The following is a 135,920-nucleotide window of genomic DNA, read 5'->3' as shown; positions in this document are numbered from 1 at the left end:
GCACAAGTCAAAGCTTACTCTGTTGGGTGCAGATGAAACCAGGGTCCAATGGTCAGCATCAGTACAGACCATATATATATATATATATATATATATATATATATATATAGAGAGAGAGAGAGAGAGAGAGAGAGAGAGAGAGATGGAGTCTCCCTCTGTCACCCAGGCTAGAGTGCAGTGGCACAATCTCGGCTCACTGCAACCTCTGCCCCCCCCCAGGTGTAAACAATTCTCCTGCCTTAGCCTCCCAAGTAGCTGAGATAACAGGCATGTGCCACTACGCCCAGCTAATTTTTGTACTTTTAGTAGAGACGGTGTTTCACCATGTTGGTCAGGCTGGTCTCGAACTCCTGACCTCATGATCCACCCGCCTTGGCCTCTCAAAGTGCTGGGAGAATATCGTTTTTATGAAGTAGGAATCAAAAATGAATTTGATGACTTGGAGTCAGGGAAATGTTGTGAGATACTTGGTTGTGCGGAGAGGACTGTCACCATCTTTAAAGGAAGAAACCTAAGACTCGGCTTCCTTCTTTTCCTGATGGTCTTTGGCAAGTCTTCCCTGGGCTGGGCCCCAGCCAGCAGTACTTATCCCCCTGACAGGGTCTAGCACACAACCCCATAGAGCAAATGTTGAATTGTTGAGCTGACTTGAGTACACTCACAGAAATACTGTAAAGATTAACACGTAGATTTTTCTTCAATTACAAAATCCGCTTACATCCTTTGTCAAAGACTACATGGAAATATATTATTTCTGACCAAAGATATCACCCTTCATCCTGTTTCCTTTAGGTAGAGACACATCTGGTGTCACACGGATTAATCTCAGCTAGTGACTGTGACTTATCATCTCATCAATGCAGTCCTGTTGGGTGCACCATCAATCTGGGCGGTCATAGGGCTCTGGGTACCCATTGGAAAGCCACCTGACTAGAGGAATTTCAAGGCGTTAGATAATGCTGAATGTCCCAGTTACGTTCTCTAGAAGCAAAACTATCCATTGTGCCTATCTGCAGCTGACCAGAAGGGTCTTGGCCAAGCTCAGGGAATCATGGAAGCTAATAAAGAGCCCCAGCAGACCAATATTCTGAGTTTAGTGCTGTTCTGAAGTAGGTGCTTAGAACATAATTTGCTGAATATGAACGAATGAATCTGCAGCATTCATCTATATCCTGTTTTCTATTTATGCATAGCGACCATGATGCTAAATAAATATTTCCAGTGACATAAAGCAAGGAAATACAATCTATACCAATTATTCCCAGCCATGCTGTTCCAAAATCTCATCTGGCAAATAGGGATCAGTGTTGACAATGATTAATTAGCCTATCTCTTTTCTGCCTATGACAGCATTATAATTGCAAATGATGCCCAGAAGCTGGAAAGTAAACTTCAAACATTGTAGATGGAACCGTGCCCAGGGTGGCCTGTTCACCCAGTGACAGCAGGCATGTGTGAGCAGGTGCACACACCCCCCCCCCCCCCACATACACAAATGAGAAATATCAGAAAAAATGGCACATTTAGGTGAATGGTTCAGGTGGAAGATGGTAGGGTGAGCCGGTGTCAACCAAGTGTAGGCATTCCAGATGGATGATTAACCCCTGTGAGAAGCAAAAAGAAACTTTCCTTCTCCATCATTCTGCTACCCAAGAGATAAGGTCAGAATGTTGAGTCGCAGTTCCTCCTGGGAGAGAAGCCAGAAGTCAGCAGGGTTCAATGTGCAGTGAGGAGCTGCGTAAGTGAATTATCACCCTCTTGCTAGGTGGATGTCATCCTTCCACCCGCCCAGGGCTGGCTGCAGCCCCACCTGCTGCACTGAGTCTTTCTCTGGGACCAGCCCGGTTAGACTTTGTGGCTTGTGACTCTGATTCCCTGTCATTCAGTTTCTAGGCAGGACAACGATGATGAAAGGCCTTCATACAAACCTGCTGTTGTTGTCCTGAACTTACATTTTTCTATTATAACATTATTGATTTTTCATGTGTTTACTTGTTACCTTACCAATGACAGAGAGAAGCTGGGAGAGCGAGAACCATGTGTAATTCACAGATTTGTACCCCTTGTCCTCTCTTCCTCACTGACACCCTTGCTAGGCCAGGGAGATGGTAGCCAAGCAGTAAACACTGAGATTATCATGTAATATGGTCCATGTGAATAGGTTTCTTTCATATGCACACTTCATTTTTACTCTTGGGTGTTGCTGCTTATGTTTACGTTTTAATTTAGAATGCACGGTGAACCTGGAGCTGTAGGAGAGAGGAAGGGTCTGGGAACTGGGGCCATGGGACAGTTTCTGCAGCTCTGGGTGGCAGTCCTTCATCTGTGTGATGAGAAGACAGGACTGGACGATCTATCTCTTAATCCCATTCAGCTCTGACTACTTCGATTCTATGGAAACTCTGGGACTGAAAAAACAAACACATACATTATTCTGGGCTCAAACCCCATGGCTCTTAGAAGCTGTGACTGAGGATCTAGAACCATCAAACAGGAAGGATTTTCTGGGAGGCCGCCGAACTCTCCAAAGACCTGTGCCCACACTGCCCAAGAAATAGAACCCTTCATTCATTTCATACAGATTTCCAAATCAGGGGAGGGCACGCCCTCCTGGGGATACTGGGGCACAGGAACCGCAACTCTCCGGAAGTTCTTCCCCACATCTAGCTTTAGGCTTCATCTTTGCCTGACCTCGGATAAGCTTTCTTAGATATAACTTGGCATTTCCTTTGAAAGGCTTTTGGTCAGCTTTTGTCAGCCACTTCTTACACTTTTAAAAAAAGTTTTCTTTATGTTCTCTCAAGACTAAGGCTGGGAATGCATTACCTCAGAAGGCTGAAACCAGTGCTGGTGCTGGACAGCTGGGTGGATAAACACACCTCCCCATTCCCACACCAGCACTGCTTCTCTTCACGTATTATGGAGCCCCTGAGCACACTCCTCCGAGAGCTTCCAGACCAGGAGAAGGGCAGATCAGACCTCACAGCTAATAATGAGCGCACTTAATGTGCCCAGTGTGGGGTCTACACAGTTAGACTATAGTGGTACGATGTGCATCTCAGGGGTCCTAGAAGGGTGAGATTGAAATGGCTCTGGGATGGTTGGCAGGAATTGGGTAAATGAAGAGGGAGGCACACTGAAAGTGCAGTGGCAGGAAGCTGGGAACGTATTGGATGTGTCTGGTTGCCTGTGACGACGCCAGGTCACTGGAGTCTCTGGGGAGACGGGAGACGGGGATAGTCAGAGGGGGATACAGTTTGCTATGCCCAGGCCAGGGACAGAGCTTTCAGGCTGATGAAGCCTTTGACTTAATTTGACACTAAATGTAGTACATATGGTGTTGAAACTCGGTTGTGTAGAAGGCCATGAGAGTTGGGCTGAATTCTCCTTGTCCAGAGCTATGAAGGGAGATGTAGCAACAGGTATCTGTAGTTTCAAACATAGATAGGATCATAGAGACCAAATCATGACTAATAGTCTCATCTTTTAGATAGAGAAACTGGGGCCTCAACAGCCTAAGATGTTTTGTTTCATTTTGTTTTGTTTTGTTTTCTTGACAAGGACAGAGGTAGGGCAAGAACTTGGATCTTCAGTTTATAATCTAGGTTATTCATTCTACCCTAATTGAACTAAGTCTACATTGGCTACACAAAATTGCTTGGAGATTGCTCTTTGGGTCAGGCACGGTGCCTCGTGCCTGTAATCCCAGCACTTTGGGAGGCCGAGGCGGGTGGATCACCTGAGGTCAGGAGTTCAAGACCAGCCTGGCCAATATGGTGAAAACCCATCTCTGCTAGAAATACAAAAATTAGCCAGGCATAGTGGTCAGCACCTGTAATCCTAGCAACTCGGGAAGTTGAGGCAGAAGAATCACTTGAACCCAGGAGGTGGAGGTTGCAGTGAGCCGAGATTATGCCATTGTACTCCAGCCAAATGACACACTGAGACTCCACCTAAAAAAAAAAAAAAAAAAGACGAATCTTTGATTATCACTGTATTCTCTGTGTCTGGTGCCTCATGCCTGTAATTCCAGCACTTTGGGAGGCCGGGGCGGGTGGATCACCTGAGCTCAGGAGTTCAAGACCAGCCTGGCCAAGATGGTGAAAACCCATCTCTGCTAAAAATACAAAAATTAGCCGGGCATGGTGGCTGGCACCTGTAATCCCAGCTACTCGGGAGTCTGAGGCAGGAGAATCGCTTGAACCCAGGAGGTGGAGGTTGCAGTGAGCTGAGATTATGCCATTGTACTCTAGCCTAGATGACAGAGTAAGACTCCACCTAAAAAAAAAAAAATGAATCTTTGATATCACTGTATTCTCTTGTGTGTTAGTCTGTTTTCATGCTGCTGTGAAGAAATACCTGAGACTGGGTAATCTATAAAGGAAAGAGGTTTAATTGATTTACAGTTCCACATGGCTGGTGGAGGCCTCAGGAAACTTACAATCATGGCATAAGGTTAAAGAGAAGCAAGGACCTTCTTTACATGGCAGCAGGAGAGAGACGAGTGAGGAGCGAAGGGGAAAGAGCGCCTTATAAAACCATCAGATCTCGTGAGAACTCACTCACTGTCACAAGAACAGCCTGGGGGAAACCACCCCCATGATCCAATCACCTCCAACCAGGCCCTTCCCTAAACATGTAGGGATTGTGGGGATTACAATTCAAGATGAGATCTGGGTGGGGACACAGCCAAACTATATAATCTTATAATCTATTTCTTATTGAAAGTAAAAAATTTCATTGTGTTTTTTTTGTGGGTTTGTATTTAGAATAAATATGATTATGTAACTCATTACATAGAATCATAGAAGTTCAGGGCCTAGAAGGGCCATAAGATTTTTGAATCCACCTCTTCTCCGTCAATCTGGAAATCCCTGGGCACTCATTAATAGGCTGCCTAACTGGTGGAATTGTATGAAATTAGATCATGTTCTAGGCAGCATGCAATGAAGAGCTTCCAGAAGGGAAGCCTCTCCAGCCTGTCTATCTACAGATGGCCATATGGAGCCTGCACATGTGTGTCAGTGCTCTGTGGTCATATGTCAGGTCTCTGCTATTTCTGTCCCCAATCTGGGGCACAGACCGTCCATCACAGGGAAAGCTGGGAATGGTCAGTACTGAGGTGGAAGTTTTTCTGACACCATCTTTACCTAGATTCTGAAGTTAAAACCAAATAACTACCAGAATGGCCTGATAATGTTTTCATCTGTGTGTTTTTCTCTTTCTGATAGCATGGAGAGGGCTCATGCCATCACCAGAGCCCAGACTGCTTAGGTTACTTGGTCTCCGAATAAGACAGTGGGTGGAAGTGGGTCATTTAACACCAGGAGTTTCTTGGGTTTCTCTTTTTAGTGGTGCACTTAACTTCTAATAGAGTTATTTTGAAAAAATAATGGCCACCTTTAGGTGTTCTAAGGCCCATCCTGTAGAGGAACTTTTAAAAAACAGCTTTATTGAGATAAAATTCACATAGCATAAAGTACATCAATTTAAAGTATGCAATTTGATGGGTTTTAGTATATTCACTTATCTTTGAATATACTAATGGATTTGCAACAATTTTAGAATATTTTAATCACCCCCAAAAGAACTCTGGTACCAATCAGCCATCACCCCTTAAGTTCCCTACCTGTCCAGCCATAGGCAACCACTAAGCTACTTTCTCTCTCTACAGAATTGCCTGTTTTGGACATTTCATATACAGGGGGCCAAACAATATGTGTTTTTTTGTGACTCCTTTTTTTCACTTCCTATATTTTCGAGGTTCATACATGTTGTAGCGTTTTATTCTTTTTTATTACTGACTAATATTCCATTGTTTAGATATGCCACATTTTATTTATTCATCAATTAATATACATTTGCGCTGTTCTACTTAACAGCTATCAGGAATAATGCTGCTATGAATATCTGCATTCAAGTTTTTATGTAGACATACGCTTTCATTTCTCTTAGATGTATACTTATGACTGAAATTGCTGAGGAATATGGTAATTTTATGTTTAATCATATGAGGAACTCACAGATTGTTTTCCAAAGTGGCTACACCATTTTACATTCACACCAGCAATATATGAAAGTCCCAATCTCTCCACATCCTTGTCAACACTTGTTATTATCTGTTTTTTTTTTTTTTATTATTATACCCATCCTAGTGGATATGAAGTGTACCTCATTGTGGTTTTTATTTGCATTTCTATGATGGCTATTGATGTTGAGCATCGTTTTGTGTTCTTCCTGGCAATTTGTATATCCTTTTTGGAGAAATGTCTACTCAAATTCTTTGGATTTTGAATTTTTAAATTGGAGTATTTGGACCTTTTATTATTAGGTTGTAAGAGTTATTTTTGCCTTCTGGATTCAGGTTTCTTATCAGGCATAGCATTTGCAAATATTTTCTCTTATTCTGTGGGTTTTCTTTCCACTTTTCTTTGAAATACAAAAGTTTTTAATTTTGATGAAGTTCAATTAACGTTTTTCCTTTGTTGCTTTTCCTTTTGGTGTCATATGTAAGAAACTGTTGCCCAAAACATGGTCAAGGAATTTTACTCCTGTGTTTTCTTCTAGGAGATTTATAGTTTTAGGTCTTATGTCTAAGGCTATGATCCATTTAGAGTTAATTTTTCATGTATAAAGGAATCCTTTTGAGCCTTGCTGTTAGAAATTTCCAGGTTCTGTGAGCCTGTAAGTGGCCCTGAGTTACCTCTTCTGCCTCCCTGCTAATAGGGTGTGACCTGTTCCCAATGCGGGTGACATCAGCCCTATTGCTCAATGAGCAGAATCAGTCCTTATCAGGGACTGTTCCTCCCTGGGGCTTTTCAAAGAAGTGACCAGAGTCCCAGTCACTGAGAGGACAGGCCCTGAACCCTTGCCTTTTTAGATTAAAAAAATAGAGATATTCTTGGTCTCCGAAGCTGAAATCCCAAGCTTCTTTTAGAGTCTGTAATGTCCTGATAACCCTTCTTCCCTTTTCATTCGGAAAGAAAGTGTTCAGTGGTTAGAGACATAAGGCTTACTCTGTATCCAAAACAGCTTAACATGTTTTACAAGGAAACATACAAAATTAGCAACAACTACATTTTTTAAAAAGTGACATCAAATACCTTGGAATGGTTGCTTTTGGTGTGAATGAGAAGAGGTGGGAGTGGGGATGCGGAGTAAGGATGGGGAACGAGAAACAAGCCGACAAAATGAGATAGTAACTTTCACAGACCAACAGTTGCAGTGTGCAGATGTTGAAGAGGGTGAATACTTAATCTCTGCTCCTCAGTGGCAACAGGAAATTGGCCTATCATTATAACTATATATATATTTAAACCCTAGTATTTCTCAAGCACCAAAAAATGGACCCATCATTGTGATAGTTAACTTTCATAAATGATCTCATTTGACATTCCAGAAAATCTGCAAAATAGATATTTTAACCAGCCATCTTACAAATGAGGGAGCCAGGGTTAAGTTGTATATAACTAACTAAATTCTATTGTCTTCATTATATAAGTACAAGTACCTAGAATGGGCAGTTATGAATATGTAAGATCAAATGACCAACATAAGATTGAGTCTCAGTGACTTTGGTGTAAGCACATGAGTTGCCCTCTATCTGCGGAAATAAGCTACTATCTTATTAGCAAGATCTGCAGTCACACAACGCTTTATGATTTGTAAAGGGCTTTGGTTTCCATTATTTCTTTTAATCCTGGTAACTCTGTGAGTTTTACATTACACATCACAGGTGAGGCACCTGAAGCTCCTTGGGGTTAAAAGACTTTCCAGGATCACCTGGCATATAAATAGCTGAGCTAGAACTCAAACTCAGGTGTTGTGACTTTATATCCCATGCAGCTCATACTCCACCATCCTGAATCTCAATGAGAGGATTAGGAAACCCGAGATTCTTTATGGCATTTGTTAGAAAAATAAGGCAGGGGGATTCTGAGCCTCAGTGGGCTCCCAGGGAGGAGATGCAACATGAAAATATCACAGCAATTCGCTGCCAGAGAAGGAGATGGGAATTAGAGGCATTTCCTAGGGGCTACCTTTGATAACATCCAGATTTCTGATGAAATGTGCTTAGGGAAAAGCATAAACATGCTGAAATACCTGAGCTTGCTGCTGTTTGGATGTGTTCTTAATGTAAATGCTGTTTATTACAATTTTTTCCCTTCTATATGTCTTCATGCATTTTCCCCAAGTAGGTAAACAAGAAGCCGGGCTCAGCCATCTCAGTTGTTTTTTAATACTTATCGTGCACGTGTCCAAACTGTGGCTTTACATGGCTGATCCTACCGGATTAACGATCTGGAATGTGAGATACTGCATCACGCCCAGAAAATACCTCTGAAAATGAGTTGGTATGAAATGATGTGTCTGTCGCTCATTTTGGACCAGGCCCTGGCACTGGAGTCCCTTGGGGAACACTGGCCAATGGCCTTCTCCACCACTGGCTGACCCCCAGGCAAAGCTGGAGGCCAGCTCAGTCATTTAATTTGAACAAATCCAATAGAAAGTGGTAAATTAAGGCAATTAATTAAAATCATTCTGTTCTTCTTGACTCTTGCACCTTTTCTGCCTGGACAATTTAGTTGAAAGTGGTGATGGATGCCTGAATTATCCAGATAATTACTTCTTTCTCCCTTCATTAATAACAGCCGTGGCTCCTTGTGAGCAGGCAGGTGAGCTATTTGCTCCCTTACTGGTCAGAGAAGTAAGAGCCTTCCTGAAAGGAGGGAGGCTGAGAGGTGGGAGAGTCAGGTGGCACAGGCAGCTTCTGAATCTGCCTCACTGAGGACGAGCCCCATCCTCAGGACAGGTGAGCTCTGGTCTTGAGCCTGATTCCCCTCCCAACACCGCTTCCTTCTCACCCCCATCTCTCACTCCCTTTCTCCTCTCTTTCTCTCTCCATGGCACTCACTCTCTCGCCCCAACACCAAATCTCAGTAGCAATCTCCACCCTCATTGGGAAGGTGGTCTGTCCTGTTCTTCCTCCTCTTTCTCACCCTTGCCATCTGGTGTCCCAATCTCTCTGAATTGGTTGGTTTTCTGAGTTATTTTGTGAACGGGGATGCTGGCACATGTGGAATTTGCTACTTGGCTGCCTTAACAAAGTACCACAGACTGGGTGGTATGAACAATAGACACTGATTTCCTCACAGCTCTGGATTCTGGAAGTTCAACATCAAGGTACAAGCAGAGTTGGTTTCTTTTTTCCCCCTCATTGCTGGATTCGGGATTTTGTTTGTTGTTGTTGTTTTGTTTTGCTTTCTGTTTTGTTTCGAGGTGGTGTCTCACTCTGTCACCCAGGCTGGAGTGCAGTGGCGCAATCTCAGCTCACTGCAACCTTCGCCTCCTGGCTTCAAGCAGTTCTCCTGCCTCAGCCTCCTGAGTAGCTGGGATTACAGGCAACCGCCATCACACCCAGCTAATTTTTGTATTTTTAGTAGAGATGGGGTTTCACCATGTTGGCCAGGCTGGTCTCCAACTCCTGAACTCAGGTGATCCACCCACCTTGGTCTCCCAAAGTGCTGGGATTACAGGCGTGAGCCACCATGCCTGGCCTGGATTTGATTTTTAATATTTAAGGTTTTTTGGTGTACATATATTCATAAGTTAAATGGGACTATATTTTTTCCTATCCTTTTGATTTTACTTTATCTATGTGTTTATAACTCTGATAAGCAGCATATAGATAAATACTTTTTTAAAATTTTACTTTTTAAATTGATGAATAATAGTTATGCATATTCATGGGGTACATGTACATGGGATACATATAATGTAATCAAATTAGGGTAATTAGCATATTCATCATCTCAAACATTGATCATTTCTTTGTGTTGGGAACAGTCAATATTCTCCTAGCTATTTGAAACTATGTAACGTAACATATTATTGTTACCTATAGTCATCCTCAGGTGCAGTAGAACACTAGAACTAGAATCTATCCTGCTGTAATTTTGTATCCTTAACAAATCTCTCCATATCCTTCCCGTCCCCGATCATTCCCAGGCTCTAGTATCCTCTGTTCTACTTTTAACTTCCATGAGATTAGAGCTGGTTTCTTCTGAGGCCTCTCTGCTTAGCTTATAGATGGCCATCTTCTCCCTGCATCTACACGTGGTCTTCCCTCTGTGCATGTCTGTGCCCTGAGCTCTCCTTATAAGGACAACAGTCATATTAGATTAGGGCTCATCCTAACAACCTCCTCTAATCTCGTTACCTCTCTGAAGATCCTATCTGCAAATATGGTCACATTTGGGGTTAGGGTTTCAACACATGCTTTACTTTGCTCGGGCTGCCTTAACAAAAGAGCTTCAACGACAGAAATGTATTTTCTCACAGTTCTGCAGGCTAGAAGGTTGAGATCAGAAGGAGGGCTGTCTCCCTTGCTTTCAGACAGCTGCCTTTTCACTGCATCTTCACATGGAAGGAGGATGAGTGGGGAGAGAGCTCTCTGGCACCTTTTATAAGTGCACTAATTCAATCATGAGGGTCCCACCCTCATAACCTCACCTAAACCTAATCACCTCCCACGGGCCCCATCTCTATATACCATCACACAGGTGGTTAGGGCTTCAACATATGGATTTTTGGGGGGCAGAACTGAGCCCCTAATAGCTTGAATGGGAACCGCAAACAAAAATACGTGAGCTCCTTACAGTTGGAATGGTACAGGTCTACACTTCTGGCATTTCCTGAGAAAGGTTTCCAAAATCTTTGATAAGACTCTGTCAGCTGACTAGCTGACCAGGCACAGTGGCCCCACTGGTCTTGAGAGTGCGTCGAATGTGGCCTGCCCAGTGTCTGAGTGCTTCCTGAGATGGGCTTTGGTCGTGGTGTGTGTGGCAGTGGAGAAATGTTGTTGGAGGTTGCCTCTAGGGCACAACACTGGCAGATTTGCTACTGTACTCTGGTGACCACACAGCCATGAAATCCTGTGGCATTCATTCCAGGAGTAGGACAAATCCAGAAAACCACTGCCCTAGAACACTCATAAAGCCTTTGAGCAGCAGCAGAATAACCCAGGAAGAAGAACGATAAAACTTGTTGACTTTTGCCCTTTGGAGGCTATTTTTCTCCTAGCAGAGTAAACGCATCCCTAGGGGATTAACGGCAGGCTCCAGAGAGCTATGGACTCCCACGCACCTTCAAGCCAGCAATCCTGTTAGCTCCAGAGATAACACGGCTGCTAACCTTGGCCTTCTCAGGAAGGGCAGGTCAGGGCTTTGATGCTGTGAGTGATTTGGTTGGGAAACAAGAGATAATAAGGGTATCCCTTGTACAAAAGAAACACACTAAAATAACTATAAATTAGAAAAAGATTTATTTACATGAGATATTAGACTTCTTCAGGAAAGTACTGGAAGAAATATTTTTGGCTATTCATTTATGATATTTTTAAAGTGACATCGTAAGAAAGGCACAATAATAGTATATCTGGTAAAAATGATATTAAACTAAGACAAAAAATTATATTGCTTGTCTAAGTAGTGTGATGAACACAACAGCAGTTTGGCTCCATTATGGTCAGAAAATTTACTCTCTGATTTCAATCTTTTAAATGTGTTGAGGCTTGTTTATGGCACAGAAGATGGTCTATATTGGTGAACATTCCATGAGCACTTTAAAGAAAGTATGTATTCTGCTGAGTTTGGTATAGTTTTCTACAAGTGGCAATTAAATCTTGTTGGCTGAGGGTGTTGTTGACTTCCTTTACATCCTTGCTGATTTTGTCTGCTGGTTCCATTAATTGCTGAGAATGGGGTATTGACGTCAGCACTTATAAATGAAGCTGGGGCTCAAAAGCCAAAACCAAACACACTGTGGCCTCCAGCTCTCAATCAATCAATAAATCAGTGACAAAGCATTTATTGGTTAATTTCAGCATCCTTGGCCATATCCTGGATGGTGAAGGAAAGAGGAGATATGGGCTTAGTTAAGAAAACTTGGTATTTACATCACGTATGAAATAGATATGTATAGTTTCATGCTGATGTGCAGAAACATTTGTAAGTTCCCTTTCTAAAGATTTTTGTTTTTTGCTCTTGTTGCCCAGGCTGGAGTGCAATGGTGCAATCTCGGCTCACCGCAACCTCTGCCTCCCAGGTTCAAGTTATTCTCCTGCCTCAGCCTTCCGAGTAGCTGGGATTACAGGTATGTGCCACCACACCTGGCTACTTTTTGTATTTTTAGTAGGGATTGGGTTTCTCCATGTTAGTCAGACTGGTCTCGAACTCCTTAGCTCTGGCAATCCACCTGCCTTGGCCTCCCAAAGTGTTGGGATTACAGGCGTGAGCCACTGTGCCTGGCCCCTAAATAATTTTATATGTGTTCAGTCAATTCATCCTGTTAACCAGACTTGGTTCTAGGTAACCATATAGAGCAATAAGAAGAAAGGCAGGCCTTCCACATGCTGGGTGATTTATGGAGCAGCTTACCCTTGTTACAGAACAAGTGGATCCTACACAGACTCAGAAGATACCCACCATTTATGCAAGGCTAGGCACTGATGCTTCCTTTGTTCATGCATCTCTTCTTTTTAAGGATGTGGACTACCAGCGTGGCTAGGAATGCAAGCTCTGAAGCCAGGGGCCTGTTCAGTTCGGCCACTCACTAGCTGTGTCATTTGGGACATGTTATTTAATTCCTTGGGCTTCTGTTTCCCTATCTGTAAAAAAGAGATCACAATAAATGGTACCTACCTGTTAGGGTTTTATATTTATTAAATAAGTTAATACAGATAAGATATTTGGCACAGTGCTGGTACTTAGTTAATAGTCCATAAATATTAGTTATTATCATTGGTCTATCAATATATCCTTTCACGTTCAGTTCCCTTTCTTCTATGGGTCTGGGACCTTCCGGTGTGCAGACATAACATCCACTTCAGACTCTTCCCCAAGGATACCAAGATGAGTACAAAGTGTTTTCCTTTAGTTTACTTTTAGCAACACCTATATTAAAGAGCTTCTGCACAGCAAAAGAAACTACCATCAGAGTGAACAGGCAACCTACAGAATGGGAGAAAATTTTTGCAATCTACTCATCTGACAAAGGGCTAATATCCAGAACCTACAAAGAACTCAAACAAATTTACAAGAAAAAAACAAACAACCCCATCAAAAAGTGGGCAAAGGATATGAACAGACATTTCTCAAAAGAAGACATTCATACAGCCAACAGACACATGAAAAAATGCTCATCATCACTGGCCATCAGAGAAATGCAAATCAAAACCACAATGAGATACCATCTCACACCAGTTAGAATGGCGATCATTAAAAAGTCAGGAAACAACAGGTGCTGGAGAGGATGTGGAGAAATAGGAACACTTTTACACTGTTGGTGGGATTGTAAACTACTTCAACCATTATGGAAAACAGTATGGCGATTCCTCAAGGATCTAGAACTAGATGTACCATATGACCCAGCCATCCCATTACTGGGTATATACCCAAAGGATTATAAATTATGCTGCTATAAAGACACATGCACATGTATGTTTATTGCAGCACTATTCACAATAGCAAAGACGTGGAATCAACCCAAATGTCCATCAGTGACAGATTGGATTAAGAAAATGTGGCACATATATACCATGGAATACTATGCAGCCATCAAAAAGGATGAGTTTGCGTCCTTTGTAGGGACATGGATGCAGCTGGAAACCATCATTCTTAGCAAACTATCACAAGAACAGAAAACCAAACACCGCATGTTCTCACTCATAGGTGGGAACTGAACAATGAGATCACTTGGACTCAGGAAGGGGAACATCACACACAGGGGCCTATCATGGGGAGGGGGGAGGGGGGAGGGATTGCATTGGGAGTTATACCTGATGTAAATGATGAGTTGATGGGTGCAGCATACCAACATGGCACAAGTATACATATGTAACAAACCTGCACATTATGCACATGCACACTACAACTTAAAGTATAATAATAATAAATTAAAAAAAAAAAAAGCAACACCTATATAGATAGTCAAACTATAAGACCAAATATCACCTTAAGAGAGGTAAAGTGGCTTCTGGAGTCATGGGTGGTGGCCAAGTAAGATGAACTGTTTTTGCAGAAGACCCCAAACTTCTGAGAGATTTTGCACATCATTCCTTTGGAGGCTAGCAGAATGGTCAATGGACATTTTTGTGCTACTTGTGTTTTATTAAATATGTCCATCTCTTTTTACTAGGTGGATTTCACGTTTTTAGTGGAAATGCTAACTTCTTATTTTATAAAAAATTTGCTCTTGCTTCCTATTTGGTATCTTTATATCCTCAGTGTAGTTTCTGCAGAAACTATGAAACTTTCAAATTATTTTTTCAGGTAGGCTATCCCTTCATCTCTCTTTAACATCTATGAAAAACAAGTAATAATCTTCTCACATAATTTATAAAAAATCATCCAAAGCATAGCTATGGGATAGCATTTGCAATTCAATTAAAAAAATCCATGGTTGGGCTGAAAGTTGAGTTACCTTAGAACGTCCCCAGTGGTGTGGGGGATGTGCAGGGCTGCCCTGATCACCAGTATCCAGGACCCCAGCCCCCAATTAGGGATGGAAAGTAAACCCTTACAGTGAAGTCTGTTAGAGAGTATTCTAATGTTAAGGAATTTAGAGCTGGAATTCATCGTTTTGTGATTTGTTATGGTAGGGAAATACTTTCAACATTTTAGTTTCATTAAAGATGAATACTACACGACAAAATGCCCCTCCCATCCACTAACCCTATCAGTTGTTGCAAACCTTCTCAAGGCTGTGGCTCTCCCAGATCTCCCTCACAAGGGAGAAAGGACTTTCAGCTCTTGGGGAAGTTTCTTAGTGTCCAATAATCTTCTTTACTTCACTCACCAAGTGTAGGGGTTTAAGGAAGCCAAGATTCTTTAATTTTTATTCCCCTTCCTCTCACCCTCTGAATTCTACATTAATTATTTTCTTTTTTTTTTTTTTTTTTTTTTTTTTTTTTTTTTTTTTTTTTTATTTTTTTATTTTTTTTTATTTTTTAAATTTATTTATTATTATTATACTTTAAGTTGTAGGGTACATGTGCATAACGTGCAGGTTTGTTACATATGTATACTTGTGCCATGTTGCTGTGCTGCACCCATCAACTCGTCATTTACATCAGGTATAACTCCCAATGCAATCCCTCCCCCCTCCCCCCTCCCCATGATAGGCCCCGGTGTGTGATGTTCCCCTTCCTGAGTCCGAGTGATCTCATTGTTCAGTTCCCACCTATGAGTGAGAACATGCGGTGTTTGGTTTTCTGTTCTTGTGATAGTTTGCTAAGAATGATGGATTCCAGCTGCATCCAAGTCCCTACAAAGGACTCAAACTCATCCTTTTTTATGGCTGCATAGTATTCCATGGTGTATATGTGCCACATTTTCTTAATCCAATCTGTCACTGATGGACATTTGGGTTGATTCCAAGTCTTTGCTATTGTGAATAGTGCTGCAATAAACATACGTGTGCATGTGTCTTTATAGCAGCATAATTTGTAATCCTTTGGGTATATACCCAGTAATGGGATGGCTGGGTCATATGGTACATCTAGTTCTAGATCCTTGAGGAATCGCCATACTGTTTTCCATAATGGTTGAACTAGTTTACAATCCCACCAACAGTGTAAAAGTGTTCCTATTTCTCCACATCCTCTCCAGCACCTGTTGTTTCCTGACTTTTTAATGATTGCCATTCTAACTGGTGTGAGATGGTATCTCATGGTGGTTTTGATTTGCATTTCTCTGATGGCCAGTGATGATGAGCATTTTTTCATGTGTCTGTTGGCTGTATGAATGTCTTCTTTTGAGAAATGTCTGTTCATGTCCTTTGCCCACTTTTTGATGGGGTTGTTTGTTTTTTTCTTGTAAATTTGTTTGAGTTCTTTGTAGGTTCTGGATATTAGCCCTTTGTCAGATGAGTAGATTGCAAAAATTTTCTCCCATTCTGTAGGTTGCCTGTTCACTCTGATGGTAGTGTCTTTTGCTGTGCAGAAGCTCTTTAGTTTAATGAGATCCCATTTGTCAATTTTGGCTTTTGCTGCTGTTGCTTTTGGTGTTTTAGACATGAAATCTTTGCCCATGCCTATGTCCTGAATGGTACTACCTAGGTTTTCCTCTAGGATTTTTATGGTATTAGGTCTAACATTTAAGTCTCTAATCCATCTTGAATTAATTTTCGTATAAGGAGTAAGGAAAGGATCCAGTTTCAGCTTTCTACTTATGGCTAGCCAATTTTCCCAGCACCATTTATTAAATAGGGAATCCTTTCCCCATTTCTTGTTTCTCTCAGGTTTGTCAAAGATCGAATGGCTGTAGATGTGTGGTATTATTTCTGAGGACTCTGTTCTGTTCCATTGGTCTATATCTCTGTTTTGGTACCAGTACCATGCTGTTTTGGTTACTGTAGCCTTGTAGTATAGTTTGAAGTCAGGTAGCGTGATGCCTCCAGCTTTGTTCTTTTGGCTTAGGATTGTCTTGGAGATGCGGGCTCTTTTTTGGTTCCATATGAACTTTAAAGCAGTTTTTTCCAATTCTGTGAAGAAACTCATTGGTAGCTTGATGGGGATGGCATTGAATCTATAAATTACCTTGGGCAGTATGGCCATTTTCACAATATTGATTCTTCCTATCCATGAGCATGGTATGTTCTTCCATTTGTTTGTGTCCTCTTTGATTTCACTGAGCAGTGGTTTGTAGTTCTCCTTGAAGAGGTCCTTTACATCCCTTGTCAGTTGGATTCCTAGGTATTTGATTCTCTTTGAAGCAATTGTGAATGGAAGTTCATTCCTGATTTGGCTCTCTGTTTGTCTGTTACTGGTGTCTAAGAATGCTTGTGATTTTTGCACATTAATTTTGTATCCTGAGACTTTGCTGAAGTTGCTTATCAGCTTAAGGAGATTTTGGGCTGAGACAATGGGGTTTTCTAAATATACAATCATGTCATCTGCAAAGAGGGACAATTTGACTTCTTCTTTTCCTAACTGAATACCCTTGATTTCTTTCTCTTGCCTGATTGCCCTAGCCAGAACTTCCAACACTATGTTGAATAGGAGTGGTGAGAGAGGGCATCCCTGTCTTGTGCCAGTTTTCAAAGGGAATTTTTCCAGTTTTTGCCCGTTCAGTATGATATTGGCTGTGGGTTTGTCATAAATAGCTCTTATTATTTTGAGGTACGTTCCATCAATACCGAATTTATTGAGCGTTTTTAGCATGAAGGGCTGTTGAATTTTGTCAAAAGCCTTTTCTGCATCAATTGAGATAATCATGTGGTTCTTGTCTTTGGTTCTGTTTATATGCTGGATTATGTTTATTGATTTGCGAATGTTGAACCAGCCTTGCATCCCAGGGATGAAGCCCACTTGATCATGGTGGATAAGCTTTTTGATGTGTTGCTGAATCCGGTTTGCCAGTATTTTATTGAGGATTTTTGCATCGATGTTCATCAGGGATATTGGTCTAAAATTCTCTTTTTTTGTTGTGTCTCTGCCAGGCTTTGGTATCAGGATGATGTTGGCCTCATAAAATGAGTTAGGGAGGATTCCCTCTTTTTCTATTGATTGGAATAGTTTCAGAAGGAATGGTACCAGCTCCTCCTTGTACCTCTGGTAGAATTCAGCTGTGAATCCATCTGGTCCTGGACTTTTTTTGGTTGGTAGGCTATTAATTGTTGCCTCAATTTCAGAGCCTGCTATTGGTCTATTCAGGGATTCAACTTCTTCCTGGTTTAGTCTTGGAAGAGTGTAAGTGTCCAGGAAATTATCCATTTCTTCTAGATTTTCCAGTTTATTTGCGTAGAGGTGTTTATAGTATTCTCTGATGGTAGTTTGTATTTCTGTGGGGTCGGTGGTGATATCCCCTTGATCATTTTTAATTGCGTCGATTTGATTCTTCTCTCTTTTCTTCTTTATTAGTCTGGCTAGTGGTCTGTCAATTTTGTTGATCTTTTCAAAAAACCAACTCCTGGATTCATTGATTTTTTGGAGGGTTTTTTGTGTTTCTATCTCCTTCAGTTCTGCTCTGATCTTAGTTATTTCTTGCCTTCTGCTAGCTTTCGAATGTGTTTGCTCTTGCTTCTCTAGTTCTTTTAATTGCGATGTTAGAGTGTCAATTTTACATCTTTCCTGCTTTCTCTTGTGGGCATTTAGTGCTATAAATTTCCCTCTACACACTGCTTTAAATGTGTCCCAGAGATTCTGGTATGTTGTATCTTTGTTCTCATTGGTTTCAAAGAACATCTTTATTTCTGCCTTCATTTCGTTATGTACCCAGTAGTCATTCAGGAGCAGGTTGTTCAATTTCCATGTAGTTGAGCGGTTTTGATTGAGTTTCTTAGTCCTGACTTCTAGTTTGATTGCACTGTGGTCTGAGAGACAGTTTGTTATAATTTCTGTTCTTGTACATTTGCTGAGGAGTGCTTTACTTCCAATTACGTGGTCAATTTTGGAGTAAGTATGATGTGGTGCTGAGAAGAATGTATATTCTGTTGATATGGGGTGGAGAGTTCTATAGATGTCTATTAAGTCTGCTTGCTGCAGAGATGAGTTCAATTCCTGGATATCCTTGTTAACTTTCTGTCTCGTTGATCTGTCTAATGTTGACAGTGGAGTGTTGAAGTCTCCCATTATTATTGTATGGGAGTCTAAGTCTCTTTGTAAGTCTCTAAGGACTTGCTTTATGAATCTGGGTGCTCCTGTATTGGGTGCATATATATTTAGGATAGTTAGCTCTTCCTGTTGAATTGATCCCTTTACCATTATGTAATGGCCTTCTTTGTCTCTTTTGATCTTTGATGGTTTAAAGTCTGTTTTATCAGAGACTAGTATTGCAACCCCTGCTTTTTTTTGTTGTCCATTTGCTTGGTAAATCTTCCTCCATCCCTTTATTTTGAGCCTATGTATGTCTCTGCGTGTGAGATGGGTCTCCTGAATACAGCAGACTGATGGGTCTTGACTCTTTATCCAGTTTGCCAGTCTGTGTCTTTTAATTGGAGCATTTAGTCCATTTACATTTAAGGTTAATATTGTTATGTGTGAACTTGATCCTGCCATTATGATATTAACTGGTTATTTTGCTCATTAGTTGATGCAGTTTCTTCCTAGCCTCAATGGTCTTTACATTTTGGCATGTTTTTGCAATGGCTGGTACCGGTTGTTCCTTTCCATGTTTAGTGCTTCCTTCAGGATCTCTTGTAAGGCAGGCCTAGTGGTGACAAAATCTCTAAGCATTTGCTTATCTGTAAAGGATTTTATTTCTCCTTCACTTATGAAACTTAGTTTGGCTGGATATGAAATTCTGGGTTTAAAATTCTTTTCTTTAAGAATGTTGAATATTGGCCCCCACTCTCTTCTGGCTTGTAGAGTTTCTGCCGAGAGATCTGCTGTTAGTCTGATGGGCTTCCCTTTGTGGGTAACCCGACCTTTCTCTCTGGCTGCCCTTAAGATTTTTTCCTTCATTTCAACTTTGGTGAATCTGGCAATTATGTGTCTTGGAGTTGCTCTTCTCGAGGAGTATCTTTGTGGCGTTCTCTGTATTTCCTGGATTTGAATGTTGGCCTGCCCTACTAGGTTGGGGAAGTTCTCCTGGATGATATCCTGAAGAGTGTTTTCCAACTTGGTTCCATTTTCCCCCTCACTTTCAGGCACCCCAATCAGACGTAGATTTGGTCTTTTTACATAATCCCATACTTCTTGCAGGCTTTGTTCGTTTCTTTTTCTTCTTTTTTTCTTTTGGTTTCTCTTCTCGCTTCATTTCATTCATTTGATCCTCAATCGCTGATACTCTTTCTTCCAGTTGATCGAGTCGGTTACTGAAGCTTGTGCATTTGTCACGTATTTCTCGTGTCATGGTTTTCATCTCTTTCATTTCGTTTAGGACCTTCTCTGCATTAATTACTCTAGCCATCAATTCTTCCACTTTTTTTTCAAGATTTTTAGTTTCTTTGCGCTGGGTACGTAACTCCTCCTTTAGCTCTGAGAAATTTGATGGACTGAAGCCTTCTTCTCTCATCTCGTCAAAGTCATTCTCCGTCCAGCTTTGATCCGTTGCTGGCGATGAGCTGCGCTCCTTTGCCGGGGGAGATGCGCTCTTATTTTTTGAATTTCCAGCTTTTCTGCCCTGCTTTTTCCCCATCTTTGTGGTTTTATCTGCCTCTGGTCTTTGATGATGGTGATGTACTGATGGGGTTTTGGTGTAGGTGTCCTTCCTGTTTGATAGTTTTCCTTCTAACAGTCAGGACCCTCAGCTGTAGGTCTGTTGGAGATTGCTTGAGGTCCACTCCAGACCCTGTTTGCCTGGGTATCAGCAGCAGAGGCTGCAGAAGATAGAATATTTCTGAACAGCGAGTGTACCTGTCTGATTCTTGCTTTGGAAGCTTCCTCTCAGGGGTGTACTCCTCCCTGTGAGGTGTGGGGTGTCAGACTGCCCCTAGTGGGGGATGTCTCCCAGTTAGGCTACTCAGGGGTCAGGGACCCGCTTGAGCAGGGAGTCTTTCCCTTCTCAGATCTCAACCTCCGTGTTGGGAGATCCACTGCTCTCTTCAAAGCTGTCAGACAGAGTCGTTTGCGTCTGTGCAGAGGTGTCTGTGTGTCTTAGTTTACTGTGCCCTGTCCCCAGAGGTGGAGTCTACAGAGACAGGCAGGTTTCCTTGAGCTGCTGTGAGCTCCACCCAGTTCGAGCTTCCCAGCAGCTTTGTTTACCTACTTAAGCCTCAGCAATGGCGGGCGCCCCTCCCCCAGCCTCGCTGCTGCCTTGCCGGTAGATCACAGACTGCTGCGCTAGCAACGAGGGAGGCTCCGTGGGTGTGGGACCCTCCCGGCCAGGTGTGGGCTATGATCTCCTGGTGTGCCTGTTTCCTAAAGCGCAGTATTGGGGTGGGAGTTACCCGATTTTCCAGGTGTTGTGTGTCTCAGTTCCCCTGGCTAGGAAAAGGGACTCCCTTCCCCCTTGCGCTTCCCAGGTGAGGCAATGCCTCGCCCTGCTTCAGCTCTCGCTGGTCGGGCTGCAGCAGCTGACCAGCTCCGATCGTCCGGCACTCCCCAGTGAGATGAACCCAGTACCTCAGTTGAAAGTGCAGAAATCACCGGTCTTCTGTGTCGCTGGCGCTGGGAGTTGGAGACTGGAGCTGCTCCTATTCGGCCATCTTGCTCCGCCCCTCTACATTAATTATTTTCTGACCGTCACAACTCTTTTAAAACCACATTATCATATTATTCAAAAGATGTCCATTACAGGGTCTGGTTTCAACTTATACATACGTTCTCAATATATATTTACGGACCATCAAGGCTTTTGTATGCCAGGTTAAGGATTCTAGATTCCCCATAAAAAGGAAGATTCAGTGAGGGATCCTGTATACGGAGAGATGAATCCTGCAGAAACAAATACACTTAAATGGAGGACAGAGAAAACAGGAACACAGAAAAGAGAGGCCCAAGAAATAAGAAAATATACAGAAGAGAGTGGTGGTGCTGATTTTGCTTGCCCCAACCCTCCCTAGGTGGAGATGGCCCTTGAAGGCTCAAGTCTAGGCTTTGCCCACCTGGGCTCTGAGCCTATGAGACCAAGGCTCACAGGATCTGTCCATGAAACACCTCTTCCTCACTAATCAGTCAAGCCAGTAGTGGGTCTTCCTGTCCTAAACCTGGTTCCACTGTGCACAGACAGCCCCTGAGTCCCATGTCCTAAAACATGTGAAGGTTGATTAGACCAGTTGGGTCATTCTTGTCATAGTGAACCAAATAAGACTCCAGGGGCCAAGGGGAAAAAGCACTTGGGGCACAAAGCACGTGCTCCAAGAATTAAATTTTCTGCAAGCCCGGCTGCTGAAACAGCCTGGTGTAACCCTAAGACCAGTTTTGCCTAGTAGCTGCCAAAACAACCTGCCTCTAAGATTAATTTTACCTACTACTGTCACTCACCAGTCAGAGCCTGCCAGCTCCCAAAAGCTTCTCTAGTGCCAAAGAGTTTTCTTTCAAAACAGTATGTGACATTTCTCTTTCTGATAAAACTCCCAATCTTCTCTTTGTTCTTCAGGCTTAGGGAAGACCAGGCAGTCTGTGTGTTTACCTTGAATTGCAACTCTTGCTTCCCAGATAAAAGGTTTTAAATTTGGAGATTTGTCTCTGTATATTATTTGACTTCAGCAGATACAGTCTCTGTGAAAGCAGTGGTGCAGCACAATGGTTGAGAACCGTGGCATCTAAAACTAGCTGGCCTGGGCTTGAGCCCTATTTAGGCATTTATTAGTCATGTGATTTTGAGCAAGTCACTTGACTTTCTTACACATTAGTTTCCTCACTCTAAAGATGGAAATAATCACAGCCCTACCTTATAAAGTTGCTCTTGTGATAAGAATTAAATGAATTAACATGGCTTTAAATGAATTAACATGGCTTAACAGCATCTGGCAAAAGTAGGTAAGGACTTATACAAACTTTAGCTGTATACATTGTTGTTATTGTTTCATTGTTATGTGTGCACAAATCATGGTTTGCAGGACATCTCCACTTACTGGAGCTTGCATGGCTGATGCACCACCTAGCCCTTGCTAGCTCCTCTTCTGTTGCCCTCTGCTTCCAGCAGGATGGACTTTCTCTGGAAGTAAAATGTGAGCACCTGTCTATTAGTTTGAACCATGTGTGACATTGCCATTTTTTATAGGTCACAAATTATTGAACATTGAAGATTTTCTATGGCTTAATCTAAAATAATGCTCTTGGCATAAACCTGCACAGCAACCTGCATTCACACTCTGAATTATGATCTCGACCTCCGTTTTGAGAACCAGCTCTAGTGTCAGCTCTTTGAGTCCTAGACTTGCCCATTTTGGGCTTGCTACCTCCTCTGTTAACCCTAGGGCTGAGGAGTGATAATAATGATGATAATAATAGAGGATCCTCTATAGCTAAAGGGTATATATGATAGTTGTAAGGGGAACAGAAATCACTCCAACTTAGAATAGTGTGACTGGCATATGTACCCTCAGATTAGAGTAGTTACAACATAAGACATAGATGGTCACATAGTAGCCTTTCACCCCATCTGCCTCATAAGGATCCCTAACTTCAAAAGACTAATGTTAATTAGTAAGTGATAGTGGTCAATTTCCAGTTTAACATTAAAATATTTACATATCATGGGGCTACTTCCTAGTCACACAGCAGATACTGTCACAAAAAGCTGTTTTTTCCACACCAACAGAAATGTGGGCGAAGCATATAAACAGACATTTCCTGGCAAAGGACATAATTCTTAAACCTATAAAAAGGTGCCTATTCTATCTTATAATAAGAAAAAACGATCAGGTGCAGTGGCTCATGCTTATAATCCCAACGCTTTGGGAGGCCGAGGCAGGAGGATTGCTTGAGCCCAGGGTTTCAAGACCAATCTGGGCGATAAAAAGTTTTTTTAAAAAATAAAAAACTAACTGGGCATAGTGGCACGCACCTGTGAGTCCCAGTTACTGGGGAGACTGAGGGGCTTGAGCTGGGGATGTTGAGGATGCGATGAGCCATAATCATGCCACTGTACTCCAGCCTGGGTGATAGAACAAGACCCTGCCTCAAAAACAAACAAACAAACAAAAAACTCCAGCCATAATTACACTGAGTTACACATGATCAACTTCCTAGGAGTTGGAGAGTGATACATCCCTCTAGTGAGATGTGACGGAGGAGGGGACTGATATTCCTATTGACTCACTTCTCTAGACCCAACTCCTATTGTTTCTCCAGACTCAGTTTCAGGCTTGAAGATAAAGCTTTTTTAAGAGGTCAGTTACAGAATGCAAGATCATCTTGTGTTTATGTGCCATATGGTCTCATTTCATGACTGTCATTCATCTCCTATCTCATCTCATCTCATCTCATCTCATCTCATCTCATCTCATCTCATCTCATCTCATCTCATCTCATCTCACTGGTCCTGTCCTGAGTCCTGTTAAGTCCTCTTTGCTGTACTAGCCACCCAGGAAAGACATACATGATACTATCCTTGACCTCCAAAAAAGTCAGAAAGGCAAACAGTAAGTAGAAGAAAATGTTAGGATTCTGATGCACCTTCTTTGCTCCAGATTCAGGGTTCAGGAGCTTATTTTCCCCCAGTTTTTGGATAAACAGCCAAATAGTTGAATCTCATATTCTAGAGGGAGTGGAGAGACATCACCTTGCCATAACACACCAGCTTTCCTGGGAGTAAAGTCAAGTTGGAATGCTATCTGTCAGTGGCAATTCCACTGAATATATCAAACCTTGCATCTCTCTTCTCTCCTTTTTTTTTGTAGTGAGATTGATGGAGTAAATATCTCCTTGGTACTTTGCAGAGAGATGTGTTTGCATGAGGAGGCAGGAATCTATTCTATTAGGATTGAGAACTTTTTGCAGTCACAAGTGATGAGTAATAGCAAAAAAAAAAGTTATGAATTACAGTTTATGATTTCCATTACTCTTCCCACCTCCCCTTGGGCTAGGAACTTCTTTCCTGGGCAGAGACAGATACCTTTTTCCTGTCTGGCTCTGCTTGTGGTGTGTTAAGAAGGCAGCAAGGTGGCCCCTAAGGGTTTCTTTCCATCCTGTGATTTGTATATTCCTGAATCTGCTCACATGTTTCAGACAACAGACCAATTGCTCTGCCTTTGTTGTTCTCCCTCCTGCTTTTGAAGGATCTTATTTCATGTGTTGTGCCCTCTCTCTCGTATCTCCAGGTTCTGCTTGTTGGCAACATGGTCATTCCAAGCATTGGAATTAGGCTTGGGTGTGCCTTCTGCTTCAGGTCTCAGTGATTGGGATGGCAATAGGCAAATTGTTTAATTTCTTAGAATCCATTTTCTCATCTTTAAAAGATCAATAAGAACCTTCTTATTACTGCACAGATTTTGAAACCAGACATTTGGTTCCATTCTGGCTTTGCTGTTTCCTAGCTATAAGCCCTTGAGATCAACTTTACTTCTCTGCTCGTCAGTTTTCTCACCTGCAAAGTGGGGGTGATCATACCACTAACTTCATAAGGGTTGCGAGGATTAAGTGAATAAATAAATGTAAAGTGCTTGTAACAATGTCTGGCATAAATTAATTACTCAGTAAATGTTAAATATCATTATTATCTCTCAGGGTCATTCTGAGGATTAACCAGGAAAAAATATATAAAGTGATTAGAACACTGCATATAAAGCATGCTACGTTGTTTCCACATGAATCTTGTCAAATCCCTACAACCTTAAAGGTATTTTTTTATCCTGAATCCCTAGCCACTCCTCTCTTTATTCCTCCTGAATTTTCCCACAATGTACTTCTCCAAAATGTAGATCCCACACATCGTCTCCATTTTCTCACTTCCATTCACTTCTCAGCTCAATGCAATCCAGTATAGGATAGGCCCTCTCCATCACTCAGAAACATGGAAACTGTCCTTTTAATGTTGCCAGAGCTCATTGAACAAATCCAGGGGCAGCATCTGAATCTTTATCCTGCTTGACCTACCCACAGCTTTTGACCCTGATGGGCATTGTGTAATTCTTGAAGCCCTTATCTCCCCCGGGTTTCATGTCATCACTTTCTGCTAGTCCTCCTGCCATCTTGCATGCAGGATCTTTGCAGCCTGCTTTACAGCTGTTGCTCTCCCTCTTCTTTAAACACCGGTCTTCTCCTGGCCTCTGTCCTTGCTACTCTTCATTTCACCTATTCTATGGCTTCAACTTCTACTTCTATGCTGAGAGCACCACATTTATAGCTTCAGCTCAGTTTCCTTCTCTGAGCCCCTCACCTAACAAATATAATGGACAAACCCATCCAATTGGATGCCCTGGAGGCATCTTAAACACAAAGTGTTTAAAACTGAATACATCATCTCACCTACCCTTGACTCTTAATACCTCTCTTCCCTGTGTTCCTTCCTTGTATTAGTAAATGGTACTGCTGTCCTTCATATGTCCAAGCTGGAAACCTAAGAGTCATCATAGTCTTTTCCCTTTTGTTTTTTTACTATTGCACCCATTAATCATTAAGCCTAAGAAGTAAGCTTTTAAAATGTCTCCTCCAACCCTTCTCTGCTGCCTCTGATCTGAACATGGCTCTCCTGTGTTATTATAATAGTCTCCTTGCACTCCAGCTACAGCTACACAAGTCATTGTGTGGTCCCCTGAATATTTCATGCTCACTCAAGGCTCTGAGTCCAGGACGATGCCTATGTCTGTCTGGAATGGCTCCTTCCCATTAGTTTGAAAAACAGTATTAAAATCTCCTCTAGCCTTCCCTGATGGCCCCAGCACGTTTAGTAACTCCTCCAAATGCTACCCATGGGCCTTGAATGTATTTCCAGTGTGGTAATATCTAATTTTACTATAACTATTCATTTGGCTGTCCATCTGTCCATTACTATGAGCATCTTGAAAGTGAAGGCAATGCCTTTTCATTTTTGTCATCTTAGTGCCAGGCACACCAAAAACTTTCCGTCTGGATGTCCCACAAACATCTCCAATATGACATGCTTGCTGAATGACTGAATGAATGAATTTGTTGAACAAATCTTTTCTATCTTCTGTGTCTTGAGTGTGGGACACAACTGTCTTCCTCACTTTTGGTAACAAATATTTCATCACCTCTTGGTTGATAGAGATGTTAACTAACACTAAAACATGTCAGTTCTCATCAGCCATTTATAACTTGTCTTTTTCTCAAGCCCCAGCTCCTATAAGAAGTGATAAATGAAACTTTATCCAAGGTAGTTCCATTGTTCCATAGAAAGAGCGTCCTTTGAATTAAAGCACAGCATTGATAGGAGTGCTTCCTGGGTGCACAGTTGGATTTGAACAGGACGTTGGTATTTCAGAGTATAGTTTTCTTTTTACTTGGCATATATTTTGAAGGATTAATCAAAACAAATTGGAGAATTATTTGCAGGTCACTTTTTTAAAGTTCTGTATACAAACACAAATACACACACACATATTCATTTGCAAATCTAAAAACATTTACTGAGCTACCATACGATCCATCAATCCTACTTCCGGGTATACATCCAGAACTAAAATCAGAATCTCAAAGAGATATCTGCACTTCTATGTTCATTGCAGCATTTTCCCCAATACCCAAGATATAGAAACAGCCTAAATATTCATTGTCTTGACAGATGAATGCGGGTAAAGAAAATGTGATGTACGCAAACAATGGAATACTATCCAGTTTTAAAAAAGAAGAACATTTTGCAATAGGTGACAACATGGATGAACTTTGAGGACATTAAACCAGACACGGAAAGATAAATACAATATGATTCCACTTTTAATGAGGGATATAAAATAGTCAAATTCATAGATTCAGGGTGGGATGGTGGTTTCCAGGGACTTGGGGAAAGGAAAAATGGGGAGTTACTAATTAACAGGCACAAAGTCTCAGTAAGGCAAGATGAATAGTCTCTAGATATATGCTGTACAACCTTATACCTATCATCAGCAATAACGCATTACACACTTACAATTTGTAAGAAAATAGATTTCATGTTAAGTGTTCTTGCTACAATAAAGTAAAATAAAATACTTACTAAATATCAAAGGAAAAAATTTCACATCTTTAGTGCAGTAGACGGTTTTTAGCAATTTCTATGATCTGTTGGGTCACACTTAACATAAAGAATGCTCTTTCATTGTGTCTTGTGAAATTCATTCTAGCTCTACACTTTATATAACTTTGTTATACTCTGAGAAAAGGCAGAGTCCACTTTTTAATTCTTTTTTATGACTCAGTAATGAGATACAATTTTTATTTTAATGAAATTCTTTGGGATTTAGAAAAATGAAGTAGTTTCAAATTGGAAATCTGAACTCTCTGGTACATGGACCACCGGCTCACTTCTTAAGCCAAAGAAGCAATCAGTTAATAACAATGAAACATGGAGCTATGAAGGGTAGAATATAGTTATCATTTCTCAGCTATCTGAAAAATGCCACCATGCCAACTTTCATCATCTTTCCCATTATCATCTAAATGTATATTTGTAATACAGCATCATAAATTAAATGGATGTTTTTAAGCTGTCACGTTAGATTTTCACTGGTCATAAAGCTGGCTTATATTGTTTTCTATTATCTTAGCAACCAATCAGGGCTTTTTAAATACAAGTCATATACAACACTCCAAAATCAATGTTACGTAACTAAATGTATCTGGTATGGTTAACCATTAACTTTTCCTATCCTTTATTACTCAATGAGTAATGAATCAATTATGATAGAGATAGTTATCAATTTCAAATATTAAGAATAAATAGAGGCCAACATACTTTTTCTAAAGCCCAACTTTTTCACTTGTTGTCAGACCGCTGAATTTAGTAAATGAATTAATTTTGCTAATATTAATTATCTGTAAGAAATGTATTACCCTAAATAATCAGGATTAAAATAAGCCCATGATGTGGCTTTTTTTTTTTTTTTTAAGGTGAGGTATTATTACACAAAGAAAAAGAAGCAATTCTAAATTATGTATGGAATTAACCTGGGTTGGACTTGGGTAAGCCACAAGCTGGGAAACTAGGCTACAGTTAATCTTCTGATAAATACATCTGGATTTAGAGTACACAATTGTTTAGAAGTTATTTGGTAACTTAGAGGACAATTCCTGCAGGTAAATTATTTCCCCTAAGTTCCCAGCAATAGGGTGATTCTGAGGTTGAAACAAATAAAACCCACCAACCCCCCCAAAATTGCCTTACCCACAACAAAAGAGAAGCACAAAGGCCCTATAATTTTAAAGAATAAAGTTAGATTTGCTTAGATGCAAATTTTTAAAAATCAGATTATATAGATACAATATGATCAAATATACAATTAGCAGAGATAAGCCTCTGAATTACAATAAGCCAACTCAAAAAAAAAAAAACAAAAACAAAAACAAAAAACCATGATGACCCAGACGGAGACAAAAGAGTCAGCCCAGTATTTTCTCTCCATATTTTTAATAGCAGCAATTATAGTGACAGAATCTACCACAGGGTGATCTATGCTCTCCACTGTGATGACAGAAGTGAGATTCACTGCATTGCACAACAAATTGTTTTCAACTTACTTGTTTTTGGACATGCTGCTGCAGTCGGAGGGAAATTGGAATTATTGTACATACCTTATAAGGAGTAACATATGACACTGCATTTTTCAGAAAATCAGAGTTGGACCTCAGATTTGGTCAAAGTACTTCTAGTTGATTTTCCAGAGGGTATAGATCCCATCGAAGTGGTGATACTGTGATCCTGAGAATCTGCTCTGACCACTTGTTTGGTAGATATTGGGGCAGTAAACCATATGGAAGTTAGATTCTGTCACTCTAAAGATTTTCTCCTCCTTTTCATCCAGAGTTATATGACTATTCTTCTTACTACAAGAATGGCAAAATTATAGTGGAAGAAACTAATCGGTAATTTTTTTTTTTTTTTTTTTTTTTGACCACAGAGCTCTTTGATCATCTGGTAAGAGCTAACAACCTCTTATAGAAATCTACAAATGCCCGGAAAATTTTGCACAGAACTTCAAGAGGTTACTCAGCTCCTGAAATCTATCCATGGACCACCCCCCCCCCGCCCCAAACTCCTTAATTAAGATGTTTACTGTGACAACTGGAGGATCAGGTTCATACCTTACTCATCTCTGTCTGTGACATGACTTTTACCCGTGACCCAGAGCCTTCAATATTGCCCCAGAGACCCACCTTGCCTTACAGTGTGTTAATAGTGGAGCCACACCAAGTTACTCAGGCAGGATGTGTCACTGATAGCTCCTCAGCGCAGATATCAAGTTTCTGTAAGAATGTCCTGGTGGCAAAAGTTCACATGAAACACAGTACATCAAGAATACAAATACAGCAAGTCTGGGGTGACAGATTTTCTACATTGTTCTACTTTCTGCCTCTCACTATAGTTATTCTGCATAGTGACAGGCCAGACAGACAGACCGCACTCCCCACTTGGCTCAGACTCTGTCCTGTACTCTGGCTCCTTCTCTTTTGTTTCTCCATGAGCCAAATTCTTTAGGAATTGCTCTGAATGAACCTCCTGGAAATCTCTAGGATCCCAGCTCTTTGTGATGTCTTTGTTACTGATGGGTAATTAATTGTTACCTGTTGTGACATTTAAATATTCTTAGTATTCTCTCATTGTTTCTGACCATCCTTCTTCTGTAGCTAGGTCTTTGAGAGCAAGATGTCAATGGGTACTACCCCTTGGGGCTGAGAAAATGGATCAATGGAGATACGTTTTGATACTGGATTGAACTATTAAAGCATTAGGCAGGTAGCACGGCTGAATCAAAATAGTTTTAGGAACATTGGAATAGAAGGGCATGCAGTCTCCTCTGCATTTTTCTAACTTTTTGAAAGTGATGCATTGTAATAAATCTTTTCCCCATTACAATAGAGTATACAAAATATGTGTAATAGAGACAAAACTTACCTAAAACAAAACTTACCCATATTATATATGCTGCACTCTATTTTCTATTCTGTTCCATTTTATATTAAAAAAAAACGATAAGAAACGCTGTTCACTGCCCATTGCATGGATTTCATGAACCATGAATAGGTGGCGACTTGTTGGCAAAACACTGACTTATCCCATGGGATTGGATTTACAAGGAATTCTACCCTGCCTTGCATTCTTCTCTAAAATCCATAAAAATGTTTTTTTCGTATTTATTAATTTACATAATATTCAAAGAGACCTTATGACAGTTCTGAACTGGATTTTATATTAGGTTTCACAGATAACAAGTGGCAAAACTCAGCGCCATAACCAGTCTTAGCGTTCCAAATTGAGGGCTATTTCCATCTTATCATGCTGCAATCTATCATCTGATTTTTCTCTGTCTAGGCTCCCCACCTTGGTTGGAAGTACCACAAAAGCTAGGAATGTACCTTAGCCATGCTAGGTACCCAGGAGGCACTTAATGAATATATGATAAATGGAATGGAATAACACTCTTGGTCAAAAGCCATGTCTTGGTTTGGCATGTTCTGGGACATCTTTGTTCCAAAACCTTATATAATTCTCTTTTTTTCTTTTCTTTTCTTTTTTTTATTATACTTTAAGTTCTAGGGTACATGTGCAAAACATGCAGGTTTGTTACATAGGTATACATGTGCCGTGTTGGTTTTCTGCACCCATGAACTCGTCATTTACATTAGGTATTTCTCCCAGTGCTATCCCTCTCCCAGCCCCCAACCCGCCGACAGGCCCTGGTGTGTGATGTTCCCTGCCCTGTATCCGTGTGTTCTCATTGTTCAACTCCCACCTATGAATGAGAACATGCAGTACTTGGTTTTCTGTCCTTGTGATAGTTTGCTTAGAATGATGAAAACCTTATGTAATTCTTAATAATCATACTTTCTTCATACTCTGTGTGCTATTCATTAAGGGCTTGGCACTGGAAACATTTCCCAAGCTTATAGGGAATTCGTCAATGAACATAGAGGAGCTACTGAGAGCTAAACACTCTTTGGTTCCTGCCTGTGATTGAGTTTTTCCCATAGCTCAAAGAGAGAATTGCAGAAAGGCCAATAAAAGCCCCCAACAGGGGAGTTTTTGTTTTTGCTAGTTTTCCCAAACAGCTGGCTTCCCTAAGGCTGTAATTCGTAAGCCTGGTTTCTAACAGACTCTAAATCCATAATCAATGGTAACCTGTCAAGCATATGCTCTAATTTATGTTACCTTGGGCCTTTTCTAGCCAAAACCAACATCCCTGGGGAAATACCAAAATACGTCTGTCCTAAGGTAGATACCTTATGTCTGGGGAGATAGGGGGTGGACAGCTAAGACTTGGTACTGAACAGGCACTGAGTAATCGTCTAAAGAATAAGGAGTATATGGATAAATAATCAAAGTGCGAATGCCTGCTATACATATGTAGGTATTCAGAATGGTTTATATGCATTTATATGAGGCTCTTTTCCCTGGTGACCTAGGAAGAGAAAAGATAGCAATAACATAGTCCTGTGGGTACTTGGGGAAGAAGTCAGGTGGAGAGAGAAACTGAAGGGAGCAAAGGGAAGGTAAGGAGAGAAGAAAAAAAATGAGAGGGAAACATCTGGCTGAAAAAGCAGGGAGGCCAGCAGCTCTGAATGCGGATCACAATCTTTGTTAGTCATCTTTATCTTACTGGTTACTTTGCTGGACTCAAAGTACATGTTTCCTACGGTGGAAGCTCCCTTGTTTACTTATTCTTCCTGACCTAGGTTTAAAAGGCCTGCCTAACTATCGCAGTAGGCTTTTCCTAGCTGATATCCTTGTGAGCTGTGGTAGAGAACAGGGAAGCAGTGCCCTCGTGGCTCCTGGATTTACAGTTCCTGAGGAAGAACTGCCAAATAGAGGAAGACTTCCCTAATGTCAAATGAAGCAGGACCTTCTGGGCAGGAGGAAAACAGGTGATGTCGCAATGACAGGGCTCACCTTTCCACCTCGTGTTTGATGAGGCTTTGAGAAAAGAGCCACGTTCTTTCCAAAAGTCAGGTCAGAAGCCTTTCCACACTTTGGTTTCCCAATTCAGCACCCGTAATGTCAAATAAAACGAAGGTCCTTGCCCCAAGTGAAGTCATCAGCAAATATCTCTTTGCTCTCCGGGGGATTGTGTTCTCTCACAACATCTTTTGGAATTATCACTTCATACTGAAACAAGGGTTTCATCTTTCCATGAGATGTATGGCGATGAAATTAAGGCCAGGGGCTCTGGGGGCAGAAGAGAAGGCTGGTGCCACTCGTATGCCCTGGATCAGCAGTGAGATGAAGAGCACAGCCTCTAGAGCCAGAGTGTCTGGATCTAAAATTGGCTCTGCCAACAGGCATGTAAGTCACATATGTTTTATATGCTTCATATGAAAATGGAATAAAAGTCTTATCTATAGGAATAAATAAGTCAATAGAAGTGACATACTTAAAACAGTGTCTGCATATAGTAGGCATTCATTGAGGTGCTGGCTATTACTGGGATGTGAGAACAGAAACAGTCATTTGCTCAATCCCAAGTTTATTTTGGTACTTTGTTTCTTTATTGTAATAAGGACCAGTGGTTTCAAGAATCCTAGAATGTTAGAACTGAAAGGAACATTCCTTTTGTGGCTATATGAGGCTCAGAGAGAGTGGAGCCCTCCAAGATCACGCAGCTATCTGGTGGCAGATTCAAGACCAAACACCAGGCTTCCCGTTTCTAGACCACTCTCCACTCTACCACCTTCCTTCCTTGGAGGAGGATGTCCAGGACCAAGAAAGTGCTCTTAGGGCAACGATAACAACTGGAACTGTAGTAGCCCCTCCAAGGGCTCCCTTGTCACTACAAAGTTAATCTTAAGTTGGTTCATTCATTCACTCACTCAGCACTGATTTTTAAGTTATTCTCAAACAGTACAGAAAAGCGAAACACAGTTCTCATTCTTAAAGAGCTTCTATTGAAATTAGAGCAATAAGATATGAAGATAAAATTATACAATAATACAATCATTTATATTATACAATATTTATAAAATTATATTTCATAAATATAAATATATTTTATATTTATAAATTACATAATAATACAATCATTTATATTAAGTGTCTAAGTATTAGAGAGCTTAGATATATTCTATCTAATCAGCTGCCAGAAAAAGAGTTTACAATAAGGTTAGTAACTTTATGAATTACTAAAATAAACGAAACCAAGCAAGCAAGGAAAAAGATGTGCAAAGCAGTTTGGAGGTTCAATAAGACAAAAAAAGACACCTGGCTAGAAGGATCAGGAAAGTCTTCATGCAGTAAGAGTAAGTGGCATTAGATATGGGCCCTGAAACATGAATAGGTAACAGAATTAGAATGTGACCTTTTCCTCTCTCTTCCATGAATAATTACTTTCTAAATATAAATACATACAAATATATACATATACGTATACAAAAAAATGAAATGCAATTCTATATAAATTTTCTGTGGAATTTCAAAGACAAGTAAAACATAATGAATCGAAACGGCAAGAACTTCCAGCACTTCCACCCTTCTTCTGTGCAAGGCAGTTGAAGAATAAGAGGGCTTGTTTTAAGAATTATCATCACATATGAACTCCTAGTTCATATATAACAGTGGTTCCCAACCTTTTTGACACCAGGGACTGGTTTTGTGGAAGACAATTTTTCCACGGATGGGGATTGGGAGTGAGATGGGACTGGGGATGCAGGGGTGATATTTTCAAAATGAAACTGTTCCACCTTAGATCATCAGGTGTTAGATTCTCATAAGGAGTGCACAACCTAGACCCCTAGCATGAACAGTTCACAATAGGGTTCATGTTCCTATGAGAATCTAATGCTGCTGCTGATCTGGCAGGAGGCAGAGTTCAGGCCATAATGCTGGCTCACCTGCCACTTACCTCCTGCTTTGTGGCCTGGAACCTAACAGACCGGAGAGTGGTACCCGTCTGAGGCCCTGGGCTTGGGGACCCCTGATCTATAGAATACAAGACAAGTCAGTCCTCACAAGGAAGAAGAATGGTCATGATCAGATTTGGAGAGACAAGCTAATAGACTGGATTTCTATTGCCACCATGCCTATGTATCAGGGGAGGTCTTAAATAAATTATTGGATAATACTGCAGGAGGACAGTCAGAGCCATTGCAGGACTCCAGGCTAGATAGGGAAGTGGGAATAAAAATAGAGAGGAGGAATTTGTTCTATAATACAGACTGTTTTCCAAGGCAGCTACGTCATTTTACATTCCCATCAGCAATGAAGCGGGGTTCCAGCTTCTCCACATCTACATTATCTTTCTTTTTGATTACAATCATTCCAGTGAATATGAATTCATATCTCATTGTGGTTTCAATTTGTATTTTCCTGATGGTTAATGATGTCGAGCATCTTTCTGAGTGCTTATAGGCAACTTATAAATCTTCTTTGGAGAAATGTCTATTCACATCCTTTGTCCAGTTTTAAATTGGGTGGTCATTTCATTCTTGAGTTTTAAGAATTCTTAATTATGGCTACAAGTCCTTTGCCAGATATATGATTTGCAAATATTTTCTTTCATTCTTTGGTTTGTCCTCTTACTTTCGTGATGGTATGTTTTGAAGTATAAATGTTTTATAATTTTGATGAAGTTCAACAATTTATGTTGTTTTTTCTTTTGTCACTTACGCTTTTATTGTCATTTATAGGAAACCACTAAGAAACAAAGGTTACACAGATTTACTTTTATATTTTTTTTTTCTAAAAGCTTTATCGTTTTAACTTTTACCTGAAGGTCTATGATCCATTTTGAGTATTTTTTTTTTTTTTTTTTGGCATGGTGTGAGAAAGTGGTCTAACTTTACTTTAAAAAAATAAACTTTACTTTTTAGAAATTTTAGATTTACAGAAAAATTGAGAAGATAGTACAAAGATTTCCCATATATGCTCTGTTTCCCCTATTAGTGTGGTATACTTGTTACAACTAATGAACCAACGATGATAAATTATCATTAACTGAAGTCTATAATTTATTCAGATTGTCTTAAGTTTTATATAATCTGCTTTATTGTTTTATTTATTTTTTTTATTTTGGGATCTCATCAAGGATACCATATTACATTTGGTCATCATGTCTCCCTAGGCTTCCTCTGGCTGTGACAGTTTCTCTGACTTTTCTTGCTTTTAATGACCTCAACAGTTTTGAGGAGTAGTGGTAGGACATCGTAAAGTGTCCTTCTGTTGGGATTTAACTGATGTTTTTATCATGATTAGAGTAGAGATACATGCCTTTAGACTGGGCTAGGGATATGTATTTTGCAAATATTTTTTCCCAGTCTGTGAATGGTTCTTCATTCTCTTAAAAGTGCCTTTTGCAAAGAAGAACATTTTAATTTTAATAAAGTTCAACCTATCATTTTCTTCTATATTTTCTTTTGGAAGTTTTGTAGTTTTGTGTTTTACATTTATGTCCAATCCATATTGAGTTAATTTTAAAAAAGTTTAAGGTCTATGTCTTGTTTTATTTTATTTATTTATTTATTTTTAAGATAGAGTCTCTCTCTGTTGCACAGGCTGGAGTGCAGTGGCATGACCTCAGCTCACTGCAACATCCGTCTCTTGGTTTCAAGAGATTCTCCTGCCTCAGCCTTCCAAGTAACTGGGATTACAGGCACTCACCTCCATGCCTAGCTAATTTTTGTATTTTTAGTAGAGACAGGGTTTCACCATGTTGGCCAGGCTGGTCTCAAACTCCTGACCTCAAGTGATCTGCCCTCCTCAGCCTCCCAAACTGCTGAGGTTACAACATGAGCCACTGCTCGCAGCTTATGTCTTGTTTTATATTTTTACATGTAGACTTCCAATTGTTCTTGCACATTTGTTGAAAGGATGATTCTTTCTCCATGGAATTGCCTTTGCTCCTTTGTCACAGAAGACTTGACTGTTTGTGTGGGTTTATTTCTAGGTTCTGTGTGCCATTCCAGCAATTTATGTGTCTATTCTTTCTCGAGTACCACACTGTTTTAATTGCTTTAGCATCATAGTAAGTCTTGAAGTTAGGAAATTTCAGTCCTTTGACTTTATTCTTCTTTAATATTGTGTTCGGTATTCACGGTCTTTTGCTTTTTCATATGAACCTTAGAGTCATTTTGTTTGTACCCATAATGTAGCTTGCTGTGATTTTTATTGGGTTAATATTGAATCTATAAATCAATTTATGAAAAACTGACAGTATTAAATCTGTCAATCCATAATTATGGACTATGTCTGCATTCATTTAGATCCTTGATTTTTTTAAAATCAGAATTTTGTAGTTTTCTGCATGGCTATCCTATACATATTTTGTTAGATTTATTTCATTTTTCAATGTTATTATAAATAGTATTTTATTGGTATATAGAAAAAACATCGACTTTTGTATGTCAGTCATGTAACCTGGAAACTTGGTATAATCACTTTTTAGTTCTAGGAAATTTTTTTGGTGATTATTTGGGATCTTCTACATCGATAATCATACCATCTGTGCATGCAGATAGGTTTTTTTCTCTTCCCAATTGGTGCATTTTAAATTTCTGTCTAATCACACTAGCTAGGACCTCCAGTACAATGTTGAGTAAGAATAGTGAGAGAGAGACATTCTTGCTGTGTACACAATTCTTTGGGGAAAAATTTAGTTTTTCGATATGATGTTAACATATTTTTTTTCTTTCTTTTGGTAGCTGTTCTTTTTCAAGTTGAGGAAGTTCATCTTTATTTTGTTGAGAGTTTTTATCAAGAATTGCTTTTGGATTTTTTAAAGTGCTTTTTCTGAATTACTTGATATCATGATTTTTCTTCCTTAGCTAGTTGAGGTGCTAGGTTATATTCAGTGTTGTGATGGGTTATATTGATTTGAATGTTGAACCAGATTTGAATACCTGGAATAAATCCCACTTGGTCATGATTTGTAATTGTTTTTTATACATTGTTGAATTTGATTTAATATTTTTAAAGGATTTTTGCTTCTATGTTCATGAGAGATATTGGTCCGTAATTTTCTGTTTTGAATGTATTAGAGCCCTATTGATGGGCTGGTAAAGTCAGGGAGGGGAAACATTCTACAATCTTATGGTTAAGTATCAATGTTTTAGTGTGCCTGGGTCCCTGGCATAAGAACTTCACAAGTGTTTGGTTTTCTGTTTCTGTGTTAGTTTGCTGAGAATGATTGTTTCCAGCTTCATCGATGTCCCTGCAAAGGGCATGAACTCATCCTTTTTTATGACTGCATAGTATTCCATGGTGTATATGTGCCAAATTTTCTTTATCCAGTCTATCATTGATGGGCATTTGGGTTGGTTCCAAGTCTTTGCTATTGTGAACAGTGCTGCAATAAACATACATGTCCGTGTGTCTTTATAGTAGAATGATTTATAATCCTTTGGGTATATACCCAGTAATGGAATTGCTGGGCCAAAAGGTATTTCTGGTTCTAGATCCTTGAGGAATCACCACACTGTCATTCATGGCCATACTGCCCAAAGTAATTTATAGATTCAATGCTATCCCCATCAAGCTACCATTGACTTTCTTCACAGAATTAGAAAAAACTACTTTAATTTCATATGGAATAAAAGAAGAGCCAGTATAGCCAAGACAAGCCTAAGCAAAAAGAACAAAGCTGGAGGTATCATGCTACCTGACTTTAAACTACACTATAAGGCTATAGTAACCAAAACAGCATGGTACTGGTACCAAAACAGATATATAGACCAATGGAACAGAACAGAGACCTCAGAAATAACGCCACACATCTACAACCATCTGATCTTTAACAAACCTGACAAAAACAGGCAATGGGGAAAGGATTCACTATTTAATAAATGGTGTTGGGAAAACTGGCTAGCCATATGCAGAAAACTGAAACTGGACCCCTTCCTTACACCTTATACAAAAATTAACTCAAGATGGATTAAAGACTTAAATGTAAGACCTGAAACCATAAAATTCCTAGAAGAAAACCTAGGCAATACCATTCAGGACATAGGCATGGACAAAGACTTCTTGACTAAAATACCAAAAGCAATGGCAACCAAAGCCAAAATTGACAAATGAAGTCTAATTAAACTAAAGAGCTTCTGCACAGCAAAAGTAACTATCGTCAGAATGAACAGGCAACCTACAGAATGGGAGAAAATTTTTGCAGTCTATCCATCTGACAAAGGGCTAATATCTAGAATCTACAAAGAACTTAACCAAATTTACAAGAAAAAAAAAACATCAAAAAGTGGGTGAAGGATATGAACAGACACTTCTCAAAAAAAGACATTTAAGTGGCCAATAAACATGAAAAAAATCTAATCATCACTGGTCATTAGAGAAATGCAAATCAAAACCACAATGAGATACCATCTCACGCCAGTTAGAATGGTGATTATTAAAAAGTCAGGCAACAACACATGCTGGAGAGGATGTGGAGAAATAGGAATGCTTTTACACTGTTGGTGGGAGTGTAAATGAGGTCAGAAGAGTTTTGAGTTGCATGCTAGAAATATAAACATTAAGGATGGTTCTGGCATGGAAATAAGGAACATGTTTTTGTAAACTGGAAGAAAGGCAATTCTTGTTACAAAGTGGCAAAGTACTTGGCTGAACTATGTTCTGGTGTTTTGTGTGAGGTAAAAATTGTAAGCAGTGAAACTGGATATTTAGCTGAGGAGATTGCTAAGCAAAGTGTTTGAAGGAGCAGCTTAGTTTATTCTGACTGCTTATAATAAAATGCAAAAGTAGAAACATGAATTGAATAATGAATTTTTAAGCAAAACGTTTTGGAAAATTCTCAACCTATCATTATTGCAAAAGAAGAAGAAAGCTTGTTCTGAAGAGAACAAGGGTGTGGCTAAAGAACCATTTGGAAAAGAGATCATGGGTGCAACTCACGGACTTAATCAGCCATCTCATCAGAGGCTGGGAATAGAGATTGGATTATGCCATCAGAGATACTGCCAGTTTGAAGTAAAGGAGACAGAGAAGGTAGTAGAGAATGGAGGAAGGCTGTCAGACTTTTTGGATTTTATAGGATGAAACCATAGAGTATTTTGCTTTGAACATGTGCTGCCTTTCAAGAACAGAGAAGAAACCCAAAGATGATTCAGAGATCCTTAGGGCTGCTACCGCTCTCACTATGGTTGGAGCCCGGTGGGACAGGCTGCCTCCACCTCAGTTTCAAAGAGTAGTACTGTGTCCAGCAGATCATGGATGGGGACCTTTCTGAGAATTCAATGAATGGAGCTTCCCCCTACCCTCAGCTGAGATAATAAGGCTACCCCCACAGAACAGAAGGGGTTGGGCCACCCACAGAGCTGGGGGTGACACTGCCACTCCAATGGGCCTAGAGAGGGCAGAATATCAAACCAAAGCAGATAATTCTTGAACTTTAAGACCTAATGGAATTTACCTTGCTAGATTCGGACTTGCTATCACCTCTTTCTTCTTTTGTAGTTCTCCCCTTTGAAATGGGAATGCCCATCCTATGCCTGCCCCACCATTGTATTTTGGAAGCATGTAATGTGTCTGGTTTCACAGGCTCATCACTAGAATGGAATTTTTTTGCTTCAGGATGAATTATACCTCTATAGTGTTACCCATATTTGATTTAGATACTATTTAGATGAGACTTCAGACTTAAGAACTGATGCTAAAATGAGTTAAGACTTCAGGGCTATTGGAATGGAGTGAGTATATATTTTGCATATGAGAAGAACATGAATTTTGGGAGTCCAGGGATGGAATGTTACAGGTTCAATGTTTATGCCTCAACCCCTCTGCCATTAAATATTAAGGCCCTAACTCCCAATGTGATGGAGTTTGGAAAATGGGGCTTTTGGGAGGTAATTAAGATTAGATGAGGTTGTGTGGGTGGAGCCCTGTGAGAAGAGACATGAGGGAGTTTGCTTGTTGTCTCTCTCTTCCTGCACATATGTATACAAAGAAGTCATGTGAGCACATGGTGAGATGGCGGCCACCTACAAGCCACAAGATGAGAACTCAGAATGAAACCTACCTTACCAGCACCTTAATCTTGGATTTCACCAGACTCCATAACTGTGAGAAACAAACTTCTTTCTTTTAAGCCATCCAGTCTATGGTATTTCGTTATGGCATTCTGAGCTAAGACAGGAGTTAATATTTATTAAATACCAACTATGTGCTTGGCACTGTGCCTCATTGAAACAAATCTAGGAAGTAGGTATTAGTATTTCCAATTTGCCTATGAAGAAAATAAAGCTCAGCATGACACAACTAGTAAGTGATGGCAGATATTATCACATTGCCCTCCGCTCCAAAGAAGCTAAACTGATTTATTCTCTCACCAACCATCCCCTCCCCACACACTTACCAACCTCGATAACTAACCCCCAATACACAAGTATGTCTTATCGGTAGGGTTTGATTTCATTTCTCCCTTTTTCAAGCTAATGATTAAAAATGACTGACAACTTCTGAACTTGGTACAAAGTATTGTCTTTGATATAATATGAGCAGGTATACATCTATGTTACTTTTTCAATGGCTATATTTTCTATTATTGCATATATATACCTCTTACTGTATCTATTTGTTGAACAAACCCCTATGCCCCATAAAACATTTTTAAGTTGCATCAAGTCCTTCTCTGTTAAAGAAAAGCAACAACAATTTTTAAAAGATGCTGCAATAAACAGCCAGTATACCTATCTTTGTGGTTATGTGTAAGTTGATTGGTAGGATATAGTCCCAGAAGTAGAATTGATGTTCAGAAGACATAAAAATTTTGTATCTTATGTAGTCTTCTCTACTAAAAATATTTATTCTGTGTTTTCTTCTAGTTCTTCTATGATTTCATTTTTTTTACCTTTATTTCTTGGATTATTTGAAGTTTATTTTGGCATCAATAGTAGTAAAAGGTTGAACCTTAATAATTTTTACTAATGCCATTTATTGACAAATCAATTTTTCAACATTGATTTGAAATGCTGTTTTTATTGCATAAAAAATCCTCATATATACTGGTCATCTTCTGGACTATCAATTCTATTTCATTGATCTAGTTTTCTAATTTCAAATTATTTAATATCCCCATAGCAGCATGCTAAAATGCAAAGGCCCTAGAATGAAGATTCCTGAAGTCAAATCCTAACTCTACCATTTATCAAATATGTGACTTTAGCCTAGCCCCTAAAGTGTATTTGTTCTTCACCTTCCTCATCTCTAAAAAGATAAAATGTCAAACTAGTATTGCCTAATGACTTCTTCCCTAAGCCAAAATCTTGAGATGGACGTAAGAGGGAAAGGAGTTGAAGGAACTCCTCTTAAGAAACCATACTCAGAAAGTCACACATACACACACAAACCCATGAGGATTCATGGGGAAGCAGAAGAGTGCTGGGGACTTATATAGGTAGAAAGTGGTGAATTGGAAAGGGAAGGCATCAAGGGGAACTTTTAGGAAATAACTTGAGAAAAGGAGATTCTAGTTTTACCCTGTTTTATTGCCCACATTGTTCTGGGAGTGTTGAGCTCAGAGGTGAGATTAGGGAAACTGAAATTGGTTTGGAACTGAGTGATGTGTTCCTAATACACTGTAAAATTTGGCTGAAACTTGCCTTTTGGGTGAATATCAGAGGATACTCAGAGCCCCACAAAAGAGGGGTCTCAAAACCCAAAACAAATAATAATGCAACTGAAGGAATATACACTAATGATGAAGCCAGGACTCCCAGGTTTGCCCTTTCCCTACTGCTTTCCTAAGGAGGAAGGTAGTAGTACCAGCTCGAGCCTTAGGATAACATCACACATCACAGTGCTGAAGGCTATCGTGGACGATAGCCTCCACTAAGACAGGTGAAATATCGAAGTTAGCTGGCAAGTGGCTGAGTTGGTATTTGAACATGCTCTCTGATTACAAAACCTGTGTTCTTCCTACGAAGTAATTTTTCTCCATTGGTGGAATTCTTCAATAATGACAACAATGACAACTTTCCTCTTGTCATTCAATATGTGACACTGTTGGATCCTAAATTTCTTTTAGTATAATGATTATAATAATAACAATAAAAAACTAGACAGAATTGCTTGAACCTGGGAGGTGGAGGTTGCAGTGAGCCAAGATTGCGCCATTGCACTCCAGCCTGGGCAACAATAGCAAAACTCTGTCTCAAAATAAATAAATAAATAAATATTTTTTTCAAAGTTACAGAATGTTAATAGGGGGATATGTAGTTGCTTGACATTTTCTTGTCTTGGTTTTTATTCCTCAAATCTGACACAAGAGACTTCTAACTGGCTTCAAGGATCTCCTTAGCCTGACTGATCCTAACTCATCATAAGAGATGTCCCCAAAAACAATTATGACTGTGTCATTCTTTTAATTCAATTCAGAACCCCCAGTGGTTACCCACTGACTACAGGCCAGATTCCTCATTATGAATGCTATTTTGTGCTCATTATCCAGGAAGGGGTCATAAGATATTAGAGAGATTCTTGAGGCATTGTTCCTTTTAGTGTAAGGTTAAGGGATTAAATGAACATCAGATAATCTCTGAGGTCCGACTCAAACTAAAGTTTTCAAGTCCCTATGCCAATAGGCTTCAAATTATCTCCTAAGCCTCATCTTCTCTAACTCCTTGATATAAATCTATCTTTATTTTTTAGGTACTTATAACTTTTGCCATTAGCAATGTATTTTCATATAAGTTCAGAATGCATAAAGCTTGATATTTAAGAACTCAACATCAATGAAGCCTTTCCTTCTGCTTCAATGATTTTATTAATTCAGGTCTTCATGTTCCATAAATTGTCATTGATTTAGTAATTTGATGAAAACATTTATATACAAATATTCCACTAAAATGTAAAGCCTGTAGATACCAAGAAATTTATTCAGCCATAGATAGAGTCTTAGAATAAAACACTCTGAATACACACAAATGAATAAGATATAAGAATATAATTGAAAAGCACTTATACTGGAAGAATTTGATTATGTATGTCCCTAGAGATAAAATTTTATTAGAATCACCTTCTCTCCATCCTGTTTTATTCAAAGACCTTTCATATAGTACATTGTTTAGAGTTTATGCCTAAATTTAACTCCATTATTCTCTTAGTTACTTTACTATTTATTTTTTTAAAAAAAGATTTGAAATGCTGGAATACAGTTAACCATTGCAAAGCTTCACAAAGTTCTAAATGCTCCTGGACTCTTTAATAACTGAGTTATCCTAGATAGTTGCTTTCTATGTAGCTATTCTTTTTAAGAACAGCATTTTAAAATCATTTTTGTCATTCCAAAAGAAATTTTTCTACAACGAGGGCTTCCTCATCAGAGGATAATGAACATAGTATTTTAATTATGATTAAGATCATCACTAATCTTTTCCCTTTCTTCAGTACCATTTATTGAGCAGATATTGGGTGAAGTTGACTACACAGAGTCTGTATAGGACAGGAGTGCTTTCATTTTCATTCATTCCAAAATAATTTGAAACTTCAATTTTGTTATTTTCTTATCCAATGAATTATTTAGAAGTGACTTAAAATATCTAGCTGTCTGGGTTCAATTTTTAAAAAATTTCTAATTTTAACATACTGTGGTTAGATAAGTGGTTTGTATATATATATTTAAAATTTTGCTGTAATTTCCTTTGTGGCTTCTATAAGGGCATTTTTTTTTGGTAAATGTTATGTAAGTAAATAAACTGTGTATTCTCAGTTAGGTGTAAGTTCTATGTATATCTATTAGCATAAACTTATTAATTTTATATTTAAATACTCTATATTTTTATTCATAGTATATCATAGTAGGAGACTGTAACAGACCACTATGATGTGATGTGTATTTGTTTTCTTTTGTGATTTTACCAAATTTTTAGGTATTTCAAAATGATATTGAGGCATTTTAGGTTCATGATCATTATATCTTGCTGGTAAATTATTTGACAATGTGAAATGCCCTCTTTTGATACTTTTAACGCTTTGGCTTTCAATTCTATTTTGTCTGATACTGATGTTGCTGTTCTCATCCTACTGTTAATACCTGCCAAGTATAGCATTTTTCTATTCGCATCTACTGAAATTTTATTTTAATAATTACATTTTTTTAAATTTCCAGGGTTTGACTTTGGTTTGTTTTATCACAGATAGCTCCTCATTCGTTATTTTGATGCCATACTATATTTGAAGACACTAATTAAACTTCTTAAGAAAAGTCCTTTTCTTACCATCTATTAAATTTTTCATAGTTGTAATTCTGTTGGGCTGTTACATGTATTTTTATGGAGGCTACATGCTAAATGTTGTTGATTCTCGACTGTGGGCTCATCTTGGTGGTTTGAATTCCCTCCTAGACTCCTTACACTTACACTCCCACAGCCAGCCTTAGGGAAGGTATAGAAACAGCTTTTGAGGTTTGTGCTCCTCCCTGTTTTCAGTGAGAATGAGGGAAAGTTAGGATGGGTATTGCTGGCCCTGCCCCTCATTCTTAGGCTGGCTTCTGTGCAAAGACAGACGTGAACTGGTAGAGAGGTAAAGAGTGGAACGTACATGGCATGAGCAGTGTGGATGCCCCAACTCATTTTCTTATCATCTGCATTAGCTTCCACCTCCTGTCTAGTCCTACCTTCTACCACCTCTAAGCATGGGTACCCTTGGTGATGCTCCCGTCTTCTGTGGTGGGACTTTCTAGAAGTTTCCAGTACAAATTCCAGGCTACAATTACTCTCTGCAAACTCAGCCTGTGTACTTTCAGACTTTCAGGGATTTCTCATCATTTTGATTAGCCAAAACTCTCTCTTTGAATTTAGAAAACAAGCTATATATTCATACACTTAAAAAATAACTTAAGGCTTAGAGTGGAAGGACAGAAGCTGAGAAAGGAGAGGATATCATTGTGCAATTAGTGTTCCATCTTGAAAGGGAAAGCCCCCACTTTTATTTTGTGTTGTTTCCTTTTTTATTGATATTAGGGATACTAAGCAATTGTTATTTACTTTGTAAATATTTGTTACATGTGCCTTTTAATTTCATTTCAGGTATCTTCAGAGATACAGATGTTTTACATTTTAATGAGGACAGATCTGTTCATTTTTTACTTTAAGATTTCTGGTTGTTGTGTCATGCTCATGGGGCCTTTTTACTCCACAATTTAAAAAGTTTCCTGTATTACCATCTGAAATTTCATGGTTCACTCGTTCATATTTAGATATTTCATGTTCAGATATAGATTTATGAGGACTTTAGTTTTTGGTTTAAGGTGAGATTTCGTATGTTTTCCATTCTCCCTTTTCCAAATAGGAGTTTTTAATTGCAGTTGTTCTACTGCTCCACTAATTTGTTTTGGGTGGGTAGATGTAGAAGAGCATTTAACATGTTTACTTGATAGTTCATCAAATCATAATGAACCACATCCATATTTGACGTACTGGAATGTGCAGCACTGAGTTCTTGACTTTTGAGATGAGTTCAGTAACTGCCTGGGGTTTGGGGTCATCTCCCTTTGGGGGAAAATGAGTGTGAAGAAGGTATGTGAAGGTATATAGTAGCCAAAGAAGCTGACTGTGGCGGAGAGCACAAAGTGTCCACCAGAACAATCTTCCAGTTCTCCCTGTGGGCACACAGCTAGAGTCCATCTCCCTGCCTCCTTCAGTTAGGTAGAGCCAGGAGACTAAGTTCTTTTTGGGGCAGTGTCAACAGCCATGCTTGCCACGCCCATAGAAGCCTTCATTTGTACTTCATCCTTTTTGAAGGCTGGATGTAGATGAAAAGTTTCTAAGAGATGGGGCCAGGAGATGCCAGGGTTCTGAAGGACTGGAAAGACTGCATGGGGGACTTGAAAGCTGCCTGCTGAATATTTTGCCTTGAACTGACACTCAAGTGAGAAATAAGCTTCTCAAGGTAAGACAGGGCAAAGTATCAGTTTCCTTTAGATAATCTGGGAGATACGCCTTTTTTTTTTTTTTTGAGACAGAGTCTCCTTCTGTTGCCCAGGCTGGAGTGCAGTAGTGCGATCTGGGCTCACTGCAAGCTCCGCCTCTCGGGTTCACGCCATTCTCCTGCCTCAGCCTCCCGAGTAGCTGGGCCTATAGGCACCCGCCACCACGCCTGGCTAATTTTTTGTGTTTTTAATAGAGATGGGGTTTCACCGTGGTAGCCAGGATAGTCTTGATCTCCTGACCTCGTGATCCGTCTGCCTCGGCCTCCCAAAGTGCTGGGATTACAAGCGTGAGCCACCGCGCCCGCCCCGAGATATGCTTTTTGAGTTAAGAAGATTCCTTTTATTTCTAACTTACCCAGTGGCTTTGTTGTTGTTTTAATCAGAAATGAGTGTTAAATTTTATTAAAGATTTTCACACCTATTAACTGTATTGTATAGATGTTCCCCTTAAATCTTTATATGTAATAAATTCCAATTATTACATTAATAGAATCCTTAAAGTAGAACTATATTTACATATGACCGTAAGATGGTATTCTTTTAATGCAATGCTGGACTTCACTTTGTTTATAATTTTTGTGTATGTTCAAGTGTTTCATTGGTTTATAGTTTTCTTTTTTAATCCTATCTTTGTCCAATTTTGTCACTGAGAGTATGCTAGATGCAAACTGAGAAGTTTATCAGCTTTTTCTTTGGTCTTTAACAATTTATATATCATGAGTTATTGGGGCCTCATGCCCTTTGAAGAACATATGTATATATATGTATTTACTATCATTCTAATTTCCTCTAGTGTTATTGATCTATTCATTCTTTTCATTAAGATTGTAATATTTGTGTTATATCCTCTCTTTTGATTTAATCTTTGTTCAATTTTATTAGATTGTCATTGGTTATATCAGTTTTTAAATTCCTGCCATGTACCTGCTCTTATTGATTACAGTTTCTAAGGGCTTATGTGTTGTCAAAGTATGTGAGTTCTAATTTCACAATTTTACCATTTTCTAACTTATTTATTTTTGATTTTATTTTTATTAATTCCTTTCTTTTGCTTTTCTTGATTTTATTTTGTTGTTCCCTTTCTAATTCTTTGAGGGCTGTTCATTTTTTGTTTAATTAGAAGGCATTTGGGGCTATAAAGTTTTCTATATTCCACAAGTGTTGATTAATAATATCTTGTTCTAATGTTTTCTAAGTAGTCCATTAATTCATAAAATTCTTCATCAAATGGCTTCTATAATAAGAAACCAAAATAGCATGCCTTATGTCAGTCTCTTACAAGCAGAATATCTTTCCATTTCTCCATGGATTTTGGAAGTATTCAGGGCTACATTTTACTTTCAGTAACTCGTATCAGGTGAAAGAGTAAGGAACCGAGCCAACGCCACATTCCTCTGGAGTATGTTTGGTACTCTTCAGGTACAATCTTATACAGGAAAATCTTTTTTAGAATTATAGTCTTACTGTAAACAAAAAGGAACCCAAATCTTTATAGGTGATCTTTTTCATTACTAATTGGGAAAACATACATACTTAACTATGTGTTTATCAATATTAAAACTTTTGAATTCTAAAATTACCAAAAATATGAGAGCTTTAAGTAATAAAAATTGGTACATTCATCTTTAAATATTTAATGGCCATATGTATGAAATAAGGTATAATATTAATTTGGCATGGCAATTTCTATTTCATTTTCTTTCTTTATGGAATTAGTGCTGTATAGAAACTTATTATGACCATAAAAAGCCTTTCTATTATCTGCCATAGGGATTTAAAGATACCTTTTCTTTTGTCTTCTCTAATCATCTCATTTATTAAAACTAAAGTTTCATGTTTTTAGTAGAGCCCTTGAAGGAGAACTATATTTAAATAAGACCATGAAATGGTATCCTTTTAATGCAATGCTGGACTTTGCTTATAATTTTTGTAAGTATATTAAAATGTTTTATTGGTTTATAGTTTTCCTTTTCATCTTAATTTTGTCCAGTTTTTGCATTGTGTTTATGCTAGATGCAAACTGGGAAGTTTTTGGCTTTTTCTTTGGTCTTTAATAATTTATATACCATGACTTATTAGGGCCTGGTGCCTTTTTGAGGGATGTATTTTTACTATGGTCCTAATTTCCTCTAATGAATTCATTTCTTAGGAGCCTATTAAATTTTCTCTCTGCTCTACATCATTGCACCAGCAACAATAATTATTAGCTGTGTGAACTTTGGCAAATATCCTAACCTCTCTGTGCTTCAATGTCTTCAAATGTAAAGTGGGGATAACCACAGTTTCTATCTCACAGGAATTTTCCAAAGTTAAGAGTCTATAACATAAAGTATTTACAATAGTCCTGGGGATAATGTTAGTGCTATATATGTTAGCACTATTATAATATTTTTATTATAGTATAGAAGCAATCACAGCTGCCTCCATTGAAAACCTTATCGCTATTTTTTCTCATTATTAAAGTGTCCTTTATGTGTGAAGGACATTATATAAATTGTCATCATCTTGTCCCAAACCCAGTGATGTGGGTGTTATTACTCTCCATATGAGAAGCTAAGAGAAGTGAAACAATTGTCAAATTCACAAGGTAGCAAGTGATATCAGCGGCATTTGAATCCACATCTGTCTGTCACTAAAGTCCATGCTCTTCCCATTATATTACGCAGCCTGATGTCACCCTGTCTAAAAAAATCTACTTTCATAACCTCTTTCTGCCATCACCAAAGCAGAGCTGCATCTTTTTTGGCACACTGAAAAGATTGTGCTCCTCTGGATTGAACTGCGGGTCTTTAGTGACATTAATGATTTACTATTGTTTATCTCAGCTTACCCCAGATAATTTGTCAATCAATACTTGGCCTTTGGATTTTCTCTATGCCATTTCTCCCAGGTCCCAATCTTAAACATGTATTTAAGATTGTCTAGCTAGAGTTTCTCTAGCTCTCTGGGCAGTGTCTTGGCATGAAGGTGTTATGCAATATAAAATGCTAATGAATCAATATTTCATAGGATCCCTGGAGTTCAAGTTGGTACTGGAGGAAAGTGGCTGTTTTCCAGGGTGAAGCCCAAAGTACTAGTTGCTAGAAAAATGCTTCTGAGGCCTGAAAAGAATCAAGGATTTTGTTGTTGTTGTTGTTTTATGTTTTGTGCCCATCAAAGACCTATGTGTAACCCAGGTCTGCATGTCCATGAAGCAGCCCTTCTTTTTTCACTGTAATCCAGCATGCTCACTACCTCTCCTTTCCCCTCTTACAGCATGCTTGAATCACAAAGTAGTTGTCTATCAGTCTTGATTGTTTTATGTATTTATCCAGTATCCCTAACGAAATGGTAACTCCTATATCTTTTCTTTTGTATCTGTATCCCCCAGTCCTCTGCCGAGTAAGGACCATGTGGTGACCATTGCTTCTTTTTAAAATTGAATTTTTAAAATTCTTTTAAAAATTCTTTTCAAAATATACATAACATGAAATTTATCCTTTTAACTATTGTAAAATATCTAGTTAAGTGGCATTAAGTACATTTAAATTATTGTGCAGCCACCACCCATCTCTAGAACTTTTCATCCAAACTGAAACTCTCTACTCATTAAACAAGCTCTCCCCATCCCCTGGCAAAACCACCATTCTACTTTCTGTTCTTTGAGTTCAACTACTCTAGGTACCTTATATAGGTGGAATCACACGATCTTTGTCCGTTTGTGTCTGACTTATTTCACTTAGCATAATGTCCTCAAGGTTCATCCACGTTTTAACATATGTCAGAACTTCATTCTTTTTATAGGCTGAAGAATATCCCATTTTGTGTGTGTGTGTGTGTTTATGTGTATATGATGTTTTGCTTATCTGTTTAGTCATTAATGGAGATTTTGATCGTTTCCACCTGTTGGCTATTGTGAATAATGTTGCTATGAGTACTGGTATGCAAATATCTGTTTGAGTCACCTCTTATTGGATGTATATCCAGGAGCGGAATCACTGGCAATGTTTACTTTTTTTGAGGAACTGCAATATTAATTTCATAGCTGCTGTCCCATTTTACATCCCCACTAGCAACGCCCAAGAGTTCCAGATTCTCCATACTTTCCCAACACTTGTTATTTCACCATGATTCTTCTGACTTAATCTTCATGACAAATTGATAATTATTACTATACCTAGTATTGGTATTGTGTTTCACAGTTGACCATTTTTTGCATGCATTATGCTTTTGAATATTTATAATAATCTTTGGTTTGAGTATTACAGCTACATTACAAAAGAATACATTGAAGTTTAGAGATGCTACATCACTTGCCCAAGAGCACAGAGCTAGTAGGTGGAAAAGTCAAAACTATAACTTTACCAGATTACCTTTATTATTTGAGAATTAAACAGTTCACGTTATTTGAGATTCTCCCTTGAATGTTTCACTGCATTATAGTAAGGGCAGTTCACGCATTGAGAAAGATTCCTGAAAAGGAGACCTGCTGCTCTCCCATGCCTCCCAAGGTATCAAAGAAAATAAATGGCTTCAATAAGTACCAGGAAGGGTTTAGGTTAGATATTAACTGGCTGGTAGGTGTTGGTCAGACATTGGAAAGGATTACCAAAGGACTTTTTGAAATAATGCAAGTCCTGAAGAATGCTATAGAGTTCATCCTAGTACATGTCTGAAGGCAAGGAAGTAATTCAGTGCACCCTTGTTAGTTTTTTGAAAGTAGGGGATGAAATAACTGGATGACTTCACATCGTTTCTTCAAGTTACCTGATTCTAAAACATAGATTCTACCAAACGGCTTTGTACTAGTGAGGTAAATTGTTCTTTGGGGTTAGGGGATGAAGCTTGTTTTCTCAACTCCTTCATCCTCAATCTCTGGAGAATGCAGCCCACAACCCTCAATTCCATTTCATACCCTCAGAGTTCACGAGGTCTTCAGGGGAGGGGTCAGAGATGACCTAATTCACCTGGGGGTTCTGAGTTAACCTCACCAGTTAACTTTCTATATTATTGTTGAGCTGGTTTTCTTCTGCTCTTCTGGGAGATTTGAAGGATTTACACTTTCGACCTGAGATTAAACGGGATAATTTCTTTTCTTTTTTTCCATTTTTTTTGAGACAGAGTCTCACTTTGTTGCCCAGGCTGGAGTACCGTGGTATAATCTCGGCTCACTGCAACCTCTGCCTCCTGGGCTCAAGCGATTCTCCTGCCTCAGCCTCCTGAGTAGCTGGGATTACAGGCGCGTGCCACCACACCTGGCAAATTTTTGTATTTTCAGTAGAGACGGGGTTTCATCATGTTGGTCAGGCTGGTCTCGACCTCCTGACCTCGTGATCCGCCCCTCTCGGTCTCCCAAATTCCTTGTGCTGGGGTTACAAGCGTGAGCCACTGTGCCCAGCCTAAATGGGACAATTTCAATGTCCAAATGTTACGTGTTGTGAGTGGTGGGTCATAAAGTGGGGACAAGGGAGTTGACTTAAGATAAAAAGGGTAGAAGGAAGATATCTGGTGAAGAAACAAAATTCTCTGGGTATTTATGTAGATGCTGCCACCAATGAGCTATCTGCCTTAGAGCAATCTGTAGGGAAATTAGATATCCATGTGACTGTATTCATGCTGGGCAGTCCCTCCTCTCTCCTTCAGAACTCTATTTGTACACCATTTAGTGACCTTGAATGCAAGACCAATTCCGCTGTCTTGAGCTGTTCAATATCCATGCATTTCACTTTCCTCACTATTCAAAAGAAGGAATTAGAGCTTTCCACCTCACAATTGTTAGAGATTAAAATAACAAACCTTTTTGAAAATTAGTGTGCATTCCAAGCGCTCTAAAGACCTTGTCAGGAGAATGCTGAAATTAAGAGAAAACTATTCTAGAACTCATTTAAGAAATTGCTAGCTGAGAAATGAAGGCAGTATGCTATGTAAACAAAAGTGGCAATCAGTTAATAAGTGATGTGCATCTGAAACTCAAAAAGACAAAAATAAGAAGCAAATTATTGAAAAAAAAAAAAAAGCAAAAGTATTGCCTCTCACCTACATCTGCTTTCTTTCATTCTCCTTTCTTTGAAGCCCCCTTTGTCATAGGCCTTAGCCTCTTACACAGTAAATGATAAGTGAAGAACTGGATTTTGTGGGGCAATCACTGAAGCACAGAAACGTCACTTTAGTAAATACGCTAGCTTTTTGAACAGGCCAGAAGTGGTGACCTGGAGTAGTGATCACACTGTTCCTGCCTGATGCAGGACATTTAGTCTTTAGAATGATGGGGCACAGAATGCAGAGCTGGGGAGACTACTCAGAGATAATCCCGTCCAACCCGTCATTGCACAGATGATGAAACTGAAGCCAGCAGAGTGCCAATTTTTTGCTTTTAAATTTCAGAATTGGAAATTGAAGAATGCCATGGAAAGCAAGGTGAAAAAGGCAGGGGTGTACACATCAATCCCAGATCCAGGGGGCCAGCATCTTTAAGTAGACTTCTTCAGATGGCCCATGGGGTCCCACAGAGCTTACAGGACAACTTAAGATCACTCCAAACCAGGTAACATTTCAATAAATACATGAATTTAAGGCCAACAGAACCTGGCTTAGCACCAAGCTGATCCTCATTCTTACCAGAACTCCTGTCTAACCCCAGGTAACTTCACAAGTTGTTAGAAACCATCCTTCAAAGATCTGCCTCTTTCCTTCTGCAGGGCAGCTGGAGGCTCCTAATCAGTGCAGGATCAACAACAGAAATCCACAAATGTCAATCATTTTTCTGTTTTCACTACCCAGTTGTTTTCTCTTGAGTTTAACTGCCTGAATTTTAGTGTCTGTGATAAGAACTCAGGGGTAATATCATACACCTCTGGAAGCCCTCTACTGATTGTGGGCTATGATCTGCAAGTGATGAAAGCAGGATTTGGCCAATTAGGAGGACAAGAATTTCTTGGCACTGCCAGAGCTTCACAGAAGATGTGTGCTGTACACATTCCCATGGAGCTGGCTTGATTTCACAATCTTTTACAGCCTATTGTAATATACCACCCATCTCAAACAAGGTCCCTGTCCAAGTGTGCTTTAATGTTTTGTGAAATCAGCTGCGAATGTCAGGATTGACAAATAAAAAGTTGAGACCCACATTTTATTCTTTTTTATTCTGTAAGATTTACCACGTCAATTATATCTTTAATCACAAAAGAGCACGACAAACAAAATGTGCTGTGATGGGAATATGCAAATTTTCTTCTAGTACTTTTATATTAGTATTTTATATTTTATATTTATATTAAATGGACTACAATGAAAGTATATTTGTGAAACAAAAAATATGTATGTATATTAACGAATCTTGCCAAGTATAGTGGGAATTTTGGGGGCTTTGTGATGTTGGATCTTCGTCACTCACTCAGCTCAACAATGAAATAAAGCACCAGGGTGTTTGTTGGTTACTTTGACGTTTTATGAGTCTGTGAAAAGTCTAAACTTATCATCATTAAAAGTGGACTTTCTCTTTGGGAAGCTAAAAGGGAAGGCAGGGTGCTCTTCTAGCACAGGCGGGGCAGTCTCAACACTCCTGGGCTTTCTGCTTCTTCAGTGTTTTCCTCAGCATGACTAACAAAAATGCTCTTTGTTCTTTGTTCCAGAGTCAAAGACATCCCTGCCACGCAGCACATAGATTTATAACTTTGGCCAAAGGTTTTGACAAACACAGATTTCTTCAATCCGAAGTCCATCTGTGTGTGTTCCCAGAAAAAAGAGCAGTGCATGTCTTTTTCCCTCTCTCTAATCCCTAGAGGTAGCAAGAGCAGGAGGACTGAGTTCCCAAAAGGACTTCTTATAGCTCTGGTGATAATTACTATCTCAAACAGGCCGGTGCTACTTTGGGGACACACATGGACTTTATTTATTGCTCTCTTTTTTCAAACCGAGATAGTGTCAGCGCTGACACACAGAAAAGAAACTGTGTCTGCTGTAATGTTTATTTAGTTGGTGTAAGTGGAAAGATCATAACCTGAAGTTTTGATGAAAACACACTTCTTGCTCAGATAATCCATTAAGTCATTGATAAGTTCTGCTCAGAGAAAGGGAATGGGTTAAAGAAACAAAAAAGACAACAAGATGGGGGATTAGGTCTGGGGATGTGGAGCATGTAGGGAACATCATAAACTTTCTGATTTCATATCTGGGACCTGGGTACATGATCTGAGACATAAATTTGAATGTTCAACAGCCACATTATCCTGCCGCCTAGACATAACCTCCCACGATGCAAAGCAACAGGGAAGGTGCATGAATTCTTTCAGGCTCTATAAGTGTCCCTGAGCAATTTGTTTCTTTAGCATCCTACATAAACATGGCTGGAATAACAAAAGCTCACCAGGGTGCCTATGGGGAAGGGGTGCAGTTCCAATGCCTGAAGTCTCTGTGACAATGCCAAGGGAAAAACATTGGAATGGAAGCCAATATAATGATATTGAACCCACTTAAGTGAGCAGTTTTGTAGCAGGCATTCATTTTGGAGCTCAGCTCAAATACTAATGGAACTCAGTATTGTAGAACAGCCTGATTCACCACCAGGTCTGCAACAGAGTCCAGGTATGGCATTGCCCTTTGATTTACCTAATCTGGGAAGAAGCCAATTGGCCTGTGGAACACCTGAAAGTAAAACACTACCCACCAGAGATGAGAAACTTTGCTTGCCTATAAACTCTGATAAGAGGCCCTTGATAACTGAAAACCACAGGAATGCCAACAATGTCTCAGTTATTGAGAAATTCGCTGTCCAATGGGGAAGGCAGGTAAATAACAATCCTCAAAAATAATACATTAAGTGCTATACTAAGGGTACATCCAGGGTGCTGTCAGAACACAGAAGAGGCAGTACCTAATCCAGCCTGACACTGAGGGTCAGGGAAGGCTGCCACTATATCTAGATTTAAGAAATTCAGAGCAGTTGATACAGCTTATCTTTAGGATGACACTTGGCCTTCCAAATAAATCAAACTTTTCCTGGAACCATTCCAAAGGACTTAGCTCTGTGTATCCATCAGCACCCCCAGCGAATGGAAGAAAGGTCAGAAATGAGTTAACACTGGCCTGTGCCACTGTTTTTAAATGTATTGTCACTGCTCTGTCCACTGAATTGGTATACCTCCCTACCCGATTTTCTTTAACAAGCCAGTTCTTTGTGTCTTCCAATGTCCTTCTCTTCATATAATTTCAAATCAGATTTCTGTCTAACCACTTAAATTATTTAGCTTCATGTGACATTATGTCTTCTGGAGGCTAACAGCATAATTGCTTAGATAATTTTTTGTTTATATTATGTAAGATTTTACTTCCCTTGACATTTGCTATTTTCCCTTCCCCACCTTCTGTGTACTTCAAGGAATTCTGAACTGTCAGTGCTCACACAGCATGAGCCTGGCACTTATTTTCAGTATGATTTGTCACTTCATAACAAAAAACCTAGAAACATATTCATTTCCTGTGAAATTATCTGAGTTGAGTGAGTTTAAAGTTGGAGAATGGGCTCTACCTGGGGCTACAGAGAGAACTCAAGCCCCTAAAAGTGAATGTCATCCTTTCATGCCCTGATGAAGCTGTTTATTTTCCATGACGTAGCACTTTCCATCCAGGACAAGGTCTGACCAGCCTGGCTCACGACAAAATTAGACTGGATATTGGCATCCTCTAATCTTTTTGTCTTTTCTCATTGGTGATGTTCACGTGTCCATTATTCCTCTGGTCTGGAGAGGCTGAAAGAACTCAGGAATTACAAGGATGGGCCTTTCAGTTGCAGGCTGTGGACCTATAGTAGGACCTTTAGAGTAGGATGACTTGTTGTTGAGGAAGGGCCTTGCTCAAGGATTGTCGGCCCAAGCTTGGACACAATGCAGGGTCACTTCAATTCTCCTGGAAATTAGAAGAGTGGTAGCCGGTGGAGAGACTATTTTTGGAATAGCATCTCCAAAGGCCACTTCCACTTCAAAAATAAATATTATGCACCAATTGGTATGATCATGCAGATTTTCATGTTGGATCTGTTAATGTGATAGATTATACTGACAGATTTTTAAACTGCTTTTTTGAGATATAATCCATGTACCCTATAATTCACACAATTAAAGGATACAATTCAATGGTTCTCAGTACAATCACAGAGTTGTGCGACTGTCACCACAATTTAATTTTAGAACATTTTCATCACCTTCAAAAGAAATGCCATACCCAATAGCCGTTACCACCAAATCTCCCCATTTACCCAAGCCCTAGGCAATCAATAATCCACTTTATGTCTCTGTAGATTTTTCCTCATTCTGGACATTTCACATAAATGGAATTATGTAATATGTAGTGGCTTGTTACTGGCTTCTTTCACTTAGCATACTGTTTTTAAGGTTTGTCCGTGTTGTAACACATAACAGAGGTAGTTCGTTGTTTTTTATTGCCAAAAAATTTCCATTGTATAGATATACCACATTTTGTTTATCCATTCAGTTGATGGGCATTTGGGTTATTTCCTCTTTTTGGCTATTATGGATAATGCTGCTATGAACATTCATGTAGAAGTGTTTTTGTGAATATATATCTTCATGTGTCTTGAATATATACCTAGGAGTGAAATTGCGGGTCATATGGTCATTGTATACTTAACTAGTTAAGAATTGAGAGAAAACAGGCAACAGTGAGAACTTTTCAGAAGAAAATGTTAAGGACAGTAAAAGCAGATCATGGTTGGGACTGAAAGGGGCTATCCCTAGCCAGACTGCATAATCTGGATATCAATGGTGGTAACAAACAGTATTTCCTGGGTAGCCCTTAGAAAACAAAACTTCTAGTAAACTTTCTTTTAGTTATAATGTCCTAAGATATTTTTCTTATTCATACAGGCGGGTAGGTAGATTTTCTATTCTTGTAAATTATACATACATGGCAGGTCTCAGAAGCACTTAGGAGGAAATTGTATTGATTTCATTGCCTACAGTCAGATCTGAATCTTGTAAAGCTGTGCTGTTCAACATTATGGCCACAAATCATGTCCTGCTTTTAAAATTAAAATAAAATAGAATTTAAAATTCAGTTCCAAATCACACTAGTCATACTTCTTTTTTTTCATTACTGTTTTTCTTTTCTTTTTTGTTTTTTTGTTTTTTTTGTTTTGTTTTTTGAGAGAGGGTCTCACTCTGTCATTCAGGCTGGAATGCAGTGGTGTGACCATGGCTCACTGCAGCCTTGACCTCCAAGGCTCAAGCAATCGTCTGGCCTCAGCCTCCCTAGTAGCTGGGACTAACTACAGGCACACACCACCATGCCCAGAAAATTGAAAAAAAAAATTTTTTTGTAACATGGGTTCTATTTTTTCCCAGGCTAAACTTGAACTCCTGGATTTAAACGATTCTTCTGTCTTGGCCTCCCAAAGTGTTGGGATTACATGTGTGAGCCACCATGCCCAGCATTAGCCACATTTCAAGGGCTCAATCACCATATTTAGTTTATGGCTTTGGTATTAGACAGTATAGACAGAGACTACTCACCTTATTGCAGCAAATTCTGTCAGTGTTGTTCCATAGCATGAAAGCAGAGGTTCTCAACTGATGGTGATTTTTACCTCACAAAAGAACCTGGCCATGTCTTGAGATGTTTTGATTTTTATAATCTAGGGGAGGGAAGCATCCACTGGGTGGAGGCCAGAGATGCTCCTAAACATTCTGCAAGGCACAAGGCAGCCTCCACCATGATTAGCTGTCTTAAATTGTCAATAGTGCTCAGATGGGAGAGTTCCCTTGATACCTTTGCGGGACTTGCGACAGGGGTGTGGCTCATTTACTTCTCCACCATGCTCAAACCCCTTGCGGGAAGGGGAGCACAAACGTGAGCGGGTGCAGGAGCTGGGGTGAGTGCCTTTGGGTGTCTGCAGGAATGAACCCCGTACCGGCCCACGGCAGCGTCTAGGGGTTGTCAGCAACCTCTAAAACCCCAGAGGGCATGTACTACAAACAATGGTCTTTTAGCTTTGCCATCCACTGGTGGCCTAAATGTTAAACAGCTCAGTGAAGTGTCAGTGTGACAGCCTTTTTGGGTTCCCACACCCAGTGTGTCCCAAATTCTTGTCCAGTGTCCAAGAAGAATCAGGTCACATGAGCAGATTGAAGGGTGGTATATGCGGAGAATTTCATTGAGCGATGGGAGTGGCTCTCAGTGGCATGGGGAGCTGGAAATGGGATGGAGTGGAAAGATAATCTTCCCCTGGAGTTCAGCCTGGGACGGCCAAATTCCTCTCCAACCATAGTCTCTGATGTGCAGACATTCAGATGCTTCTTCTCTTCTCTCCTTCTCTGCCACACTGCTCTGCTCCTCTGCCGTTGGAGTTTGGGCTTTTTATGGGTACAGGGTTAGGGGTGTGGTGGGCCAGAGTGGTTTTTGAAAAGGCAAAATTCAGGCGTGAAAACAGGGTTGTGAAGTTCTCGTTTGGGGCTGCAGGCCCAGGTTTGAGGGCAGAATGCTTGCCAGGGACCCCACCCTTTTCTACCTAGTATTTCTATGCCTCCTGTTTGTATCAGTGCCAAGGCTGAAAAACCTTGTTCTAAAGCAATGATGTCTAAACTGAGCCTGCTTTTTATAAAAAAATTTAAAGAATCACCTGACCAGCTTTTAAAAATCCATATGCTTGAGCCCCACCCCGAAGATTTTGATTAAGAAAGTAAGAAGAGGATCTCAGGGGACTTGTGTTGTTCAAAAGCTTTCCAGGTGATTCTTAGGATTGGCCAGATTCAAGAACTATTGTATTAAGGTACACTGACTCTCAACTTTCAGTTTAGAAGAAAACCACCTGGTAAGCATCAGCAGTACTCTCAGAATAGGTTAATAACTCTAAGGCCATTACCTCTTCTGTTTAATTTCTCCAATTACCTCCCTCTCAATTAATGGGGTCATTAAGCACTTAAGACTTGCATTCATTTCCCTCTTCTCTTTTGTAATTCTTTCATTCTGCATAAATCTCGTTTGCAAATGATTACAACTTGTTAAATATTGTACACTTTCTGTTTACAAACAGAACAAATGACCTAGAAAATGTTTGGCAGCTGTCTTTGTTCGTTAGGGTTTAACAGGTAATCGCTGAGTAAACAAGCAGCTAGCCCTGTAGGTGGCATGGCATGACATATTATAGTCCATTTCGTTGCTACCAAATAACTTAATGCATGCAAGTGAAATTCACTTTAAATGATTCAAAGTTGCTTACTTTAAGGTCAGTATAATTCCACTGAATTTAGAAAAGTGTTTAAATGAATTAATTTTAGGTTTAAGATTTTCATCTGCTTTCCACTTTCCATCATTCTGTAATAAATTACATAAAGGAAATATTCCCTGCTCTCAAGAAACTTGAAAGGAAATATGATGTAGTTGTGGAAATGATGCATAAATATAAGTAACTACAAGAAACATGTCAAACATTCTAAGGAGAGTTATAAACTTGAGAGGAAGGATCTTTTCAGATGAAGATCTAGGAAATTTTTATGGAAGTAGCAGCATCTTATCTCCCCCTACAGCCATTCAAAAAATGTTTGCTGGTGCCTACTCCATGCGAGGTCCACCATATTAGGAGCTAGGGATAAATAGACACAATCCCTCTACTCATGGAACTTACTTTCCTGGAGAGTAGTTAGCCAGTTAATTATTTATTGTGTGCCAAGCATACAAGCAGACAGGCAATTATGATTCAAAGTGATAAATGCTAAGATATAGGAAGGACATGGTACAATTAATTCTTGGTTGGATTTTCATCACATTGACTCTTTTCTAAGCACAGGCATTTCTCTGACCTCATTTGCAAGGATGGGATCACAGGGCACTCATTCACCCTTAGCAACAATTAATCATGATATGGCCTTTAATATCTGCCATGTAGTGACGTGTTGAAATTATCTCTTGGATACTAGTGTTAACTCTGGCCTTCTTCAGGAATCAGTAAATAATTGTAACTAAGGATCTACCAATATAATTCTCAATTTGTTAATACTTCCGATAAAGCTTACTGATAAAACTAAAATGTATTGGCTCTTGTCTATAAATCTAGTAGCTATGTCAATTGTGAGATTATTCACATATATGATCAGTATTCAGAAGTTTATAGTAATGGCTGGCTTTTATCAACCCTCAAATTATTTCAAATTATGAAACATTTAAAATATACCAAAAGTAATATAACAGACAATTACTGACCAAAATGCCTAAAAGATAATACTGTTTTGCTTTTTTTGCCTTCAGCTCTGTCTTTTTGCCAGTTTCTTTATAACACAAATGAAATAAAACAATAAAGATATAGCCAAGGTTCCCTTTTGTATCCCTATCTCTCATTCCTTCAGGTTTTCTTCCTTCCAGAGGAAACCTATATCTTGAAGTTGGTAAACTGGCATTCTAAATCTCACATATTAAATTTTTTTCTATATATGTATGCTTGCATAAACAATATTTACTATTGTTTGTTTAACATCTACGCAAATCAATACAATTGTGTGTATCCTTTTGCAATTTGTATTTTATTTTAAAGGTATGTTTCCATGATTTTTAGATGCACATAGATTCGGTTCATTCATTTTAACTGCAGAACAGCAGTCCATCATATGACTAAGCCACATGACCCTACTGAGAGGGCTTTTCCTCTTTTGTGTTCATAGCATTCACTCAACCTTATCTGTAGCAATATTTCCTCATAATATTTTTAGTTTGCCTTTCCTTTTCTTGGTAAGTCCTGTAGAGGTTTGTCCACTTTATTAGTTTTATCAAAGATAAAACTTTCTTTTATTTTTCTGTTTCATGAATTCTTGTTGTACTTTTCTATGTTTATTGGTTCCATCTTTATTTTTTCAGTTTTATGGAAACATAATTTATATACAATAAAATTCACCAATTTTAAGTGTATAATTCAATGACCTTCGACAAATGTATACAGTAGTATGATCACCGACACAATAAAGATACAGAACATTCTAGCAGCTCAGAAAGTTCCCTCATGGCTTTTTGCAGTTAATTCCCTCGTTTCTCTCCCTGAGCCTTGGCGACTACGAATCTGCTTTCTATTATTATAGCTTTGCTTTTCCTGAGACTTCATATGAACATAAATGAATAGTATTTTAGCTTTTGTGTATGGTTGCTTCAGTTTGGATAATGTTTTTGAGTTATGTCCATGTTGTTACATGTATCCATAGTTTGAGTTTTTTGTTGTTGTTGTTGTTGTTGTTGTTTTTTAAGTGCTAACTAGTATTCCATTGTCAAAATTGACTATTCTGTTCCATGAATCTATGTGTCTCTACATAAATCACTGTGTTGATTATGTGACTGTTGAGGACGTCTTGAAATATGGTAGGGCAAATCTTAACAATTTTGTTCTTTTAAAAGGGCCGATTGTGACCGGGCGTGGTGGCTGACACCTGTAATCCCAGAACTTTGGGAAGCCGAGGCGGGTGGATCACGAGGTCAGAAGTTCTAAGACCACCTTGGCCAAAATGGTGAAACCCTGTCTCTGCTAAAAACTGTAAAAATTAGCCGGGGGCAGTGGCAGGCACCTGTCATCTCAGCTACTCGGGAGTCTGGGGCAGGAGAATTACATGAACCTGGGCGGCCGAGGTTGCAGTGAGAGATCATGCCACTGCACTCCAGCCTAGGTGATAGGGTGAGCCTAGGTCTCAGAAAACAAAACAAAACAAAACAAAAAAACCAGGCCAATTGTGATTTTGATTGGGATTGTGTTAATTCTGTAGATCAATTTTGGGAGAACTGACATCTTAACAGTATTAAGCTATCAGATCCATAGCATTGACTATGTCATCATCTATTTAGGTCTTTAAACATTTCCCTTAGGAACATTTTATAATTTTCAGTGTACAGGTATTGAATGTATTTTCTCTAAGTATTTCATTGTCTTTTCTCCTTCCTTCCTTCCTTCCTTCCTTCCTTCCTTCCTTCCTTCCTTCCTTCCTTCCTTCCTTCCTTCCTTCCTTCCTTCTTTCTTCGAGATGGAGTCTCTGCAAGTCTCACTGCAACGTCCTCTCCTTGTTTCAAGAGATTCTCCTGCCTCAGCCTCCTGAGTAGTTGGGCAAGCGCCGCCATGCCTCACTAATTTTTGTATTTTTAGCAGAGATAGGGTTTCACCATGTTGGCCAGGCTGGTCTCAAACTCTTGACCTCAAACAATCCACCCACTTTGGCCTCCCAAAGTGCTGGGATTACAGGCATGAGACACCACGCCTGGCCCATATTTATGATGATATTATAGATAATTTTTAAAATTAGTTTTTCCTGTTGTTCAGTGCTAACATATGTGGTTTTTCCAGTTGTTCAATGCTAACATGTAGAAGGAAATTTTGATACACTGCCTTTTAATTTCCATTTGGTTCAATATATTTTCTATTTCCCTTGTGATTTCTTCTTTTACCCTTAGTTATTTAGAAGTGTATGTTTAATTTTCAAATACTTAGGGTTTCTCTATATATCTGTTTGTTACTGATTTCTAATTTAACTGTTGTGGTCATAGCACATACTTTGTATGACTTGAATTCTTTACATCTGTACGGACTGGTTTTATGGCTAAGAATATGATTTATTTTGGCACGTGTTTTGTGTGCAATTACAAAGATTGTTAGGTGACATTTTTATTTAATGTCAATTTCAAGTTAATTGAAACTATTGGTCAAGTCTTTACACCTTTACTGATTTTCTTTTTCCTTGGTCTACACTTAAAATCTTTAACTATAATTGTGAAATTTTCCATTTATCTTTTCAGTTTTAACACTTTTTTTGCTTCAGATGTTTTGAATCTGTTATTATTTGCGTATACATAGAAGACTATTATATCTTCTTAATGAATGAACCTTATGTCATTATGTATTCATGTTGTTTCTCTCTGGTAATATTCCTTGCACTGAAATCTAGTTCATTTGATATTACTATGACTATTCAAAGTTTCTTTGGATTGTATGGGCATGGAATTTATTTTTCTCTTATTTTACTTCTAACCTGTCTGTGTATTTATATTTAAAGTGGGTTTCTTTTGGACAACATACAATTGATTCTTTCTTTTTAATCCAATCTGACAAACTGTGTCTTTAATTGACTATTTATACCACTTACATTTAATGTGATTAGTATGGTTAGGTTTTTATCTACCATCTGCTATTTGTTTCTTATGTTCTGTATCTTTTCCCTCTTCTCCATTTTCTTGCCTTTTTTTGGTTAAGCTGATTTTTTTTTTAATAATTTCATTTTTATCTCCAGTCTTGGATATCTATTAGATTTTTCTCTAGGGTTTACAATTACATTGTGAACTATTTATAGTTGGACACTGAATCAAAATGTACCACTTTCCGGCCGGGCGCGGTGGCTCACGCCTGTAATCCCAGCACTTTGGGAGGCCGAGTTGGGCGGACCACGAGGTCAGGAGATTGAGGCCATCCTGGCTAACATGGTGAAACTCTGTCTCTACTAAAAATACAAAAAAAAATTAACTGGGCGTGGTGGTGGGCACCTGTAGTCCCAGCTATTAGGGAGGCTGAGGCAGGAGGATGGCATGAACCTGGGAGGCGGAGCTTGCAGTGAGCTGAGATGGCGCCACTGCACTCCAGCCTGGGCGACAGAGCAAGATTCCATCTCAAAAAAAAAAAAAAAAAAAAAAAAAAAAAAGTACCACTTTCCATCCAGCGTAAGAATTTTAAAGCAGTATACTTTCATTTCCCTCTTCTATCCTTTGTGCTCTTGCTATTGTAAAACTTACTTCTAATACAGTATACATTCAACAAACTTTTGGTTTGGTTTTAAACAATAACTTCTTAAAGTTTTATTTTAATGAGAAAACTATTTATTGGTTATTTTATATATTAATAATTTTCAAAAGTCTTCTTTCTTTGTGTATATCCACATTTCCATTTGGTGTCATTTAATTTCTGCCTGAAGAACTACCCTTAGTATGGTGTCATTTAATTTCTGCCTGAAGAACTACCCTTAGTATTTCTTGTAGTGGGAAAAAATTAAAATTCTTTCTGGATGATGATTTTCTCAGCATTTGTTTGTCAATGAAAGTCTTTACTTAGCTATCATTTTTGAAAGACAGATATTTTTGCTTTGTATATAACTCTTGGTTGCCAGTTTTTTCTTTCGATGTTTTAAAGATGTCACAGCATTGTCTTAAAGTCTGTCTGGTTTCTGATGAGAAGTTGCTTTCATTCTTTCCTTTGTTCTGCTGTACATGTAATGCCCCAACCCCGATTCTGGCTTCTTTTAAGGTTTCATCTTTATTATTGTTTTTCACCAATTTGATTGTGATGTGTATTGGTGTGATTTTCTTCATGTGTCCTGCTTAGATTTCAATGAGATTTCCGGATCTGAAGTTTTATAGTTTTCATCAAGTTTTTAAAATTTCAGCCATTATTTCTTCAAGTGCTTTTGTTTCCTTCCTCTTTGACATTGTCCCATTGTTTTCACTCTTTCATTTTGGATAGTATTTGTTGCTACGCCTTCAAAGTAAATTACTCTTTGGTTCTGCAGTGTCTAGTGTGCTAATTATTTTTAGTAAATTTTTCATTTCACATCTTATATTTTCACTCCTAAAATTCAAGTTGAGTCTTACTTATATCTTCCTTGTGTTCATGTTTTTCTCTATCTTCTTAAAGTGTGGAGTTGATTTTGCTGTTCTAACATTCTTATTTGTTAAATTTATCATCCCTGCCATTTCTGCGATTGATTGATTGATTTTTGCCCCCTCTCGCTGTGGGTAGTATTTTCCTGCCTGCTTGCATAAACTGGTGATTTGCCATTGGATTCTGGTCACTGATGGTTGCTGGATTTTATTTCTTTAGATATTTTTGGGGTTTATTCTGAGATTCAGTTAAGTTAGTTGAAATGAATTAGTTTTTAAAGCTTATTTTTAAGTCTTAGGTAAATCCAAAGCAGATTTAGTCTAGGGTTAATTTGCTCCCATTACTGAGGCAATACCTTTTTGAGGATTCTGTCTGATGCTCCAAGTATTAGGAAGTCTTTCTTTCTTGTTGGTTTGAGCATGGACTACTCCTAATGAGAAGTGAGCTGTGAGCATTGTTGCACCTATTCCTTTCTGATGGCTCTTTCTTTGGCATTAGGTAACTTCCTTGCATGTATGTGTAGATCTACACTTATGCAAAGACATAGAGGGGAACCCTATTGCAGATCTCTGATGCTGTCTGTGTGTATCTCCTGACCTCCTAAAATTCTGAATTCTGTCTTCTTAAGTCAGCAAGGCTGCTGGACTCTGTTTTGTTTTCCTCATTGCACTGTAGTCTGGAAATTCTCTTCAGGCAGTGAGCTCGGGCAATCATAAGGCTTACCTTATTTGTTTCCCTTCTCTTTGGGATCACTGTCCAGCACTGCCTGTTTTCTGATGTCTAAAAACCACTGTTTCATATTTTATCTCCTTTTCAAGTTATTTAAGATGTTAGGATAAATCCCATTCCTATTTGTCTATCATGGCTGAAAGTGAAATTCTCCCTGCAATTTTTTTCAGTTTTCCTTGTTCTTTATCTGCCTTCTTGAGTTGAAAACTTAACTCATTTAATATAAATGTATGTATTTTAAAAATAAGTGTAATTAAAAAAGGGATATTAAATGTTATGAAGGCTAGGAATTTAAGCACTGCATTCACTGTTCCACAATTCTACATGTGTTTGTATGTTGCACTTTCAATTCAGTTTGAAATCATTTAAAGTTTCCATTGTGACTTCGTTTCATGAGTTATGTTCCATGAGTTACTTAGGGATGTAGTTTTAGTTTCAAAATACTTTAAAAAAATGCCTTTTATTATTTCTAATTTGGTAAGTTCAGATAATGTGCTGTGTGAAACTATTTTTTTTTTCAAATTGTTGAAATTTTTGTGAACAACTATTTGATTGCTTTTTATATTGTCCCATATATATTTGAAAAGAATGCATATTCTATGTTAGGTGCAGTGTTGCATTTATATATCTAATGGACCACATTTAGTCAAACTTACTACAACCATACCAATTATTTTACCATTTAGATGTGTCAATTTCTTTCATTTATTTATTTATTTATTTATTTAAGATGGAGTTTTGCTCTCTGCCCAGGCCGGAATGCAGTGGCATGATCTTAGCTCACTGCAACCTCTGCTTCCCGGGTTCAAGCGATTCTCCTGCCTCAGCCTCCTGAGCAGCTAGAATTACAGGCACCCGCCACCACACCTGGCTAATTTTTGTATTTTTAGTAGCAATGGAGTTTTGTCATGTTGGCCAGGTTGGTCTCGAACTCCTGACCTCAGGTGATCTGCCCACCTAGGCCTCCCAAAGTACTGGGATTATAGGCATGAGTCACCATGGCTGGCCTTTTAGATGTATCAATTTCTGATAAAGGTATGTTAAAATTTTTTACCATGATCTGACTTGTCAATTTCTCATGTAGTTTTCAGATTTTGCTCTCTGCTTAGAAGTTTTACTATTATGTTTTTGTGCTATATTAAGTTTCCAGTGCCATATGAAATAATAAAGAACTCCAGAATCTCAGTGGCTTCCAAAAAGCATTTATTTCTTGCTGAAAGCTCTGTAGGTCAGCTGGGGTGGCTGTGCTTTATCCTGCTGGGTAGGGTCAGGTTTATTCCGTATTCTGTTAACTCCAGGACCAGTGACTGCTCAGAGCCTGTTCTTCTCAAGACGGGAATTTATTAGAGAGAAAACCACACCACAAAAGCATGTTTAAAGCTTCTGGTAGATGTTACTTCTGTTTACACCCCGTTGGCTGAGATAAATCACATGATTAAGCTCAACATTATCAGGGCTGGCAAATTAACCCTGTCTCAAGGGTGGCACTACAAAGTTATATGGTAAAGGGGATGAATATATAATTCTCTTACATGGGGAGAGTAAAGAATTGGAAGCAGTAATCTAAGATACCACCACAATTATATATTAATAATTTTGATATCTTCTTGGTGTATTAATTTATTCAACAAATACTTTCAGGATAACTACCACATATAAGGCACTGCCCTAGGTAGATGGGAAATACTAGTGAACAAAAAGTACAAAGATCCTGCCCTAGTGGGTTTATATTCTTCCAGGGGAAACACATACTAAAAAATAAACATGATAAGTAAATTATATTATTATAGGTGCTATGGAACAAAGAAAATGCAAAACAGATGAAGGGTGCTTGGGAACTGGAGGGAGCAGAAGAGAGGTTGTGGTTTTAAATATGGTGGTCAGAGTAAAGGACTGTTCCATTATCATCTTTTTGTTTTTGGCTGATATTAACATGGCTAAACCTACTTTATCGCCATTAGAATTTGCATGGTGTAGAAGATTAACTTCAAAAACATCTCTAATTCTTTATTCTTCCCTGTATCCACACATTTTGCAGATCACCTGCAGATTTTTACCATTAAGTATAGGAGTTTGTTTCCCTGCTCCTTGAATCTGGGCTGGTCGTGTGATTTACTTTAGCCAATAGAATTTTCTGGAATGATGATGTGCCAGTTCTGAGCCTGTCCCTTAAAAGGACTGTGCACTTACTCCTACTGTCTCTTGGAACCTGGCTACTGCCATGTGTACAAGCCCACGCTAGCCTGCTGTATGATGAGAGAAATGTGAGGAAGAGCTGAACCAGCTAGCCACACCCCCAAATACATGAGAGAGCAAAGCTAATCCATTGATAACCCATCAGATGACCCCATCTAACCTACAGATGTGGGCATCACATAAATGTTTACTTTTCATGTGGTTTTTGTTATACAGGATTATCGTGGCAATAGATAATGGGTACATATGGTATATACTTTTTATCCTTTCGTTTTCAATCTTGCATATGGTGTTTTCTTAGTGTATATTTTGCAAGTCACATATAGCTGAATTTTAACTTTTTTTGCCCATAGGGTTTGTAACTTTACATTTTAAATAAACCTATTTATACTTATATTTTCTTATAATGTCCAGTTAATAATACATAGCTTCATCACACCAAGTAAGATAATTCTTGTAAGAGACTTTAACTTCATGCTTATCTATGCTCCTCTTCCTCTAAAGTATGTTGACATCACCAAGAGTTTTAGTTCTAGATAATGATTCAATTTGTTTAAATAGTATTCCAGTTTTTTGAGGAATAGACATTTAATTATATGTTATTTCACAGATGTGTCACCAGCAATTGTTTTAAATTATGCTAATTGCTTAATTCTAAGAGACTCTTTTCCTTCGCATTTTAACCCTTCTGATATCAAGAGGCATCTCAAAATTAGTGTGTACATTTTATATGGTGTTTCTCCTTGGTTTATATTATTCTAACATTCCTCTATGTCCTTTGTCTCTGCCTGGTCAAGTCCTCATCCTTAAAGACTTAATTGTTTCCTCCTCCAGAAAGTTATCCCTGACCTTCTGGTTCCCATCTCCATGACTTTAATATCAATCATGTTTTGTTACAAAATCTGTTTGAGTGTCTGCATTCCTCACCAGGGAAAGCTTCTTAAGGGAGGCTCCAACTATTGTCCACTTTATATTCCCCTTGGATCTTACATATTTCTAGAGGCATACATAATTAATACATGTGTGCTAAAGCATAAATTAAACAACACATTGAAAGGTAGCTTACAAGAACTGTGAGGGGTCTGAGATTTTACTCTGTTGCAAGCTAACAAGTCAGCTTGCCACAATGTCATGGATGCTGACAGAAGATAGAAGACCTCCTGAGTTAGAGTCAAAAACAATTACCCACAGTGAAAGCAGTAGCTGGAGCGCAAACTTGGTTGCATTGGTTTCTGGAGCACCAGTTCCGCAGGGCAGCTTAGGTGGTCCTAGACCTATGCTTGCACAAACATGGGTTGTGTCGTGGGAGACAAATGTGGACCCTAGAAAATGTACCACTGACAGCAGCCGTGGCTGAAAGGAGAGCTTACAGCATTTCTCAACGCTGCTCACTGGAAATGGCCATGAGAAATATTCTAGATAAAGAGTGGTCAGGGCCTTGCATCCTTGGCATAACCCACTAAGACATCTAGGCATTGAAGAGACCCACGGAGTAGTGTTTCTCAATAGTAGAGAAAGCAGTTAGATGCAGATGGTGTTTTTTACTGTTATGATAACAAAACAATAAAAAGCAGACATAAGAACATTTGTTACTTCCTCAGGCCGCTGAGCATGGGGTTAGCAGTTCCTTCCTTGGCCTCCATTGTACCATAATAGAAAATCACAATGAAGACCTTGAACTATCCAGTAAAAGTTAAACTGTTTTTTTTTTTTTTGTTTTGTTTTTGAGACGGAGACTTGCTCTGTCGCCCAGGCTGGAGTACAGTGGAGCGATCTCAGCTTACTGCAACCTCCGCCTCCCGGGTTCAAGTGGTTCTCCTGCCTCAGACTCCTGAGTAGCTGGGACTATAGGCACGCACCACCACGCCAAGCTAATTTTTGTATTTTTAGTAGAGATAGGGTTTCACCATGTTGGCCAGGATGGTCTTGATCTCTTGACCTCGTGATCCGCCCGTCTCAGCCTCCCAAAGTGCTGGGATTACAGGTGTGAGCATTTAAGAAGACAGGATGTGTATAAAATATAATCAATTTTACAGAAATTCTAGCTGAAATGCTTAAAATAAAGGTTTGTGTTTTAAAGAAATAAGGTTCAGAAATGTAGAAAGTTAAGGTATATAGAACTAGTCAATCTTTGACAATGGTAGATAAAAATGTTCAAAATTCTTCTTGCGAGACTTAAGGTAATGATATGTGGCCAAAGTTGATGTGTATCCATATTACTAAAAACTTTTTTTTTCACATATTTGCCAGACGCTTATGTATATGTTTTTGGCTACTCATTGCTATATTTCAAATACATAAAATGTAGATTTTATTCAATTTACCTTAACACTTTTAGAAGACTTTGAGAATAGCATGTAAGGGACTTGCTTTTCTGTTTCATCAGTAATAATGTGACCCATGACTGGATGACATTAATAAATGATGTTCCATACTAAAGGCAATTCTTGATAAGAGACATTATATTGCTCTAATACACATGAACCATGAACCAACAACATATATTATTTTTTACAGTTTAATTTCCAATTTCTAAAAGAATTCTCCACAAAGATCACAATGAATTTCAAGTGAGATTTAGGATCGAATTTAAATGAACTTAGAAAAACATTTACTTGTATTTTATCTTATTTCTCATTTCCCAACTATTCTCTAAATCATAGAACTCATAGGAAATATTAACTACTTTTTAATTTCTCCTTGGGAAATTCACCAATTTTATACATTCTGAACTAGGAATTTAACTAGCTCCTATACATTTACAGAAAGAAATTGACTGCCACATATTTGTGACTATTGTTATGAAAAGGTAAACACTTTATCCTCACTACTGAGTTGGGAATATATCTAGATGATGTTTATGATTATTTCTTAAACAAGATATTTGGGGAAGCTCTACTTGCAAAACATATTAAATGGCAAAGAAGCTTTGGTTAGAAGTAAGGAGGGCTATAAAGAAGAAATAGGAGTAGAAAATAAAAGGGCCAGAATAGATAAAAGAAGTCTATTTTGTAGGCTTGGGGAAGGGAGTGCTGAAGCTAAGGGTGGAGCAATGGCATACAGAAGAAACTGGGGACTTCCAGGGACAAAAGGGAGGCAGGAGGAGAGGAGTGAGGAGGGGCCGGTGAGGTGGCTCACGCCTGTAATCCCAGCACTTTGGGAGGCCAAGGCAGGCGGATCACCTGAGGTCAGGAGTTTGAGACTAGCCTGACCAACATGGTGAAACCCTGTCTCTACTAAAAATACAAAAATTAGCTGGGTGTGGTGGTGGGCGCCTGTGATCCCAGCTATTGGGGAGGCTGAAGCACAAGTGTCTCTTGAACCCGGTAGGCAGAGGTTGCAGTGAGCCAAGATCGCTACACTGCACTCCAGCCTGGGCAACAAAGAGCAAAACTCCGTCTCCAAAAAAAAAAAAAAAGCAATTAGGACAGGTTTTCTCTAAGGGATATGGCAATCACGTAACAGGACAAGAAGGTAGACAGGAGCTTAGGGGAAGGGGCAGAGCTGGGGGTTTCAGGAAATACTAAGAAAAGGAGCTTGAGGGCAATGAGGGTGGAGCTGACTGGCTGCCAGACCACCTGGAGGGCTGTGCTGGGGAACCAGAAAGAGCTGTGTGGGAAGGAAAGGGATTGGAGGCTAGGCACGGTGGCTCATCCCTGTAATCCCTGCACTTTGGGAGGTGGAGGCAGAAGGATCTCTTGAGCCCAGGAGTTTGAGACCAGCCTGGGCAACATAGCTAGACCCCCATCTCTTAAAAAAATATATTAAAAATTAACCAGGTGTGGTGGCACGTGACTGTAGTCCTTGCTGCTTGGGAGGCTGAGGTGGGAGGATCACTTGAACCCAGGAGGTCAAGGTTACAGTGAGCCATGATCACACCACTGCACTCCAGGTGACAGAGTGAGCCCCTGTCTCAGAAAAGAAAAAGAAAAAGCTTGTCAAAATGTGCAAAACCTTTATAATAAAAGCTCCAAAATATTGCTGAGAAATCTAACAAATAAATTAATAATTATTTGGATTTGTTGTTGTCTTCAGATGGAGATGACATTGTTTTACAGCTTTCTTTATTTAAAAAAAAAATAATAAAGGGAGTGGGATGAAGCCTGGGCCTTGGAGAGGGAATAGGACAAGGAAGTCCTAGAGGAGGCTGGGGAAGAGAAGAGCCTGGGTGTGTATGGGAAGCCATAGCCTCCTGCCTGTCTAGGAGGGAGGCCACACAGCCGGGACACTGTTTCTGGGACCAGATAAGAGATACAGTGAAAGGGAGACATGCTTCCTTTTCATGTCCCACTTACAATGGGTTTGTAGACCATATATGGTAATATGTATACCACATTTTCAGAAAAATGTCAATAATATCATTTTTATCAGCCGCAGAGCTATCTATTATATGACCAGAATGTGTTCTTGTTGGACATTTATATTGTTTCTAGTTGATGTTTGTATGAGCATGCTGTACTGAATGTCCCTGTAGCTAAGTCGTTGCTCACAATCTCAATAATTTCATAAAGAGAAATTGCTGGGAAGGGGAGAGTGAGTGTGGGGAAGGGGAATGCCAGAGCAAAGGACATAAACAATTTTAAGGTTTCAGATAAGTAATTTTCAAATTGCCCTAATTAACATTCTAACACAAGCCTATGATGATCTCTGCTTCCCCACGTCCCATTATCACTGAGTATTATTTTTAAAAAAGGTGAGATTTAATTACATCTTAAATAAAAAAGACATCTTTCTTTAAAAAGTAACAGGATGACTGCAGATGTACAGGCATCAAGAGAGATTATCAGTAGGCAAGTTCATGCTGCCTCCCAGTGGCACATACAAAACTGACAAGATAGAAAACCAAGTCCAACTAGATAGGGACTATCTGAGCAAGTCATCAATATTAATTTATTTATAGCTAAAGTTTTATAAAGTGAGTGGAAGAAACACAGAAAAAATGGACTTGATCTTAGCATATTAGAGGAAATGGGAACTAGAAGGAAAACATTCTTACCGATGACTAGAACATGTGACATGATTGTGTATGATGCACTCAGAGATGATTTATTAAACTGAGTGATGGCAAAAAAATTAACTTTTTGATGTCAGGCTAGGAGGAAAGATCACTCGTAACTTCTTTGAAGGGGCTATGGGACTACCTATATCTTGTGTATTTCACATCTGTTTCTTCTACAAGACAGTGAAGACAACAAGGTGCAGTCTTCTAAGGTAACTATCTCCCTGAAAAGAACACTCATAACAGTAATTACGTATTCTGTGTCTTAGACCACCTTTGGGGAAGAAAGTTTATTTTAACATTGAAATTGTTTCTGTGTGTAAAACACTATGCTCTCTAGGGACAAAGCAGGAAAGGAAAAGGGAAAAAGGGAAAAAGTTGCGCAAATGATGGTTTTTGTACTAAAAGGAGTTGTTTATCTTTTGCTGTTTTCCAGCGTTCCATCCTCTTCTCTGTTTATCTGTTTCTGCATGATCTCAACTACTCCTAGGACTGCAAATACCACTTGCACAGTAATCCACTTGCTTATTCAATCTTTGACTTAGATTCACTGTGGATAAACAATATGCTTAGTATTATTTCCATGAGACTTGATGTTGGAGAAACACACATCAAATAATCATATCAATAGGCATGTATTTATAGATTATGATAAATAAGGGGAAAAGTTCAGGTTACCAAGAGAATGTATAACTTAGTGGTTCTTAAACATTTTGCTCTCATACCCCTAATGCTCTCCTATCTGTAATGACTGATGATTAATTTACTGATAATTGGGTACTTGCCTAGATTCTTCAATCTTTTTTAAAAAAAATAAAGCACTACAATTAGAGACTACCTGACTTGAAAAATGATTTTCTACTTAGCCATTAGAATTGTCTACAATCTTAGTTGCTGGGAAGCTTAACAAAAAGACTCTAAAAAAATTATATGTGTTATTATTTCACTTAGATATGCCTTATTTAACACATATACTCAGAAAACATACTGTTAATTTTAAGACACTTTTTCAAAACTCTTTTTTCAATGAGGTATAACATAAATATATACAAAGTGCACACATCTTCAGTGTACAGGTCAATGAAGGTTTTTTTTTTTTGTTTTTTTTTTTGACAGAATCTTGCTCTGTCACCCAGGCTGGAGTGCAGTGGTGTGATCTCGGCTCACTGCAACCTCTGCATCCTGGGTTCAAGCAATTCTTGTGCCTCAAACTCCCGAGTAGCTGAGATTACAGGTGTGCACCACCATGCCCTGCTAATTTTTGTATTTTTGTGTTTTAGTAGACATGGGGTTTTATGTTGGCCAGGCTGGTCTCAAACTCCTGACTTTAAGTGATCTGCCCACCTTGGCCTCCGAAAGTGCTGGGATTGCAGGCGTGAGCCACTGTGCCCAGCCAGATCAATGAAGTTTCAATTTTATAATGAGTTCATTTCTACAAAACCTTGGAGTTTGAGTGTGCAGCCTCAATGAAATAAAGTACCTCTTTATTTCGAGTTTTAAGTACCTTAAGACTTCTTACTTACATTTTTGGATTTGCTCTAACAGAACTTTCCCTTGGGTACATTGTATTGTTTAAAAATGTTGAAGAGATGGAAGAAAACAATGTCCTTATGTTTTCTAGAGTTTCCAGATAAAATATACAATGACCCATTAAATTTGAATTTCAGAAGCTAATAATTTTTCAGTGTTTTAGTATATCTGGAACATACTCATACTAAAAAATTGTTATTTATCTGCAATTCAAATTTAACTGGGTTTCTGTATTTTTACTTGCTAAATCTGGCAACTCTACTCATGGTCAACTCCATGTTGTGTCTAATTATCAACAGCCCTACATGCACCAAAATACTCCATTTCTACTGCTGTGCTTTGTGTCTCACATAAATTTGAATAATATAGAAAAAGACACAATGGCCCTACAAAGGAAGGCTTCACGATGCTACTATTTTAAACAGCTGCTTATTTGTTCAGTGTTTCAGGGGAATTTACACTTCAGGGTAACAAACAATAATAAATATAGGCAATGAAGACTTTTTTGTTTGTTTGTTTTGAGACAGAGTCTCGCTCTGTCACTCAGGCTGGAGTGCAGTGGCGTGATATCGGCTCACTGCACCCTCCACCTCCTGGGTTCAAGCGATTCTCCTGCCTCACCCTCCTAAGTAGCTAGGATTACAAGTGTGTGCCACCACACCTGGGTAATTCTTGTATTTTACAGGGTTTCACCACTTTACAAGGTTTCATCAACAGGGTTTCACCACTTTAGCCAGGCTGGTCTTGAACTCCTGACCTCAGGTGATCCACCCACCTTGGCCTCCCAAAGTGCTGGGATTTTGCCTCCCCCAAAATACCTACCCAGATGACTTAATATAGTTGAGTTTCTAATTTTTCAAGGGACAGTTACTTTCTGTTCTTCCTATATATAATGTCATATAAATTGCTGCGGAACACAAAAAAATAGAGTTGTGCGGCTCATTTTATGAGACTAGTGTAATTTTTCAAATAAAGTTTTTATTTTAAAATTACAGATTTACAGAACAGTTGCAAGAAGAGTAGAAAGAACATGTCACCTCCCCATTTGAAAGTAAACTACAGGCATTATGCCCAATAACCCCCACTACTTTGTCTATTTCCTATAAACAAGGACTTTTCCCTACATAACCCTAACATACCCACGGGGGTCAGGAAATTAACATTATATACTTTAATACCATCGAATCCACGGACCCAATTCAAGAGTCTCCAAAATAGACAAATAGAATTAAATGCAATAACTTAAATAAATATCTGATTAACTGGTGCTCAATAAATAGACATTCTTTTCACTAATTCACTGGGGACTCCTGAGTTTCTATCCTCGTAGTTGCAAGATAGAGCTGTCTGCATGATCTCCAAGCCTTGGACAGCCAGGAAGTGGGGTGATACCACCCCAATGTGTCACACCCATATGACAAGGCTACATCCTGTCCACCACATTAGCCCGTCCAGAGTCTCTCCATGGCCTGTCCCTGAGAGACAAGGCTGTAAGGCTGCCCACCTGGAGCCTAATACCAGCTTCAAGAACTCCCAGTGGGCACTACCCTTACCGGGCCGCATACAACCTCTGCCCTCAGGAAGGCAGGGACAGCGTCAGGCGGGACGCTTTGCGCAGCTGCAGGCCTCCCCTGCCGCACTCAGCCTTCAAGCCCGCACATGCTCCCTGGGGCCGCTGCGGGATTACGAGGGGGTGGGTACAGGGCCCGAGTTTCCCGCCATCTTGGGCCCTAGCGGTATTTTTCCAGCTCCGGGAAGATAGGCCTGACCCGCCGCAGAGATTTTTGGTAAACCCCAGCTCGGCTTATGTATGGTTAGCTTGCTCCAGGTACTATTGATTTCCATGGTACTTCCCCACTTTTCTCCTCTGACCCACAGGGGCTTTGGCCTCCCAGGGGCGGGCTGGGAGCTGAAGTCTGGTGGGATCCTCGGCTGCCTCTGTTCTCCCTACCTCTAATGGCGGCGGCGGCTCAGACTCAGCTCTCCCACCTGGGAGCAGAGCCCTTCCTCGAAAAATGCAGTTATCAGAGAGGGGAGCACCCAGCATACGGGGTCAATGATGGCTGATCCTAGTGTCAAGCTGTGTGTGAGTGTGAGAGAGAACCTAATGCCAGGGTGTGTGTGACACAGTGATCCTAATGCCAGGGTGTGTGAATGTGAGAGAAACCCTAATGTCAGGGTGTATTAGTGTGACAGAGAGATCCTAATTTCAGGGTGTGTGTGTGTGTGAGAGACCCTAATGCTAGGGTGTGTGAGTGTGACAGAGTGATCCTAATGCCAGGGTGTGTGTGTGTGAGAAACCCTAATGCCAGGGTGTGTGTGTGTGAGAAACCCTCATGTCAGGGTGTGTGAGTGTGAGAGATCCTGCCAGGGTGTTTGTGTGTGAGAAACCCTCATGTCAGGGTGTGTGAGTGTGAGAGATCCTGTCAGGGTATGTGTGTGTTAGACCCTAATGCCAGGGTATATGAGTGTGATCGAGTGATCCTAATGCGAGGGTGCGTGTGTGTGTGTGAGAAACCCTAATGCCAGGGTGTGTGAGTGTGAGAGATCCTCATGCCGGGAAGTGTGTGAGTGTGAGAGAAATCCTAACGTCAGGGTGTGTGTGTGAGAGACCCTAATGCCAGGGTGTGTGTGAGTGTGAGATAAATCCTAATGCCAGGGTGTGTGTGAGTGTGAGATAAATCCTAATGCCAGGGTGTGTGTGAGTGTGAGATAAATCCTAATGCCAGGGTGTGTGTGAGTGTGAGATAAATCCTAATGCCAGGGTGTGTGTGAGTGTGAGATAAATCCTAATGCCAGGGTGTGTGTGAGTGTGAGATAAATCCTAATGCCAGGGTGTGTGTGAGTGTGAGATAAATCCTAATGCCAGGGTGTGTGTGAGTGTGAGATAAATCCTAATGCCAGGGTGTGTGTGAGTGTGAGAGATCCTAATGCCGGGGAGTGTGTGACTGTGAGAGAAATCCTGATGTCAGGGTGTGTGTGTGAGGGAGACCTTAATGCCAGGGTGTGTGAGTGTGAGAAATCCTAATGTCAGGATGTGTGAGTGTAACTGAGAGATCCTAATGTCAGGGTGTGTGTGTGAGAAAAAGACCCTAATGTCAGGGTGTGTGAGTGTGACTGAGAGATCCTAATATCAGAGTGTGTGAGTGTGAGAAATCCTAATGTCAGGGTGTGTGTGTGTGAGAAAGACCCTAATGCCAGGGTGTGTGTGAGAGAAATCCTAATGTATGTGTGTGTGTGTGTGTGTGAGGGAGACCTTAATGCCAGGGTGTGTGTGTGTGTGTGTGTGTGTGAGGGAGACCTTAATGCCAGGGTGTGTGTGTGTGTGTGAGGGAGACCTTAATGCCACGGTGTGTGTGTGTGTGTGTGTGTGTGTGTGTGTGTGGGAGACCTTAATGCCAGGGTGTGTGAGTGTGAGAGATCCTAATATCAGGGTGTGTGAGTGTGACTGAGAGATCCTAATGTCAGCGTGTGTGTGTGAGAGAGACCCTAATGTCAGGGGGGGGGTGTGTGTGTGTGTGTGAGAAATCCTAACGTTAGGGTGTGTGTGACTGTGAGAGAAATCCTAATTTTAGGATGTGTGTGTGAGGGAGAGATCCCAATGCCAGGTTGTGTGTGAGTGTGTGAGAGAAATCCTAATTCTAGGGTGTGTGTGTGTGAGAGAGAACAATCCTAATGCCAGTGTATGTGTGAGAAAGAGATCGTAATGCCATGGTGTGTGTGTGAATTAGATTCTAAGCCAGGGTGTGTGTGAGTGTGTGAGATATGCTAGGATTGTGTTAGGAAGAGATCCTAATGCTAGGGTCTGTGTGTGAGTGTGAGAGATCCTAATGCCGAGTTGTGTGTGAGTTGTTGCGTGCGTGTGTGTGTGTGAGAGTGTGTTAGTGTAGACCAAAAGACATAAAGAGAGTTAAGGTATGGAGGTGCTTTTCTAACGAAATTTATCTTTGATGAATCACTTAATTGTTGTACCACTTTGGTATACATTCAATTTTTCTAACCTTTTGAAATTAACAAGAAATATAAGCTCTTTACAGCATGTCAGCTAAAACAGAGGGTCAAGTGAATACCCTTTTACCCCCTAGAACTCTTTTTCCAGTTCCATCTCCTGATTTATTTGTTTGATATGTACCCGTCACACTTTATTTGTATACGAACACATAATCATGTATACATGTAAGATATCATTTTAGTATCTTTTTTATATTACTCTGACCTCCTTCCAAATTGAACAGGATTCTTAAGACCTATTGATCAGAGCGAATAGAAATTTTTTATTAATAATTACAAATATTAAAATAGGTCCTCTATGAATTATTCTTTTCCTCCATTAATGAACATTTAGCTTGTGCATGTGTGCCTGTGCATGTGTGTGTATGTGTGTGTGTCTTATAGCTTTAGTGAAGTATATCTGAGATATAACAAACCACATATTTGAATTGTACAATTTGACATTTGACACATGTATCCTCTATGAAACCACTATAAACGACATCATAAGCACATCCATCACCTTCAAAAGTTTCCTTTGGTCCCACTCCAACCTGCGCTCCCCTTACCCAAGTCAATCATTGATTTTTCTGTTACTGTAGATTAATTGGCATTTTCTAGGATTTTATACAAATGGATTCATAAATTGTATATTCTGCCTCTGTGTTTCAGCATAATTGTTTTGAGAATCATCCATGTTTTTATGAGTATCAGTGCTTCATTCCTTTTTTTTTTCTTTCTTTCTTTGAGACGCAGTTTCCGTCTTGTTGCCCAGGCTGGAGTGCAATGGCAAGACCTCGTCTCACCGCAGCCTCCATCTCCTGGGTTCAAGGGATTCTCCTGCTTCAGCCTCCAAGTAACTGGGATTACAGGCATGCGTCACCACATCTGGCTACTTTTGTATTTTTAGTAGAGACGGGGTTTCTCCATGTTGGTCAGGCTGATCTTGAACTCCCGACCTCTAGTGATCCGCCTGCCTTGGCCTCCCAAAGTGCTGGGATTACAGCATTCCTTTTTATTGTTGGATAGTTTCCATTTTGTGCGGTACGACTATTCTATGGTTCCATTGTTTATTGTGTTGACAAACATTTGGGTTGTTTTGTTTTTGGCTGTTACAAGTAGACTTGCTGTGAACAGTCTCCTACAAGTTTTTGCATGGACATATATTTTCATTTATCTTGAGTAAATGCTCGGAAGTGGATTGCCTGGGTCATGTGGAAGGTATATGGTATATATTCAACTTTTAAAGAAACTTCCAAACTGTTCTCCAAGTGTTTGTACCATTTTACAATTCCTTCTGCAGTCTGTGACCTTTCCAGTTACACTATACCCTCACCAATGTTTGGTATGGTTGCCCTTTAATTTCAGCCATTCTAGCAGATGTGAAGTGTTATCTTAGTGTGATTTAATTTGCATTTTCTTAGTGACAATGATATTAAGCATCTTTTTCAAATGCTAATTTTCCATCCATAAATCCTCTTTGGTAAAGTGGCTGCTAAATCTTTTACCTATTTTTAAATTGGATTTTTTTTTTTTTTTTTTACTATTGAGTTGTAAAAGTTCTTTATATATTTTAGACATAGGTTCTAGGTTATATGTTTTGTATTTTCTCACTCTCTGGCTTGCCTTTAGTTTTTTTATTGTGTCTTTAGAAGAGCAAAATATTTTAATTTTGATAAACTGATGTATTGATTTTTTTCCCTCTTTAGTAGTTTGAATTTTCTTGTGTCCTTAATCTTTGCCAAGTCAAGTTACCTTCGATTTTCTATTTTTTTCTGAGAAGTTTTATACATTTAGTTCTTATATGTGGGTTTATATTCCATTTAGAATAAATTTTTGCATATGGTCAGTTTTTTTTCCCTCTTTTAAGCTTTTGGCTATCTAACTGTTAAAGCATCATTTGTCGAATTGCTGGCACCTTGGTTGAAATCGTTTTATCTTTTATTGACTTTATCTAGGTCTTAATTCTGGATTCTATGATCTGTTCCAGTGAATTATATTTCCACACCAGTACTACACCAGTACCACAGTGTCCTGAGTGCTGTAACTTTATAATTAGTCTTAAACTCAGGTAAGCATAAGTTCTCAAACTTTAATCTTTTTCAGTTTATTTATTTATAACCGATTTAGACCATTCTGTTCCTTTGCATTTCCGTAAAAGTTTGAATTTCTACCAAAATGCATTCCAGGATTTTGATTGGGATTATGTCAGTTCTGTAGGTGACTTTGGGAAGAATTGATACCTTAAAATTAATTTACATCATCTTTAATTTCTCTTAGCAGTGTTTTATAGTTTTAATTTTGTAAGTGTTTCAATAAACATCTTTCAGTATATATTCTTATATTCATAAGGATAGATTACCAAGAGTAATCTTGGTATCAAAAGATGTGAGGATTTTAAGATTAATGGTGCTATAAGTTTACATGGCAAAAATATTATAAGAATTTATTCTCGGGCCGAGCGCCGTGGCTCAAGCCTGTAATCCCAGCACTTTGGGAGGCCGAGACGAGCGGATCACGAAGTCAGGAGAGAAACCCCGTCTCTACTAAAAAAATACAAAAAACTAGCCGGGCGAGGTGGCGGGCACCTGTCGTCCCAGCTACCCGGGAGGCTGAGGCGGGAGAATGGCGGGAACCCGGGAGGCGGAGCTTGCATTGAGCTGAGATCCGGCCACTGCACTCCAGCCTGGGCGACAGAGCGAGACTCACCGTCTCCAAAAAAAAAAAAAAAAAAGAATTTATTCTCTTACCTGGAATCTATGAATTTTCATTCTCCACATCTTCTTCATTTGTTCTGGATATAATCATTCAGTTGTTTTTCCTAACACAGTATATGGAAGAGGAATTTTCATTTTTCTTTTCCCCATACCAGTGATATGGAACATATTTCTATGTTAAGGATGCTTTATATTTATATTCCATGTTACAGTTTTTTTTTTTTTAAATCTGTCATGTGTCTATTCATATGCTATTCTTTTTTTTTTTTTTTTTTTTTTTGAGACAGAGTCTCGCTCTGTTGCCCAGGCTGGAGTACAGTGGCACGATCTCGGCTCACTGCAAACTCCGCCTCCTGGGTTCATGCCATTCTCCTGCCTCAGCCTCCCGAGTAGCCAGTACTACAGGCGCCCTCCACCACGCCCGGCTAATTTTTTGTATTTTTAGTAGAGACGGGGTCACCGTGTTAGCCAGGTTGGTCTCAATCTCCTGATCTCGCCGGCCTCGGCCTCCCAAAGTACTGGGATAACAGGCAAGAGCCACGGCGCCCGGCCGATTGTCTTTTCTGTATAGCAGTTTTAGCATATATGTACCTAACTGTGTTCTTCATTCCTTTTATGGTTTTTGGGTTTCTATCTTTTTTAAGATTGTCCACCTTATCCTAAAATATTTTAAATGTTTTTCTAAATTTTCTTTTAACTTTATGGCATTTTGAAAAGAATTTGGTTTCAGTGTTTTTTTCTTGACTGTTAGAGAAGAAATGTATGGCCATTTATAGAAAAATTTGAAATGGAAAAATCAGAAAGAAGGAAAAATTACTGTCACTTAATATAATCCATGGGAAAATAAGTGTTTTCTTAAAAAATGTTATTATTATTTATTTATTTTTTTGACAAGAGTCTTGCTCTGTCAACCAGACTGGAGTGCAGTGGCAGGATCTCGGCTCACTGGAACCTCTGTCCCCCAGGGTCAAGCCATCCTCCCACCTTAGCCTCCTAAGTAGCTGGGACCAGAGGTGCACGTTACCATGCCCCGCTAATTTTTGTATTTATCGCATTGTGTTTCTCCTTCAACAGTTGATGAAATTTGGGTAGTTTTCACTTTTAGTTGTTAGGAATAATGCTACTGAGAATTGGTCCTGTCCAAATATTTGTGTGGATGTGTGTTTTCAGTTTTCTTTGATCTATATCTAGTAATGGAATTGCTGTTTAAGTTTCTGAGGAATCACCAAACTTTTTGAGAATGGCTGCACCATTTTACAGATGCAGATTGCAGGAGGGTTCTCATTTCTCTACATTCTTGCTAACACTTGTAATTGTTCATTTTTTAAAACACAAGTCATCCTAGTGTGTCTGAAGTGGCATTTCATTGTAGTTTGCATTTTCCTAGTGACCGATGATTTGACTATCTTTTTATATGCTTATTGGGCTTTTGTGTATCTTTTCTGAAGAAATACGTAGTCAGATCCTTTGCCTGTGTTTAGATTGGATTGTCTTTCCATTGCTAAGTTTGAGGTCTTTGCATATATTGTGCATCAAGCCCCTTATCAGGTAGATGATTTGCAGATATTTTCTGCCATTTGGGGGGTTGACTTTTCACTTTTCTGATGGGTCCTTTGGAGCACAGGTTTTTTTTAAACTTTGATGGTTCAATTGATCTTTGTTTTAATCTTTTGTCACTTGTGCTTTTGGAACCATATTTAAGAAGCCATTGCCTAATTAGGTTATTGTCTTGATATGTTTTCTGTTCCTTATAGCAATACCTGAAACTGGGTAATATATACAGAAAAGGAATTTATTTCTTACAATTATGGAGGCTGAGAAGTCCAAGGGCAAGGGGCCCTATCTGGTGAGAGCCTTCTTGCTAGTGGAGATTCTGCAGGTCCTGAGGTGGTACAGGGCATCACATGGACAGGGGGTGAGCATGCTAGTTCAAGTCTTTCTTCCTCCTCTTATAAAGCCACCAATCCCACTCCCTGATAACCCGTTAACCCATGAATGGATTAATTCATTCATAAGGATAGTACACTCCTGACCTATTCACCCCTATCAAATGTCCCACATCTCAGTAATTAAGTTGCAATGTGAGTTTTGGGGGGGCAAACATTTAAATCGTAATAGTCATGAAGATTTATTTCAATTTTTTTAAGGGATAGATAACTTTAGTTCTTATCCGTAGGTTTTTTATCCATTTTCAGTAGCTTTTTGTGCAGATGCTCCTCAACTTACAATGAGATTACATCTTTTTTTTTTTTTTTTTTTTTGAGACGGAGTCTTGCTCGCTCTTTCGCCCAGGTTGGAGTGCAATGGTGTGATCTCAACTCACTGCAAGCTCCGCCTCCTGGGTTCACGCCATTCTCCTGCCTCCTGCCTCTCAGCCTTCCAAGTAGCTGGGACTACAGGCACCCTCCACTGCGCCCAGCTAATTTTTTGTATTTTTAGTAGAGATGGGGTTTCACCTTGTTAGCCAGGATGGTCTTGATCTCCTGACCTTGTGATCCGCCCGTCTCGGCCTCCCAAAGTGCTGGGATTACAGGCATGAGCTACCGCGCCCAGCCGAGATTACATCTTGATAAACTCATTTTAAATTGAAAATACTGTAAGTTGACGATGCATTTAATGCTGGCAACAAAAGAGATGGTCCCTGACTTACCGTGGTTCAATTTAGGATTTTCAATTTCACGATAGTGTGGAAGCAATACACATTCAGTAGAAACTGTACCTCCTTTTTAAGTTGCAAGGAGCTCTTAGATTTCTATGGGGTTATGTCCCCAAAAATTCCCTGTAAAGCTGAAAAATCTTAAGTCAAACCATCGTAAGTCTGAGAACATCTCGTGTATATTGTGTGAGGTTGGGGTCTGACTTCATTCTTTTGCATGTGGGTATCCATTTTTTTTCAGGACCATTTTTTGAAAATATTGTTATTTCCCCATGAATAAACTTGGCATCTTGTCAATGTTTACCTTTTTCAGTGTGTTAATGTTGACACTCATGGTGCAAAAGCAATGGTGGGTAAAACTGCTGGCACCTTGCTGTGAATCAAGGCAATGTCACCAAACTATTGGTAGTCATTTTATTATTTACTACCAAACACTTGCAATAAAAAAGGTGGCAGTTTCACTTTAAAATGTCCTTGATCTAGCAGTAAAAATGAATGATATTGAAGCATGATCCTTGAAAATATGTCTTTTTAATATTCCATGTGATGAAATGGGAGGTACTCATAAAAGCACATCTGTTGATACTGAACTGTGCAGATCGGCTCTAGGAAAAGCATTTGATGTAACGATTTGAGCTGCAAACCAGTGTGGCAAACTGAGTCAGATTTGGGTACTTGGCACATTGAAGCAAGCTCCTCACTTGGAGGAAAACAACTGACAGTATTTGTCAATGATAAAATCCAAGTTTTAAAGCAAAAATTAGAAAAGTCAGGAAAGTTATGTCTGCCATTCTGAGTTTGATGGTATCCCCAAATTTGATGACTTTTCTGATGAGATTGCTGGTGATACCAGTCAGTTTTATTTGGGAATGTTGGGTAGTGTAGTATGTCCACATATGGAAGATCTGTACATCTAACCAATATTTTCAAATTAATCCATGTGATATCTTATAAAATCATGCATATTTAAATATTTCAAAGTACAAGATAGGTAGGCCAGTAGATTTTTAAGTTAACAATACAAAAAGTTCCCTTATGATTTTATATTCCACACTGTAAACTAACTTCGAAGAAACTACTACTCATTGAGTTGTTGTGCATATCAAAGAAGAATGTCTTCAGTTATATGAAAAAGCTTTTAATGTTCTCCTCCCTTCTCCAACTATGTGTCTGTATAGCTAGGTTTTCTTCACATCCTTCACCCAGAATAGCCTATTGCAACACATTGAATGTAGAAGCAGATATGAGAATCCAGCTTAGTTTCTATTAAGCAGACATTAAAGAGATTTGTAAAAATTATAATACCATGTCACTTTTCACTATTTTTTTCGGTTTTAGGAAATATAACCATCTCTCATGAAAATATCTATGTTTTTAGTGGGTTTAGTATTTTTAAATGAATTAAATATATTTAAAATTTCTATTTTTATTTCTAAAATGATAAATGTTGGTAGATATAAGTCACATAAATGAAAACTCTCTGAGATCTTCAATGATTTGTAGGACTATAAATGTGTCCTGAGAACAAAGGTTTGAGAACCACTAGTTTAATAGAACTTTTTTGTTGCTTTTGATAGAGAGGGTAGGGAAGGGCTAGGGACTGTTAAGTTTGTGGGAGGTTACAGTTTTAATTAGAATAGTCAGGGAATGCTTCACCTAGAGGGGATCATCTGACCAAAACTTGAAGGAAGTGAGGAAGCAAGCTATGCTCTGACAGCAGTTAAGCCCAAAGCCCAAAGGTGGAAAGATTCGTGGAATGGCAAGGGAGGCATTGTAGCTTCAGTGTAATAAGTGAGGGGAATGTAATAGGAAATAAGGTAAGAGAAAACATGGGAGGTTTTGGTGTTGGTGGTGGTGGTGGTGATGGTTAGCCCTTTTGGACTTCATGAAGCCATTTTGATGGTTTTAATTTTCACTCAGTGAAATTAGAAGCCACTGATTTTTTTTTTTTCTCTCTCAGCATATTGTATCTTATATTTTAAAAAGATCACTCTGGTTACAATGCTAAGAATATTCACAGGTTGGGATAGGCTGGAGTTAAGGCTAAAAGACTAGTGAGGAAGGTAGTATCACAGATGACAGAGGAAGGTAGTTTAGACCAGGGTTGTGGCAGCAGAATTGCCAAGTGTCAGACTTTTATATGCTCTGGAGATGAACCAAGTAGAATTTCCTGGTGGATTGTGAGTGGAATGATAGTGGAGTCATAGATGATGAAGATATTTGTCTTGAGGAAATCCTTCATGCAGTAAATTAAATTGATTTCAATGTTGTTTACAGCTTCATTTTTTGGCTATGATTAACAAAATTAATATATTTAAAAAATTGTATGGCCTCTGGGTTTTGTCTCCTAAAAGATGTCTCTCTTAGTAAGATTAGAAAAATATTCTTGTATTTTCTTCTACTTCTTTTAGATAGTTTCAATAAATTAGTTCTTTTATCTACCTGGTGTTTGTTTTTGCTCTCATTAAAGCAGTTTCTCAAATTCAGAACTGTTGACATATTGGGCTGAATAATTCTTTGTTTGTGGAAGAATGTGCTCTGCTGTGCATTATAGGATATTCAGCGGCATCCCTGGCTTCTACCCACTAGAGATTGCCTCAGTTAAGACAACTAAATGTATTTCCAGATGCTCCCAAATGTTCCCTTGGGGAAAAAAATCACTCCTCGTTGTGAACTTCAGTAAAGAACGTTAAAAAAAATTAAGCCCTGATTTTGAAATATGCATACTCAAATAGTATACCCAGTTTTATTTTCATCACATCAGTGTCATTAACAAGGTGAATCTAGAAACCATTCTGAATATATGGAAAAGACGGGAGGAGGAAAACCAAAGCACAGATGCTTCAACTTGAATCAGTCTTTTGGAACATAGTAACCTTGCCAGAATACTGCCAAAGTTTGAGCAGAATGATCTTAAATTTTGAAAAAGGAAGAATTAATAAGCAGATTCTGTCCCAGAATGTTGCTTTGCTTGTTTGTTTGTGTGGGTTTTTTTTTTTTTTTGTATTTGCATCTTTCATTTTTATTTTGGTTCTTGCCCATGATTATGTAGTTTAGTTGAAACAACAGTGTAAAGCAGTAGAAATAATGTACATAGTGCACTGGACTGATAATCAGAAAACCTAATCAGAAACTTGAATCTCTTTTTACATTTCCATTTTGATCAATTGTGGTTTCAATTGATCTTCAGTTCTGTGGTATGAAACATGAAGAATCTTATTGTGAAGATCAGTTAAACTGGTGTACTAAAAACCTTAAAAAAATTTAAAGCATTATAAGGAGTTATTAATACAAGGAACTATTATTTTACCTGCTTTAAGATTTTTGACAAAATTTATATTTAAAATGTAAAATTGTATCATAGTTCTAGACCTGTACTTTGAAATACTGTAGTCACTAACCACATATAGCTATTGAGCATTTGATATGTGGTTAGTCCAAATTGAGATGTACGCTAAATGTAAAATGTACACCATAGTTTGAAGACTTAGTATTAAAAAGAAATCAAATATCATAATTTATGTTGATTACATGTTGAAATGATAGTGGTTTGGGTATATTGAGTTAAAATAGATTTCTCTTTTTAATTACTTTTTAATGGTGTTACTGGATTACTTTATATATATGGCTTAATTGTGTTTCTAGTGGACTCTACTGGTCTAGACTTATTTGATGTTAATTTATAGAAGATAAACTTCAATGAGTGCCATTATCTGTAATATATGTTCTATAGAATCAGGAAATTTTAGTATAGAAAGAGTTTTCCCTATCAATTTTAATAGTGTTTGCAGATTATATTTTCCTCAAACCTCAGGGGAACTGTGATGCTGTATATTTTTTATTTAGATTTAATTCAGGTGTTTGGGAACTTTGGATTTCAATTTGATTTTTTAAAATATAATTTTTATACAAAACATTCAAATATTATATACTAAATTTAAAAGCAGAGAAGAGCACTAGTTAGTGCCATTAGATTAACTCATTGATTATTTAAGTTGTGGCTCTCCCATATTTTTGTTTGCTCTATCTGTGTTGGATCATGTATAATTTTGGAAGCAGGTAGACTGTTCCATATTTGTAAGCCTGATTTTCCCGATACTGTGCTATCAAACATCGTAAGTCAAATTATATGATGAGGCTGCTATTGGCTTGTGTTTAATAGAATAACTTCATTAGTTTCATTTACTGACTTCACAATTAAATTTTATAAACGTATGAAATTGTTAGAACACTAATGAATCCACTTTATAGGTATTTTGATTTTTGCAAAAAATACCTTTTGCGTTTTACATTTGTTTAAGATTTCGGCTGCAGAAAAATGGTTTGAAAAACCCTAATTTAATTAAACTTTTCATTTTACAGATTTAGAGTCTGATTCTAAGGAAAAATAGTTTGCCAAATTTCACACAATTAATTGAGTACTGATATCTGAATCCTGTGTATACAGTGTAAGTACTTTCTGTGATGTAGTAGTCTTCTAAGGATTGTTATATTTGAGTAGGGGTTGGATCTAGAACATCTTGATTTAAATTATGTCTTTAAAATAATATATTTGTTCATTGTGTAAAATAGTTTTAAATTTACTGAATATCACTCCTCGTTGTGATAGTTTATATAAATATATAAATATAATTATATGTTATACAAACATAATATATACTATATAAAAATATATAAATATATAAAATATAAAATATATAAATATAATATATATTTTTATTATATATTATATAAAAATATATTCTATAAATATATTTATAGAATTTATATATTATATAAATTCTATATATAAATATATATTTTATAAATATATTTGTATAATATATAATCTATATTAGGTATAGAATATATTTTATATATAAATATATTTTATATATTATATATTTTAAAAGAGATATATACATTATATAAATATATAATATATTTAATATATTTTAAAAGATATATATACATTTTATATATAAATATATATAATTAAAAAGATGTATATATATACTTGAATTTTCTTTGAATTATTTTCATTTGGTCTTTAGGCACCCAAGGATAGGAGCTTTATCCATAACACTTGGAACTTTCTTCATGATCCTGTTGAGTAAGCACTGTAGAGGCAGGTGAAAGAGGTTGACTGACATCCTGACTGACAGGAGAGGTTATGCTGTCTACCTGATTAAGATATTTTTTTCATTGTGGGGCCCTCTGGTGAGCATCACATGGGACCTAAAATTTTCCTATGTACCAATTCATAGAGGCTCATTCACATACCTCTTCTTCAGACTTTTTTGTAATAAGTCTTCCAGTCTTATTCCTTCAGCATTCCTAATCATCCTGCAGAAACTATTAGCCATTATATATTAATATGCATAGGTTATTAACTCAAGCAATTTCTTCTTTAGGCAAAGTAGATGTAATGGTAGGTCTTTCTACTGTGAAGATTTTCTTTCATTTCTTAGTCTGACACCCTGCCCCCATTACCGCCCCCCACCCGGGTTGGGGTGTAATGCCTCAGCAATGTATTTCTGGATGTTACTGGCATTAAGTGAGAGCCATGTATAAACCAGATGTTTACCCCCTCTGATGTGAAATTCCCCAGGAGGCCATCTGTATTGTTTGATGGAGAGACAGTGATGTGGAGGAGTAGATTTTTGATAGTTTGAATAACCTATTTAAAAACTTCCTTGTGCCTTTGGGCTTGCTTTGTCTTACATGTTCTGTATATACCACCTCTGTTTAATGAAGGAGATCTCCTGGGTACATCTACTTTTTATACATTAAAAAGGGTGGCATGGTTCCTGAAAGATGTATGTAAATGTTTTCTTTCCCATGTACCCATGTGAATGGTCACAGGGCCTTTTAGGTGAATGCCAGGAAGACAGTTTTGGTATAATGCAGTATAGGATTATTTGAGAGTACCTGGTTGTCTCTTGATGTAAGGAATTAATGGGGCTATAAACTGAGTAAAGTATAGGAATTGGGTGAAGGCCTGTGACTAAATAATGACAACATTTAGACTTTGGTGAGAGTTTATATTCTGGCCCTATATACTCCTCTTTCATCTTTTTATCTTTTTCCTCTGAGCTTTGGGGTATTCTGTCAAAATTTTCTTCTAATTTATCTTTATTTTAGGTTTCATTTTCCCATTATAGTTTTAAATCTATCATGTGTGTATAGTTCATCCTAATATTAGTTGTTATATTTTCACCTTTTGACCTTTTTGAGAACAGGACTTTGCTATTTCTTTCAGTACATCTATTTCTATGGAGTAGCATTTCCTTGTTGTTGTTGTTTTTTTTTTTTTTTTTTTTTAAGAGGATCCCTCATTTTTGAGGGGAGGGCATGCAATGTTTTTCTCTTACTCGTCCTCATAGTAATAAATTGATGCCTGTCGACTGTTAACTCAGAGTCAAGGAAGAGTTGAGCTGTATTCTGTCACAGTAGACGATGGTTCTTGCCTGAAATTGGGGATTATTTATATTTCTTGCATATTTGCCTTATTTTTAGAATCCTAAAAATCCACAGATTAGCTATGGTAGAAAATTTTGCCTTGATGCTATAGATTCCTTCCCTTTTCCACTTATTGTGGCCAGTCATGCCAGTGATAAGGTGTGGATGTACCTAACCTACTTCAGTGTCTTTCTATGCTTGGCTTCCCTTATTGGTGTCCAGGTCTCAGCTGATTTCCCTCAATCAAAGATGAATCCCGGGGTTGCATAATGATACTGATAAGAGTCCAAATATTGCGAATTCAGCATAAAGTGGGGAGTGCAAACAATGTGCCCCTTTTTGGTTCACCATCTGCCCTTTCTTCTAGCACTCACCTCTTTGAGTTATAGATTGTTGGAAAGAGTCTGCATGAAGGAAAGTGGTTGTCTCACAGGAGAAGGAGGTCCCCAATGAGGCTAATTTGGCTCCTTTCATTACACCACATCTGTCCAATATCCAGCTGGAATTTGTTAAAGTTTCTGGAAAATAAAGGTTGCTCCTCTCTGTTTTCCAGTGATGATATTCTTCCTATTAAAAAAAGGTTTTGTAATATTTCAATGAAAAATTTTAAAAGTATAGAAAAGAGCGAATGTTAGATTTTGTTTATTTCACCAGCATCTTATTCAGTGTGTATAATTTTTATCAACATGTTTAAATTTGATAAAATACAGGCATATAATTATTTTTAGTTTTATGTTTATATGCCAAACATAAGGCTAATTGCAGTTAACTTTGATAGCTAATGAGTAATTATTATTTGCTTTTTAGAAAATGGACTCTACATCTCTCTTACCAACATTTTTAGATGTGGATCTGACAATATCACATATTAAATGTCTTCCCAAGGATATTCTGGTGAAATTTCAAGGCATAAATAATAATGAATGTGAGTTTGACTACCACATATTGCAGAGAGAAATACAACATACTCCAAAAGTGAAAAATAATGTGGAAATTGATGAATTTTGTTTGGTGGAAGAAAGAGTATCTGGAGAATGGCAGAGAGGAAGAGTCGTGGAAAAGAAAAATGAACTCTATACAGTGCTCCTCATAGATCGTGGAGAAGAACTAAGAGTTGCTGGTCCACAGATTGCTTCAGCCTGTGGCAATTTATTTGAGCTACCGCCACGGGTAGTATTTGGTATTTTTGCGAATATACTACCAGTTGGGGAAAAATGGTCCCCTAAAGCTTTGAATTATTTCAAGTCATTAGTAGGAATACAAGTGAAAGGTTATGTGCAAGCTATTTTACCTCTGCAAATGTTTCTTTTTGAAGTGCCAAAAATTATATCTCAGGCTCTCGAGTTACAATTAGGAAGACTTGTTGATGGAGATTCATTTCGTCTTATTGTGGAAATGTTAGAAGAATTCCCTCAACAAATGCCAGATTTATCGCAACATAAAAGACCTGAATTGTCATTAGGTGATAAAGACACTTCACTTGATATTCAACATGTTCTGGATAAGTTGCAGCCATCTTTGTCAGTAGGAAGTACTGAAAGTGTAAAGGTATCATCTGCATTGAGCCCAAGTAAATTTTATTGTCAGTTAATTAAATGGACTCCAGAACTAGAAAACTTGACAGCACATATGACTTTACATTATGATACCATCTGTCAAGAAACTAGTCCCACATGTGATAATTTTGGACTACTTTGTGTTGCCAGAAGGCGAAATGGACAGTGGCATAGAGGAATTCTTCAGCAGCTCTTGCCCCCAAATCAAGTAAAAATTTGGTTTATGGATTATGGCAGTAGCGAGGCTATACCCTCAATTTATGTAAAGAAACTTAAACAAGATTTTATTTTAGTACCATTATTTTCATTTCCATGTTCTCTGACATGTTTGCACAGTGAAGATAGAGATGCAAGAACATTTCAACTGAGTATATTTAAACAGGCCTTATTAGGACAAGTGGTATATGCACACATTGATTGGTTCAATAAGGATGAGCATTTGTATTACGTGACATTACAAACTCAAGAGTCTACAGTTAATTCTAAGTGTCTACTGAAGACTGTAGGCACACAAGTACTTTGTCCGATGTCTGATTCAAAAATATCCAATATCTTGAGTGAGACAAATGTGTCTGATGTAAACAGCTTTGCAGTTGAGAGTTTTATGGGAAATATTGAATGGTCAATAGACTCTCTAAATAAAAAAGGCATTTTAAAAGTAGGTTTTCCCATTGAAACAGTAGAAATGGAGATAGAGGCTGCCTATATAGCTTTTATAGCATATGTATTAAACCCATCAAATTTCTGGGTACGCACTAATGACCATCAGAATGAATTTCAAGAAATAATGAAAAATATAAACAAATTTTATGATTTGTGTGAAAACGATGAAATGATTCTAAGAAAACCTGAACCTGGATTATTTTGTTGTGCTAGATATAGCAAGGACAGACGTTTTTACAGAGCTGTCATCACTGAAATTAATGGTTATAAGATTAATGTTTATTTTTTGGATTATGGTAATACTGATTCCATACCATTTTTTGATGTAAAAATTTTGCTTCCAGAATTTTGTGAGTTACCTGCCTTAGCAATGTGCTGTTCACTTGCACATATATTTCCTGTTGAAGATTTATGGACTAAGGCTGCAATTGATTATTTTAAAAAATTAGTTTTGAACAAAGCAATTTTGCTTCAGGTTATAGCAAAAAAAGATGACAAATACACCGTAAATATTCAAAGTGTTGAAGCCTCAGAAAATATTGATGTTATCTCTCTTATGTTACAAGCTGGATATGCAGAATATTGTCAAGTAGAACTAAAATATTTTCCAAAATCTGTAAGTGAATATTCAATGTTAAATTCAAAATCTAAAAACAAAGTTAATATTAAAAAAGTCATATCTGCCCTTCTTGAAGGACCTAAATCTAAAAAGTACCTTTCAAATAACCTAGTAGAAAATAACTTGTCTTTGCCAAAGTCCCCAGCTGTTAATGTCTCAGATTTAAAAAATCCTTTCACCTTGTCTGTGGGACCTGAGTCATCCTGGTCTTATAAAGAATATAGTTTTAAACCAGGAACAGTTCTTGAAGTTAAATGTTCCTATTATTATGGCCCAGGTGACTTTTCATGCCAGCTCCAATGTAAGTTAGAAGACCTAAAATTACTAATGGAGCAAATTCAGAATTACTATAGTATTCATTCTGATCCTTACGAGATTGGGCAGACGGCTTGTGTTGCTAAGTATTCTGGGAAGTGGTATAGAGCTGCTGTTTTGACTCAAGTATCAAAAGAAGTTGACATAGTATTTGTTGACTATGGTTACCAAAAAAGGGTTTTAATTAAAGATCTTTGTGCAATTAACCCACGTTTTCTCTTGCTAGAAAGCCAAGCCTTCAGATGTTGTCTTAACCATTTTATTGATCCTGTTAGTTGTAAATTATTCAGTTGGACAAGAAAAGCATTCAGAGACTTGCGGAATTTTATCTCTTCATCTAGAGGGTTATTGACTTGTATCATCTATGCCTTAGTTATTATACATCCCAACCATTTATATAACTTAGTGGATTTACAGTCCTCATTTGCTAGTGCAAAAGAATTTCTTATGAATCGTGGCTCTGCTCAGTATATCACATTATCAGAGACATTCCCATCTTTAGTTAGTCTTTACAGTTACTGTTATTCTTCCTTTAATATAAAAATTGGAAGTGAAGAAGAAGTATATATATCTCACATATATAGTCCCAAAAAGTTTTATTGCCAGCTTGGCAGAAATAATAAAGATCTAGAGATGATAGAAACAAAAATCACAGAGAGCAGTAACCTCAAAAATTGTCCAAAATATGATTCTAATAAAATGAGAGTGTGCATATCTAAGTATGTAGAGGATGGTCTCTCATATAGAGCTTTAGCAGTACCAACAGATTCATCATCTGAATTTCAAGTCTATTTTGTAGACTTTGGAAATAAGCAATTAGTAGGAGAAAATATGTTGAGGGCCATTTCAGCTCAGTTTCCAGAGTTGTTGTTTACACCTATGCAAGCTATTAAGTGTTTTTTGTCAGATCTTAGAGATGTAGATATTCCAGCAGAAATCAGTAGTTGGTTTAAAGACAATTTCTTGGGAAAACCATTAAAGGCGATAATATTGTCACAGGAGTCAGATGGACAGCTTGGTATAGAATTGTATGATGGATCTCAATATATAAATGAGAAAATTAAAGTGTTGCTTCATGCTTATGGAAAAAGACATTGTGACCAAGCATGCTGCATGGAAAAGAGTAATAAAATAAATGAGAGTAAGAGACTTACTACTTCTTTGAAAGGCAGAACAGGAAACAACTATCGCCATAATGTGATTAATAAAACTAGTCCAGTAACATATTCCGAAAGAAAAATGGATCAATTGATGCATCCTAAAAGTATATATGCCAGGTTTTTGAAGCCATCAGTGTGTTATAAAATGGAACCGGTGTCAAAAAACAAAATGAAGAATTCTTTGAATGATGGGCTTAAGGGTATAAAAATTGCCCCTGGAGCTGCACATATTCTTGAGAACAGGGGCGTGCGTCAAAAACCACTAAAGGTTGTATCACAGTCTTTTATCAGAGCATTAAATCAAACATCCTCACAAAACCCATATGACCTTATTAGGCCACGGATTAAAGACCTTCCTCAACCCCAAATTTTTTTGAATGCCAAAGTTAAAGGGTATGTATCTAATATCAGTAATCCAGCAAGTTTCCATATTCAGCTTGCTGAGAATGAAAGTATAATTATCAGACTTGCTGATGCTCTAAATACAACAGCAAGGAGATTGAAAGAGAAAAAATCAGTTACACTTCTAGTGGGAGATCTTGTAGTTGCGGAATATTCTGGTGACAATGCCATTTACAGGGCAGTAATTAAGAAAATTTTGCCAGGAAATTCTTTTGAAGTAGAATTTATTGACTATGGTAACTCTGCAATAGTAAACACATGTAAAATTTATGAACTTCAGAGGGAATTTCTAACTGTTCCTCAGCTAGGAATCCATTCTTTTCTTAGTGGAGTAAAATGGAATGAGCCTGATGAAATATGGGATGAAAAAACTGTGGATTATTTTACTTCGAAAGTACATAACAAAACAGTTTATTGTGAATTTTTGAAAAAGCATGATCAGAAATGGGAAGTAAATTTGATTTGTGATGAAAGATGTGTCATTAATGAACTACTGAAATGGAAAGCATGTTCAAAACTACAGAAGTCAGCATTGCAAATGCCTCAGGTTCTCGCTCAAAAGGTGAGCCCAGGTGATAATAATGAAATGAAGAAAGGAAAATCAAATGAGTCTGAAGGTTCTATGAATTCGAACCAACAGCTGTTTAAAATTCCTTTCGAAGAATTCAAACCTGGACAACTTGAAAAAGCTGAAATGCTTAATGTTTCAAAAAGTGGAAGATTTTATGTGAAGTTATCCAAAAATAAAAAGATTTTATCAGATTTAATAGTATTAATTACTAAAGAAGAAAAAAATTCCCCCCTTTTATCAATGGAAAGTATTGAAAAAGGTTTAGAATGCTTGGCAAAATCTAAAAATACCTTGAAATGGCATCGATCAAAAGTGGAAGAAAAATATGTTGATGATAAAGTACTTGTTTTTTTAGTAGATTGTGGTTTCTATGAAATAGTGCCTGTATGTAATACCAAGCTGCTTAGTAACGAAATAAGAAATATTCCTAGACAAGCTATACCTTGTAAGTGGATTTGGTTTGAAAATTCTAAGAACATGTCCTTTGAGTGCTTATTTGCTCATTTGGAAATAAATATTCTTTTCCTGAAATATTTAGATGCTGTTTGGGAAGTAGAAATTTTGGTAGATGACCTGTTACTTTTGGAATACTTAAATTTGAATACAGTTCATGTTGAAGAAAACAAACTTAGACCTGCAGAAATTGTTTACAACTTTGAATCTAAGACTCCTGTATCATCATGCACAATAAAATCATTTACTTGGGTTCAGTTCCAAAATGATAGGCAGTATTCTGGTATTGCAACCGCTGTTTCTGATCCATCAGACTTCAGTATTCAGTTAGAAGATTTCTTTGACATAATGAAATATCTTTTTATGTTGCTTTCTGATCTCCCGGAGACCTTACAAACATTGCCTCAGGAGTTCATAATTCCCGGTTCTAGTTGTTTGTTCAAATATAAATCGGAAGATCAGTGGAATAGAGTAGAAATTTCTGAAGTCTTACCTCATTCTTTATGTCTTGTGTTGATTGACTATGGATTTTCTTTTTATATACATTATTCAGAAATTATAAATCTTAAAGTTGTTCCTGAGGAACTTTTGAATTTGCCAAGGCTGAGTTATCCATGTATTTTATATGGTATCTTACCTGCTAAAGGAAAACATTGGAGTGAAGAAGCCAAAAGCTTTTTTCGAGATTTCCTAAGTAAACCAGACCTAGTTTTTCAGTTTAGGGAATGTAATTCTGAAACAAAACTGAAAGTAGATGTCATTCATGAGAAAAAGAATTTGGCAGATATATTAGTTGCATCTGGTCTCGCAACTTATTCTAAAGATTCAGCTCATCTTGATGCAATTACTGCTACTGACTCTACTAAAAATCCAATATAAATTACAGAGTAAGCCTATTTTCCCATTGTTAGATCAAAATTGTTACAAAAAACAAAATATAAATTTTACATGCACTGAGAAACAAAAGTGTAAACAGAAATCTACAAAGAGGAAAGATGTCTGTAAGAACCTCTTAAGGAAAATTTGTATTAGTAAAAGATCACATTCTAGAAATTTAACAGTGAGAAAGAAAGTTGGTAGTGGAAAACATTTCCAGAGTGCCATTTTGTTTGATACATGTACAACAACTTCATTTTGGGAACTGCCCGATGGTTTGAAGAACAGCAGTTATGTTGAAGACATTTTTGAAAAACTACCAACCGAAGGAATACAGGAAAATAAGACAATGAACTTGAGAACAGCAGTAAAAACATCACATGATAATGGAAAAAAAAAATCAGAAGAACACTTAAAAGGTAAATAGACATTTTTATAAAGTAGATTATTTTCTGTAGATTCTTTTTTTTATTCCTTAAAAGTTTTTCATGTACTAACATCCAAATTGAAAATAAATGGCAGGAAAACTTACTAGAAAATCTGGATAAATGGATGAACTGGAAGTGGCCACTATGATTATAAAACGTTGCTTCACTCTCTTTACATTTTTTGAATGGTGGAGTTTTTAGAATGTAGTCAAAGATTTTAACCACACATGCATGCACACATGACATTTCACAAATAATTTCAAGGGTTTCATAAAACTCCTAAATGTCTGTAGATCTCATGTTAATAAATCTTGCTATTATTAGTGAGCTTCCTGGGCTCATTTTGAAGAATAGTTTTTCTGTTATATATAGTTTTATATCATATGAAATGTCTTTAGGTGTTTTGAGTGTGCTTCTAGCATATTTCTGAACCAGATAAATTTATAAATAAACTGATTCTAGCATATTTTCTCTTAAATCTTTTAGATGTCAAACTGACCCTAAAATATTGTTAAAATTTTAATATTTTATGCACTACAGTATTGTCTGATTTTGTTTATCCACATTACATTCATTTTCTGTATGGATTAGTTACTGAGGATTTTGTAGGCTGTAAAGAATGTTCCCTGGCAAATGTTTGTTTTGACTTTATAAATAAAACGTATGTTATTCTACATTCTGTATTATAACTAATGTCATAACAGGCTATACTCTTTCAGTGAGTGGAAATATCTTGTTTTTACTGATGTAATGTTAGAACGTATTTTATTTGAATTTCACCTAGATGTTTTATAGTGAATTGATAAATGCTTTACAATTGGCGCCCTTTTCTATCTAATTTTTGAATCTTTCCTGATATCAGTAATGGTTATTGTAGCAATAGAAACAGCTACCATATTTTGAGTGCTTATTATGCTTCAGGCACTGTCTCAAGAGTCTTATATGTATTACCTCATTTAATGCTTATTACAACTCTACAAAGTATGTTGATATAAAGGTCTAGGAACCTAATAACTAGTACTCCACTTCGAGTTCTAAACCACTTTCAAATAAACCTTTTCAGAAGGGGAAAGATAATTGTTAAGCAAAATGTCACACTTAAACAAACAAAATAAATAAAACCAAAAACAATATTAAAGACTGACTTATATTAATGGAAAAATTGGCTTACCAATAATGAAATAAGGAATTATTTAGACTTACACAGACGGTTATAGGCATAGACAAGAGAATCTTCTTGGGAGGGTACCCATGTAAAACAGCCTGAGGCAGTTCTCCCCAGAAAGAAAAGGAGGAGGAAGAGGCTAATCAAACATAGGTCTTTTTCCTTCCAAATGGACCAATGAGATTGACCTTACTTCTGGAAGGCATAAGTAAGAAGAACAAAGAGGCTAGGAGTATTATGCTAGGAGAGTGCCCCACCCATGAACCTCCACATGGAAGGAAACATCAGGAGTGGGAAAGAAGCATTTTCCTCCAGGCTATTATCACCACTTTATGGATGAGTCTCAGGGAAATTAAATATCTTGCCCATGAATTTAAAGCTGGTAAGTAAGGAACTGAGATGTTCAACTCAGATTTCTCTGACTGCTTTTGTTTGTTATTTATACTGCCTTTTGAAAAGTAGTTAGCTTACTTGGGGAAGAGTTTCCTATAAACTCTTGGCACCAAACCATACATTTTGGCTCTTACATCCTTTACTGTTCCCTTACCTGTGCATGTGTCTAACTTCTTTTATGTTTTTTTTCCCCATCAGATTCTTTAAGGACCCACTTTGGGTCCCAGCTTCTATCTCATAGCACTCCTAACACACAGTGAATCACTGAGTGAGTTAAAGTAGCTGTTGTAAAAGCAGTTAGAAAACCAAACATTATACTTCAAAACACAGATTTGAAGTCCTATGTAAGGAAAAAAATCATGACTTTGTATGACAAATATAAGAAATATAGTTTCATGGACTAATAATAAATTTCCATACTTGCTGTAATCATAGCCTTAAAACAAAGCAAGAAAACAACATTAAAAAAAAAAAAACTGGTTTTATTGCCTTTACTATTTCAGCTCCTACCACCTCTATTACTCTTCCACTATTATTGCCTGCAGGTACTCTGGGTCCAGGGCAAAGTGATTTTAGTAGTTCCTCTTGGTTTAAGACATCAATATTTGAAAGAGTCTTACCTACTAAAAAAGCATAAAAGGGACTCTGTTACAGTGGTTCTCAACCTTGACTTTGCATTGGAATTAACAAAGGAAGCTTTCAAAAAACTCCGACGGCTGGGTCCCTGTTAAAAATTAAACATTCTGTTTTAATTGGTCAAGAACTGTGGCTTTACTAATGGGTGTTTAAAGCTCTCCTGGTGATTCTAATGCACAGCTAAGGTTGATAATCACTACTCTAGAGAGGACTGTAGATAACTTCCTGAATTATTTTGTGAGAAAAAAATAATTTTAGGCTTTATGTGTAAAAACTCTTAGAATCTATTCTTCCTGTATTTGAAGTCCAGACTATACATAATGAGTCACAGTAATTTTGAGCTAAACAATTCAGAGTAAATAGTAAAAATATCATCATGTTAGAAATGGCCTAGATGTATAATATGTTTACTTTATCTTGCCCAGGTATTGTTCTAAATGCAGAAGTTGCCACCCTTTACACTTGGAAAATTGGCTTAACTTTCCCATAGTTTCAGCCTATTTTAACATCAGTGTTTAAATATTCAGGGTAATTGTTTTTATCTGTAGACTATTTTCTCCAGAACAAACTTGTTAGTCTTTTTCCAGGATGTTTTCTCATTTATTTTTGTTTTTCAAAATCATGCTTTCTTGCCCACATGCTTGTTTTTGCTCGAAAGTCCTTGTGTAGATTATGAGAACTAGAGAATGTAATAACCCGTTCAAATAAAGCACAAGAAATATCTGTTCATTCTTTGCTAATGAGGCAGTGCTTAATGGTAATGTGTGCCTATCCTTCTACAGTTGCTTATTTAACTGGAAGTCATCTTTGAAAGAAATCTAGAATGATAACCCATTTTTAAAGAAGAGTTTTTGATATTTTAAATATGAAGTAACATCTAGACATCCAGAGGAGAATGGCTGATAGACATGTGAAATGTCAGACTAAGTCTTGAGAACACAACACTATTGAGTCAGAGAGATTTATGAATTGCTTGCATTGAATGGTTATTAAAAGTATGGGCACTGAGGCTGACTCCCTAAGTGTGAATATTTGCTTTGTCCCTTATTAGTAATAAAAACCATGGGTAAGCTTTCAGACTCTTTTGTGCCTCAGTTTCTTCTTGTGTAAAATGGAGATCATAATAGTAACTACCCCTTTGGGTGGTTGTGAAGATTAAATAAATTAAAACATGTAAAGCATTGCAGTGTTGCCTGGTACATAATAAATGCTCACTAACTGTTAGAAATATAATCATCCTGATAAAACTATATTTGTTTTGAAAGTATTTTTGTGAAATCATAAGTTAAAATAATTTTTGATGCTGCTAAGCAAGAAACTGAACTATATTTAGGGTGAATACACACAGATGTGTTTAGTATTGGTATAATGGTTACATTCATCATTAAATTTCTATTTGGAAGATAGGATTTATGAGTAAGAGATGATTTATGAGTAAGAGGTGATTATAGTTCCAGATAAAGAATAGAATAGGTTATATATATTTTTTCCATTGTAGACATATATTGCTAAATGAACAAGTTTTTAGTTGTTACATAGAATTATATATATAGCATGTGTTATATAATTTTATATATAGTGTATGTTTTACATACTATATATTATACTATATGTTATACATATAATTGTTAAGTAAAAGTTTATAGTTTATAGGAATTTTTAAATGAATAAATCTTGAGTAACTCTTAATGAGATCCATAATGATTTGAAGATTATATTACAATATACTGATGATTTTTTGTTTTTCAGTAGAATAAAATGGAAGCTCAGATCACTTATGCATTAGTTTGGTAACAAATGATATATAGGATACCCAGTAATTACTATCTTGGTTGAGACACTGTAGAGCTAGAGTAAAGGTGTTAAGCATAGTACAGCAACTTCCAATATTAAATCATGTTAAATGAATCTAGATTTTTCAGGTTTTTTTCCCCAGGAGACCTTGTTAGATTGTTAGATTGCTGTAGAAATTTTCTGTGACCTAGGACATGATAAAAAGATTTTAAAAAGATTTTTACTTAGTAATAATTTTTAAAAGATTATTACCTAGTAAATGTGGTTCACCAGTGTGAGATATCTTGAAAATATTTTATTTGATGAACTATTCTTCTTTGTGTGTGGTTTCAAAGGCAATAAATACCATTTTACCTTCTGATACTTTACACGTCTTCCCTGACCTTTGTTTCAGTTCCTACTTTGTCAAGTTACAATTGCAACTGTGGTTAATATAAAGAGAGTTAGTGCTACCATTTCCCTGGAAAATATAAGTGCTTATAGGAGTGACATTTATTAAAAGGGAATAGAGAAGTCAGACATAATCTCTTCTTTCCTTGTGTTTAGCTCATAGTATGATAATTTTCTATCATTTTATTTTGAGTAATATTTAATTTTAGTTGGGTTTTATATTTTTGGTTATTAGCTACTTGGAGATATTTGTGATATTCAAGAACAGTATATCCAGTGGGGAAGGGGAATCACTATTTTGTCATTTCATTTACTATTGAATTGGAATTTATTTTGCAAGTAAATATTAATTGAGCAAGTTCAGAGTATTATTTTGATGCAAAGATAGAGCCATAAAATTATACAAGTGCACTTAAGAGTTAGCATAAGCCAAACATTTCTGAAGAACTGGATATGGGGTGATTTAAAGAATATTTGCAAAAATTTAGAAAATTCCTAAGCAAGCTAGGGACGATCAAGTGTGTTAATATCTGTGTGTCTGTATTGAGCATGTTGATATTGTCATCTCTTTGATGTTGGGAAATAATTTCCAGAAATACTGTAAGTTTGAATTTGGTATCCTGAAAGTTAAAGTTTACTTAAGAGTTGGAAACTTCATGTATGTATTTTTTCAAACAAGTTCATTTCTAGTTTGTGATTATTTTAGAACAGACAATGTAACATTTACTTTTTGTAACCTAAACTCTCTGAACACTTTTGTGTCATTCCCTCTCCCCTAACCCCTGCCAGATCTTGAAGATTATTTACACTATTATGAAGAATATCTCCCTTGGAAAATAATTCATTTTGTACAACTACTACTTCTTCTTTTTTTTTTTTTTTTTTTGTGACAAAGTCTTGCTCTGTCACTCAGACTGGAGTGCAATGGTGCTTGGCTAATTTTGTATTTTTAGGAGAGACAGGGTTTCACCATGTTGGTGAGACTAGTCTTGAACTCCTAACCTCAGGTGATCCACCCGCCTCAGCCTCCCAAAGTGCTGGAATTACAGGCATGAGGCACTGCGCCCGGTCCCCACATTTTACACAACTTGTATAGCTATTGTATCACTGGGGTGCTTTTGTTGTTTAGTCACCATAAAATATGGCAAAGTTAATGATTTTGGTTTATTAAATAAAATGAGTTTGAATGTCAAAGAAAAGGCATTATGATGTCTTTTTTTTTTTTGGAGGGGGCACCAATTTAATCAGGAAGGACCAATCATTTGCCTTTAGTTTTCAGAGTTCCTTTAACTTCAGTTATGTCTTAATGTATAATATTTTATATTTGGAAATGGTAAGAATATACAAACTAGAAAATTTATTTGCAGCATTTAAATTATTAAATCCTGCAGAAAATGATGTTTTGACAAGTCTATATTTCAGTTAAATTTTTTTGTTTTTTGAGATGGTGTCTCACTCTGTCGCCCAGGCTAGAGTGCAGTGGCGCGATCTCAGCTCACTGCAACCTCCTCCTTCTGGTTTCAAGCTATTCTCCTGCCTCAGCCTCCCGAGTAGCTAGGAATACAGGCACCCGCCACCTTGCCTGGCTAATTTTTGTATTTTTAGTAGAGGCGAGGTTTCACCATATTGGCCAGGCTGATCTCGAACTCCTGACCTTGTAATCTGCCCGCCTCGGCCTCCCAAAGTGCTGGGATTGCAGGTGTGAGCCACTGTGCCTGGCCAATTTTAATTGATATTTTTCCTGTTTGGACAGAAATCCAATAAAGAAAATAGCTGAAGATATATGTGAAATTAGGTTGCCTTCTTTTAAGATAGTTTATAATTTAAAACTAGCTTTTTTGTTTTATTTTGAAAGTATTATTTTTCAGCCTGTTATACTGCATAATTATAGAAGATGTGTAGTAATAGTGCAGTTTTATTCAGAGTGCTTTCAAATAAAAACAAACAGTAGTGTTTGTATCTTAGTATTTTTATTTTCTTAGGATTAAGTTTTATTTTATAGGTATAGGCAAATTGGAATAATGCTTTTTTCCATTCTAAAAAATTTCTGTTAATTTAAGTTAGTAAGATCTGTTATTTTATAAATGTTGCTAACAGATTTTTATTTAAGAATTTGAAGAACAGTAGAACATTTAAGTTACTGTGTAAAATATTATATTTCAAAGCTTAGGATTGTTAAAACTTTTAAATTTTTTCCTTCCTAATGCTAATCTATATAAAGAATGAGTTTTCAATCTCATGTAAAATGGCTTTCAATATAGAAAAAAGTGATTCATTAGTAAACCAGGCAAGATTGTTGATATTTTTAAAAATAATATTCACATATACATTTTTTAAGGCTCTATATTGATGTGAAATAAAACACTCAGGTCCAAAACTGTTAAATAAAGACAAATTATTCAGATATTTGTATTTTCCTAGCATAGTTGTGATTTTAAATCTTCTCTATGAGAGCCTGAGTAGGTTAAATTTCAGAGGGTCTGAACTTTTTGTTTTTACTTTTTAAATCTGTGTATGTTAATATCAGCATAACTTTTTTTGATTTTTAGAGGAATATTGAACTCTAATATCACTTTTTAAGCAGTTTTGATATTGTCGCTGACTATTATTTGTGTATATCCAAGGGAACTTTTTTTTGGTTTTGTATATTGATTATTTTGAGTTAAAAAATTTTTCACAATAAGTGTGTATTCCTAAAGTCTGAAATTATGTATGTGTTTTTGATATTATAATATGAACTTATTGTGATGAAATACTGAATTGACTTTAAAATTTCTCTTGACCAAAGATAATCATTACACGTTTTTTCTATTTCCAAAACATATGAGTTCTTTTTTTATTCTTTCTTTATCCTTTCACTTTTATTTATTTTTAATTTTTAATTTTATGTTCCAGGGTACATGTGCAGGATGTGCAGGTTTGTTACATAGGTAAACATGTGCCATGGTGGTTTGCTGCACCTATCAACCCATCACCTAGGTATTAAGCCCCAGCATGCATTAGCTATTTTTCCCAATGTCCTCCCTTCCCCACCCCACTCCCCAACAGAACGCTGTGTATGTTATTCCCCTCCCTGTGTCCATGTGTTCTCATTGGTCAGCTCCCACATATAAGTGAGGACATGTAGTGTTTGTTTTTCTGTTCCTGCCTTAGTTTGCTGAAGATAATGGCTTCCAGCTCCATCCATGTCCTTACAAAGGACATGATCTCATTCCTTCTTTATGGGTGCATAGTATTCCATGGTGTATATGTACCACATTTTCTTTATCCAGTCTATCATTGATGGGCGTTTGGGTTGATTCCATGTCTTTGCTAATGTGAATAGTGCTGCAGTGAATATATGCATGCATGTATCTTTGTAATAGAATGATTTATATTCCTTTGGGTATATGCCCAGTAATGGGATTGCTGGGTCAGGTAGTATTTCTTGTTCTAGATCTTTGAGATATTGCCACACTGTCATCCACAATGGTTGAACTAATTTACATTCCCAGGAACAGTGTAAAAGTGTTTCTGTTTATCTGCAAACTCACCAGCAGTTGTTGTTTCTTGACTTTTTAATAATCGCCATTCTGACTGGTGTGAGATGGTGTCTCATTGTGGTTTTGATTTACATTTCTAATCATCAGTGATGTTGAACTTCTTTTCATATGTTTGTTGGCCGCATTAATGTCTTTTTTTGGTAAGTGTCTGTTCATGTCCTTTGCCCACTTTTTAATGGGATTGTTTATTTTTTTTTCTTGAATATATAAGTTCCTTATAGATTCTGGCTGTTAGACCTTTGTCAGCTGGATAAATTGCAAAAATTTTCTCCAATTCTGTAGATTGCCTGTTCACTCTGATGATGGTTTCTTTAGGTCAATATCCCTCATGAACGCTGATGCAAAAATTCTCAATAAAATACTGGCAAACTGAATACAGCAGCACATCAGAAAGCTTATCCACCATGATCAAATTGTCTTCAATCCTGGGGATCAAGGCTAGTTCAACATACACAAATCAATAAACATAATTCGTCACATAACCAGATCTAAAGACAAAAACCACATGATTATCCCAAGAGATGCAGAAAAGGCCTTCAATAAAGTTCAGCATCCCTTCATGTTATTAAAAACTCTCAACAAACTAGGTATTGAAGGAACATACCTCAAATTGATAAGAGCTATTTATGACAAGCCCATAGCCAACATACTGAATGGGCAAGAACTGGAAGCATTCCCCTTGAAAACTGGCATAAGACAGTCTCACGACTCCTATTCAACATAGTATTGGAAGTTCTAGCCAGGGCAATCAGAACAGAGAAAGAAATAAAAGGTATTCAAATAGGAAGAGAGGAAGTCAAATTGTCTTTTTTTTGCAGATTACATGATCCTATAGCTAGAAAAACCCATTGGCTCAGCCCAAAAGCTTCTTAAGCTGATAAGCAAGCAACTTCAGTAAAGTCTGAGGATACAAAATCAATGTGCAAAAGTCACAAGCATTCCTATAAGGTAAGCAGAGAACCAAATCATGAATGAACTCCCATTCACAATTGCTACAAAGAGAATAAAATACCTAGGAATACAGCTAACAAGGGAGGTGAAGGACCTCTTCAAGGAGAACTACAAGCCACTGCTCAAGGAAATCAGAGAGGACACAAACAAATGGAAAAATATTCCATGCTCATGGATAGGAAGAATCAGTATCATGAAAATGGCCATACTTCCCAAAGTATGTAGCATTATAGATTAAATGCTATTTCCATTAAACTACCATTGACATTCTTCACAGATTTAGAATAAACTATTTTAAAATTCACATGGAACGAAAAAAGAGTTTGTATAACCAAGACAATCCTAAGCAAAAAGAACAAAGCTAGAGGCATCACACTACCAGACTTCAAACTATAAAAAAGGCTACAGTAATCAAAACAACATGGTACTGGTACAAAAATAGACACATAGACCAATGGGAAAAGAATAGAGAACTCAAAAATAAGACTGCACATCTACAGCCATCTGATCTTTGACAAACCTGACAAAAGCCATGAGGAAAAGATTCTTTATTTAGTAAGTGGTACTGGGAGAACTGGCTAACCACATGCAGAAAATTGAAACTGGACCCCTACCTTATACCTTATACAAAAATTAACTCAAGATGGATTAAATACTTAAATGTAAAACCCCAAACTATAAAAACCCTAGAAGAAAATCTAGGCAATAGCATTCAGGACATAGGCATGGATAAAGATTTCATACAGCCAACGGACACATGAAAAAATGCTCATCATCACTGGCCATCAGAGAAATGCAAATCAAAACCACAATGAGATACCATCTCACACCAGTTAGAATGGTGATCATTAAAAAGTCAGGAAACAACAGGTGCTGGAGAGGATGTGGAGAAATAGGAACACTTTTACACTGTTGGTGGGATTGTAAATTAGTTCAACCATTATGGAAAACAGTATGGTGATTCCTCAAGGATCTAGAACTAGATGTACCATATGACCCAGCCATCCCATTACTGGGTATATACCCAAAGGATTATAAATTATGCTGCTATAAAGACACATGCACACGTATGTTTATTGCAGCACTATTCACAATAGCAAAGACTTGGAATCAACCCAAATGTCCATCAGTGACAGATTGGATTAAGAAAATGTGGCACATGGCCGGGCGCGGTGGCTCAAGCCTGTAATCCCAGCACTTTGGGAGGCCGAGGCGGGCGGATCACAAGGTCAGGAGATCGATACCACAGTGAAACCCCGTCTCTACTAAAAATACAAAAAATTAGCCGGGCGCGGTGGCGGGCGCCTGTAGTCCCAGCTACTCAGGAGGCTGAGGCAGGAGAATGGCGGGAACCCGGGAGGCGGAGCTTGCAGTGAGCCGAGATCGCGCCACTGCACTCCAGCCTGGGCAACAGCGTGAGACTCCGTCTCAAAAAAAAAAAAAAAAAAAAAAAAAAGAAAATGTGGCACATATACACCATGGAATACTATGCAGCCATAAAAAAGGATGAGTTTGTGTCCTTGGTAGGGACATGGATGCAGCTGGAAACCATCATTCTTAGCAAACTATCACAAGAACAGAAAACCAAACACCGCATGTTCTCACTCATAGGTGGGAACTGAACAATGAGATCACTTGGACTCAGGAAGGGGAACATCACACACCGGGGCCTATCATGGGGAGGAGGGAGGGGGGAGGGATTGCATTGGGAGTTATACCTGATGTAAATGACGAGTTGATGGGTGCAGCACAGCAACATGGCACAAGTATACATATGTAACAAACCTGCACGTTATGCACATGTACTCTACAACTTAAAGTATAATAATAATAAATAAATTAAAAAAAAAAAAAGATTTCATGATGAAATCACCAAAAGCAATTGCAACAGAAGCAAACATTGACAAATGGGTTCTAATTAAACTAAAGAGTTTCTGCACAGCAAAATAAAGTATCCTTTCACTTTTAAAAGAACATTGGATTATTTTTACGTATCCATTTTAAAAATTTATTTGGTCTGTAGTTTGTATAATAATTATCTCAATGTTTTTCAGAAATCTCCAGCATTAAATTTAATTTTTTTCCTATATATAACTTTTAGAATAATTTTTTTCAGTGTGGATTTTATAATATAACTTAAGAATATGTCAGATTATAATAGTTGTTCCCCTTTGGCTATGTAATACATTAACAGTTCAGTGTGAAATCTAAGTAGTATCTTCAACTTATTTTCTTTTCTCGATACTATTCATATTGTTTTTCCTTAGCACGATGTTTTTTATTTCTGTTTTTATGTCTTTAAACATACTGATACCTCTGAATATCTTCTCCTTCCTACCAAATTATCCTCTTTTATAATCTTGTCACATTCTCCTCTAAGGTGCATTCATTCATCAAACATTTTGGAAGTGACTATATTAAATATTGGAGATACAAAAATGAGTAAGTGAAATTCCAGTTCCTAAGATATTCCCAGTACAGTGGTGGAAACAAATAATCAGTTATAGTAAGATATACTTTGACATGTAGCAAAGGTATATAATAGGTGTTCTGGACAAAGGACAGTGTGCCTAACTTCCTAGGATTGAGGAAACGGTTGAAAAGGAGTCTCAAAATATGACCTGTGAGCCTGACTCTTGAAAGATAAGTGGTACAATTTTCTAGGGAACTTAGGCAAACACCTAAGAAAGTAAATTATAGAAGGTGTAGTACAGCCAAACAAAGTTGACACATTACAAACACACTACTTTTGTTTGAAAATATTATTTCTTCTGTATACGTGAATAATGGTTGCAATAGTTACACAATTAGAAATGGAGAGTTATTTTCCCTCTGCATTAGAAAATGTTGTTCCCTGCTCTTTTGACTTCCACTTTTGATCCTGAGAAGTCTCCTGTCTGCTTAGGAATAATTCATTTTCCTTATGAGTAGTCTTTTCCTTCCTGGTCCTGTACATCTTCACGTTGTATTTGGTGTTTCACACCTAACACATTATTTATTAATGTTGTTAATTATGTTTATCCTGCTTGAGACTCTGACATTCCTGAATCTAAAGATTGGTCTTTTTGTCCACTCTGGGATATTCTTAGCTATTATATCTTTGTGGATTCTTGCCCATTATGTTTTTCTTTGTACAACTGTTTTGATACATGTGAATTATTATTATTATTATACTATGACTCAACATATTTTCCATATATTAATCTCTTTGCATTGCATTCTGGGTAATCTCTTTACACCTGTCTCCCAAATAAACTCTTCAGTGGTGTTTAATTTGCAGTTTATTTTGAGTTATTAATTTTAATTATAGTTTTCCACTCTAGAAGTACTATTTCTTTTATTTTCATATTTGCTTGCTCATTTTTATTCTCTTCTTTTCTATCCCAATTTCAGTGTCTTATTTTATTTAACATATTAAGAATACTTAGTTTATACATGTATTTTATAATACCAGTGTATACACTCATTGTAGATACAAATTTGTAGTTAAATAATTCTGTGAACTGTTTTTTACTTATTGTACCTTATTTACCCACATGTTTTATGATTTTATTGTCGACTCATGTTTCTTGGTACTTTTAGCTGTGGAAATTCTTTAAGACCTGTGTTTAAAGTACTTCCTACAGTTGGAATTTGCATATTCTTTTGCCAAGTGCCTGAGGGCATTTTCAGACCCAACCCCTGGCTTAGTGGTTTTTCTTGTGTTCAGGTAGTATAAATTTGAGCTGCCAAAGCTCAGGGTTAGGAAAGCTTTAGAAAGGTTTTTTGTTTGTTTGTTTGCTTTTTAGTTAAAGTAAAAATGCTGAAACATGTAAATAAGCCATTTTGTCTCACAGTAGGTTGCTTTTTATTTCAGTCCCTGGGATATCACTTTTGGAATCTGGTTATGCAGGAGTGTCTGATCAAACTTTTTACCCTGCTTGATTACCATACAGTTTACTACTTGCTTGTACTTACATTTGTACTTTTGAAACACAGGTTTAAGTGCTTTGGATATCAGGAACTACATTCTAGCACTTGTTTACCTCTGTGGATTAGGCATTGATTTCTTAGATATGACTAAAATCACGAGTGACAAAACTGGACTTCTCAAAGTTCAAAATTTTTGTTTCAAAGGACACCATCAAGAAAGTGAAAAGATTACCTACAGAATGGGGAAAATATTTGCAAACTATATAGTAATTAACTTGTATGCACAATATATAGTGAACCCTTAGAACTCAACAGTTAAAAGGACACCCCATTTTATAAATGGGGAAAGGTTTTATATAGCAGCTTCTCTCAAGAAAATACACAGTAAACCCATGAAAAGGTGCTCACTATCACTAGCAACTACAGAAATACAAAAGCACAACTAAATAGCACTTGATATCCAGTGGGTTGGCAAAAAAAAATGTTAAAGATAACAAGTATTGATATGGATGTAGAGAAAAATTGGAACTCTCATACATTGCTAGTGAGATTGTAAAATCATGCATCTACTTTGGAACACAGTTTGATAGTTCCTCAAAATGTTAATTAACATTGAGTTGATACATGACCCAGCAATTGTATTCCTGGGTATACACTTAATTTAAGAAATATATCTACACAAAAAATTGTGCACAAAATTTTATGGTAGCATAGTCAGAATAGCCAAAAATAGAATCAAATCAAATGTCCCTTAATGGAAGAGTTTATAAACAAAGTTGGTATATTCATGCAATAGGATATTATTCAGCAAAAGAAAAATAATTGGTACAGGAGGGTCTTTGAAAATTCATAGAAAATTCATATTATGAAAAATCTATGCATGGATTTCAAAAATTTGTTTACACCAAAATAAACTGGTGTTATTTTGATATTATGTATCTGAACAGGATCTAGTTTGAGATACTAAAAAGGAGAAGACCTCAGTTTGAAAAGAAACCCTATCAGAACGAGATGCATTCTGCTAAAATTGAAGCAAGAGTAAACATCAAATTTATGATGATGCTTGGGTGGAAGAATGGCAAAATCACTGATGCTTTATGAAAAGTTTGTGGGGACAATGCTTCATAGAAATCAGCAGTTTATAAATGGATAACTCTTTTTAAGAAGGAATGAGATGATGTTGAACATGAAAACTGCAGCAGCAAATCTCCACATCAATTTGCAAGGAAAAAGTTACTCTTGTTCATGCTTTAATTGAAGAGGACCCATGATTAATGGCACAAACAGTAGCCACAGCTATAGACATTTCGACTGGTTCAATGTACACAATTCTGACTGAAAAATTCAAGTTGGGGCAACTTTCCATTTGATAGGCCCCAAATGCATTGCACACAAATCAGCTGAAGACAAAAGCAGAGCTTTCAATGGAAATTTTAAACAACTGGGCTCAAAATCCTGAAACAGTTATTTGAAGAACTGAAACATGGCTTTACAAGTATAATCCTGCGACAAAACACAATTAAAGCAGTGACTACCAAGAAGTGGAAGTGGTCCAGTCAAGGCAAATTGGACCAATCCAGGGCAAAGGTCATGATAACAGATTTTTGGGATCTAAAGGCATTTTTATTTTATTTTCTGGCAAGCCAAAGGATGATGACATCTGCTTACTTACTATGAGAGTGTTTTGAGAATGGTAGCCAAAGCTTTAGCAGGCAAATGCCCAGGAGAGCTTTACCAGAGAGTCCTTCTCCACCCTAACAATGCTTCTGCTCGTTCTTCTTGTCAAGCAAAGCAATTCTGAAAGACTTTCATTGTGCAATCATTCATCCACCTTACTGTCCTGGTTTGTCTCCTTCTGACTTCTTGTTTTGTAACCTAAAAAAAAAAAAAATCTCTAATGGGCACCCATTTTTCTTCAGTTAATAATTGGATAACTGCATTTGATGCAGGCAAAATGCCTGCATTGATATGGTTAAATTCCCAGCACCCCCAGTTCTTCAGGGATGTACTAAATGTCTGGTATCATTGCTTACAAAAGTACCTTGAACCGGATGGAGCTTACATCGAGAAGTAAAGTTATATATTTTTATTTATCATTTTCATCCAATTTTCCCATAAACCTTTTGAAGTCCCTTTGTACATGCTATGCCATGAATGAGTCTCTAAAATATGATGCTAAGTAAAAGAAGCTAGTTACAAAAGATCACATATTGAATGGTTAGATTTATATGAAATGTTCAAATTAGGCAATCTGCTTAGAAAGCAGATTGATTAGTGGTTGCCAATGCTTGCAGAGAGATGAGGATGGGAAGTGACTATTAATGAGTGTGAGGTTTCTCTTTGGGGCAGTGACAATATTCTCAAGTTAAATAATTGTGATACTTTCTCAACTTTGTGAATCTACTGAAAATCAATGAATTGTATACTCATAAAAGGTGAATTTAATGGCATGTGAATGACAGTAAAGGAGTTATTAAAAATTACATGTATTATACTGTGAATTCACTTGAGACTAAAGATGAGAAGAATGTAATGAAAAATTATCTAGTACAGGGATTTTGAAATTAACTAAATAGAATAAGATCTAAAACCTCAAAGAAAAAAAAACGAACAAAAGAATAGGCCTGGGAAGGGGAAAATAGCCATTCCTTTGGCAGTATCCTCAGCTCAGAGCCTTCTATGCATAATATTATTATTAGGTGTGTAATAATGTTGATGTGTAACATATTTTTTTTACATTAACTATTTGAAAATGTAGCAAAGTGAAAAACAAAAAAATACACATTTTGAGGGTTTATTTTAGATTGTACACCTGTGTAACCACCAACATAGTTCAATAATAGAACAGTGCTAAGACTACAGGAGCTCTTTTTCCTCGCCTCAAATATTTATGCCCTCCTCTCCAAATGAACTGCTGTTTTGACTTTTGTAGTAATTCCTTCCTTTTAAATTTTTTTTTTTTTTTTTTGAGACGGAGTCTCGCTCTGTCACCCAGGCTGGAGTGCAGTGGCCGGATCTCAGCTCACTGCAAGCTCCGCCTCCCGGGTTCACGCCATTCTCCTGGCTCAGCCTCCCGAGTAGCTGGGACTACAGGCGCCCGCCACCTCACCCGGCTAGTTTTTTTTTTTTTTGTATTTTTAGTAGAGACGGGGTTTCACCGTGTTAGCCAGGATGGTCTCGATCTCCTGACCTCGTGATCCACCCGTCTCGGCCTCCCAAAGTGCTGGGATTACAGGCTTGAGCCACCGCGCCCGGCCTTAAATTTTTTTTTATCACTGAATCTTACCAACAACAAAAAGATAATGTTGCCTTTTTTTTGGGTAATACCTATATATGAAATTTGTGATAGGCATATATGTGTGGCCTTTTTTTCACAATTTTTTATATATATGAAATACATCTATGTTTTTGTGTGTAGCTGTGATTCATTAATTTTCATTTCTGAATAATGCTTCATTGTAAAGTATTATAATTCTACTTTTGATGACATTTATTTCCAATTTTCATCTATTGCAAATACATATAGAAACTACTGTGTACCATTTGATGACCATATATATATGATTTCTGTTGGGTGTTGCTGGGTCCCATTGCTAGAATCGCTGGGTCACTGACTGTATGAATTTTGTACCTTGTGGTGTGGATTTTCCAGAAAAAAATTGTGGCAAGATCTTGTATACAATTACTTTATTTGGGAGCAGGAAGAAGGGAGCAGGGGAGCACAACACAGGGGAGGAGGAAAAACTAACATGGGGTGCATTATTGAGGTCATTGTTAGGGGCAGTAGGAGCTCAATTTCTAAGAAGGTGTCAGAATGAATACTAGAATTGTCCATCTGAAGGATGGGAGTTGGAGCAGGTTCTGCAGTGTTAGAGAAGGTCCTCAGACAGAAGATGGAAAGACATACTGCTCATGCTTGAGGTGAGTTGCCATTACAGCACTAGAAACTGTCTGGGCTTGTGGGATACCACTGTTTATGACAGAAATTAGAGTTACACTGAAGTCATTTGTCAGGGAACTAGTGGCATCTACTTCAGCCCATTCTTTAAGCTGCTCACATCTGCCTTGCCAACACACTAAGTCCAATCTCTCCTTTAAGTGTTCAAGTAGATGACTAATTACAGTCTCCAGAAGGGTTGGTGGAACATAATAGACTCCCCATGGTTGACAGTGTCTTCAAGTTTTTGACTTATATTAATCATCTCCTATTTTCTCTACTATTTTAGGTTTCCTGTACCTTTGGCAAGCGTTTTGGCTGGTCTGGACCCATTAGGTTGCTACACTTGCCCATTCACTATTGTTATCAGGCATGGAAGTACCAAAAGACATCAATGAATCCTCTGAGTTCCAGGCGTAGTTGTCTCTGGCTTCATATTTAGTAGCAAGTGTAGTTCCCCATAATACTTGAAATAATTCTCCTGTGCCAATATTATGACTAGTTTAGTTGTCTTCTGATTTATCAGTATGAGGTATGAAAGAGATTAGGCAGCAATCATAGTTTCAGGCTTGGAAAAGTCATATTATGTCCCTTGGTGGAATTATCACACCCTTTTCACCCAAGAAACAAGTTCCTATATACTTGTAGACCCTGAGGTTGTAGGGATGGAAATAATATTTTGAGAAGGAGTCACTAAAGAGAGGGTTAGAGGAGCTATTCCTACTTAATACCACTTGGTTTAGGCCCTGTGTGTTCCAGCTATTGGGTACAATACACCATACATTGGCCATTCTTTTAGTGCTGCAAACCTAGAGTGTTTTTTCTTATCTGGAGGATGCACTGAACCATTAATAGGTCATTGTATCATTGTGTTAGACTATGACAGTTAATTTGGTATGTGGTAAGATGAGTAGTTGTCACAGCTGTGTAGTTATTGTTGTATCTCTTTTTGTTTTTGAGACAAAGTTTCACTCTTGTTGCCCAGGCTGGAGTGCAATGGCATGACCTTGGCTCACCGCAACCTCCACCTCCCGGGTTCAAGTGATTCTCCTGCCTCAGCCTCTCAAGTAGCTGGCATTACAGGCACGTGCCACCACGCCCGACTAATTTTTGTATTTTTTGTAGAGTTGGGGTTTCTCCATGTCGGTCAGGCTGGTCTCGAACTCCAGACCTCAGGTGGTCTGCCCGCCTCAGCCTCCCAAAGTGTTGGGATTACAGGCGTGAGCCACCGTGCCCAGCCTGTTGTATCTCTTTAACATAAAATGGGTCTTCTTATCTGAGGTGATGATGCTATATGAGATCTTATGTTAGTAACTAAGTTGTAAGTTCTTATATTGTGGGGCTGACAGACTTACTATAGCCAAAAGTACATTCAAAAGTAGGTACCGATTCTGTTAAGGGTAGTCATTACTGTCTCCAGCATGGAATGAGTTCAGGGTGACATATTTGTCACCAAGTTTCTGGTTATTCTTTTGAGAGATGATACCATAGTGAGGGTTCATCATGGCTTTCTTCTGCTAACAAAAGTATCTGCAGTAGGGGTTGCTACATATAACTTGGTGAGAAGCAGCAACATACTGCAGTCATTGATAATGTCCATCTCTTCCACCATGTTGCCATTCATGGGCCATTTGCACATAGACTAATATTATGGGATCTTTGGGGTGTTGCTTTTCTGGCTAGAAACCTGTGACCAGTGGCACCTTTGCCTGAGGTTTGCTCGGGTCCACTGGGCTTGTTCCCATCAGGTTTCGCTCAGCTCACGCTACCGGCCTGGATCCCATGCCTCCAAGGGAGACTGGAGTTAGACGTGGAGTGGTCAGGGGTGTGTGAGCAAACATGGGGTCTGGCCACTGCACAGTCAGACACACTGGCCACTGCTGCAGGGCAGGCAACTCCAGGTGCCGGCATGGGTGCCAGCTTTCTGCGAGGCTGCAGCTGGACCAGGCATACTGCAGGCAGCTTCCCCAGCTGGCACTGGGGAATGCAGTGGTCCCCAGAAACATGAAGACACCTGGAACTACAGGGCCACAAAGAGGGAGTCAGAGCTCTGGCATGGGAAGCTTTCAGGTCTCGGCTCCCCAAAGGGCCGCAGCTCTTCTCTCCTTCTTTTTGCCTGCAATATGGCAAGCAAGGGCATGTTTCAGCCCTGTTTGTATTACAGCAGCTCTTTCAGTCTTGCAACTCAGCAGGTCCCGAGTTCTTGTCCTGTGACCAGGAAGAATGAGGTATGCAGACCAGTGGAGGGTAAGCAAGATGAAGAGGAGCTTTCTTGATCAATAGAACAGCTCAGGAAAGACCTGCAGTGGGCAGCTCCTCTCTGTCACCAGGGTGTCCCGATGAGTGTTCAGCTCCTAACAGAGAGGGTAGCTCCTGTCTGTAGGCAGGTCATCCCAACAAGTGTTCAGTTCTCAGAAGAGAGAGGGTAGCTCCTTTCTGCAGCTGGTTGTCCCAAGTGTTTAGCTATCAGCAGAGAGGATAGCTTTCTCTGTAGCTGGTTGTCCTATCATCTGCAGCTGTTGGCAGAGAGTAGGCCCCAGAGTGGGTGGTTCCTCTCTGCAGGCAGGTTGTTCTGTCGTTTGCAGCTCTCAGCAAGGAGGATAGCTACTCTATGCTGCTGGTTGTCTCATTGGCTCTCCATCCTCTGCTCTGCTCTGGCTGAGCCTGGAGCTTTTATAGGACTCAGAGGGGAGGAAGTGCATGCTTATTGGTTCATGGGCAACCACAGGTGGGCCCAGAAAAGGCACCACAAGTCCCTACTCCAGTCCATGGGACTGGCAGCTTGGCCCCTAGCCTTCAGGCCCTCCCTGGCCTGAAAGTGGGGCCTCATTAGGGACCTGCTTCCTTCTGCCCGGGAGCCTGTCTGCCTGCTGCCACCATTGATGGCACTGATGCTGCTTGTGCCAGGGGGCAACTGGAGGCCAGCGTTGAGCCACCCATAGCTCCTCCCTCAGCTTTCCCCCATGCTTGTTGGTGCCCAAGGTCCAGAGGGGGCCGAGGTGGCAGGAGCATGTCAGTGCTTCCCTGAGCATGCACACACCTGGCCAGGGTGTGATAGCATGGGGGCTCAGCCCCAACTTTGCTCTGACATTGCAGTGGGCAGCTGCAGCTGCACCTGGGAGAGTGGGGCTGCTACCTGCTCCTGGCTCCTGCTGGCTCTGTGGAGTACACAGCCCCAGTTGCACCCCCTCACAGCCTGGGGTAGAGGTTCCAGGTCCTTGCTGGGCCAGGCCGGTGTCCAGGGCAGGGGCAGCATTTCCACGAGACCCCCCCTTGGTCTCACTGCTCAAGGGTGCTCAGAGCTTCTCCTCTAAAGGCTCGCGGCCCTGCCCAGGGGAGCACCTCTGTATCAGTCTGTTCTCATGCTGCCAAAAATAAATCATACATACCCAAGACTGGGTAATTTATAAAGGAAAGAGGTTTAATTGACTCAGGGTTTCACATGGCTGGGGAGGCCTCACAATCATGGCAGAAGGCGAATGAGGAGCAAAGTCAGGTCTTACATGGTGTCAGGCAAGAGAGTGTGCAGGGCAACTCCCCTTTATAAAACCATCAGATCTCATGCGACTTAATTCACTATCATGAGAACAGCATGGGAAATACCTGACCAATGATTCAATTACCTCCCATCAGGTCCCCCCAATGAAACTCTGGGAATTATGGGAGCTATAATTCAAGATGAGATTTGGGTGGGGATGCAGCTGAACCATATTAGACTTCTGTAGTGGATTGCAGTCTGCTTTGCTGTTGGGCGTGTCAGGCCCAGCAATCACCCGGATGTGGGGTGGATCCCCAACACATGGCCCCAGGTGGTTCTGGGCAGAGCCTCTCCTGAGGCACAGGAACCTGGCAGGGTGGCCACAATGACTGCACCGCTGACTGGGTCCCTGAGGTAGGCGCTGCTCCCACTTCCCGCCCTGGGCTGGCGAAACAAGGCCCCAGGTCCACCCTCCTCTCTGCACCCCCGGCCCCAGAGCGTGGGGGCTCCGGACCTGGGGGTGGGTCCTGCCTGGCTGCACTAGGGTGGGGGCAGTGCTTTTGGCTGCCTCAGGGACGTGGGGCACAGTGGAGCCACCACCACCATTGCTGCTTCCACAGGCACTCCTGCCGCCACCACCACCTTCCTGCACCTCCCTGCTGTGGCAGCCCGCCACTGCCATCACTAACATGGCTGAGAACAGAGGCGCTATAACACCCACCCAATGGGTGATTCTCATCACCTGGTTTTTGAGTATCTTTTCTGTGGTGAATATCTTATGATGAGCGTTAGTATGAATCAAAAAAAGATTTACATATTCTGTGGCCATTACCACTGGTGCATTCAAATGCCTCTTCACCACATTTTCTTGTCTCTAATCTTCCAGACTTGTTCCTTCTGAGCCCTGACCAACCACTTTAGCCAGTTGCCACTGTCTGGCAGTGTGAAACCTACCTCAAGTTTCTTTTATTTCCATTCAGAAAGGATGTAGGTTCTGCCCATAGGAAAAGTTTCTTATTGTTTTTCATGAATGCTTCTGAATTGAGCTATAGTTTGGCAATAGTTCATACTGGCTGGAGATGACATTGATTTGACCAATGTATGGAACAGGCTTTCCCCCCAGCCCCCTTAAATTATCTGTCAGGTGATCCTAGGACATCCTTCCATGAAGACAAAGAGAAGTGTGTGATTTTTGAGTGTCTGAATGTCATATCAATTTTAGATTCCTGGGTTAAATCCCACTTAGATGTGCTATATAAAATATCTTGCTGGATTTGGTGCTAATATTTTGTTAAGGAATTTTGCATCTATATTTATAAGTAATACTGGTATGTGGATTTCTGGTTTTTAAATCATGTCTTTGTCTGGATTTCATATCAGGAGGATACCAATGGGTTGGGAAATGACTGAAAACATTTTTGTGGGGTTGGTATTATTTCTTTTTTCAAAATTTAATCGTATTTACCAGTAAAGTAATCTGGGCATGGACTTTTCTTTGTGGGAGAATTGCTAATGGCTAATTTAAATTTTGCTAAGTTATGTAACTATCACTATAAGTAAGTTTCAATACATTTTTATCACTGCACTATCATTCCTGTGTCACATTACTGTTAATCCCTATCTACTGCCTTGCCTCTACCTCTGCTCCAAGAAAATGCTAATATCTGTCTTTAAAGCTTGCTGTTTTCTGAATATTTTAATTAAGTGGAATCGTACAATATATGGTCTCTTCTGTCTAACTCCTTTCACTAAACAAATTTTTTTTGAGATTCATCCATCTCATAGCATCTGTCAATAGTTCATTCATTTTTATTGATGAATAGTATTCCATTCAGTGAACATCTCCCATTTCAGTCGTTTCTAAGTTTTGGTTTATGATTATGATTATGATTATTGCTGCTAGGAACATATGTATGCAAGCCATTATGTAGATACTGTTGATACAGTAAGAATGAAGAGACTTGGTAGTGAGTAAAGTAAGAGTTTCAGTGAAAAAGTTTATGATGCAGTTTTTTTCCTGCCTAGTAGCTTGCTTGTTTATTTATTTACTTGGTTTTGGGATACTAAGTCATGTGACTATATCTGAGTTTCTAGATAGTTGATGTGTCACTGTATATTACTTTGCACTGGTTTATTTATAACATTCTATTTAATTTGCATTTTGTTCTCCTACTTGGTTAAAAACTCAATAAATGTAATGATTCAGTTTGCCTCCATATTTTATACATAATAGATGAGATAAATGTATATTGATTAATTGAATTTAAAATTTTGTCATCTTTTCAAAGGGCATATTTCATGAGCTTTTAAAAATAATGTGAAAACACTGTGGATATCTTAGTTAACAGGGACTATGGATTCCCTGTTTGCTAAGGGATTAATTAACCAATATTCCCTTTATTAATAAGGCTTATAGTCTGACTTTTAAGGAACTTTATTTCTCTTTTGGTAATCTGTACTTCTGATTTGAATATTGTACAAGTCAAATATACTAAGAGGTAAAGATTATAGATAAAAGAACAAATTTTTCCAGCAGTTAAGAAAAATGTTTCTATTTTTTTTTTGGGGTAGTTTTACTGACATCTAGTGGCATTCAGTCCTATATGTTTAAGCTTGCTTTATTTCTACTTGTCTTTCCATGACTATCTCATGTTTTAAAACTTAAGGAAAAAGCCAGTTCAGGTGTCTAACGTGAGGATAGCATTTTTTGTTGAGGATTCATGATATTATGCATATACCTTGTATATTATTTGACATAAATGGATCAATATGACTATGTCATTCATTCCTAAGTTTAGTTTTTTCCTGTACCTTTTAATTTCCTTTATTTGCTTGGATTTCCTTTCCTCCTCCTCTCCTCATTAATATAATATCTCCACCTTGCCCTGAGGTAGGTCATTATAACACTGGAGATTTTCTCCATGTGCATGTAAATTAATGAATGAGTGATTATACATCTATAAATACATATATACAATGTACATGTTTGTGTTATTTGTTCTAGAAAAATAAAATCATACATAATTTTTTGCATTTTGCTTTTCTTAGCATAACTCTTGAAAATCTTTCTTTTTTTTTTTTTTTTTTTGAGGCGGAGTCTCGCTCTGTCGCCCAGGCTGGAGTGCAGTGGCGCGATCTCGGCTCACTGCAAGCTCCGCCTCCCGGGTTCCCGCCATTCTCCTGCCTCAGCCTCCCGAGTAGCTGGGACTACAGGCGCCGCCACCACGCCCGGCTAATTTTTTTGTATTTTTAGTGGAGACGGGGTTTCATTGTGTTAGCCAGGATGGTCTCGATCTCCTGACCTCGTGATCCGCCCGTCTCGGCCTCCCAAAGTGCTGGGATTACAGGCTTGAGCCACCGCGCCCGGCCGAAAATCTTTCTAAGATAGGTAATGTAGTTCCATTTGTTCTTTTAAATGTATGCATACTATTTAAAATTGTGGATGTATTTTAATTTTGTTTTCAGTAACTTTTCTTTTGGTGGCTACTCATCATTATTTTTTTTTTATTTTTATTTTTTGCCACATTGGGGATAGTTACATTAGACATCTATGCCTATATATCCTTACAGAGGGTAACTTTGACTCTTTGAGATAGCTTTTTATCAGTGAGATTGAGATAGCTTTTTATCAGTGAGATTGCTGGGTGAAAGAATGTGTTTAATTTTAATAGATGTTACCATATTGCTTTCAAAAACAGCTCAAATGTCCATGAGCAATGCATGAGAATACATTCCCCACATCACCATTACTAGAATAGAATTTTGGATATCTTAGTTATAAAATAATGTCACAAATAAAAGAAATGTATTCTTTAGATTTGTTTCATTTTTTCTTATAGCATGTATTAAAATTACAAGAAAATGATTAATAATATCGATTGTGAATACTACTCTAGTTACTGATTTAAATAGAAGTGGATTTAGTTTTAAAATATAGGATATTTCCTCTTGGTTTTTAATACATGGTTTTAAAGTATATATTGAACTAATTTACAGTCCCACCAACAGTGTAAAAGTGTTCCTATTTCGCCACATCCTCTCCAGCACCTGTTGTTTCCTGACATTTTAATGATCGCCATTCTAACTGGTGTGAGATGGCATCTTATTGTGGTTTTGATTTGCATTTCTCTGATGGCCAGTGATGATGAGCATTTTTTCATGTCTGTTGGCTGCATGAATGTCTTCTTTTGAGAAATGTCTGTTCATATCCTTTGCCCACTTTTTGATGGGGTTGTTTGTTTTTTTCTTGTAAATTTGTTTGAGTTCTTTGTATATTCTGGATATTAGCCATTTGTCAGATGAGTAGATTGCAAAAATTTTCTCCCACTCTGTAGGTTGCCTGTTCACTCTGATGGTAGTTTCTTTTGCTGTGCAGAAGCTCTTTAGTTTAATGAGATCCCATTTGTCAATTTTGGCTTTTGCTGCCGTTGCTTTTGGTGTTTTAGACATGAAGTCTTTGCCCATGCCTATGTCCTGAATGGTACTACCTAGGTTTTCCTCTAGGATTTTTATGGTATTAGGTCTAACATTTAAGTCTCTAATCCATCTTGAATTAATTTTCGTATAAGGAGTAAGGAAAGGATCCAGTTTCAGCTTTCTACTTATGGCTAGCCAGTTTTCCCAGCACCATTTATTAAACAGGGAATCCTTTCCCCATTTCTTGTTTCTCTCAGGTTTGTCAAAGATCAGATGGCTGTAGATGTGTGGTATTATTTCTGAGGACTCTGTTCTGTTCCATTGGTCTATATCTCTGTTTTGGTACCAGTACCATGCTGTTTTGGTTACTGTAGCCTTGTAGTATAGTTTGAAGTCAGGTAGCGTGATGCCTCCAGCTTTGTTCTTTTGACTTAGGATTGTCTTGGAGATGTGGGCTCTTTTTTCGTTCCATATGAACTTTAAAGCAGTTTTTTCCAATTCTGTGAAGAAAGTCATTGGTAGCTTGATGGGGATGGCATTGAATCTATAAATTACCTTGGGCAGTATGGCCATTTTCACGATATTGATTCTTCCTATCCATGAGCATGGTATGTTCTTCCATTTGTTTGTGTCCTCTTTGATTTCACTGAGCAGTGGTTTGTAGTTCTCCTTGAAGAGGTCCTTTACATCCCTTGTCAGTTGGATTCCTAGGTATTTGATTCTCTTTGAAGCAATTGTGAATGGAAGTTCATTCATGATTTGGCTCTGTGTTTGTCTGTTACTGGTGTATAAGAATGCTTGTGATTTTTGCACATTAATTTTGTATCCTGAGACTTTGCTGAAGTTGCTTATCAGCTGAAGGAGATTTTGGGCTGAGACAATGGGGTTTTCTAAATATACAATCATGTCATCTGCAAAGAGGGACAATTTGACTTCTTCTTTTCCTAACTGAATACCCTTGATTTCTTTCTCTTGCCTAATTGCCCTAGCCAGAACTTCCAACACTATGTTGAATAGGAGTGGTGAGAGTGGGCATCCCTGTCTTGTGCCAGTTTTCAAAGGGAATTTTTCCAGTTTTTGCCCATTCAGTATGATATTGGCTGTGGGTTTGTCATAAAGAGCTCTTATTATTTTGAGGTACGTTCCATCAATACCGAATTCATTGATCGTTTTTAGCATGAAGGGCTGTTGAATTTTGTCAAAAGCCTTTTCTGCATCTATTGAGATAATCATGTGGTTCTTGTCTTTGGTTCTGTTTATATGCTGGATTATGTTGATTGATTTGCGAATGTTGAACCAGCCTTGCATCCCAGGGATGAAGCCCACTTGATCATGGTGGATAAGCTTTTTGATGTGTTGCTGAATCCGGTTTGCCAGTATTTTATTGAGGATTTTTGCATCGATGTTCATCAGGGATATTGGTCTAAAATTCTCTTTTTTTGTTGTGTCTCTGCCAGGCTTTGGTATCAGGATGATGTTGGCCTCATAAAATGAGTTAGGGAGGATTCCCTCTTTTTCTATTGATTGGAATAGTTTCAGAAGGAATGGTACCAACTCCTCCTTGTACCTCTGGTAGAATTCAGCTGTGAATCCATCTGGTCCTGGACTTTTTTTGGTTGGTAGGCTATTAATTATTGCCTCAATTTCAGAGCCTGCTATTGGTCTATTCAGGGATTCAACTTCTTCCTGGTTTAGTCTTGGAAGAGTGTAAGTGTCCAGGAAATTATCCATTTCTTCTAGATTTTCCAGTTTATTTGCGTAGAGGTGTTTATAGTATTCTCTGATGGTAGTTTGTATTTCTGTGGGGTCGGTGGTGATATCCCCTTTATCATTTTTTATTGCGTCTATTTGATTCTTCTCTCTTTTCTTCTTTATTAGTCTTGCTAGTGGTCTGTCAATTTTGTTGATCTTTTCAAAAAACCAACTCCTGGATTCATTGATTTTTTGGAGGGTTTTTTGTGTCTCTATCTCCTTCAGTTCTGCTCTGATCTTAGTTATTTCTTGCCTTCTGCTAGCTTTTGAATGTGTTTGCTCTTGCTTCTCTAGTTCTTTTAATTGCGATGTTAGAGTGTCAATTTTAGATCTTTCCTGCTTTCTCTTGTGGGCGTTTAGTGCTATAAATTTCCCTCTACACACTGCTTTAAATGTGTCCCAGAGATTCTGGTATGTTGTATCTTTGTTCTCATTGGTTTCAAAGAACATCTTTATTTCTGCCTTCATTTCGTTATGTACCCAGTAGTCATTCAGGAGCAGGTTGTTCAATTTCCATGTAGTTGAGCGGTTTTGATTGAGTTTCTTAGTCCTGAGTTGTAGTTTGATTGCACTATGGTCTGAGAGACAGTTTGTTATAATTTCTGTTCTTGTACATTTGCTGAGGAGTGCTTTACTTCCAATTACATGGTCAATTTTGGAGTAAGTACGATGTGGTGCTGAGAAGAATGTATATTCTGTTGATTTGGGGTGGAGAGTTCTATAGATGTCTATTAGGTCTGCTTGCTGCAGAGATGAGTTCAATTCCTGGATATCCTTGTTAACTTTCTGTCTCGTTGATCTGTCTAATGTTGACAGTGGAGTGTTGAAGTCTCCCATTATTATTGTATGGGAGTCTAAGTCTCTTTGTAAGTCTCTAAGGACTTGCTTTATGAATCTGGGTGCTCCTGTATTGGGTGCATATATATTTAGGATAGTTAGCTCTTCCTGTTGAATTGATCCCTTTACCATTATGTAATGGCCTTCTTTGTCTCTTTTGATCTTTGATGGTTTAAAGTCTGTTTTATCAGAGACTAGTATTGCAACTCCTGCTTTTTTTTGTTCTCCATTTGCTTGGTAAATCTTCCTCCATCCCTTTATTTTGAGCCTATGTATGTCTCTGCATGTGAGATGGGTCTCCTGAATACAGCAGACTGATGGGTCTTGACTCTTTATCCAGTTTGCCAGTCTGTGTCTTTTAATTGGACCATTTAGTCCATTTACATTTAAGCTTAATATTGTTATGTGTGAACTTGATCCTGCCATTATGATATTAACTGGTTATTTTGCTCGTTAGTTGATGCAGTTTCTTCCTAGCCTCGATGGTCTTTACATTTTGGCATGTTTTTGCAATGGCTGGTACTGGTTGTTCCTTTCCATGTTTAGTGCTTCCTTCAGGGTCTCTTGTAAGGCAGGCCTAGTGGTGACAAAATCCCTAAGCATTTGCTTATCTGTAAAGGATTTTATTTCTCCTTCACTTATGAAACTTAGTTTGGCTGGATATGAAATTCTGGGTTTAAAATTCTTTTCTTTAAGAATGTTGAATATTGGCCCCCACTCTCTTCTGGCTTGTAGAGTTTCTGCCGAGAGATCTGCTGTTAGTCTGATGGGCTTCCCTTTGTGGGTAACCCGACCTTTCTCTCTGGCTGCCCTTAAGATTTTTTCCTTCATTTCAACTTTGGTGAATCTGGCAATTATGTGTCTTGGAGTTGCTCTTCTCGAGGAGTATCTTTGTGGCGTTCTCTGTATTTCCTGGATTTGAATGTTGGCCTGCCCTACTAGGTTGGGGAAGTTCTCCTGGATGATATCCTGAAGAGTGTTTTCCAACTTGGTTCCGTTTTCCCCCTCACTTTCAGGCACCCCAATCAGACGTAGATTTGGTCTTTTTACATAATCCCATACTTCTTGCAGGCTTTGTTCATTTCTTTTTCTTCTTTTTTCTTTTGGTTTCTCTTCTCGCTTCATTTCATTCATTTGATCCTCAATCGCTGATACTCTTTCTTCCAGTTGATCGAGTCGGTTACTGAAGCTTGTGCATTTGTCACGTATTTCTCGTGTCGTGGTTTTCATCTCTTTCATTTCGTTTAGGACCTTCTCTGCATTAATTACTCTAGCCATCAATTCTTCCACTTTTTTTTCAAGATTTTTAGTTTCTTTGTGCTGGGTACGTAATTCCTCCTTTAGCTCTGAGAAATTTGATGGACTGAAGCCTTCTTCTCTCATATTGTCAAAGTCATTCTCCGTCCAGCTTTGATCCATTGCTGGTGATGAGCTGTGCTCCTTTGCCGGGGGAGATGCGCTCTTATTTTTTGAATTTCCAGCTTTTCTGCCCTGCTTTTTCCCCATCTTTGTGGTTTTATCTGCCTCTGGTCTTTGATGATGGTGATGTACTGATGAGGTTTTGGTGTAGGTGTCCTTCCTGTTTGATAGTTTTCCTTCTAACCGTCAGGACCCTCAGCTGTAGGTCTGTTGGAGATTGCTTGAGGTCCACTCCAGACCCTGTTTGCCTGGGTATCAGCAGCAGAGGCTGCAGAAGATAGAATATTTCTGAACAGCGAGTGTACCTGTCTGATTCTTGCTTTGGAAGCTTCCTCTCAGGGGGGTACTCCACTCTGTGAGGTGTGGGGTGTCAGACTGCCCCTAGTGGGGGATGTCTCCCAGTTAGGCTACTCAGGGGTCAGGGACCCACTTGAGCAGGCAGTCTGTCCCTTCTCAGATCTCAACCTCCGTGTTGGGAGATCCACTGCTCTCTTCAAAGCTGTCAGACAGAGTCGTTTGCATCTGCAGAGGATTCTGCTGTGTTTGTTATTGTTTACTGTGCCCTGTCCCCAGAGGTGGAGTCTACAGAGACAGGCAGGTTTCCTTGAGCTGCTGTGAGCTCCACCCAGTTCGAGCTTCCCAGCAGCTTTGTTTACCTACTTAAGCCTCAGCAATGGCAGGCGCCCCTCCCCCAGCCTCGCTGCTGCCTTGCCGGTAGATCACAGACTGCTGTGCTAGCAATGAGGGAGGCTCCGTGGGCGTGGGACCCTCCCGGCCAGGTGTGGGATATGATCTCCTAGTGTGCCTGTTTGCTTAAAGCGCAGTATTGGGGTGGGAGTTACCCGATTTTCCAGGTGTTGTGTGTCTCAGTTCCCCTGGCTAGGAAAAGGGATTCCCTTCCCCCTTGCGCTTCCCAGGTGAGGGGATGCCTCGCCCTGCTTCAGCTCTCGCTGGTCGGGCTGCAGCAGCTGACCAGCACCGATCGTCCGGCACTCCCCAGTGAGATGAACCCAGTACCTCAGTTGAAAATGCAGAAATCACCGGTCTTCTGTGTCGCTCGCGCTGGGAGTTGGAGACTGGAGCTGTTCCTATTCGGCCATCTTGCTCCCTATTGCACCATTATTAACAGTAGCCAAGATATGCAGACAACCTAAATGTCCATTGATAAATGAATAGATAAAGAAAATGTGATATATATATATATATATGTATACACACACACACACACACACACACACGTACATATATACACATATGCAATGGAATTCTAGCCAAGCTGTTATAAAGAAGAAAATCTTACCATGGTGAACCTGGAGGGCAATATGCTATGTAAAACAAGCCAGACACAGGCAGAAAAATACTGCATGATCTCACTTTTATGTATGTCTTATTTCATCTTCTGTTGTTATAACAATATTACAAATTGACTAATTTATAAAGAAAGTAAGTTTATTTAGCTCATGATTTTGGAGACTTGGAAGTCCACGAGCATGACACAGGCATCTTGTGAGGCTCTCCTTGCTGTGTCATTACATGCCAGAGGGCATTGCATGGAGAGAGGGCAAGAGAATGTGTGTCAGCTCAGGTCTCCTTTTGTCATCTGATAAAGCCACCAGTTTCATCATCAGGGCCCCAGCCTGATAATCTTACCAAATTCTGATTACCTCCGAAAGTCCCCACCATCAATCAGTATATGAATTTGGGTATTAAGTTTCAAATGCATGAAATATGGGGTCACTCAAAAGCCCATAGTCTCATTCGAGACTTCAGGCTCAGTTTATTCTGAGTCAAATTTTCCTCCAGTTGTGAGTCTGTGAAATCAGAGCAAATTGTCTACATCCAAAATACAATGGACAGATGGTCATAGGATAGACATTCACATTCTAAAAGGGAGCAACAAGAAAGAAGAAGGGGTAAATAGGTCCCAAGTAAGTCTTGTTGATCTAAAGGAAGAAACTGAGACACCAAATATAATTTTAAAGAGTTTATTTGAGCCAAGGTGAGGACAGCTGCCTGGGAAACACTTCCAATTTGCCTTGGGATGTACTTCATTCGGCCTTTGTTACAAACAGATTTTTAAAGGAAAAGCGGGATGCAAATAATGGCTTAATACGAGGTTGTTAGGAATTATCATTAGTTTAAAAAATGATATTGGTTAGTGATTAGCTATACATTGTTGAACTATATGGTATGAGTTATGGTGTCCAGCATGTCTCTTGTCATCCAAAAGACCACAAGGATGGCTAAATAGTAGAAATGAGAGCTCTATTGGTGATACCACTTTGCAGACTGGGAAGAGATGGTCCCTGGCATGTGCCGAAGGTGCTTTCTGAAGAGAAGAAGGATGGGATGGGTTTTATACCTCATAGGGCCTGTATCACACAATAGTGTCATAATGTTCATCAAGTTTTGGGGAAAAGCTATACATATTTAGGAGGAGAGCTGAGCACATGTGCAATGAGTAAACATATATGTAACATACATGCCATGTTCACTTTGGGATGGGATTTTAGCATTAAAATGAGATGGAATTTGACTTTATGTTAAAGGTGAACTATAGGACCCAAAGAAAGTTTGGTTGAAACTGGCTTAAGGTCTGCAGTTATCAGAAAAGAGTGTGTGTAGTGCTGGTCCTCTGTCCAATCAGAGTTGTAACAGTCTGGGCTCTAAATCTCAGTTAGGAGTAATCTGATAGCTCCTATAGTTATGGAGTTTCGAGCTGTAGAAATTTAGAAATTTGCCATGCCAGCCGGGTCCTGAATCTTCCATCCATATGTAGCTTTGTCCTTAACCTTAGGGTCCACCTTAGATGATAAGGGGGTTATTTTTATCTCACATTCTCTGAAGCAACCCTTACTCCACAGTTCCATTTGGCATTGGCCTGGTAGCGCTCTGCCCCTACAACAAGTCTCTATCTGGGCATCCAGGCTGTCTGTGACATCCTTTGAAATCTAGGTGGAGAAAGCCATGCCCCCACAGCTCTTGCATTCTGTGCATCTGTAGAATTACCACCACGTGGACAATGCCAAGGTTTAGGGCTTGTTCTTTCTGGAGTGGCGGGTCAAGCTGCACCTGGGGCCACTTGAGCCATAGCTCAATGACTTAAAAACTGAGTTTATAATGAAAAGAGAAGCAGAGTGGAAAGATTTGGAAAACTCTCAGCCTAGCCTTGTAAAGAGTGAAAAATCATGTTTGGGAGAAGAAACTAAGGACATGGTCCAGCTACGATTTGCTAAGGAAGTTAGCACTGATAGTAGGAATCATCAAGACAATGGGATAAAGGTCCTGAAGGCATATCAAAGATCTTCTAGGCTCCCTCTCTCATATCAGGCCCAGAGCTCCAGAACACGGAATGGTTTTAGGGATGGAATCATGACCGCCTTCAGGGTCTCTACCAGTTTCTGCTTCCTGTACTTGATGTAACACTCCTTGGTCACCCCAGCTGTGGTTTAGGTTTATTCAGCAAACATGCAATGATTTAGGTACTACCCCCACCCCACTCTAGATAGTTCTTAGAATGCAGTATTTTTTATTTGTTGATATATCTGATTATATATTTATTTCTTGAGGATAGAGATTATCTCATTCACCTTAATCATTAATACTGAACAAGGGATCAGCATATAACAAGGGCTCAGCAAATATTTCTTGGTTTAAACATACATCATGCAGCAGGAACCATATTAGCCACAGTATCTATATAATTCTTCTGTCAGCAAACTTGACCCAAGATAAGATCAACTTGACTTGATCTTATGGCCTAGAAATAAATTATTATACAGTATGCTTATATTCTTATCATATAGAGCCTAACCTTTATCATGTATTAACTGGCAATCTTATTTTATCAGTACCTAAAGGTTTACATTATGAGAGTGATGGCAGCCAGCTAGGGCAACAAGTGTTCAAGTCTAGAAATGTCAATCTCTAGATGTTTAAAAATTCACGTATCTGGAGTATCTCTTTGCCTGACTGTTTTACATAATTGAGATGTTAATCATGTGATTTAATATTTAGAATAGTTTTCCTACATATGGAATTAAATTATTAAATCTATTTTATTTTTGAAAAAATGACATTAAGCTTTGTTCTGTAACACATCTGTCTGATCATGTCACCACCATTATCCTTCCGGCCTTCATCTCTTTACATACCTCCTGGGTATCTTCACCTATTCTCTTCTACTGTCCTGCTTATTCTCACATACTGAGCAAATGTTTGTTTCCTGCTAAATTTTTAAAAGTTCAATTATTTTATCACTCTACTAGGACTGAAAGCTTTTGGACAGTGACTGAACCTTTCTTTCTCTTTTCTCTTCCATTTTTTTTTTTTTTTTTTTTAGACAGGGTCTTTGTGTGTCATCCAGGCTGGAGTGCAGTGGCATGGGCACAGCTCACTGTAACTTCAAACTTCTTGGCTCAAGCGATCCTCCCACCTTAGTCTCCTCAGTAGCTAGGACTACAGGTATGTGCCACTACACCCAACTAATTACTTTTTGGAGAGACAAGGTATCCTTATGTTGGCCAGACTCATTTTATTTGTATATTATGGTGCTTAGGATATATGGTCAGCATGTAGGAGGAGCTCTGATTACTCAATTAAAAAAATTACCCACATGTTCTGAATTATACTGCCTTCAATTTAAGGTGCATTTTACTCTTTCTGGTGGATTATATTGAAGAACACATCCACATTTTTCCATTTACCGATACGATGTGCAAACCAATTGTTTCAGGTGTGTAGCTTCATTTCTTACATTGCCCCTGAAGTGTAAACCCATGTATTCTGTTGTGTCCTTGACATTTTCACAAGGATGCCTAATAGGCAATTTAAATGTATGTTCTAAATTTAATTCTTGTTTTCCTCCCCCAAACCTGCTCTTTCCCTAGTGTTCTCCACTTTAGTAATTGGCTTCTGGTTCACCTGGTTGTCATGACAGAAACTTTAGCATTATTGTTCATTGCTGTTTTTCTCTCATATCCCACCGGTGTTCCTATTGGCATTCCCTTAAAACACAGCCCTCTTAACCTTTACCCCCTCCACTCCACCATCAGTTTCTTACCTGGATTACTGCAACAGAGTGCTCATTGGCCTCTCTGCTACTCCCTTTGCCTGTCCCCCAGCACACACCAATTCTATTCTTCACATAGTCAGAGTCAATGAAAACCCAAATGTGATCATGCCCAAAACTTCCAAGGGCTCTCCTCCACATTTAAATAAAATTCATAGTCCCTATACAGCTTGCAAGTCCTTGCATATCTGGCCCTTCACTGTCTTTCTGACCTCATCTCCCACTATTCCCGTTACTCACATTCTCTAGCCACACTGTTCCTGTACTGACCTTTAACCATGCTTCTGCCTCAGGTCCTTTGTACACACCATTGCTGCCCCAACATACTTTTTCTCAGGAATATATACATCTCTCACTTAAGTCTATTGTTTAAACATTGTCTTCTTATAGAGGTGAATCCTGACCATTCTCCACAAAGTAACATATTCTCATCTCCATAACTATTTCCTTACTCTATTTTACTTCATAACCTTAATGCCAAACTCACATTATAATACAGATATATTTGTATCTTCCTCCACAAGAATGTAAGCTTTTTAAAGGGAAGAAATGTGCTTGTCTTGTTCACTGTAATCCCTGTACTTAGGGAAATTGCTGACATATAATATGTCCTTTTAAAATGCAATTTTTGAGTGTGACCGAATTTCTCTCTGTGCTCAATTTAGAATACATCTGCTTTCTTATTTGTTGTTCTGCATGAGATTGGGCTCCGTTTTCAAGATTGCTGGACTTTATTTTGTAAGGATGTCTTTAATTTGTGCATTATTAAACTTATAACCTTCTGAATTATTAATTAGATCGTTCATTCCTTTTAGGATAATTCATCATATATTTCATCTTTGATAAGTCATTCTCAGGAAGATGCAGTGAAAAAGAGAGATTTTTTTAGAATTTAAAAGTAGAAATTTTGGCCACCAGGTGGAGACCCAGTACTGACTTTTTGTGATAGGTTGACTATCGGAGAGAAGTAATCTTAAGAATACATGCTTAAACCAAAATGCCTTTTTTTGCTCCTAATTTATATATTTCTAGCAACTTTACTCATTAGAGATATTATTACCTATATCAGAGAAGGTGTGGAGTGGTTAGCAAGTTGTGCTGGAGAAGAATCATAGAATATAAAGCGACCAGAGGCAAATGTATTAGAAGATCAGGGTTCTTAGCTGATTCTCTGGTAAAGTAAGGTCAGAAGAGAACAGGCTGTTGGAGAAAGTGAAAATGTGCGGGTACTGTGGAGTGATGGAATTTTAGAGTCAAGGGAAATGTATTAGAGGGGAAAAGGGCCAGACAGGAAAGAGTTCAGAAGGGAAAAATAACTTGTGATAAAATAGGTGTAACTACAGTGTACTTTCCTGACACAGCACAGTAGAGAGACAATAAGAGTCATAAAGTAGATTTCAGAACATCTTTAGTGGCAAGGATCTTCTAACTGGCCAGGCAGATTGGATCTGCTTGTTCATTCCTAAATGAATGTGGACAATTGACTGATTTTATCACTCTATCTCTCTTATTTTTGGAATCATTTTTCCCCAGTGCCATGTAATGTGGAGACTACATGTACCACATGAGGTGCCTAAATACAACAATAAATACGTTTCCTCTGGAGTTCTTAGCAAATAGGATTTCTTCATACCTGAAAGAAAAAACACCCCAGAAGGGAAAATTAAGTAATTTTTCAATTTTTACTCACTGAGTTTTATTTACCTTACTTTCAGCAGTGGCCACACACACACACAAAAATCTCTTTATGTCAGTGCTACGAGGAGAGAAATAGTTCATAGCTTACATGCTGTTTGACCTAAACATTAGAAGAGAAATTTGCCTTTTGTTTCACCGTCATCTTACGAAGAGGTTGATGATTTCTGCTCTGTTTTTCTTTCGCCCCACAAACAGCAAAAACCTTTTAATTGATCTCTTTGCCTCTGCTCTCTTTTCTGTCCAATTGGCCTTCTGCAATCCTATGAAGCTAATTTACCTAAAACAGAAATGATGACCTGGCTATGTGTGTGTGTGTGTGTGTGTCTATATATAGACACACACATAGCCAACTAAAATCTGTCAGAGACTGCATTGAGTGCAGGGTACAATCCAAACTCGTCAGCATAGCGAATTCTCCTGACCCTGACCCTGCCTAGATTCTATACTAGATGCTCAGTTCAGGTGTAACCTTTGAAGCCTTCCTTAACTCTTGTAGCAAAAGTGATAGAGCCCCTTCTTTCATGTTGTCATGGTTTTGTTTGCACTGTTACAGTAGTCCCTTCTTATGTGTAGTTTTGCTTTCTGTTGTCTCAGTTACCTGCAGTCAGCTGCAGTCCAAAAATAGGGGAGTCTAGTACAATAAGGTATTCTGAGAGAGTGAGAGAGACCACATTCACATAACTTTTGTTACAGTGTATTGTTAAAACTGTTCTTTGTTATAATTATTGTTGTTAACCTCTTACCGTGCCTAATTTACAAGTTAAACTTTATCATCGGTATGTATGTATAGGAAAAAAAACATAGTACAGGGTCCCACATCCACAGCCCAAATCAACGGGTTCAGTCAACTGCAGATAGAAAATGTGACGACAAAAATAATAAAAATATTTTATTGAAATATTTTTTATTTCAATAAAAATAACGAGACAATAAAAAATGATACACATAAAACAATATAGCCTCTTGGGCAATGTAAATGCAATTTACATAGCATTTACATTGTATCAGGTATTATAAGTAATTCAGAGACAATTTCAAGTATGTGGGAGGATATGCGTAGGCTATATGCAAATACTACACCATTTTATATCCAGGACTTGAGCATTTGCAGATTTTGGTATTCATGAAGGTACTAGAACCAATCCCCTAGATATACTGAGGGATGACTGTATATATCTGTTCTGGTATGACCCATGGTTTTATGGAATCCACCGAAGGTCTTGGAACTATCCCCTGAAGATAAGGGGGACTACTCTATTAAATCACTTTTCACCTTACGTTGTATTTAATTTTATTGATTTTGATCTTGCATAGGTTTTGAGTTCCTTGAGATTGGGGATCCTATCTTATTTCCCAAGGTCTTCAGTGAAAGAATTATTTACTGAGAATTATTGTTACCGAGAGAGCAATTAGCAAATTTTTTGATGAACCTTTTAATTTTGTTTTTGTAACCTTCCAGTTTTGGTTTTGTAAAAACCTATAGTATCATTTATTTCCGTCATTCTATTCTACAGACTTTAGATAACCAATTTGATTTAAAAATTGTTTGCATTTTAATGTTCAAAACCAAAATAGTGTCTTGGGCAAAATAGAAAAACAAAGAGGGTATTGTTATTTTAGCTTCTTATGATGTAACTAATTCATTGCCTTTATGGTACATCATGAATACAATTTAATAGAATCATTTTCTCTTTTAATCATTATATACAAATTGAACACCAATAAGGTTAATCAGTAACCATGTAATATTAATCAACATGAAGAATCAGTTTCAATCTACATCCTCCCTCTCAAAACTGCCTACATCAAATGCACTGAAACAACAGTATACAAACTGAAGTACAGGCTAGTGAGTACTGGTAATCCCAATATTGAGGAATACTTTAGGATTCATTTATTTATTTATTTGGCAAACATTTATTCAGCATCTACTATTTGTCAGGTACTGTCCCTGACCTGGAGGGTATCTGTAAATAAAACAGCTCTCAACTCTCATGGAACTTAACATCTTATTTGGGAGGCATATAGTGAGAAGTAAACAATAAATTAGCAATATGATTTTGGACAATGGTAATTGCTATTAGGAAAATCAAGTAGAGGAATAATGTATAGAATTGATTAAATGTGAAGAAGCAGTTTTACTTTATTTTTCTCATCTAAAAGACTATGTGAGCCATGATGATAGTTTAGATTACAGTAGTAGTGGTAAATATGGGAAAAAGTATATGTATGTGGGATATATTTTGGAGATGGAGACATCAAGACTCTCTGATAGATTAGATGTGAAAGATAAAGATTTTTAAAAGGATGATTTAAAGTTTTTTTTTTTCTTTTGCTTGAAAAAATCTTTCAGATTTTAGTAAAACAAATTTGATTTTGAAATTCTTGCACTTTTATGCTTAAAAGTAAAATGATATGGGGATTTTTACTGGAGTGGGAGGACATTCAATAGACATACAGGGTAAAAAGGAGTGGGAGACCCAAAGTATTCATCAGTCCTAAACACTCTTGCTTACTCTTTCTGACCCCTTTCTGCCTCTTACCTAAGAAATTCTGTATCTTTGTGGCATTATCAAATAATTTGATAAATCTTAATATCTTCACCCCAATAACCATTGCCATGTAAACCTGGAAATAAACTAAAGTGTCTAGTGAGAGGGTGTATTTGTCAGAGTGTGCTAGATATTTTCTGGTTTTCCCTCCAAATTTACTGTCCACTCTTTCTCCGCCTTTTCTGTTTCCCAGAGACTGACTTTATGGATTACGTCAATGGATGTCTTATCCTCTGGATTTTGTTTAGGTTTGGCCAATGGGATACATAGACAGGAGATCAGAGGTTGGGAAAATAGTGAGATTGGCATGTTTATGTACCTTCCTTCCTCACTACCAGCTTATCGTGGGCTTGCTGTGTTCCTTTTCTGAAGACCGCAGCTCCGATCTGGTGATCTTCTCCTACAGCTCTTCTCACTGGGTTTTAGTATCCACTCTGTCCCCTTGCTCCTTAAGGCTTAGGGGATTTATTGTTGCTAGTCCCTAGGGTACTGCACCATCCCTTGTTGATTCCCTTTAACCCCTCATATAGACCTTTATTAAAGTCTCTTCAAAGACCGCTAACTATACCATTTGTTTCCTTCTAGGACTTTTTTGTTTTTTCATTTGACAGTCACAGAAGCTGACTTTGGCTGAATTAAGCAATAAAGAAATTAACTGCACAGGTTATTAGGTATCTGAT

The 135,920-nt window shown here is 38.3% G+C and overlaps 1 protein-coding gene across 4 annotated transcripts; it reads left to right on the top strand.

Annotated features, from left to right (window-relative positions):
• Positions 1 to 32,616: 32,616 nt before the first annotated feature.
• On the top strand, positions 32,617 to 98,428 carry TDRD15 (tudor domain containing 15). Of its 4 annotated transcripts, XM_005576463.5 has the most exons (5): positions 32,617 to 32,822; positions 52,762 to 52,921; positions 80,399 to 80,511; positions 88,176 to 88,261; positions 91,062 to 98,428. In XM_005576463.5, exon 5 carries the CDS (start codon positions 91,065 to 91,067, stop codon positions 96,870 to 96,872), a length of 5,808 nt encoding a protein of 1,935 aa, XP_005576520.3. In that variant the 5' UTR covers positions 32,617 to 32,822; positions 52,762 to 52,921; positions 80,399 to 80,511; positions 88,176 to 88,261; positions 91,062 to 91,064; the 3' UTR covers positions 96,873 to 98,428. The 4 variants fall into 4 exon arrangements, with proteins under 4 accessions (XP_005576520.3, XP_015289442.3, XP_015289444.3 ...); XM_015433956.4 differs by lacking the exon at positions 52,762 to 52,921; XM_015433958.4 differs by lacking the exon at positions 88,176 to 88,261.
• The last annotated feature ends 37,492 nt before the right edge of the window (positions 98,429 to 135,920 follow it).

Source organism: Macaca fascicularis, chromosome 13 (assembly GCF_037993035.2).
Source record: "Macaca fascicularis isolate 582-1 chromosome 13, T2T-MFA8v1.1".
Taxonomy (NCBI): Eukaryota; Metazoa; Chordata; class Mammalia; order Primates; family Cercopithecidae; genus Macaca; species Macaca fascicularis.
This window is presented reverse-complemented; position numbering and strand designations above follow the sequence as displayed.

Bases quoted from the DNA above. Each gene is read 5' to 3' on its own strand.
- TDRD15 (XM_065527348.2), top strand. From the start codon at position 91,065: ATGGACTCTACATCTCTCTTACCAACATTTTTAGATGTGGATCTGACA.